The sequence below is a fragment of the Ascaphus truei genome, unplaced genomic scaffold (genome assembly GCF_040206685.1).
Source record: "Ascaphus truei isolate aAscTru1 unplaced genomic scaffold, aAscTru1.hap1 HAP1_SCAFFOLD_471, whole genome shotgun sequence".
Lineage (NCBI taxonomy): Eukaryota > Metazoa > Chordata > Amphibia > Anura > Ascaphidae > Ascaphus > Ascaphus truei.
Window position 1 is genome coordinate 149,880 of NW_027456802.1, and position 144,179 is coordinate 294,058.

Consider the following 144,179-nt stretch of genomic DNA (forward strand, 5'->3'; position numbering starts at 1 on the left):
GAGGTGTATTTCAGACGTGGTGCCCTGAAATTGGAGAGGTGGAGGTGGCAGTTCTGCAGCACAGAAAGGAGTAGTGGAGTTGTGGAACAGGCTCCCATCAGAGACGGTAGAGGGTAATACAGCGAGTTCAATTTCTTTGAGGAATAGACCCAAGACTAAATCCTAAATCAGGGGAGCACAATCCTTGTTTTTTTCCCTCCGCCCCCCTGCCAGCTGTTCCCCTGTCTCTGCGTGCCCTCCCTCCCCCCCGTTCAACTCTGCTCCGGCGTCACAGTTGCCGTAGCGACGCGTCTCCAGAAGCCGCCGGAGCCAAGGTAAGTGCAGTTTACAGAGGCCTTCGCCGCTCTCCCGGCACTTTAATTTAAGTGCCTTCAAGAAGCGCGCGGGGCCTCAACCCCATGGCCCCCCCACTTTGTGCAACTCCCGTCCTCAACCCCGCCCAACAGGTCAGGTCTTTAGGATATCCCTGCTTCAGCACAGGTGGCTCAATCGAAGACTAAGGCCTCGGTCCCGCTGCGCTCGTTGGCGCGGGCGGCCATGTCGCGAGTTCCCCACCAGCAATGGAATCCTCGCGAGCCGGTCCCCCCTGGCGGCACAGCGCACTACACGCTGTGGCGCATCAGCCGCTAGGAGACACAAGAGAATGGTGTTTCCTAGCGTTGACGCGTCACGTGGTGTGGCTGTGAGCCAATGGGGAGGGGAGGCTTCGGGAGGAGGAGAGGCTTCGGGGAGCGGGGAGGAGTGTGGAGTGAAAGCAGGTGAGTGCCTGTCTGTGTGTATGTGTGTGCGTGAGTGCCTGTCTCTGTGTGTGTGTGTGTGTGTGTGTGTCTGCGTGTGTGTGTCTGCGTGTGTGTGTGTTTAAACTTACCCTCAGCAGCTCCAGCCCGAGTCCGTGGAGGGAGGGGGGGGGGGGGGGGGGGAGAGAGTGTAGCGGGTCCCTCCGCTCAAGCCACGCTCCCCCTCCCTGTCAAGCCTCCCACTCCCTCCCGCTCCCTACGGACCGCATATCGCGGTCTGTGTATGTCAGCGCACCGCCTGTCTGCAGTGCGGGTGCGCTGACTCTGGGAGCGGGGCCTTAGCCTAAGCCACCTGTGCTGAAGCAGGGACTGAGCCACTTGTGCTGAAGCTGGGATATCCTGAAAACCTGACTCTTTTGGGGGGGGGGGGGGGGTGAGGACTGGAGTTATGCACCCCGTTTTATTTAATGCATTCTGGAGGTTCGGCACTATCCGAGATTAACGTAGAAGGCAAAAAAACCTCAACCGATGACACTGATCATTTTTATATTGTTTTATTACTTTGGTTTTATATTTTTTTCTGGTATAATATAGATCTGTGCACAGTAACCTTTGGGTTCTTTATACCTAGAAAGTATATATTGCTTATTTATACCTAGAAAGTATATATTGCTTATTTATACCTAGAAAGTATATATTGCTAAGAGATCTTAGCATATCAAATACTGGTATTCCTTCTACCACTCGTGCTTTAAAACCTCATGCCTTTTTTTATTAATGTTTCAAATACACCTCACACGGAGGTCTTGCTGCAAATGATATTTTGGGATTTGAAACTTCCTTCTGTTTAATATTTTTGATAAGAGAGCGTTGCACCTTTTACTAGTTTTGTGACTTTTGCTAAGGAATGGCGGTGGTCGGGTCAGCGGTGAAACGCCGGATAGAGGAGTAATGCAGAATTGGATCTACACATCCCTAATACATCAGAAGGGCTTTCAGAGTAGAAGGGCTGACATTCCCAATAGAAATGGCAGAGAAAAGACTCATCTTCTTGTATGGCATAAAGAGGAAGCGATTTCCACCAATACAAGATGCTTTGAATCTCTTGGTTACCCATTGTAACATAGGCCGCCTGCAGAACTAGAATATCACTTCTTTCTGTCCCCACATTGGCGCATTGTTGTAGGTAACGCCAGCACGGGATGGGACATTTGGGCGCGGCTGTATCGCCGCAGACAGACTCCGCAGCCGATTTGCTGCTAGAATCCCCTCCGCCGGCCGCTTCTAAGATACATTTTATTCCTGGATATGGTAGGGGGTTAATTTAAGGGGTTTTCGGGTAAGGGCTCAGGGTAGGGGGTTTTCGGGTAACGGCTCAGGGTAGGGGGTTTACTTATCTTAGCGGGCATCAGTGGGGGCAGCTTGCGGCGGAGTGAGTCACAGCCTAACGGCCACGACTAAATATTCTAGGCCGCAGCTGGTACTACTATACATAGTTTCTTACACTAGCGCTACTTTTCTGGTTTGGTTTTGCACTCCTTTCTGTGCGCACTGCTGCCCGCTGTCTGTACTCTCGCTCATACAGCGAGAAAAATGAGAACGTGCTCCTGCAGTAAGCAAAGTATTATCATTATACCTAACAAACCTCCATTTTATTATTTAAATGACCATCCAATAGGAAGCCACAACCGACGATGTGGCAGCTTCCCATTGGCTTAACATTTGGCAGCCATCTTGTTTCCCCTGAGGGAGATTTAAACCTGGTAACTTCACCGTTATGTTTCTCGGGAAATGGGGTTACCCCGGAGCTGCAAGTGGGGGTGATGGACTCATGGGACCCCCTGATTCTCGCCTTCTAAAGGAAAAGAAAAAACTTCTTTAAGCCATGGAGACAGATGCCATCGGTGCGACTGCAGCGGGCCCCGTGCTTACAGGGGCCCCCCGCGCTTACAGGGGCCCCCTGTGCTTACAGGGGCCCCCCGCGCTTACAGGGGCCCCGCGCTTACAGAAGCTCCCCGCGCTCTTCCCGGCCTAACGTCCGTAATCACAGTCTAATGTTGTGGTTAAATTAGCCACCCCAACATTTAAACTGATGGCCGGGCCCAGGGGAGAGCACAGCGCCTCTGCAAGTGCCGGCATCGCCTCTTGCTACCTTGTGACACTGCGTCGCCATGACAAAGCAGTATCACAGGACGCGAGGGCAGGCAACAGGCCCCGCGCTTCACATGGTGACATCGGCATTGCGACGCGTTGCAGCGGGAGGAAATACCGGGGGGGGTTATTGAGTATGGGAGGGGAAATTGTGTGTGGGGGAGAATTGAGTGAGAGAGGAGAAGGGGGGTGGAATTGAGTTTGGGCGGAAGAGTTGTGTGTGGGCATTGAGTGAGGGGTTGAGTTTTGTTTATTTATGTTGTGTTTTTTGCCCATGGGTGGAAATGACAAATGATTTAAACTGTTTTGCAAAGAATAACAATTAAATAAATTAAAGGACTTATTATTGTGAGTTGCATTTTGTTCCCCCACAAATTTTTCCTCTCCCTAATTGAAGTATGTTTGGCATAAGTTAATGCTTATACCTATTGGCGTGTGTACATTATATGTATCATGTATGTGTTTGCGGGCGTGTGTACATTATATGTATCATGTATGTGTTTGCGGGCGTGTGTACATTATATGTATCATGCATGTGTTTGCGGGCGTGTGTACATTATATGTATCATGCATGTGTTTGCGGGCGTGTGTACATTATATGTATCATGTATGTGTTTGCGGGCGTGTGTACATTATATGTATCATGTATATGTTTGCGGGCGTGTCATCATATTCATGCATGTGCTGCGGCTCTCAAAATATTTTGGCCAGACATTTTTTTTTCCTTGAAAGGTTGAAGACCCCGGGGCTATGATGTTATATTGGCGGTGAGATGTCCCTGGGGCGAGATAACTGGCGGCAAAACAGCCACGACCAAATGTCCTAGATAGTGGGAGTCTTCCTCCAGCAACCGGACAGAAGTGGAACAAAGATTTGTGGGAGGGAGTATGGTGGCATGGCTGGTGGGATAATGACTGGGATATGTCATTATCCCCCAAATGATACTATATAAGTTGTTCAGGTCGGACATTGCCCAAGCACAGCTGTGGGCCACTTACCCCGACTCTGCGTGTTTACAGGTCTCTTCTGAAACCAGCGCTAATGACTGTGAATAAGTATAGTAACATTATAAGGCTTAGACATAGGAGGGTACAGGCAATAGACCCAATACTCGGGTAGGTAAATGTTCTGCACAGGCTGTCACGATAGCATGCGTGTTATTGGTTATTCCCCTCTCTTATTTATTTTAGCGCACTGCTGCCTTTTGTAAACCAGACAAAGGAAAGAGCTCACAATCCAGCAGCCGGGCTGATAGAGGCACAAGAAAAGCCGCTCAGTCCTCTAACACTTTCATATGTGAACTGGAACTTAGAGACAGTCGATCATATGACCAGGGTGTCTCCATTGCCGTGGCATGTTTAATCTGTTGTCGGGGGTCCCTTTCTCCTCCCCCCCCACCCCAACAGGTCAGGTTTTCAGGATATCCTTGCTCCAGCACAGGTCTGCTCAATTAGTCCCTGCTTCAGCACAGGTGGCTCAATTAGTGGCTCAGTCTTTGACTGAGCCACTGATTGAGCCACCTGTGCTGAAGCTGGGATGTTCTTAAAACCTGATTTGTTGGGGGGGGGGGGGGAAGAGGTCTTGAGGACTGGAGTTGAGCCCCCCCTGGGTTAAGTGGAGGTGAAGTATATAACGTTGGCAAAGTATACTTTGTTCCAACTGCTGGGAAATGCATCCCATGTGACTCCTTGTACCCAGCCTGTTCTGCCTCTGACCGGCGATTTCTGGGTGGCAGCCAGGGCCTGTTACCCTTCTGCTCTGATTCGGGCTAATGAGCCTCACATGTCTGTGACCGGAGTCAGTATCTGTGTAGCTGATAACACAGTCACGGTCTGTTATCAGGACCGGTCAGGTTTACACCACTGGCGGGAGCGAGGCGCAGAATGGGGCTGAATAGAGGACTTTCATTTCCCACGACCTTGGCGGAAGGGGGATCATTTTTATATCATGCAAAGGTATTTCTGATAGGCCAGAGTTTCCCAACTCGTCCTCAAGAACCTCCTAACAGGGCAGGTTTTAAGGATACCCCCTGCTTGAGCACAGGTGGTACAGTCAATAAGATTGGGCCACCTGTGCTAATATGAGGGTAGCCTTGAGACCCGCACTTAGTGGTCATTGGGAACCTCTGATAGGTAATCGTGCAGCTCTCTCTCTCTTTCTGTGAAGTGCATAATGCGTTGCTGGCCCCTCTGGCAGAAAAGGGGTTAAGGTTTATATCGCTTTTCCCTCTCTCATTTGTACTCAACTGCTCAGTTTGTCAGCTGGGGGACTTCCACCCCTTTGCATGCTGGGATGCCGTGGGCGTTCCAGGTCATGTGATCACCAGTGACGTCACATCGGGATTGGACGAGGACGTCTGATTGAGGTCTCCGCTCACTGAGCTGTGGTCGCAATATCCTCAGAGACCCTGACATGGCGATGTGCTAAGGTCACCGGGGGGGGGGCTTGCTTGACCTTCACGTAGCACTAAAGGAATTAAAACCTAACCGCTAATACTGTAATATCTATGGGGAAGATTTATCTAGGACCGCCAGAGATGGACCCCCGTTAACGTGATGTGATACTGTAACGCAACCGCGTTTTTACGGCAACTTCTACCGCGAGCGCCATTGGAAACGATTGTAACACGCGTGTTATCTCCTTAGTGCACGTGATATTTACTGTGTTGTTTCTAGTGTTATTCCGCGTTACAGGAGGGGATAACGTCCAGCACATCTGTCCAATTATGAAAACGTTGTATGGTGCTCTAAAGAATACAGCGAACACTACACATGTCTTGATTGTAGAAAAGTGGATTAACCCAATAACGGATATAGATATGAAATGTCCAAAAGATGCATGTAAACACTACAATCCCACAATGCACGGTAGTAAGGATGTTTGAGTAGTAAGCATCTATAAAGGAACAATCATTATGAATAAAGTCCAGAACTATCCTGGAGAGACTCACATGGGAAGGTGTCCACGATGAAAAGTGGGTCCTCAGGTGTCCAGGTGTCCACGGGTTAACTGTGGCTCCGCCTGTTGAAGAGCAAATGTAGCAAAGGAGGGGAGAAAACGGAGCACTAGATCCACGAGGCTATGCCAAAAAATGCAAGGATGCGTTCCCACAGTGCAGGCTTATTTAATGGTCAGATACAAAAAAGATACACACCAACGCGTTTCGGACTACAAGTCCTTTCTCTTGAGAAAGGACTTGTTGTAGTCCGAAACGCGTTGGTGTGTATCTTTTTTGTATCTGACCATTAAATAAGCCTGCACTGTGGGAACGCATCCTTGCATTTTTTGGCATAGCCTCGTGGATCTAGTGCTCCGTTTTCTCCCCTCCTTTGCTACATCTGTCCAATTAACCTGTTATATTTGTGAAAATAAAGGGAAATCTATTTCGCAATAAAAACATGGAGTTGAACAGCTAATAACGTATTGTGAAATGAATGTAAAAATCCCTTTAACGTTTCCTAAAACCAGAGTGAACTAATCTCAGTGTCAACGAAAGGGCGAGATCTGGGTAACTTGATACTTTTTGTTACTCATCGCTCACACCTACAACTATTTTGAATGTATTTATTAAAGTGAGACTTGGCAGGGGTGTGATGTCACTGTGTGATGTCACTGTGTGATTTCCTCTGTGTGATGTCACTGTGTGATGAGCGTGCGCTTGTACAGCCTGAGTCCCCCCCCCCCCCCCTTGTCGCAGATTTGACCTCTAGGGTGTAGTGAGGGCTGGCTACATGCATGTTGGTGGTGCATACCTGTGAGGAACAGGAGGGCCTGAGTCTCCCGCGTTGGTATTGGGGAAAACAGGGACAGGCTTCTGGGGTATATGCCTCCATTTCTCTAGCAACGGTGCAGCGCCTCCATCTCTATAAGCCCCAGGGATATGGGGTGGAACCCTTACAGAGAATTCCCACTCAGGGAAGAGAGATTCCAGTCTCAGTCAGTTCTTTGATAAAAGCAGCAATGTCTCTTTATTCTGTACAGCAGATTAGTAGCAGCACACAGCAGCAGTTCATGCACCGCGTGTACAGGGTCTTGTCCTCCTCTTCTTCTCCTCCAGGCTGTACCCCTGCAGGATGGCTGTATGGGGCTTCAATACCCCCGACACCCACCCCAAGGGTATACCCTCTGGGTGAGGTAAGATTCCCCCCCCTCGCCCCCTGAGCAGGGTGAGGGGCATTGGTCCACCAGCTATAGTTTTATCAGCTCTAAACAGGCTGGTCTTCTGCACAGGTGTCACTCTAATCATGACCTCTCAGCACTCTCTGCTCCCCGGACAGTACAGAACTACTTGGTCTTACTCCAACTCAGACCAGAAATCCACCCCTCAGCTCCCAGGACATAGCTCAACTACTTGTCACTTACAGGAACAGGCAGGACTAAGTTTAGACAGCCCCACCCCTCATGATGTCAGCAGGACCTCCCCTCTGTCTCAGGCCTGCACACAGAGTCAGAGGCCTGCCTCCATCACTCAAGGCAGGGCTTGAAGCGGGGGAAAAAACCCATGATAACTACTGGCAGCCTGCCCTTAACAGAACTTACACCAGTAGGAGAAAGATATATAGCCCCCATTTCTTACCAGGGCTACACTCTCCCTCAGGTGGAATCCAATGGTCCCCACTTGGACCTAACTTTAGCAGCACCATCCTGCAGATGAACATCTGGGAAACAACACATTGCAGGTTAGGTTTTGCATAGAAACCATCCACCAGATGGTGTAACAATACAGAGGTACCTCCCAACGTGGGGAACCTAACTTAATAGTAATGCCGCGGGTCAGGCTTCCTTACTTCCCGCCCATTGTGGTCAATTACAGAGAGAGTATGGCTGTACCGACCCAGACTCCGGCCGATACGTCACACAGTGTTTGTAAATACATCTCCCAACACTCCAGGCTCGGGCTACCTCACTGATTTTATCCTCGTTCTGGTACCCGGCTTTACCGAACTTGGTACGTAAGTATTCTTGCACTGCCTCTCTGAGCCAGCTGTCTCGATGCTCCTCTATCTCACTCATGATGGGTTCAGGCACATAAGGGAACTCGTACCCGTGTGACTGCCTATACCTGGCCACTATAGCTCTGTCTGCTCGGCTCAACTTGGGCAGCTTCCTGTGGCCCGCCCTGCTTGGCAGTACCCAAAACTCCGGTTCTGCAGGGGCAATGTCATCATACAAAATACTAGGCCCCTTAGGAAGGATGATCCTTTGTTCTATCTCTTGAAATCTATGCTCTAGCTCATCTGCCACCTCCTGGGGAGTATAGGCACCTACCGCCCACCAATGGTCTACTATGTTGCTCCTAATTAACAGGAACCTGGTACGGTCCATACCCTTGTGGTACCCAGTGAACAGGGGTGCCCACCACCTGTTACGGTGCTCGTACTCGGACAATGCACTAGAAGTACCTGTCTCTGACTCAGCTTGGGATGATACACCGGATGTGACCGACTCTGTAGAGCGTGAGCAGCTGCGTCTACCTTTTGCATTAATGTAGATGGTGGGGTTCATTTTGGTGACCACTGTGCTTACAGGCCCTGCCTCCGCAAGTGTGGGACCCATGGGCCCTCCCTCTAAACACAGGAGAAAATGACATTGGATTAGGCACACGTATCACATTATCATATGGTACTTCCCCATCAGATCCCTCACCACCTAGTTCCCAATCCCTCAAATCCTTGGAGTACTTGGGGTTCTTACTTAACTTATCCCCGCTAGGTCCCGGTGTCATGACTCGTGACTGGGCAGGGGCAGTGGCCGGGGCAATGGCGCTAGGGACAGGCTGGGGCAACAGCAATGTCCGAATCAATGCCCAGCAAGCGGGTAATGCCGTGACCATTGGGCACTTTCTTGCTTGCCCTCTCCGGCGTGCTTCGTGCACCTCGGTGAACGCCGTGCCAGTCAAGGTTGGCCGCCGACCCTCCGTGCCAACCGGAACTGTCGTCGTCATTGCCGCCCGCGGAATCTCCATCCGCTCCGTGGTCACGCACCGGAAGTGCGTCGAAGACCGAAAGGGGAGGTGGTGGATCATCCGGTCCGCGGACGGGTAAGTAGGCCGCAAGTCTTTCTCTCTCGCCCTCTGCAGGTTCCTTCTTTGCCTGGCGGGAGTAAGGGGGTGGTGGAGTCTCCTTACAGCTCCGCTGCCGGCTGATGACCTCTGGCTCTGTATGTATGTATGTATATATATATCACGTGTGAGCACTTTTACACGTCTCAGACACATCTGCAACGCTGTTATTCCCCATTATCTCTTAGCATACAATCTTCCACTGTAAATAGAAAAACGAATGGGGGTGCTGGTGCAAATTAGGTACAATATATTGCTTGAGACGCACTACAGTATAATTCTAACCCCAGCACGGGTCAGTGCTGCACCATGTCCGAGGCCTTAGAATGAACGTCCCAGCACGGGTCAGCGCCACTCCCTGCACCGTGTCCGAGGCCTTAGAATGAACGCCCCAGCACGGGTCAGCGCCGCTCCCTGCGCAATGTCCGAGGCCTTAGAATGAACGCTCCAGCACGGGTCAGCGCCGTTCCCTGCACCACGTCCGAGGCCTTAGCATGAACGCCCCAGCACGGGTCAGCGCCGCTCCCTGCACCGTGTCCGAGGCCTTAGAATGAACGCCCCAGCACTGGTCAGCGCCGCTCCCTGCGCAATGTCCGAGGCCTTAGAATGAACGCCCCAGCACGGGTCAGCACCGCTCCCTGCACCGTGTCCGAGGCCTTAGAATGAACGCCCCAGCACGGGTCAGCGCCGCTCCCTGCACCACGTCCGAGGCCTTAGAATGAACGCCCCAGCACGGGTCAGCGCCACTCCCTGCACCATGTCCGAGGCCTTAGAATGAACGCCCCAGCACTGGTCAGCGCCGCTCCCTGCACCATGTCCGAGGCCTTAGAATGAACGCCCCAGCACGGGTCAGCACCGCTCCCTGCACCATGTCCGAGGCCTTAGAATGAACGCCCCAGCACGGGTCAGCACCGCTCCCTGCGCCATGTCCGAGGCCTTAGAATGAACTCCCCAGCACAGGTCAGCACCGCTCCCTGCACCGTGTCCGAGGCCTTAGAATGAACGTCCCAGCACGGGTCAGCGCCGCTCCCTGCACCGTGTCCGAGGCCTTAGAATGAACGTCCCAGCACGGGTCAGCGCCGCTCCCTGCACCATGTCCGAGGCCTTAGAATGAACGCCCCAGCACTGGTCAGCGCCGCTCCCTGCACCGTGTCCGAGGCCTTAGAATGAACGCCCCAGCACGGGTCAGCGCCGCTCCCTGCACCATGTCCGAGGCCTTAGAATGAACGTCCCAGCACTGGTCAGCGCCGCTCCCTGCACCATGTCCGAGGCCTTAGAATGAACTCCCCAGCACGGGTCAGCACCGCTCCCTGCACCATGTCCGAGGCCTTAGAATGAACGCCCCAGCACAGGTCAGCACCGCTCCCTGCACCACGTCCGAGGCCTTAGAATGAACGCCCCAGCACGGGTCAGCACCGCTCCCTGCACCATGTCCGAGGCCTTAGAATGAACGCCCCAGCACAGGTCAGCACCGCTCCCTGCACCACGTCCGAGGCCTTAGAATGAACGCCCCAGCACGGGTCAGCGCCGCTCCCTGCGCCATGTCCGAGGCCTTAGAATGAACGCCCCAGCACTGGTCAGCGCCGCTCCCTGCACCATGTCCGAGGCCTTAGAATGAACGCCCCAGCACTGGTCAGCGCCGCTCCCTGCGCAATGTCCGAGGCCTTAGAATGAACACCCCAGCACTGGTCAGCGCCGCTCCCTGCACCGTGTCCGAGGCCTTAGAATGAACGCCCCAGCACCGCTCCCTGCACCATGTCCGAGGCCTTAGAATGAACGTCCCAGCATGGGTCAGCGCCGCTCCCTGCACCATGTCCGAGGCCTTAGAATGAACGTCCCAGTACGGGTCAGCACCGCTCCCTGCACCGTGTCCGAGGCCTTAGAATGAACGTCCCAGTACGGGTCAGCGCTGCTCCCTGCACCGTGTCCGAGGCCTCAGAAGCAATCTGTACCAGGATTTCCCAGAGCAAAACTTTGCAGATTCAAAATATAACCTTTTAATAAAAAGTAATTTTACAAGAATTGGTAATGACCCAGACACCAAACGTCTGGTTTTTACCTAAACCTTCAACACAATTATTCACTGACAAACAGCCAATCGCTAAAACAAACAGAGCACCAAATTCTCCATCACAGAAAGGCTGTTACATGGAATTGTGTGGCACGTGGGCAAGGAATTCCCAACCAAGTCCTTGCTGTTTGAAGATTTGTGTGTGTGGCACAGTGACTCCATTTTAAAAGTATCAAGTGTGAAAATGCAATTTCTTTCCACTTTATCTTTAAAAAGGGTTTAACCCCCGCTTCCCGGATTGTAAGGGAAAAGGTGTTTTCGTTTATTCTGTTGTTGAATTGTACCTTGTGGTTATATTATAAACTCCAGTATGTTAGGTTGTAAAAAAATATTGTTACAGTTTGCAGCTCAAACTGCTGGGAACAATGGCAACAAATGACCCCAAACAGGAAAGTGTTGCAAATATCTTGCACTGCTGGGGAGGTGGCTAAACCTGCTATAGGAATCAAAGGATGCTCAGTATATTAAAACTCATTAAAAATGGCATTGAGTTGAATTTAAAAAAATATCTAATACGACAGAGCTGATTTATTTAAAAAAACAAATGTGGGATACTGCTCGGATTGCTCCTTTTAACGAGGCGCTTAGTGGTCTTGTTCTGAACCCCCCATATTACAGATGAGTTGGATATTTGTGCATTATTGCAAAAATGGAGAATATGCGACATCAGCAGCTTCTGTAAAAAATTACACTCACAACGTTTGGCAAAAACAAGGAAACGAAAATATGTTGCTGAAAGCTCAAATGTGACCCCAAAGTTTCAGCTATTTAGGCAACTTTTGTGGAATTCGGCAAGTTTCACCAGGAGTTTGGCAATACTCCTCTAAATCTTGGTGATCGTCACGGTATTTAGTCTGTATGTACTGTATATATGGGCAGTGTCCCCTAGAATAGGAGCGGAAAGACCATGGTGTAGCCACGAAGGGATGTGGGCCCTGGACAGCCAGACCAAATAATGTGGTTCCTACATCAAGGGAAACTCAAAGGATTATTAATAAGAAAAATGATATCAAAAGTGTTGCCATTTCCCCTGAAACGGCTGAAATCGCACTGCCTGCGAAGATATTTCTAATTCCCTTTGCAGCTAAAAAAAGAAATCAATATTTCAACAGATTGAGTCACAATCGCACAGCGGCGACGGGTAACCGCAGTTCTTCCAAATAGGAATAAAAATCTGAAAATACCTGAAAGAGGAAAACCCAGAGAAATGTTCCAGGAGATGTATGAGCTCGGCATGAATATATATATATATATATATACACCAAGCAGCATGCAACCAGTATATCTCCACGCTGGCAAAATGAATACTTTTAAACTATTACTGTACTTTAAACACGTAATATAACAATGAATAGAACATGTTTAAAAGAAGAACTTTCCCATTTTACTTTCTGTAAAATACATATGTTCTATTGTTTGTACTTTAAAGAGAATTAAATTACCAGCAGCCAGTCCTCGCAGTGACGTAACAAACACGGGGTCCTGTATGTAACTCTCCAGGGGAATACTGCAACGTATTCACTTAGAAAAAACATTCCCATTAAAACCAACATTTTTTTTCCCCCTAAACCTGGTGCGGTTTTTGTGCCCCAGTTTTACAGCCAGGAGAAACCCTCCTATTCAGGGGGATAGGGTGTGGGAGCCTCACTGCGTGGCTCCTCCCGGTTAATATGGTGCTGCTGGCGTTAGTAACATTGTGTCTCGTTGCAGCTTAGCAGCAGCCTGCATCGGATTGATCTTCGCCGGGAGTCCTTTTGGCCACACACCGGCCTTAAGCTTGAGGGCTCCCAGCTGCTAAACTCTGTCCGTGTGAGAAACCCTGGGGTTGTTCTTGACTTTGACTTGACCCTTAAACATCAGCTGGCAGCCGTGATCAAACCTTCATTCTTCCACCCAAGGAACACAGCCAGTATTAAGCCCGTGCTCCCCCCAGAGGATATTACTACACTTGTCCATGTCTTTGTGTCCTCATGCCTGGACTACTGCAATGCATACTACCTGGATCATCCGGAAAAAGAGCTGCGCCCCCTGCAGCCGGTGCAGAACGCTGCAGCCAGGTTAACTAACCACACCCGTTCTTGCCACATGACGCCTGTTCTCCGCACTGGCTGCCTGTAAAATGGCAAATTCATTTCAAGATTGGCTTATTGACATTCAAACTCCTGCATGAGCAGGACCCGGCTACCTGAGAGCTTCTAGTTCCCTGCACTCCCCTCCGATCTGCAGTCGAAGGTCTCCTAACCGTTCCCAGAATCTTTTTAACTTCCTCTGGCGCCCGAGCTTTTAGCCACGCTGCTCCCACTCTCTGGAACAGTCTGCCTCATACAGCCGGAGAGGCCCCATCTCTGGGAATGTGTAAAAACAGGTTCGACACCCGCTGACCCAGGCATTTAAATAATTAACCACAACCTGTCCGGCATTTAATCGCTACAGACCTTGTACAAGTCCCCTCTTGTGTTGTATCTTTCCTTGTGTTCGGTTTCTTTTATAACCTTAAATGTTTTCTTTTTCCCTTTTTGTAGCTGTGAAGCGCAGCGTCGCATTGGGCGCGATATAAATAAAGTTATTATTATTATTAATATGACAATGCAGTGAGGTGGTAACACGACATTCCCTACACTGTCCACATGATGTCCTCATTGTCCTGACAAAACAACGGTAGAAATGGACACATTGTTACCACCAGAGCATCTTAACTAGTCAAGTCCCCCCGATAACGAGGAACGAGGGACAGATAAAGCAGTAACATTGTGTCCGTCCTCCTCTACATACCAGGGAAAGATGCTTCGCCCAGGAGGTTAAACATACAACCTGCACTTCCCCGCACACTATTCCTCGCGTCCCCACACCCCACCGCTTTAGATTGTAAGCTCCTTGGGGCATTGACCTCCTTCCTTCCTATTGTCTCAGTTTGTCCCAATGTCCACATTGTACTGCACTGCAGAGTATGTTGGCGCCAGGCAAGTAAAAGGATTCCCTGCAGGAAAGCGATGTCGCGCGTCTCCCCGCAGGTATTTCCGGGTACTTATTATTTTAACCCCTCGCTGTTGAATGAGTGCAGGCGCCTGTATCTTCTATCAGATAAGTAGCCAGGCGTTGGGATCTCTGCTGTTATAAACATATCTGACCAGCAACAACAGTCACCGGCCCAGATTCACTGAACGGTGCTAAGCGTTCCGTTATGGAAATTTGGCACCAACAGTTTGTTAAAATATCAGTAAATGGACAAAACCTGACGATTTCTGCGCCTGTTTTTGGTTTGCGAAAGCTGGCTGATATCTCGCATGTTCGCACGCAGTAACTCCTATAGATAGGAAAGGGAGTGGGCGCATGAAAGCATTGTGACTGAGCTACCTGTGCTGAAGCAGGGATATTCTTAAAACCTGGCCTGTTGCTGGTGCTCAGCTAGCCGGTCGCACTTAGCTTGAGCTCCGCAGGAGTTGACCCTTTGAAGCCCGCAAACCACCGCATCTGGCCATCAGAATGAATCGAAATCAGCTTTATTTAAGAAAGTGAGCCAGAAGGTGCATGGCTATATTTTTTAAACGATGAACATATGGGACATTTGAGCTAACCTGTGGTCGGCTGAAGGTACTGGGGTCGGTGTAACGCGGAGCGGCCATCTTATACCGGAGCGCCACTGTGGTGTCACTGGAGCAACGTGTTTTGCTCTCCTCCGGCCAAAAGATCCGGCCATAGAACAGGATGGCCACCAGCGGCCTATGAGGTGGTGTTGACGAGCGGCCAGGAGAGAAGTGGAGCGGGCCCAGGATGTGGCGGAGAACAGAGTGAAGCCACTCGTCGGGCTGACCGGAGGTCACCCAACTAGGAGATCCGACACCGAGTGGGGTGAACTCGGAGCGCGCCCGGCTGGTGGAAGCTCCTAAAGAGATCCGAGGCTGCGTGGCTGTCGGTTGCATCCGAGCAGGAGAGCGGTGGCCATTTTCTCCATGAGTTGCAACTGGAGGCCAGGAGGAGATAAGCCTGCCCCCTGGGGGATCAGGCCGCTGCTGTCATGGAGTGACCCATCGGAGCCCCCGCCGGTGAGTGAGACCAGCCCTGGCGGGGAAAGTTAACGTAGCGGCATCGATCTGGCCCCCAACTTGAGCCAACCCAGTCTGGAGACAAGATGGCCACCGCAGGCCTCTGAGGAGGCATGAAGTGACCGTAAATAAACATTCAGCCTGATATTACCTGGGCACGCTGCTGGGGAGCTGCTGAGGCGGCTGGGATTACCTCACCCCCCAGGCACTGCTTACAATCTGGGCAAAATCCCACCTGCAGGGAATCAAATACAGACTTTGACTTTATTTCATTAAAATATTCTAACAGTATTAGGAGCAGGTGTAGAGAAAGGGGGGGGGTGTGGGGGGAGACAGAGGGGGCCTCCTGCAGAGACGAATAACCCCACGACAGTACAGAAAGGGAGGTGCTTGTTAGAGCCCAGGTGGGGGCTGGAAGAGGGTGTAGTAAGAGGCATAGGAAGCAGAAAGTGAAGGAAACATATAAAATGCAAATAAAATCATTTAAAGCCACAACAGACCTCTCACCTACATCATATTACTGCGACATGAATCAGTAGGAGAAAACCCAGTAAGACTTTAACTTGGTTCACAATGGGAGTAAGCGCGACGGCTGCGGCAATGACAGCCTAACTTACCAGCTTCACTCCGGCCCGGCATGATAAAGAATAACGCATAAAACAGCCGACATTCAACCACCAAGTGAAAACTGAAATAAACAGCCCTGAAACACAGCCTTCTCAAGGATAACCACAAAGTCTCAGAGCAAGAAACCGTCATTAAATAAAAAAAAGTACTTTCAGAACCTGGACATGGCGCGTGCAGGGAGAGCCAAGGCCTCAGCGTCCAGCTATGGATCTGACTCAGAGAGAGTCAGAGAGAGAAAGAAGCGCAAGCGCAGACGGAACTGGTCACGAAAAGTGATTTGAAAAAATGACCTCGATAAACTAACGGTTTGAAGTCCCTATTCCAGGCAGAACTGAAAGAGCTGAGAAGGGATATTACCCACATCGGGGACCGCACGCACGAGCGGGGAAAAAATGGATTCAACCATCAAAGCTCTCCGTAAAAATGAAAACACAACGACAAACCTAAAAACTCAGATTGCAGAGATTGCGGATCGCCGAGGAGACTCTGGAAACAGAGACAGGCGAAATAATGTAAGACTTAGAGGGATTCCTGAGACTATTACGGATACCAAGGAATTCATCTCAAGGTGGTTAACTTCCCCGCTTCCCGCCAAAACATAAGCCGCACTACAACTAGATACGCGTCACAGGGCTTTGAGATCCACGCCGCTGCCTGAGGAACCGCCAAGGGACATGATGCGGTTTCATTATTTTAAAACCAAAGAGGAACTATGCCAGGAATGCCCCATCCAATACATTTGAGGGAATTAACCTGCAAATCTTTCAGGACTTATCGCCTACACTACGTAGGCGAAGACAGTTACAAGCGATCACCAAACTTCTGAGGGAGAAGGCGGTGAGATATAGATGGCTGTTTCCCTTCGGCCTGATGGTCTCCATGAGATACCTGGAGGACAGCAAAGAATTCCTGGAAAAAATAGGAATAACATCGGACTTCACTCATCAGAATGAAGCAGCTGCCAAAGCTGACCCCGTCCTGGTCTGAAGTGAGGAACTCGGCACAAAAGAACAAAGAAAAGGCGGCCAAATAAAGACAACTAACAATTTAAGGAGACGCAGTCGCATTCACAACCTCACACCAAAAACAGAAGTACCACAATTCCACATATATATGAGACTGCGCTCGTCCATCCACTTCAAACAGTCTGCCAGGCCCTCTCCTCACGCAGCTCCAAGGCCTCACAACCTCACACCAGGAGCTTCCTCTAGTGTTAAAGAGCTGTCTGAGGTTATGTGCAACACAGACCCTACGGGCTTAGTTTAACTTAGCCTTATATAAATATCACATTAAATACACTCCGTTTAACAGTTACTGTTACTATAACCTTTCCTAAACATGGTTATATATATAAATATTAGAAGGTTAATATATTCTAGGGGAAGGGTCACATAAGTATAGTTACCAAACAGAGAGGAGAGTGGGCCATCTTCCCACAAGACACCGAGGTCCCACACAGACCTGTAATGAGTATTTTATCCTACATACTAGACATCTTTTGGGTCTGGTTTCATAGCTGAAAGTTGAATGTCAAAGACCATTTGAGACAGAAATCTGTTTTATTAATGCAAGTTGTTAATTCCCAGCAGATTATCGGAAGTAGATAAAGTTACATGGGAGGGGGCAGGGGGTGGAGGAGGGCTGCAGCTGAAGTGCAGGAATGTTAAACAGTTTTTGGAACATTGTGCTTGAAACAAGGTTCATCAGAGGACAGACAATCAGATCTCTGGGGATGAATAGGAAAGGGGGAGATCTGATCGATGTGTCCACAGGAAAGAAGTTTCCCGTTTCTGTTTGGTGAGCGAGGCCTTTGTTATGAGAAATATAGCAAGATATGATTTATGCTGAATGTAGTAAGACAGGGGCGGCCACCTCCAGTCCTCGAGGGCCATCAACAGGTCAGGTTTTAAGGATATCCCTGCTTAAGCTCAGGTGGCTCAATCAGTGCCTCAGGCAACGAATGCGCCAACTGTGCTGAAGCAGGGATATCATTAAAACCTGACCTGTTGGTTGCCCTTGAGGACTGGAGTGGGCCACTCCTGGTTTACACTATGTAACAATACTCGACATCTTGGCTCCATCACTGAAAGCACCTGCACAATATTTATTGGCATCTCTTATTATATTAATGTAACCCTTTGTGTCCTCTTATTGGGCCTAATATACTACGAAGCGGTTTCCCAGCGCAGGAGAAGATTAACGCTCCAACTCTTCTAAAACAGTGCGAAGCTTCACATCATTCATTGGGGGTTATTTCCTCCTCTTTCACCCAATAATCTTCTTATTCTTCTATATTTGTCCTCTTATCCTTTTTCAGACTGGTATTATTCACATTTAGAGATATGCACCTTTACCATTTAAATGAGCGAATCTGACAACATCTGCTGTTTTGCTGGTAATTCCCCCGCCTCCCCCCCCCCCCCCCAAAAAAGGCAAAACACAATTTTTTTGCAAGCATTAAAAGCTAATCTGCAAGGTCACACAATCCTTTATATACAGGCATACCCCGGTTTAAGTACACTCACTTTAAGTACACTCGCGAGTAAGAACATAGCGCCCAATAGGCAAACGGCAGCTCACGCATGCACCTGTCAGCACGTCCCGAAAAGCAATACTGGCTCCCTACCTGTACCGAAGCTGTGCGCAAGCGGGGAGACTATAGAGCCTGTTACAGATGCGTTATTTACATCAGTTGTGCACGTATATGACGATTGCAGTACTGTACATGCATCAATAAGTGGGGAAAAGGTAGTGCTTCACTTTAAATACATTTTCACTTTACATACATGCTCCTGTCCCATTGCTTACGTTAATGCGGGGTATGCCTGTACTGACATTTGTGTACAATTTCCCAAAACTGGTGATATTCTCGCGATATTTGGTGAAATTGTGGCAATGCAACATTTGGGAACTTTAAAAAAAAAAAAAAAAAACGTTTGAAGACATTTGTACAACTCCACTCACATTATTAAAAAGATCAGCCAATCCGCACATTCTCTTAGTAGTGTACAGAGATCCCCAAAGTTTCATACTAGAAACTTTCTTTCTAATGTGCGAACGCCATTGAAGACAATGACATCATCAACCACCAAACCAGTGTATTTTCTCCAGGCATAATCTGTGCGAAACGCGTTGGAGCTTCCCCATACTGCCAGGCACATCTTGCCGACCCAATAAACGTTTTTTTTTTACCAGCTGTGTGATTTAGCCATCGTCTCATTTATTTACGGAGCTGTGCACCATCCTATCTCCGCTGCTGAGCCGGAGTCACTTCCATATCTCTACAGCTGGATGCACGCCCACAGACTCACGGCGGGACGGGTTCCGGGAGTAAAACCAGTCCCTGGATGTGTCTCTGGGACGTGGGTATATGTCATTTATACTCATGATACAAGAGACATTGTTTTTCTTAAATTTGTGCACATCCCACAAGGGAAAGGTTTACATACGGAGGGGTGTGGATTGGACGCTTCAGGTGATGCGTTGGTCTGTGTCCCGCCATTGAGGACATGCCTCCTCCTCCCTCATTACGGTCTTAACGCTAGTGCTCTGACCTAGGGGAAATGAAATGGACTGTGTGTGTGTGTGTGTGTGTGTGTGTAAGGAACTTAATTTATATTCCGTATTGCACCTATGTGGGGACCGGTCTGCTACTTATTAGCACTCTGCTCTGAGAGCAACAGATCATTGAGTAATTGATTTGTAGTTGTTCCACAAACACCACCTGATGTAACTGTGTAGCACTGGTTGTGAACCAATGGTCACTAATAGAATTTGCACCCGAAACTGCTTATTTGCTGGTGTTGTCATTGTAATGCGCACCCTTCTATCATCTTCTCCCTTACAGGGCACCGCGTACTTTTGATGTGGGATTTCCTTGCCTTATTCTTCAGGAGAAAGTCACAGTATTCACATTTAAACCTTTTATTGGTGCTTTACATCTTGAGATGGTTAAAATAAATTAAGTGATCTGTCGCCAAGCTACAGTGTGCAGCCTGAGAGAGAACAATATGAGGTGTACAATGCACACATCGCAAGAGCCGCGCAGATGACTGAATGTAACCGCGGTGGAACTCTGGACGCGCCCTTCGTCTGCTGCGTAACTTTATAAAACTACGCGGCTTCTCTGCATCTATATTGATAATGCGCCGCTTGAAGTGACAAAATAATAAACACGCTGCATAATGTTCTAAGTTCAGATCGGTAGAAATCAGCATGTGCCAGGCAGGAAATGCAGACTCGTAGATAAAAAAAACAACAAAACCAGATACCAATGAATCTGTTGGAATTTATTTAATACAAACCAAGAACCCTTTATTTTACAACAAACACCCACATTATATACAATCTGCGTTCTACTTCCAGACCAAAAAATAAGTATATATATATATATACACACATACACACACACACACACACACACACACACACACACACACACACCTCTTCAAACACCTTATTGCGTTGATCCCAAAATTCTTTCCCTTTTCCCAGTAAAATTCCAATAGGTTTGACAGAATACAAGATTTTTAGCAATCGATTTGAGTTTCACACATGGTCAGACCGGCTTTTTGGTTGACCCACTTTGGCACCAACCTGAGTAGTGGACTTTATGGGACTATCCCTGGATATTGTGGTCATGCCCACACGTCTGTTAGCAACGGTGAGGAACCCTTCTTGCTACCGAACTTCTTGTAACCCCTCCCTGGACAGACTTCTGTGCCACTGAAATGGCGAATGAGCCCTCCAACATGGAAGGCATTAAGAGGGTTGCCCCCCTTCCTTTGTAGCAGGAGACTGGTAGATCCTACCACCACATGCTCCCTTTCCGGCAATGCCGATTACAGACGTGAGCCGGGATGCTGTTGAAATACGATACCATGGATTGGATTATATCGTTACTTTTACTGTGCATGGCCTGGGAAAGCTGTGACACGCTGTAATACAGCCACACCCATTGGTGCAGGACACATCTGTAGGTTTTTATTCTCGTACAACTACAGGAACATAAACCCAAACCCGTAAGAGCCGAAGACTCGTTTTAGCCACTTCTAATAGGCTGCTTGTCAAGGCTCGCGTGCAATTATTGCTACAAACAACAGTGAGTGGATAAGGCAGCAATCCCTCCCAACTCACCCCCACCTTCTTTTACAGGATTGGAACTGGGCGGATCCCCCGATGACCGCCCAATAGGAAGGTGCAACCGATATTGTGGCTTCCTATTGGCCCAAGATTTGGCAGCCATTTTGTTTCCCCAGGAAGGATATTTAAAGCAGGTAACATCAAGTATCTTGGAAACTGGGGGGGGGGGTGAACAGAGCTAAAAATAGCACGGTTGAGCTCTGGAGGCCCCCATGTTCCCATTCTGGGGGTATTAAACAAACAAGCAGGGGGAGGATTGGTTCCCATTCTGGGGGTATTAAACAAACAAGCAGGGGGAGGATTGCTGCTTTAAGGTGTCCTTAATAATTTACATTCACAAAAACTAGAATGAGACCTGACACTTTTTTTTTTTATATAAGAACCACATAACTAACCCCTTTGGGTAATCAAAACAATAAATATTCACAGTATCCCACCTGCATCAGGGCTTTGACAATTGAACTTTTTAAAAAATATATTACACTATATTTTTGAAAATGTAAGAAATTAGATTATTCATTTCCCCCCCCTTGCCCACACCCAAAATAACCATATCAAACCAGCACACGGCTTAATATGACACTACGTCCCAATCCCAAAAGGAGTGTACCCATATATTTCCCATATAAAGTGCAAGCAGTGAGACTCCTGGCAGAGATTATCGGTGACCTTGGTGAAGGTCCAATGGCGGTTCAGTACATTCTGACATGATCGTCTTCTGTACGAAGTTACAGAACCTGATACAGGAATATAGGTTCTCCCTACAGCTGCGATATAAATGTACCGAGCGCCACATTGTTCCCCAGGTACAAGAACTAGAAAACCAACAAATAAACAGCCTTTCTGCTGTGAAACCAAGACCGGTCCAAGACTTAACTACACTTCCTGAAGTAGTTGGAGATAGATAAATAGCTAGACACAGATATATATGTGCATGGCCTGGATAGATAGATAAATATATATATATATATATTCCCAATGGAAGCAGAACCGTCTGACCAAGAAATAGTCTTTGAGATTGGAGTGCCCGCGATATCTTATGCTTGAAACGCACAATGATCAGCGCACCGAGCCAATATCTGTATTGGAGTGTCTCAGTTCCATGGACTAAATATAAATATATATCATTTCCATCTTGAAACGCTCTCTGAAAAGAAAGCCCGTAAACGTGAAAAATGTATACTTTTCTATTTTCTTTGGGGCCCGTGTTATTCTAATCTTATACTTAATGGTCCTTCCTCATTATGATTTTTGTCTTAAAATGGTAGCACAATTAGTGGTTCAAAGTTTACAAAATAATGTTAAAACGTGTATATTTTTTTCACGTGGCGTTGGTGTTTGGAGGGACCGGTCATTAAAGGGGCAACAAAAATGCAAACACCTCCTCAGTGTGATTGCCTCTACTAGAGCGTTAACCCCCCTTACAGTGGCGGTCTGACGTGCTCCTACGTTCAATGCTTACATCTCCTTGTCGGGAACGCTGTATTGAGGCATGTCCAGTTAATGTGTGTGACTGAAGGCACTATCATTACTGTGCAAACAAAGGAACAAAGCTAAGCTAAAAATGTTGATGACCAACATCGGTCAATGATTGTGAAAAACCCTCCCCAGAGAATTAATTTACCATGGAAATTTAAAAAGTTTTAAAACGTATTTTAAATACTTAAGAATGAAAAAAGTTTCAAATCAGCTACAAAGTGCCGCTGTCCTCCGTTCCCTCTCGCCTCGGACATTTAACCCTTTGCATGCCGGAAGACCTGCGGCTCCTATGGGCCACCGGCCCGTCGCAGATTCAGGTGATGGCGGGCAACCCCATTCCCAAAAGGTGAACGCTCCGATTGCAATCTCCCCCGAGGCGAGCAGCATTATATACACGCCGTCCCTTATGATGTGCAGAGTACGTCTTGAGGCACTCAAAGGGTTACGGTAGACCGTATGTTACAGGCGTGTGCTGCTAATAACCACTGCCCGAATCCCAGCATAGCAAACTCTGCCATCAAAGCCATCTTTCTAACGCTGGGGCACACAGCGCTCAGTCCCTCGTAGGACCACACAGCGCTCAGTCCCTCGAAGGACCACACAGCGCTCAGTCCCTCGTAGGACCACACAGCGCTCAGTCCCTCGTAGGACCACACAGCGCTCAGTCCCTCGTAGGACCAGACAGCGCTCAGTCCCTCGTAGGACCACACAGCGCTCAGTCCCTCGTAGGACCACACAGCGCTCAGTCCCTCGTAGGACCACACAGCGCTCAGTCCCTCGTAGGACCACACAGCGCTCAGTCCCTCGTAGGACCACACAGCGCTCAGTCCCTCGTAGGACCACACAGCGCTCAGTCCCTCGTAGGACCACACAGCGCTCAGTCCCTCGTAGGAGTTCTGGGAACGCCTCTCGCGCGCATGGCTGGTCGGGGAACGACTCTCGCGTGTATGGCTGGTCGGGGAACGCCCCTCGCGTGCTTGGCCGGTCGGGGAACGCCTCTCGCGTGCATGGCTGGTCGGGGAACGCCTCTCGCGTGCATGGCTGGTCGGGGAACGCCTCTCGCGTGCTTGGCTGGTCAGGGAACGCCTCTCGCGTGCTTGGCTGGTCGGGGAACGCCTCTCGCGTGCTTGGCTGGTCGGGGAACGTCTCTCGCGTGCTTGGCTGGTCGGGGAACGCCTCTCGCGTGCATGGCTGGTCGGGGAACGCCTCTCGCGTGTATGGCTGGTCGGGGAACGCCCCTCGCGTGCTTGGCCGGTCGGGGAACGCCTCTCGCGTGCATGGCTGGTCGGGGAACGCCTCTCGCGTGCATGGCTGGTCGGGGAACGCCTCTCGCGTGCATGGCTGGTCGGGGAACGCCTCTCGCGTGCTTGGCTGGTCGGGGAACGCCTCTCGCGTGCTTGGCCGGTCGGGGAACGCCTCTCGCGTGCTTGGCCGGTCGGGGAACGCCTCTCGCGTGCATGGCCGGTCGGGGAACGCCTCTCGCGTGCTTGGCCGGTCGGGGAACGCCTCTCGCGTGCTTGGCCGGTCGGGGAACGCCTCTCGCGTGCTCGGCCGGTCGGGGAATGCCTCTCGCGTGCTTGGCCGGTCGGGGAACGCCTCTCGCGTGCTTGGCCGGTCGGGGAACGCCTCTCGCGTGCATGGCCGGTCGGGGAACGCCTCTCGCGTGCTTGGCCGGTCGGGGAACGCCTCTCGCGTGCTTGGCCGGTCGGGGAACGCCTCTCGCGTGCTTGGCCGGTCGGGGAACGCCTCTCGCGTGCTTGGCCGGTCGGGGAACGCCTCTCGCGTGCATGGCCGGTCGGGGAACGCCTCTCGCGTGCATGGCCGGTCGGGGAACGCCTCTCGCGTGCTTGGCTGGTCGGGGAACGCCTCTCGCGTGCTTGGCCGGTCGGGGAACGCCTCTCGCGTGCTTGGCCGGTCGGGGAACGCCTCTCGCGTGCTTGGCTGGTCGGGGAACGCCTCTCGCGTGCATGGCTGGTCGGGGAACGCCTCTCGCGTGCATGGCTGGTCGGGGAACGCCTCTCGCGTGCTTGGCGAGACTTCCTTATCCCAGAGTACAGCTTCCTTATCCCAGAGTGCAGCTTCCTTCTCCGATCTTACTATATATCCGTAAGTACATTGCAAGGTACATGTGCTTTGATGTTCTTGCAGCACAATGCCCAGGGATTACGTATCACAGTAAGTGTCCTCCCTAGAGCGGCACAGCCACCTGGCTCGGAGTTGGCTATTGCGAGTGATGTGTTGAAATTATAAGTATTTTTAGATCATTTACAGTAAATTGACCTGGAACATTTGAAAATATTGTTGACACTTGCGAGTCCATTTAGTTGCGTTACCTTCCGACTTCTGTGCAACTTACAGCACGTTATGTAATCACATCCCCCTTCCTAGGTGGTTTTAGGACAGAGCACTAATATATATATAGTTATTGCCTTATTATGGGGTGGAAGAAAATAACACAATAAACCTCCCGAGCCCCCGTAAAGGTACAAAAAAGGGATGGAAATACTTACACTATTCCGAGTTTTGTTGCAAAGGGTATATATATATATATATATGTCGCAACCATTTCATTTATTCAACCGGTCCCTTCGTTCGCGTCTGTCTTGTGCGCGACTTCAACGCTACTTCACAGTCAAACTGGGCAAATGAAATGAAGCCCGGGGATTCACTAGGCCGGGATGCGGGTTATGGCGTCCAGGTCCGGTGTTAATTGACATTTACTTGAATGTCTTAACGCAGAATTGGGGTGTGATACCCCCACATCGCGGGTTAGTGCCCCCCGCCCTAAGTGTGTAAACCTATTAAAAAGTTACAAGAAAATGTAAATGAACGTTTCTTTGCATGCTCCTTCAATACGACCAATGGCCAAAGAACTCAATGTGCCTCTCGCTGGTGAGGGGATTCCCCCCCGATTAGTGTCAGCGCGGCGCCCTGGTGTTTCGCTAGAGCAGCTCCTGTTCATCATCTTCAGACCCGGAAGGTCCCTGCCGCACCTCTTCATACCACTTGTTTGTGAGGGTTTTCATCTGTAAGCGGCCATGATGAAGGTCCTACAGAAGAAGATAACTGGTCAGTCCGGTATATTTCTATGTGGGGTAGCTACCAGTTCTAGTACCGGGTCTGCCAGCCGGCTATTGGTTGAATGCTGCGATTACTGGGTAGTTTTGCTGCTCAAGGAATATCTCAATGACTTCAGCAGTCCAAAAAAGGATGGAAAAAAAACAAAGTTTTCTAAATAATATGTAGCAGTTCTTCTAAAAGTAATCCTAGGTGATACTTTTTAATGAAGCAACGGGGGTCCTTCATAGAATTATATGTGTGCACTCTTAAAGAAGAGACTTCTGAGGTGTCAAAAGCGCTCTACAAACACCAATTTGTGAAGACCCTGTAGGTCTGTTAAAAGGTTATTACAACCTACAGCGAACATACACTTCTGCACACCAATATGGCTAAATAGAGCAAATTATCCCCAGGAATAACAAAGTAAATAGTTAATCACATAAATTTTTAATTAAATGCAAACTAAAAAAAGAGACATCAATTAAGTCACAAAACGATGGCGGGACTCACGGAGACTCCACAAGTCCATCTTCCATGGGAGTAGCCAAGAAGCCCTACACCAGGGGCGGCCAACTCCAGTCCTCAGGGGCCATCAACAGGACAGGTGTTCAGGAAATCTCTGTATCAGCACAGGAGGCTCAATCAGTGGCTCATTCGAAAACTGAGCCACCTGTGCTGAAGCAGGGATATGCTGGAAACTTGACTTGTTGGTGGCTCTTGGGGACTGGAGTTGGCCGCCCCTGGTGTACATATACTGAGTGGCATCGTTTCTAAATTGCAAGGACCAAACAGAATGTTTATTTATAAGGGCGTGTTACCGCATTGGTGTTAATAAGAGAGTAGTGGGGATTTCTGCAGAAGAATAGAAATGTGTACCTGTGCATCCCAAGAGCTGACGCGTTTCACTCATCACATGCCGACTGTGCTAATGTATAGTACAAATACAGACCTTCCACGTACCTCCTGTGTGAGCCGACGTGTGAAGAAAGGGTTTAAGTATTTGGCATCCAGCCACATGAATCCCTTGAGGTCGTGACGTTTGATGTATTGGGCTTCATACTCTTCCTCTGTCAGTTCTGATAAATGTTCAGATTCAATAGTATTACCCTGAAGGCATCAAATAAAAATGCAATGCTTAAATAGCAGAACTGGTACGGTTTGGTCAATACACACACACACACAAAATGTGTGTATGTATGTGTGTGTATGTATATACACACACTGCGTGTGTGTGTGTGTATGTATGTGTATGTGTATACACACACTGCGTGTGTGTGTGTATGTATGTGTATGTGTATACACATGTAGAGGTATCAGTACCGTGTTAGCCGAGCTTCAATAATCAAAAAATAAATAAATGATACCGTTCTGTGGCTAACGCAATGCTTTAATTTGTGCGAGCTTTCGAGATACACTGATCTCTTCTTCCGGTGATGTTACAATGAATGAAGCAAGCAAAAGGTATACTTAAAAACAATGTCTCTTGGAATGTTATCTGTGCTGGTCCTTCCCCCGGTGTGGATGTGTTTTATGGCTGGAGGTGTCAAAAGGTTCCTGAAAGCAAGTGATGAAAGAGTGTGTATGTGTATCAGTGTGAATAAAAATGAATGGAGAGCCCACAGTATATACAGTGCTTTACAAAAGGTGTGTGTGGAGTGGATATAAATGGTGTGGGTGGGTGTGGAAATGTGAGAGTTAGTAGCACAACTAAAAGTGTGTGTGGATACTTTGTGGTCCCTATTGGTGTATAGGGATGGAAAAACAAGGAGTATTAGTATGTGTGAGAGACAGATGTGTGTGCATACATATAGCACAGTATGTACAGACATGGCTTTTAGCGCTCATGGGAAGAGAGTTCACTTGTGTCAGTAATGACTCATAAAATTTCGATCTCTGTTTAGGCCACTGCTAAGTGTCCCGAACAGTTGCATAAATTTGTATTCATGCAACCGTCTCTCTTTCGGGGTTTTAAGATTACCTTTGAGTATGGCAACCCTCAGATCGTTCATCTTATGGCCAGAGTCAGAGAAATGTTCGCCAACAGGACTGTCTCTTGTTCCGCGTGTGATGCTGTGGCGATGCAGGTTCATTCTCTTGTTTAGCCCCTGCCCTGTCTCACCTATGTGAGATTCCTATGTAATTCCTCATTTATTTCTACCAACAATCTGTAAAGTGGATTTATAACATAGCAAAAAGCCCACGATGCGCTCTTACACCCAGAGCTGAGCTCACGATGCGCTCTTACACTCAGAGCTGAGCCCACGATGCGCTCTTATACCCAGAGCTGAGCCCACGATGCGATCTTACACCCAGAGCTGAGCGCACGATGCGCTCTTACACCCAGAGCTGAGCCCACGATGCGCTCTTACACCCAGAGCTGAGCCCACGATGCGCTCTTACACCCAGAGCTGAGCCCACGATGCGCTCTTACACCCAGAGCAGAGCCCACGATGCGCTCTTACACCCAGAGATGAGCCCACGATGCGCTCTTACACCCAGAGCTGAGCCCACGATGCGCTCTTACACCCAGAGCTGAGCCCACGATGCGCTCTTACACCCAGAGCTGAGCCCACGATGCGCTCTTACACCCAGAGCTGCGCTGAGCCCACGATGCGCTCTTACACCCAGAGCTGAGCCCACGATGCGCTCTTACACCCAGAGCTGAGTCCACGATGCGCTCTTACACCCAGAGCAGAGCCCAAGATGCGCTCTTACACCCAGTGCAGAGCCCACGATGCGCTCTTACACCCAGCGCTGAGCCCACGATGCGCTCTTACACCCTGAGCTGAGCCCACGATGCGCTCTTACACCCTGAGCTGAGCCCACGATGCGCTCTTACACCCAGAGCTGAGCTCACGATGCGCTCTTACACCCAGAGCAGAGCCCACGATGCGCTCTTACACCCAGAGCAGAGCTGAGCCCACGATGCGCTCTTACACCCAGAGCAGAGCCCACGATGCGCTCTTACACCCAGAGCTGAGCCCACAATGCGCTCTTACACCCAGAGCTGAGCCCACGATGCGCTCTTACACCCAGAGCTGAGCACACGATGCGCTCTTACACCCAGAGCTGAGCCCACGATGCGCTCTTACACCCAGAGCTGAGCCCACGATGCGCTCTTACACCCAGAGCTGAGCCCACGATGCGCTCTTACACCCAGAGCTGAGCCCACGATGCGCTCTTACACCCAGAGCTGAGCCCACGATGCGCTCTTACACCCAGAGCTGTGCCCACGATGCGCTCTTACACCCAGAGCTGAGCCCACGATGCGCTCTTACACCCAGAGCTGAGCCCACGATGCGCTCTTACACCCAGAGCTGAGCCCACGATGCGCTCTTACACCCAGAGCTGAGCCCACGATGCGCTCTTACACCCAGAGCTGAGCCCACGATGCGCTCTTACACCCAGAGCTGAGCCCACGATGCGCTCTTACACCCAGAGCTGAGCCCACGATGCGCTCTTACACCCAGAGCTGAGCCCACGATGCGCTCTTACACCCAGAGCTGAGCCCACGATGCGCTCTTACACCCAGAGCTGAGCCCACGATGCGCTCTTACACCCAGAGCTGAGCCCACGATGCGCTCTTACACCCAGAGCTGAGCCCACGATGCGCTCTTACACCCAGAGCTGAGCCCACGATGCGCTCTTACACCCAGCGCTGAGCCCACGATGCGCTCTTACACCCAGAGCTGAGCCCACGATGCGCTCTTACACCCAGAGCTGAGCCCACGATGCGCTCTTACACCCAGAGCTGAGCCCACGATGCGCTCTTACACCCAGAGCTGAGCCCACGATGCGCTCTTACACCCAGAGCTGAGCCCACGATGCGCTCTTACACCCAGAGCTGAGCCCACGATGCGCTCTTACACCCAGAGCTGAGCCCACGATGCGCTCTTACACCCAGAGCTGAGCCCACGATGCGCTCTTACACCCAGAGCTGAGCCCACGATACGCTCTTACACCCAGAGCTGAGCCCACGATGCGCTCTTACACCCAGAGCTGAGCCCACGATGCGCTCTTACACCCAGAGCTGAGCCCACGATGCGCTCTTACACCCAGAGCTGAGCCCACGATGCGCTCTTACACCCAAAGCTAAGCCCACGATGCGCTCTTACACCCAGAGCTGAGCCCACGATGCGCTCTTACACCCAGAGCTGAGCCCACGATGCGCTCTTACACCCAGAGCTGAGCCCACGATGCGCTCTTACACCCAGAGCTGAGCCCACGATGCGCTCTTACACCCAGAGCTGAGCCCACGATGCGCTCTTACACACAGAGCTGAGCCCACGATGCGCTCTTACACCCAGAGCAGAGCCCACGATGCGCTCTTACACCCAGAGCTGAGCCCACGATGCGCTCTTACACACAGAGCTGAGCCCACGATGCGCTCTTACACCCAGAGCTGAGCCCACGATGCGCTCTTACACCCAGAGCTGAGCCCACGATGCGCTCTTACACCCAGAGCAGAGCCCACGATGCGCTCTTACACCCAGAGCTGAGCCCACGATGCGCTCTTACACCCAGAGCTGAGCCCACGATGCGCTCTTACACCCAGAGCTGAGCCCACGATGCGCTCTTACACCCAGAGCTGAGCCCACGATGCGCTCTTACACCCAGAGCTGAGCCCACGATGCGCTCTTACACCCAGAGCAGAGCCCACGATGCGCTCTTACACCCAGAGCTGAGCCCACGATGCGCTCTTACACCCAGAGCTGAGCCCACGATGCGCTCTTCCACCCAGAGCTGAGCGCACGATGCGCTCTTACACCCAGAGCAGAGCCCACGATGCGCTCTTACACCCAGAGCTGAGCGCACGATGCGCTCTTACACCCAGAGCTGAGCGCACGATGCGCTCTTACACCCAGAGCTGAGCCCACGATGCGCTCTTACACCCAGAGCTGAGCCCACGATGCGCTCTTACACCCAGAGCTGAGCCCACGATGCGCTCTTACACCCAGAGCTGAGCCCACGATGCGCTCTTACACCCAGAGCTGAGCCCACGATGCGCTCTTACACCCAGAGCTGAGCCCACGATGCGCTCTTACACCCAGAGCTGAGCCCACGATGCGCTCTTACACCCAAAGCTAAGCCCACGATGCGCTCTTACACCCAGAGCTGAGCCCACGATGCGCTCTTACACCCAGAGCTGAGCCCACGATGCGCTCTTACACACAGAGCTGAGCCCACGATGCGCTCTTACACCCAGAGCAGAGCCCACGATGCGCTCTTACACCCAGAGCTGAGCCCACGATGCGCTCTTACACCCAGAGCTGAGCCCACGATGCGCTCTTACACCCAGAGCTGAGCCCACGATGCGCTCTTACACCCAGAGCTGAGCCCACGATGCGCTCTTACACCCAGAGCTGAGCCCACGATGCGCTCTTACACCCAGAGCTGAGCCCACGATGCGCTCTTACACCCAGAGCTGAGCCCACGATGCGCTCTTACACCCAGAGCTGAGCCCACGATGCGCTCTTACACCCAGAGCTGTGCCCACGATGCGCTCTTACACCCAGAGCTGAGCCCACGATGCGCTCTTACACCCAGAGCAGAGCCCACGATGCGCTCTTACACCCAGAGCTGAGCCCACGATGCGCTCTTACACCCAGAGCTGAGCCCACGATGCGCTCTTCCACCCAGAGCTGAGCGCACGATGCGCTCTTACACCCAGAGCAGAGCCCACGATGCGCTCTTACACCCAGAGCTGAGCGCACGATGCGCTCTTACACCCAGAGCTGAGCGCACGATGCGCTCTTACACCCAGAGCTGAGCCCACGATGCGCTCTTACACCCAGAGCTGAGCCCACGATGCGCTCTTACACCCAGAGCTGAGCTGAGCCCACGATGCGCTCTTACACCCAGAGCTGAGCCCACGATGTGCTCTTACACCCAGAGCTGAGCCCACGATGCGCTCTTACACCCAGAGCTGAGCCCACGATGCGCTCTTACACCCAGAGCAGAGCTGAGCCCACGATGCGCTCTTACACCCAGAGCTGAGCCCACGATGCGCTCTTACACCCAGAGCAGAGCCCACGATGCGCTCTTACACCCAGAGCTGAGCTGAGCCCACGATGCGCTCTTACACACAGAGCTGAGCCCACGATGCGCTCTTACACCCAGAGCTGAGCCCACGATGCGCTCTTACACCCAGAGCTGAGCCCACGATGCGCTCTTACACCCAGAGCTGAGCCCACGATGCGCTCTTACACCCAGAGCTGAGCCCACGATGCGCTCTTACACCCAGAGCTGAGCGCACGATGCGCTCTTACACCCAGAGCTGAGCGCACGATGCGCTCTTACACCCAGAGCTGAGCTGAGCCCACGATGCGCTCTTACACCCAGAGCTGAGCCCACGATGCGCTCTTACACCCAGAGCTGAGCCCACGATGCGCTCTTACACCCAGAGCTGAGCCCACGATGCGCTCTTACACCCAGAGCTGAGCCCACGATGCGCTCTTACACCCAGAGCTGAGCCCACGATGCGCTCTTACACCCAGAGCTGAGCCCACGATGCGCTCTTACACCCAGAGCTGAGCCCACGATGCGCTCTTACACCCAGAGCTGAGCCCACGATGCGCTCTTACACCCAGTGCAGAGCTGAGCCCACGATGCGCTCTTACACCCAGAGCTGAGCCCACGATGTGCTCTTACACCCAGAGCTGAGCCCACGATGCGCTCTTACACCCAGAGCTGAGCCCACGATGCGCTCTTACACCCAGAGCAGAGCTGAGCCCACGATGCGCTCTTACACCCAGAGCTGAGCCCACGATGCGCTCTTACACCCAGAGCAGAGCCCACGATGCGCTCTTACACCCAGAGCTGAGCCCACGATGCGCTCTTACACCCAGAGCTGAGCCCACGATGCGCTCTTACACCCAGCGCTGAGCCCACGATGCGCTCTTACACCCAGCGCTGAGCCCACGATGCGCTCTTACACCCAGAGCTGAGCCCACGATGCGCTCTTACACCCAGAGCTGAGCCCACGATGCGCTCTTACACCCAGAGCTGAGCCCACGATGCGCTCTTACACCCAGAGCTGAGCGCACGATGCGCTCTTACACCCAGAGCTGAGCGCACGATGCGCTCTTACACCCAGAGCTGAGCTGAGCCCACGATGCGCTCTTACACCCAGAGCTGAGCCCACGATGCGCTCTTACACCCAGAGCTGAGCCCACGATGCGCTCTTACACCCAGAGCTGAGCCCACGATGCGCTCTTACACCCAGAGCTGAGCCCACGATGCGCTCTTACACCCAGAGCCGAGCCCACGATGCGCTCTTACACCCAGAGCTGAGCCCACGATGCGCTCTTACACCCAGAGCTGAGCCCACGATGCGCTCTTACACCCAGAGCTGAGCCCACGATGCGCTCTTACACCCAGAGCTGAGCCCACGATGCGCTCTTACACCCAGAGCTGAGCCCACGATGCGCTCTTACACCCAGTGCAGAGCTGAGCCCACGATGCGCTCTTACACCCAGAGCTGAGCCCACGATGCGCTCTTACACCCAGAGCTGAGCCCACGATGCGCTCTTACACCCAGAGCTGAGCCCACGATGCGCTCTTACACCCAGAGCTGAGCCCACGATGCGCTCTTACACCCAGCGCTGAGCCCACGATGCGCTCTTCCACCCAGAGCTGAGCGCACGATGCGCTCTTACCCCAGAGCTGAGCGCACGATGCGCTCTTACACCCAGAGCAGAGCCCACGATGCGCTCTTCCACCCAGAGCTGAGCGCACGATGCGCTCTTACCCCAGAGCTGAGCGCACGATGCGCTCTTACACCCAGAGCTGAGCCCACGATGCGCTCTTACACCCAGCGCTGAGCCCACGATGCGCTCTTCCACCCAGAGCTGAGCGCACGATGCGCTCTTACACCCAGAGCTGAGCCCACAATGCGCTCTTACACCCAGAGCAGAGCCCACGATGCGCTCTTACACCCAGAGCTGAGCCCACGATGCGCTCTTACACCCAGAGCTGAGCGCACGATGCGCTCTTACACCCAGAGCTGAGCGCACGATGCGCTCTTACACCCAGAGCTGAGCTGAGCCCACGATGCGCTCTTACACCCAGAGCTGAGCCCACGATGCGCTCTTACACCCAGAGCTGAGCCCACGATGCGCTCTTACACCCAGAGCTGAGCCCACGATGCGCTCTTACACCCAGAGCTGAGCCCACGATGCGCTCTTACACCCAGAGCTGAGCCCACGATGCGCTCTTACACCCAGAGCTGAGCCCACGATGCGCTCTTACACCCAGAGCTGAGCCCACGATGCGCTCTTACACCCAGAGCTGAGCCCACGATGCGCTCTTACACCCAGAGCTGAGCCCACGATGCGCTCTTACACCCAGAGCTGAGCCCACGATGCGCTCTTACACCCAGAGCTGAGCCCACGATGCGCTCTTACACCCAGAGCTGAGCCCACGATGCGCTCTTACACCCAGAGCAGAGCCCACGATGCGCTCTTACACACAGAGCTGAGCCCACGATGCGCTCTTACACCCAGAGCTGAGCCCACGATGCGCTCTTACACCCAGAGCTGAGCCCACGATGCGCTCTTACACCCAGCGCTGAGCCCACGATGCGCTCTTACACCCAGAGCTGAGCCCACGATGCGCTCTTACACCCAGAGCTGAGCCCACGATGCGCTCTTACACCCAGAGCTGAGCCCACGATGCGCTCTTACACCCAGCGCTGAGCCCACGATGCGCTCTTCCACCCAGAGCTGAGCGCACGATGCGCTCTTACCCCAGAGCTGAGCGCACGATGCGCTCTTACACCCAGAGCAGAGCCCACGATGCGCTCTTACACCCAGAGCTGAGCGCACGATGCGCTCTTACACCCAGAGCTGAGCGCACGATGCGCTCTTACACCCAGAGCAGAGCCCACGATGCGCTCTTACACCCAGAGCAGAGCCCACGATGCGCTCTTACACCCAGAGCTGAGCCCACGATGCGCTCTTACACCCAGAGCTGAGCCCACGATGCGCTCTTACACCCAGAGCTGAGCCCACGATGCGCTCTTACACCCAGAGCTGAGCCCACGATGCGCTCTTACACCCAGAGCTGAGCCCACGATGCGCTCTTACACCCAGAGCTGAGCCCACGATGCGCTCTTACACCCAGAGCTGAGCCCACGATGCGCATTACACCCAGAGCTGAGCCCACGATGCGCTCTTACACCCAGAGCTGAGCCCACGATGCGCTCTTACACCCAGAGCAGAGCCCACGATGCGCTCTTACACCCAGAGCAGAGCCCACGATGCGCTCTTACACCCAGAGCAGAGCCCACGATGCGCTCTTACACCCAGAGCTGAGCCCACGATGCGCTCTTACACCCAGAGCTGAGCCCACGATGCGCTCTTACACCCAGAGCAGAGCGCACGATGCGCTCTTACACCCAGAGCTGAGCCCACGATGCGCTCTTACACCCAGAGATGAGCCCACGATGCGCTCTTACACCCAGAGCTGAGCCCACGATGCGCTCTTACACCCAGAGCTGAGCCCGCGATGCGCTCTTACACCCAGAGCTGAGCGCACGATGCGCTCTTACACCCAGAGCTGAGCTGAGCCCACGATGCGCTCTTACACCCAGAGCTGAGCCCACGATGCGCTCTTACACCCAGAGCTGAGCCCACGATGCGCTCTTACACCCAGAGCTGAGCCCACGATGCGCTCTTACACCCAGAGCAGAGCCCACGATGCGCTCTTACACCCAGAGCTGAGCCCACGATGCGCTCTTACACCCAGCGCTGAGCCCACGATGCGCTCTTACACCCAGTGCAGAGCCCACGATGCGCTCTTACACCCAGCGCTGAGCTCACGATGCGCTCTTACACCCAGAGCTGAGCCCACGATGCGCTCTTACACCCAGAGCTGAGCCCACGATGCGCTCTTACACCCAGAGCTGAGCCCACGATGCGCTCTTACACCCAGAGCAGAGCTGAGCCCACGATGCGCTCTTACACCCAGAGCTGAGCCCACGATGCGCTCTTACACCCAGAGCTGAGCCCACGATGCGCTCTTACACCCAGAGCAGAGCCCACGATGCGCTCTTACACCCAGAGCTGAGCCCACGGTGCGCTCTTACACCCAGCGCTGAGCTATGGACGGCTGGCGGGGACTGTACTAATCCCAATGGAAATATTTACTTCAGAAGCAGGTTTGAGGAATTCCGACCTTTGCAATGTCACGAGCTGGATATTACAGAAATGTGCGCTGTCAGACTAAGGCCAGAAAGTGCGCCGTGCGTTTCAGTGATTTCGCCTGCAGCAGCAGCGCTCAGCTTTGCCATTTAGCGAGCTACAAAGCGGATCTGCGTATTAAGAGAAGTTAACCACTTATGCTTTCACCGGGGCTAGCATTGCACTGCAGGCACGTATGACAGAGAAGGGGTTCGGACAGGGGTGGGTAACTCCAGTCCTCCAACCAACAGGTCAGGTTTTCAGGCTATCCGTGCTTCAGCACAGGTGGCTCCATCCGTGGCTCAGTCAAAGACTGAGCCGAATAATTGAGCCATCCGTGCAGAAGCAGGGACTGATTAAGCCACCTATGCTGAAGCAGGGATATCCTGAATACCTGACCTGTCGGTGGCCCTTGAGGACTGGAGTTGCCCGCCCCTGGGTTAGGATAAACAAATAACCAAAACACTGCCCCAAGCTCACCTGGGATCTCTAGCACTGAAGTGACAATGAAGAACCAAGGCATTTTGTCTGGGCGGCCTGCATGGCAAAGCCACGCCGTTTCTACTCACTAAACTCCGTCCCCAACACAAGGCCACCAACCATTTTTTCGGTCTTGCTGAGGGTCACATCTTTCTTGCTCTTTCTCCGAGCCTTGGATTCCTCAATGTCCATCAGACGAATCAGCGGCATGGTACCGCCTCCCATGAGCAGGATGGTGAACAGAACGATGATGATGGTGGTCGTCCCAATAAGCTGGCGCTTTTCTATGGGCTCCAGTTCCAAGTGAAGGCTCAGGGCGTATGGAATCGCTCCTCGCAAACCTGAGAGGGGGGGGGGGAGGGAGAGGAATGTGATGGTCAGTCAAGAGGAGATGCATTAGGCCTCTCCGGCGGTGGATGGAGTAAGCTCTACCGCACTACAACATTCTAATGGTCCCGCCTGGATAAAGCGGTCTTACCGCTGAACCACATGACGAACATCATTTTCGGGGTGATCTTATGATCCCGGAAGAAGTTCAGCAGATAGGAAAGGGGGAATATATTAACTGCTCTCCCCAACAGCACCAGCACCTGGGGAAAGAAAGCAAGTTCGCCTGGTAACGGGTTTAGAAGACGAAATGGTTACAACATTTTTTTAATAGCTAGTTGTAGGAAGCATTTGTGGCCAAAGATGCTAAAGCAACAGTGAATCTAATCAGCCACTTCAAAAGAAATGGGAAATTACAGCACTGTAGCATTAAATGAAGATCTTTAGTGCATGAGACAGCACCAAAAGTGCATCCGTCTGAAATTGTTACATTTAATCCCTTTTAAGTTGTCAGGCATAACACTAGATTTCTTATTAGATGAAAAACATGAAAGATGCAGCAGCTGGAGATTGACCTGAAGGGACATTTTTGCCATTCAGACAGCAAATAATCTAATCTTTTTTTCCCTTTGGTGTCGCGCTGTATTTTTTTGTCCAACACCGCGAAACTCATTATCCCGAAAAAATTCCGCTTGCTAAAAAGAGGTGGACATGTGCCCTTAAAGCAGAAAAACGTGTGAACTCATTTACACTGTATGTTCAGTTCTGTAGTATTAGATAAGTGACTGTTTATTTTAATTTTTTATTCAACTTTTAATGCCATTTTTAATTAGTTTTAATATACTGAACATCCTTTAATTTCTATAGCAGGTTTAGCCACCTCCCCAGCAGTGCAAGATCTTTGTAACACTTTCCTGTTTGTGATCATTTGTTGCCAATGTTCCCAGCAGTTTGCGCTGCAAACTGTAACAATACATAATGTTACCTTAGTAATATAAGGATACATTGTAGCTGCTGAGTTATACGGACTGAAGAATTGATTAAAACTGAAAGGCGGCCATTATGTTAGGCGCACAATCAGGATGTTTACAGATTTCTAACAGGAGAACCAAACGATTGCCGGCGTAGGTAAGGATGTAGAATTATAAATATAAAAATAAAGGTGGGGGAGAGAAGGAGGGGGGAGAGGTAGTATTGCGGCTTTAAAAATGGCCACTGGGCAACTTCCTGCTTGTGAGCCAATCAGTGAAAAGAGTGAACCGAGAAGTTCAAAGATACCCCTATATATGCACTCTAAACCAGACGTGTGGATATTTCTAAGGCCACAAGGATAAAAATCCCTATACCAGAAACTAAAATGGCGCAAAACAAAAAAGTTTTAATACATAAATAGTTATATTACACTCAAATGGATAAAAATATGGGTATATACTGAACCCCTAGGTGGAGCAATAAAGAGAACCGATGGGGATATGTATAAGTAGGATATCTCATATGCCATCTGAGATTAACCCCATCCGTTCCTGCGTGTAGTTGGAACATGTGATGCCCATATATCTAACACACATTACATATGTACGTTCAGTGGCCTTTAAAGGGCAATGGAACAATGACAGCATTAACTATAATTCGCCACCATCTGATTAGGTGTGGTAAATGCTGTAGTAAGTAGCATACATATGGTGTAATTGGATCTATGCCTCTAACAGACTAACAATGTGTTCTTGTTCCTACTGTTTATAAGACAGGTAGTATCCCTTCCCTCGCACGGAGTTGGATACACTAACAGTGAACAATGTATCAGACCAGTAGTGTCATAAATAGCTGTATAGTAACAGCCTCCCAGAAACCAACTTGCAAAACAGATTATTGTTGTGAAACAAAACGCTACTGGGTCAGCAGTGCAGCAAGGAAATCTGCCCGCCGCCGGAGTATCGTGCCGCCGCAACAGTGCAGCAAGGAGATCTCCCCGTCGGCGGAGTATCGTGCCGCCACAGCAGTGCAGCAAGGAGATCTCCCCGTCGGCGGAGTATCGTGCCGCCACAACAGTGCAGCAAGGAAATCTCCCCGTCGGCGGATTATCGTGCCGCCACAACAGTGCAGCAAGGAGATCTCCCCGTCGGCGGAATATCGTGCCGCCACAACAGTGCAGCAAGGAAATCTCCCCGCCGGCGGAGTATCGTGCCGCCACAACAGTGCAGCAAGGAAATCTCCCCGTCGGCGGAGTATCGTGCCGCCACAACAGTGCAGCAAGGAAATCTCCCCGTCGGCGGAGTATCGTGCCGCCACAACAGTGCAGCAAGGAGATCTCCCGGTCGGCGGAGTATCGTGCCGCCACAACAGTGCAGCAAGGAGATCTCTCCGTCGGCGGAGTATCGTGCCGCCGCAACAGTGCAGCAAGGGGATCTCCCCGTCGGCGGAGTATCGTGCCGCCACAACAGTGCAGCAAGGAGATCTCCCCGTCGGCGGAATATCGTGCCGCCACAACAGTGCAGCAAGGAAATCTCCCCGCCGGCGGAGTATCGTGCCGCCACAACAGTGCAGCAAGGAAATCTCCCCGTCGGCGGAGTATCGTGCCGCCACAACAGTGCAGCAAGGAGATCTCCCCGTCGGCGGAGTATCGTGCCGCCGCAACAGTGCAGCAGGGAGATCTCCCCGTCGGCGGAGTATCGTGCCGCCACAACAGTGCAGCAAGGAAATCTCCCCGTCGGCGGAGTATCGTGCCGCCACAACAGTGCAGCAAGGGGATCTCCCCGTCGGCGGAGTATCGTGCCGCCACAACAGTGCAGCACGGAAATCTGCCCGCCGGCGGAGTATCGTGCCGCCACAACAGTGCAGCAAGGGGATCTCCCCGCCGGCGGAGTATCGTGCCGCCACAACAGTGCAGCAAGGAGATCTCCCCGCCGGCGGAGTATCGTGCCGCCACAACAGTGCAGCAAGGAGATCTCCCCGTCGGCGGGATATCGTGCCGCCACAACAGGGTTTCATGTATTCCTCCATCCTGCAGTAGTCATCAGATGTACCACATATACCATGTTCACTCTGCCAGCTGATTTATAGCTAGCTCTGTATGTTCACACAGTTATTTTGTAGCGAGCTTCCATGGTTAAGTGATTAATTATCATGTTTTGGGCTATTGGTATACAGTGTTAAAAACATACTTGGATCCTTATTGACCATAGGGGCGGATCGTTTTAAGTGGGCTATACATTCCTACATATATACATACAATCCATAGGTCAGTGCTCTTGATCCAGCAGACATCTATCAGATATGTGCACCATCTAGGGAGCCTATAATGGTTAATCAATTTCCCAATATTTTCCAAACAGAATAGGTCCGAACTAATCAGTTATTAGATCGTAACCCGATCTCATAGGGTTAACACCGCTATTTTTAGCATGAAGGCGTACCACACAAGCACCTACTGACCAATAGGGGTCCACACCTCCCTATATATACCAGGTACTTAGTCGTAAGGGTAGACGCCTCCCCCTGAAGAAGCGCGTCACACGCGCGAAACACGTGTCCGATGTTGCTGACGTCACGAAAGTGACGGCGTCGGAGTAGCGACTGCGTGGACACACCGGACGCCTTTGCGGGTCGTATGCCTTTAACTACACACAAGGGCTCTCCGTAGCCCGCTCGCTCTTTCTCCCTTCCCTCCCCTATCCCTCCCTCCCCACTGTTGTGGCGGCACGATACTCCGCCGACGGGGAGATTTCCTTGCTGCACTGCTGTGGCGGCACGATACTCCGCCGACGGGAAGATTTCCTTGCTGCACTGTTGCGGCGGCACGATACTCCGCCGACGGGGAGATTTCCTTGCTGCACTGTTGTGGCGGCACGATACTCCGCCGACGGGGAGATCTCCTTGCTGCACTGTTGTGGCGGCACGATACTCCGCCGGCGGGGAGATCTCCTTGCTGCACTGTTGTGGCGGCACGATACTCCGCCGACGGGGAGATTTCCTTGCTGCACTGTTGTGGCGGCACGATACTCCACCGGCGGGGAGATCTCCTTGCTGCACTGTTGTGGCGGCACGATACTCCGCCGACGGGGAGATTTCCTTGCTGCACTGTTGTGGCGGCACGATACTCCGCCGACGGGGAGATCTCCTTGCTGCACTGTTGTGGCGGCACGATACTCCGCCGACGGGGAGATTTCCTTGCTGCACTGTTGTGGCGGCACGATACTCCGCCGACGGGGAGATCTCCTTGCTGCACTGTTGTGGCGGCACGATACTCCGCCGACGGGGAGATCTCCTTGCTGCACTGTTGTGGCGGCACGATACTCCGCCGACGGGGAGATTTCCTTGCTGCACTGTTGTGGCGGCACGATACTCCGCCGGCGGGGAGATTTCCTTGCTGCACTGTTGTGGCGGCACGATATTCCGCCGACGGGGAGATTTCCTTGCTGCACTGTTGTGGCGGCACGATACTCCGCCGACGGGGAGATCTCCTTGCTGCACTGTTGCGGCGGCACGATACTCCGCCGACGGGGAGATTTCCTTGCTGCACTGTTGTGGCGGCACGATATTCCGCCGACGGGGAGATTTCCTTGCTGCACTGTTGTGGCGGCACGATACTCCGCCGACGGGGAGATTTCCTTGCTGCACTGTTGTGGCGGCACGATACTCCGCCGACGGGGAGATCTCCTTGCTGCACTGTTGCGGCGGCACGATACTCCGCCGACGGGGAGATTTCCTTGCTGCACTGTTGTGGCGGCACGATATTCCGCCGACGGGGAGATTTCCTTGCTGCACTGTTGTGGCGGCACGATACTCCGCCGACGGGGAGATTTCCTTGCTGCACTGTTGTGGCGGCACGATACTCCGCCGACGGGGAGATCTCCTTGCTGCACTGTTGCGGCGGCACGATACTCCGGCGGCGGGCAGATTTCCTTGCTGCACTGCTGACCCAGTAGCGTTTTGTTTCACAACAATAATCTGTTTTGCAAGTTGGTTTCTGGGATGCTGTTACTATACAGCTATTTATGACACTACTAGTCTGATACATTGTTCACTGTTAGTGTATCCAACTCCGTGCGAGGGAAGGGATACTACCTGTCTTATAAACAGTAGGAACAAGAACACATTGTTAGTCTGTTAGAGGCATAGATCCAATTACACCATATGCATGCTACTTACTACAGCATTTACCACACCTAATCAGATGGTGGCGAATTATAGTTAATGCTGTCATTGTTCCATTGCCCTTTAAAGGCCACTGAACGTACATATGTAATGTGTGTTAGATATATGGGCATCACATGTTCCAACTACACGCAGGAACGGATGGGGTTAATCTCAGATGGCACATGAGATATCCTACTTATACATATCCCCATCGGTTCTCTTTATTGCTCCACCTAGGGGTTCAGTATATACCCATATTTTTATCCATTTGAGTGTAATATAACTATTTATGTATTAAAACTTTTTTGTTTTGCGCCATTTTAGTTTCTGGTATAGGGATTTTTATCCTTGTGGCCTTAGAAATATCCACACGTCTGGTTTAGAGTGCATATATAGGGGTATCTTTGAACTTCTCGGTTCACTCTTTTCACTATAAGTATTATACCTCCTTTGCACCAACCGCTTTTTAGGACATTATGTTTAATAGGTGAGCAGTTCTTTCAAACATCTATGTGTGAGCCAATCAGTAATTGTGACATCGTCACTCCCCATCACGGATTGGCTCAGGCTATATTAACCCCGCCACTGCCAGCCGCCCCTAAACTTTTTGGAAATGGTATGTTTTTCTTATTATTCATATAGAACCAACAATGCATACACTGCTTAACTAGATAAGATATTACAACACAGGGAATGAATCATACATGAAGTGTGTAAAACATACAAGCCCGTGATAGGAAGAGTTTCCATGCTCTGGAGAGCATACGCTCTAAAAGCGTAAGCTTCCTGCCAGTCACAGAGGAAGAAGCCTGTGAGACTATGAATCTGGCAGTCTTGCAGACAGGAAGCTACTCCGCCGCCATCTTGAAAACGAGACAAAGCATTATACAATCTATCTATCTGGGGGCAGTGAACAGGGTTGTGTTTGTACTAGAGGTTGCGGAGTACCACTAATTACCCAGACTAATACTAATGTTAAAAAAAAATAAACGCTAACACTTCTACTTGCATTTTAAATAAAAAGGTTTTAATTTAAGGAGGGGGGGAGGAAGGTTACCTCCATCTGTTCTTAGAGCATACACCGTGTATTGTGCTAAAGTTCCAAGAGGTTATCCCTAATGTTTTGCATTTCCCAGAATTAGTTCCAGTCACCACTGTAAGCCAGTGTGACTGTCCAGCGGGTTCCTGGGCCACACATTGCTACTACTGCCAAGACACCCTCGTCTACTTGCTGAAAGTCGTGAGAATTTGGGTGTGGGGGAGGGGAGGGAGATCTCCACCGGGACGAGTCTGCTAATGGCAGAAAATCAGCTAGGCCGACTCCAGATCAGTGAGATCCAACAAGAAAAGCGAGATGAAGTTCGGAGCACTGCCATAGACAAAAAGGATGGAGATCAAGAGGCGACTCCAGTAAAAGTGACGGAAATACCATGGAGGAGATATATATATATATATATATATATATATATATATATATATATATATAAAGTTATATTCCAATGGCCCCTCTTCTCTGTGCTGGGGAAGCTTTTGGTCCCATTTAGCATATTTTTTACTAGAGCTTAACAAGCTTCACAGTATAATGAATAGGGGACGCCCCCTTTTCTAGGGCTGATGAAAAATGTAAATGCCAAACCACCACCCAAACCACGTCAAGCGACTTCTCGGAAAAAAACACAGAAATCTGGGTCACCTGTTTACGGGTTAGATTTCCGTTTAACAGTATAAAAAAAAGTAACACGCGTAAAGACTTAACGTTGTAAGAATTAGAATGGCCAAAGGAAATTAAATGTCAACCATGAAGCTGTTATTTAATGCAAATGTAACTTTTGTTTTATTTATTTACCTGTTTTCTACAGGAATATTTTTTAACATCAATATATCATTGAATACCGAGCTCCTTCACTGGCTGCAAACGAGCCTGCGTTACTAATTGCATGCAATGTCTCAGGCCGCCAACTACAGTTTTTGACACTTCACTTGTACGCTGAAGAAATTATGAGTTATTGTAGCTTCCATTGGTTGTTTGGGCTTTGCGATACCCATTATTGGACAAACATAAAAAGTAACAGATAAAAACACCTATGTCACCGCACACCGACCCTGGACACAACTGTGTGCCCCCAAACCGTCAAGTAGGCCCCCAAACCGCCAAGCAGCCCCCCAAATCGCCAAGCAGCCCCCACCCTCATCACTCGTTACATATCCTCCAGCTATATGCTCTTCCGTTGTTAAAGACGGCAGGAATATACCTTACTTTTACCTGGGCAGTCAAGCAAGACAAAAAGCCAACATTTCTGCAGTGTAATCAGCGTCAGACACACAAGTCAGAGCCCATTTATTTCATCTCTCTGCGGATGTCTGCGGGTTTTTTATGAAGCCCTTCGGTGCTAGAAGGGAGTGCAGTGCACTGTATATATAGCACTGGGGGGCTCAACTCCCATCCTCAAGCCCCCCCAAACAGTTCAGCTTTGCAGGATATCCCAGCTACAGCACAAGTCGCTCAATCAGAGACTCAGTCTTTGATGGAGCCTCTGATTGAGCCACCTGTGCTGAAGCAGGGATATCCTGAAAACCTGACCTGTTGGGGGGGCTTGAGGACTGGAGTTGAGCACTGCTGGTATAGCAGACCCCTCCAGCCTTGAAAGATAAATCATCCTCGACAATATGTCAAAGCCGCGCTGCAAAGGCTCGGGCCCCTCTGCTGGCGCCAAAACAGCGAAGTGCGCTATTTGTTTCAATTGTTGAAAAACATTTTTTTGTACCTTTAAATAAATAAAATAATAATCTTTATTGCGCGACCTTTATTGCGCGACCTCCATTCCCCCCCCTCCCCCCTTTGATGCTATGGGGAAGATTTCTTCTTGCATTTTAATATTTGTACGATTGCATTAATACTCCCCAAAATCAATTATTGCTGTTGCTTAAAGCCTTAATAAATGTCTACGGAGGATAAAAATAAATAAAATCTAACAATCTATTTTGATCTAATAAGCATTCATTATTACGCTCGGTTTACCTTGCTCTCTTACTCGTGTGTTACTCGTGAGTTACTCGTGTGTTACTCGTTGCAGGGCAGAGCCAATAACCTGCTCACAGGGATGGACGGTACAGGGTTTCGGTCACTTTCACACACCGTAACTTTTTTAATGTGTGGTTAATATAAACAGACAGCTAATGGACGATGTGAAGTCGTGTATAAGAGGATTGTAAATGTAAATAAAAAAAGAATAATACGTTTTAATGCATCTATTCTGCAGATAACGGTGGCAACAACACAGTGTGGCTATAAACGCCTTTTGTAAAATCACCAAGGAGGGATTTTACTGGAATATGTAAGGCGCTGATTTTACGAACATCTTGACAAAACTTCTAGAAGGTAGCGATTAAAAAATAAATAAATAAATAATATATATGCATGTGTATGTGTATTTATATATATATATATATATATATATATATATATATATATATATATATATAAAATCAAAGGCTCCTTACCAGGCAGACCAGAGAGTCCAGGGAATCCAGAGTAAGCACAGCAAGGAAGAGACAGCACACTTGTTAGCAAAAAGAATTGTATTAGAATAGTAGGCACATACACCAACGTTTCGGACCTAAGAACAGGACCTTTATCAAGGGAGTGATGGATAAAGGTCCTGTTCTTAGGACCGAAACGTTGGTGTATGTGCCTACTATTCTAATACAATTCTTTTTGCTAACAAATGTGCTGTCTCTTCCTTGCTGTGCTTACTCTGGATTCCCTGGTCTGCCTGGTAAGGAGCCTTTGATTATATATATATATATATATATATATATATATATATATATATATATATACTGTATATATATATATATATACACACACACATACACCTGCATATATATTATTATTATTATTTTTTTTTAATCGCTACCTTCTAGAAGTTTTGTCAAGATGTTCGTAAAATCAGCGCCTTACATATTCCAGTAAAATCCCTCCTTGGTGATTTTATAAAAGGCGTTTATAGCCACACTGTTGTTGCCACCGTTATCTGTAGAATAGATGCATTAAAACGTATTATTCTTTTTTTATTTACATATATATATATATATGTAATATATGGTAGACCTCCGCTGTAAAGTGCTAACAGTGATCTGCCTATCCAGAGGTACTGTACATCTACACAACAACACATCCAGTGTAACAGGCACCATGTATTTTAAATCATTCTATACATATCCCAAAAACTGCCTAAAATATAGAAGTATACAGCACATTTCCAATGTGTACTTACAATGCACCAGATGACAAATGAAATTTCGAACTTGTGCGGAAAACTAAAGATTGAGAGGCCGAGGAAGGCAAAAACACAGGTTTCTGGAATAGAACAAAAAAAACAAGATAAGCAGATCCAGCATCAAGGAAGGAAATGCCGACATCTTTATTACACCCAATCTGAACTGGGAGGGGACAAGCAGGCATCAGAACGGGATGTGTTCCATCACAGGGTCTTCTACATCTGGCAGAAGCAGCCACCCAGGTTATTTTTCAGGCTAAATTCCCCATTGAAGACGACGGGGGGGGGGGGGGGGGGGGGGGGGGAAGGGGAGGGGGGGGAGAGATTAGTCCAAAAACGACCCCATGGGCCGCTTTGGAGGATATTATACAATACACCCCATAAAACGATGGTATCTTTATCAACAACCAGCCCTCCCTAGGATCTTTATCTTTGGTGACAAATGGGACTGAAGACGACCGTTGCCATTATAACCAGCAATTGTAGCAGCAGAGAGGTTGGGAAATACGTGCGCTCTAACGTCAGGGAACTCATTTTACGAGCGCCATATAACAAGAGACTAGGAAGCCCACAGCCTCCCAATGTGCACCCCTGTGCTGCACTTCATTCTCTTCCAAGCAATGCCGCTGTGTGGCTGAAACAAACCGAGGGGCCCAGCTAACCATCATCTCTGAATGAGATTTTTAATGTATTATAATGTAACAAGCATTTTTTGTTTCTATAGCAACCATTTACAAAGTAACAGATACTGAGTCAATACTCCTGTGCAGCTATTTAGTGAACCCCTGAGTTGAATCTTCGACGATCGATCGGCAACTTAGCTTATTACTTATTGTGTGGATTGTATTGATGCGCATATTAAAGGGAGAAGAAAATAAAAAAACGGCCGCTTGGACAGCTGCTTTAAACCCAGCGCCTTCTCTGCGCGTCTCCGGGAATCCCCAGACTTTCACAGGAGGGCACTCGCCCTGTTTCCTGTAGCCGCAGACTCTATAAACCCTGTTTTTTTTTATATCTTGGAGAGAGTGTGTACTCTGCTGTTTTATTGATATATAAACCTTACTGTTTGACCATCTGCACTATTGTTTGTTCTCTGTCTCTTACTCGGAGATATCCTGCTGAGCTTCTGATAACCTGACAAGCTTTTGCATACAGTATTAACCTATTCACTGCCGCAATGGACTTATTCGACATGTGAGTGCAATTCCTTCACTGCTACACTCAGTTCATCAATATCAAAGAGGCAATATTGCACTATTGTGCTCCGATTTCTTCTTTACCCTTTCGGTACCTGGTCCCAAGTTTTCTGAAGATCTCTACAAAAGGGACCAGCCAGAGGAAATCAAACCCCTCACTTTATCAACGAAGAAATACGCTCAGGATTTGGGTAAACGAGGTATGAATCCCCGGGCGAGGCCTCTTACACAGGTCACTGAAATTAGTTCCCTTTGGTCCTAAAAGGGATCGCCCCGTTAATAGACATGCCTTTTAAACAACATGTTGCAAGTCCCTCCAGCAGGGAAGGGGTTACTGTTATACGCTGGCGTTTACTGAAGGATAAGCGATGCTGCTAGAAATTCTAAAAATAAGAGGGGGACACGAAAATAATAATTAAGATGGAGATGGGGAACTGCCCGTTTAAAATGACACATTTGTTTCACCAATCAATGAGATGTGAAATGATTCCTGCGTGGCCTCAGCACGTGGTCTCAGCACGTGGGCCCACATTACTTACCACATAAGAAGGCGACAGTCCGTAGAGTTTGCTGCATCAGTATCTGGGTTACTGGGGAGAGGTTGTGATGCGTGTAGTGAGACATCACTATGCCCGAAAACAGTATCGCCATGATACCTGCGGGTACACGGCAACGGCAGCAAAGAATTAACACTGCGCCTTGCAACCCGTGGGACATACAAACCCGTGGGACTGTACCAACCCGTGGGACATACAAACCCGTGGGACTGTACCAACCCGTGGGACCACACCAACCCGTGGGACCGCACCAACCCGTGGGACCGCACCAACCCGTGGGACTGCACCAACTCGTGGGACTGTACCAACCCGTGGGACTGTACCAACCCGTGGGACTGTACCAACCCGTGGGACTGTACCAACCCGTGGGACTGTACCAACCCGTGGGACATACAAACCCGTGGGACATACAAACCCGTGGGACTGTACCAACCCGTGGGACCACACCAACCCGTGGGACCACACCAACCCCGTGGGACCACACCAACCCGTGGGACCACACCAACCCGTGGGACCACACCAACCCGTGGGACTGTACCAGCCCGTGGAATTTGCCGGTCATTGGAAAAACAAAACAAAAAAAAACCAGACAAGATCCAAATTCAGTAAAAACACATTTCGGCATTATTGACCCTTTCTTATCATTAGGACAAGGGAGGCCAACTCCAGTCCTGGGGGGGGGGCGCAAACAGGTCAGGGTTGAAAGATATCCCTGCTTCAGCACAGGTGGCTCAATCAGTCCCTGCTTCAGCACAGGTGGCTCAGCCACATGTGATGAAGCAGGGATATCCTTAAAACGTGACCTCTTGCTTGATTTGGGGATTGTTGGTCACCCTTGGTTTAGACCATGCTGCATACAAGCCTGCCCCCCCATCTTGCTACATTGGTACCTCAAGGATTTGTAAATCTTCACAACATGCTCAAGGTTGGCGACTGCCACGCTCGATAGAATACGGGTTCTCGCTCGTTCTGGCGTTAACTCCCATTCAAGTCACTGGGCGTGGACGCTGGAACGGGTAAGATAACCCGTTCCCGGCACTTGTGCTCCTATGTTTCCAGATGTAAAATCATATACTGCTTTATTAACAAAGGACACGTGGGGCGATGTCCTCCCCTCAGGACCCTTCAGAACAGACCTGCTCAACTCCCGTCCTCAAGACCCCCCCAACAGGTCAGATTTTCAGGATATCCCGAAGACTGAGCCACCCTGTGCTGAAGCTGGGACCGATTGAGCTACCTGTGCTGAAGCAGGGATATCCTGAAAAGCTGACCTGTTGGGAGTCTTGGGGACTGGAGTTGAGCGCCCCTGCTTTAGAAGACTTACTAGGCACAGGTTGTTCTATTGCAACCAGGTTTCACCTCCTAAGCGATCATTGAAACATTGTTATTGTATAATAGACTCTGAACAAATGGAGCTTTCCGGACTTTAAACTTTGTTAGCAATAATTACATGACCAAGATTGTTAAATAAACCTGGTATAATTAATGACAGACTGATATGTTGTCTACTTATGAGCTCTGCCAGTCATTTAAAGCGGCACTGCCAGTCATTTAAAGCGGCACTGCCAGCTGCTCTTATTATTTAGAGCCAGGACTTGTGGTTTCCTATTGGGTCACCGCCGGCGCCATGTTTAAATACACAGGAAGGGTGCTGACTCAGAAAACGAAGTATCTGGGGAACTAGAGAGTCCCCCACAGCTACAAAAATAGCGAAGTTCATCTCTGGAGGACCTTCCCTGGTTCAAATGCTGCAAAAAGTCATAATAACCAATACAATGCATTCCAAACCCACCTGACAGCGAAATACCCTCCGATAGTCCGTATGGGAGGTACGCAAAGATAATCATCATTCCGAATTCCAAGGACGGAGTTTTCCTTAAATCCAAGTGCTTCAATACCTGAACATGTGGTTACGGAAACATTACACAGCTTACCTGCTGTGGGGCTGAAAGAAGGTTAGGGGGTCTGACATCGATCCCATCTCTACGTATGCACAAAATGCAACACACATGCTCAAACTACTTTTGTTTCAACATTGTAAAGACCCGCAAGTGCCTATATATCTACATCCATATATGCACATCTATAGATACACATACACACACACACACACACACACACACACACACACACACACACACACACACCTATATCCCTCTCAAAATATAGCAGGCACACACACCTCAGTATCATTCATATAAAGCAAGTGCACAAATCATACAAAACACAATATAAAGAAATACTCCACACAAAACCAGCTTCGATGAAGACAGCACAAAATGTTTAATGGACAATATATTTGTTTGATCACATTTTCTGCAGTACTGTCTCTTCTTCATCGAAGTGTGTGTATATAGTACACACATGCATCATACATACATCATACATACATGATACATACATCATACATACATACATGATTTAGAAAGCACTCAAACAGTAGTACAAGAATGATTGAAAATGCGCTCCCAATAGTAGCAGGTAATGCAGGTCAGATCTAATAGTCAGATTGTATGCACCAACTGGAAAATGTAACAAGAGAAGTATTCTTCTTAAAAATCTTATTATGTAACAAGTCTCAATAGTTCCAACAAGAGCTCCATTCTTCCGACTGGTGAATAGACTGTCTATGTCAGAACACGGTAACATTGGGTAACACGAGAGATAAGATTAGTCTGCGGTTCACTACTTTTGTGAAGCTGCGTTGCCAACAAAACCAGCAGCAAACGTAATGCTACCAAATACCCCAGTTTGCATCAATCGTACAGAAGCACAAACAGGGCAGGAATAATGGCAGAAAGCATAGAGAGCAGGTACAAAGCACACACACTTTTCTGTTAAATAAAAATAAATGTATCACAGATTACATATGAAAGCAGCCCCCGTTAATTTCAGCCACGGGGACCCTCTGCTTATCGAGATACTTACCTCCGTAGGGGGTGCTGGTATCTCGGCGCTGTTTAAAGGAACCGGTCTGGCCGGCGAATAGGAAGCCGCACCGGATGACATCACGGCTTCATATGGCCTCGCGGGGATCTTCGAACGGCACCATAATGAGAACCCCAGCTGACGCGGCTACCGGCACCCCCTACGGAGGTAAGTATCTCAGGAAGCAGGGGGTCCCGGGAGCTGAACGTAATGGGGTTCAGCTCCGGAGACCCGCTTCTCCAATCCTATGTAAAAAAAAATAACATGAAGACAGTCTGCTTGGAATCAGACTAAAGGATTTTTTTGGGTGGCGGGCGGGAGCGGGGGGCACAGGGAGGTCAAACATTTTATGTATGTGAAATAAGGCTGATGTCCAAAACGTCTGTCCTTTAAATGTGAAATTTAAGTGGTTTCGGACTCAAACAATAAAATCATCAAACTTCATCACAAGACCGTGTTCCTACAATGGAGGTTTCATGAAGAGACGCGGGATGGATATCCTCTCCCTGCTCTGTTAGAACAGGCTCTCCAGCTCTGGGAAAGTCATTTCAGTGGAATGAGATTAAACGCAGCGATGAGCAGTGTTCAATCAGCAGACCCACAATGAAACCGTTCCTCTGCCGGAAGCAGCAGGGACTTACTGAATAAGGGCATGGCTGCTGCGCGGCGCATGAGAAGCTTACGGTGTGTGCACTTCAGGAGAAATAAAAAAGGATATTAATGCAGAAATCAGGCCAGTCAGCGTTCCAAGGGCCGCAGAGCCAAAGAACATCTTCAGGAAGTTTGCCAGGGCCTGGAGGAACGTTTGCCATTCGCTCACGTCAGATAGATTCCCCCTGGTCAGGCCTTCTGCTGTGCTGCAGAATAAATAATTACAGTAAATGTTTGTGTTATTATTGTGCTGCGCAGTTAGGAAGGAAAAACTCAATTGCAGATGAGAAAAAGGCGTTCCACCCACCGGTGCGCCTGTTTAATGTACGCTTATGCTGGAAAGTGCCTCTAAACTGAAATAATATTATTACTCAGCGCAAATAAGTAGCTCATATTTGGTCACCAATATTTCTTGCCCTCAGTTTCCTTGTATCACAATAAATAAAAATACCACTGGTGGTGCATTTGTAGATCTCAGACCATGTCCTTCCCTATTATCGCGTAACAAACAGTGCTTCCGCTGCAGCCAGGGATTCTGGGTAATGCTATGCAAATGAGCACAGTATCTCCTGTATCACAAGAAATTATGAATCCTTCCATGTGTTTGTACAGACCTTCTCTACTTGGGGGTCCGGGCCATGCATCCACTACCATTTCATATTTTCCTGCGTTTCAAACTGTCTGTCCTAAAGCAGCAAATTGCAGTAGAACTGGGGTGTCCTGGTAAATGAGATGACACCCCCCCAACTTCACCTAATCCAGTCATAATATACTTAAAAAATGGAGCTGTGCGAGTTGCTGATTTAAAAGCCTAACCCCTTTTAAATTGCATTTATTCTTTTCTGGAAATCACTTCCCCCAAGTACTTTACGTAACTACTCAATAAACTACTTCATTCTGTAGGTCAGTGCTTCCCAACTCCAGTCCTCAAGAATCCCCAACAGGTCAGGTTTTAAGGATATGCCTGCTTCAGCACAGGTGGTTCAATCAGTGGTTCAGTTTTGACTGAACCAGTGTGCTGAAGCAGGGATATCCTTAAACCCTGACATGTTGGGGGTTCTTGAGGACTGGCGTTGGGAAGCAATGCTGTATGTAAATGCCGAGGTCGTTGCGAGGTTGCTGGCAGAGGTCGTTGCGAGGTTGCTGGCAGAGGTCGTTGCGAGGTTGCTCGCAGAGGTCGTTGTGAGGTTGCTCACAGAGGTCGTTGTGAGGTTGCTCGCAGAGGTCGTTGTGAGGTTGTTCGCAGAGGTCGTTGTGAGGTTGCTCTCGGAGATCGTTGTGAGGTTGTTAGCATAGGTCGTTGTGAGGTTGCTGGCAGAGGTCGTTGCGAGGTTGCTCGCACAGGTCGTTGTGAGGTTGCTCACAGAGGTCGTTGTGAGGTTGTTCGCAGAGATCGTTGTGAGGTTGTTCGCAGAGGTCGTTGTGAGGTTGCTCACAGAGGTCGTTGTGAGGTTGCTCACAGAGGTCGTTGTGAGGTTGTTCGCAGAGATCGTTGTGAGGTTGCTCTCGGAGATCGTTGTGAGGTTGCTCACAGTGGTCGTTGTGAGGTTGTTCGCAGAGGTCGTTGTGAGGTTGCTCTCGGAGATCGTTGTGAGGTTGCTCACAGTGGTCGTTGTGAGGTTGCTCACAGTGGTCGTTGTGAGGTTGTTCGCAGAGGTCGTTGTGAGGTTGCTCTCGGAGATCGTTGTGAGGTTGCTCACAGTGGTCGTTGTGAGGTTGCTCGCGGAGGTCGTTGTGAGGCCGCTCACAGAGGTCGTTGTGAGGTTGCTCACAGAGGTCGTTGTGAGGTTGTTCGCAGAGATCGTTGTGAGGTTGCTCTCGGAGATCGTTGTGAGGTTGCTCACAGTGGTCGTTGTGAGGTTGTTCGCAGAGGTCGTTGTGAGGTTGCTCTCGGAGATCGTTGTGAGGTTGCTCACAGTGGTCGTTGTGAGGTTGCTCACAGTGGTCGTTGTGAGGTTGTTCGCAGAGGTCGTTGTGAGGTTGCTCTCGGAGATCGTTGTGAGGTTGCTCACAGTGGTCGTTGTGAGGTTGCTCGCGGAGGTCGTTGTGAGGCCGCTCACAGAGGTCGTTGTGAGGTTGCTCACAGAGGTCGTTGTGAGGTTGCTCACAGAGGACGTTGCGAGGTTGTTTGCAGAGGTCGTTGCGAGGTTGTTTGCAGAGGTCGTTGCGAGGTTGTTTGCAGAGGTCGTTGCGAGGTTGTTTGCAGAGGTCGTTGCGAGGTTGTTCGCAGAGGTCGTTGATACATCTGTTGATTGTTGAATTATACCATCTCCACTTAACTTACGTTGGTTTGGAGTTGAAACACAAAATATAATGTAAGGAAACCGCTATTATTTACACAGCATTGCCGGTATTTCTGCCAGTGAAGGGAATAACACATCAGACAGACGCTATTTTGGCTTCCTGGTCAAAAGCGAAACACAATTGAGCCAGGTGAAAATGTTCTGGGATTTTCATATGAAAACAGCACCTGTTGGAGATGGGATTCTAACAGTTCTTTTGGCTCCAAAACATTTTCTGTGATACGTTGCTGATATTCCCCATTCTGAGTTTTCAGGGTGTCTTATTCCGCTTCAGATCTAAAACTGTCGTGTTCTGATGGACCCGGGCATGGCAGAAAATAACAGAGACCCTGAACAGTCTGTACGTTAAAAACAATTATTCAAATGAACCCCTCCTTTCCTGGAAAGCAATGCATCATATTGGAATGTATTGCTAGCAAGAAGTGATATAAAGTACAGTACATATATGTATAATGTATATGTACACGTGTGTATGCATGTATATATCAGAAAAAACACTGAAATGCATGCTTTAAAAAATATTGTAAGTTAAAAAATATAAAAAACGAAAACAAATCTAAGAGTTAATCTCTCAAATATATGTATATCTTTACTTATATAGCGCCCCCCATGTACAAACTTTAATGTTTTGCAGCAGTAATACACGTGACATCATAACATAACACGTTATGGGAGTAAGCGCTTCACACATAAGAGTAACGTTAAGAAAAGAAGAGAGCTTCTAAGAGGGAATCCAAGTATAATTTATATATCTATATACAGTATATATAGATATATATAGATATATATCTATATATATCTATATATATCTATATATACACATATACACACACACACACAGCTCAATCCCGTTATAGCGTGATTCGCTACAACACGGATCCGCATATAACGCGGTCTGAGCGTGGCTCCCATTTTAAAAAAGCTAAGCTGCCTTTTTTTCCATATACAAATATTCAATGCTTTATTGCTAACGGACACACGGACACACGGACACTGTAAGCTCTTCAGGCAAGAACTGAATGTGGTTGTAAAGTACAGCTCTGCATACTCTGGCAGTGCTAGATCAGATCAGAAAAGTAATATGATAAAATCATGATTTTCTCTATGATATTGACTGCATATTCTTTAACACGTGCCTATTGTATTTCCATTTACTTAGTCCTATTTATAAAGCAGCATTATCATGCCCCATGTCCTGTTATATTGTTCTATTTCTCCGCTCCACAGGAGGATGGGGATTTTAGGTCCAGAATAAATTATCTCAGTAAATGATTCCTCCACTTACTGAGTGCTAAAAACCATCATCATTTGCCATGTGAGCAGCTACAAAGATAACACTGCAAATTATGTGTTTGTATCATACTATGTGTAGAGGTGACACAAACCCATCACAGCAGAGGAGAGTGACGAATTGACAGATACATTAGACACACACACACTTAATTGTTTTATGCAAAACGTGTCATAAATTGCAATAATATACTGTACATGTGTACACACATGCTTTTTTGGGTATGTAACCCTCCAACCTCTCATACAGTATATTATTTCCTTGGCTAATCTTTTTCTCAATCCATCCCAACGAAGCTGGCTTCTGCTCTGGTCACGGTGGCAACAGAGGTCACTACCTTAGTAGGTGAAGAGGCTATATCACGCAATATTTCACAGGACAGCGATGGCTAGTGTAGGGGGCGAGATTGGTATTTATGAGCCAGACTGCAATATCATTTGACCTGTTCTCAGCTGTCTGAATTTACTAAACCTACTGTATGGGTATGCTTAAAGGGACCATTATAGTCCCTACTTGGACCAAAGTCCAATTCATATTTAAGGAGAACAATCTGGGTGAGCCGCCGGTCTGGGACAGCTGGGAGCGTTATTCCAGCTCTCCCCCTCCAACGGACACGGATCCCCTGATCGCGGCAGCCATTTTTTATTTTCGCGATCCCCGTTATAACGCAGTGGCATTATGTGGACCCCAAGCACTGCGTTATAACGGGGTTCAGATTATATACCATCAGTACAGCCACAGCAGCACTACCACCGCACATGGGCCGTGTGGACCACTCCCCACCCAAATGCCACACACACACCACAAACAACCCGGGCAACGCCGGGGCTCTCAGCTAGTGACTTAAATAAAAAACATAAAAATATTAATGCATAAACAGAAAATGTCCAGAAAACTTAGCATAAATGTCACAAAAGTTCACATGAACCACAGAATTCCTCCCCAGGTTGTCCTCTGGAGACAGGCAGCTTAAACAACAGATACAACCAACTCTTCAAAGGAAACCTGGAAAAAAAAGAAAGAAAAAAGCGCCCGCCCCTAGTGTGAAACCAAAGAGGTGGTTTTATTTTCTGAACAAATAATAATTGCAATTGTTATTTGTTATTTGTTCAGAAAACAAAACCACCCCATTGATTTTACACTAGGAGCGAGCGCTTTTTTCTTTATATATAACACACACACAGTGACACACACACGGTGACACACACACGGTGACACACACAGTGACACACACACACACACAGTGACACACACACACAGTGACACACACACACACAGTGACACACACACACACAGTGACACACACACACACAGTGACACACACACACAGTGACACACACACACAGTGACACACACACACAGTGACACACACACACACACAGTGACACACACACACAGTGACACACACACACAGTGACACACACACACAAAACTAGCAATAATAAATGATGGATGAACCTTGAATACATTTTTTTCTAAAAGTATAAACACGCCATGCTTGTTCTGTAAGGGCAGCATATTTCCTTTGCTCCTTTTTACTCCTTGTCTGACCTATGTTCCCAGAAGTGATACTTCCCGGCAGGGTGCGTGTGCGTTCTACATACAGACAAACACTGCTGTGCTCACATCTGGAAACAGACACAAAGCGCGTAGGCCTGCTTTCCCTGATAACAACCTGCCCTAACAGGTTCCAATTGGTCACACTCATTTCTTTGAGCGGGTATTGTGGGACACATTGGAAAGCCGGGTGTTGGCGGAAGCAGCCTTATAAGCAATGCACGATGAGGTTTTATGTGGGTTCCATAAATGCCTTCCGCCATTGCTGTGCACGCAGTAACACTTTATTTAAAAGACGTTTGTGGCATTTAAACATAAACGTACAAAATATAAAAGTAGAAATGAAGGGCTAGGGGAAGGAAGAGGCCCTGAGACGGCATCAACACACACACACGCACGCGCACACACGCACGCACACACACGCACGCACGCACACACACGCACGCACGCACACACACACACACGCACGCACACACGCACACACGCACGCACACGCACGCACGCACGCACGCACACACTCTCAGGAGATAATCTTATTGATAGAACATATGAAGCATAGTGAAAAACTAATCATCAAATTGACATTAAGCGTCCAGAGTGTTATCTTGATAGAGTTTCCCATACTCTAAGTCAGGGCTTCTTCAACAGGCGGCGCATGTGTGGCCCGCGAAGAGCCTGGGCGTGGCCCGCGAAGAGCCTGGGCGTGGCCCGCGAAGAGCCTGGGCGTGGCCCGCGAAGAGCCTGGGCGTGGCCCGCGAAGAGCCCGGGCGTGGCCTGCGAAGAATACTTACTTATTAGACCTATCGTGTGTCCTTTCCTTATGTTTCACTTACTTTGTTAGGACAATGGACACTGCATCATTCAGAATACTTTCTCCAAACACCAACATGTTGAGCACAGGATCCACGTTGAGAGCGTTAAAGATCGCGATAGTGGCTACTGGATCCACAGCAGAGATCAACGAGCCAAAGGCAAAGCTGGCAGGAAAACAATACGTTAACATTCGTACATAGACAGGAATAAAACCGCCCGGGCAGGACACAACACAGGAGAACAGGACGATGTTTCTGTGCACCACCTAATGATTTCCCCCAGAAGGACTGATTTACAGGCTACTCCCCATGTGACCTGAAAATGGCAGCACATGATTAAGCCCTGTGGGTTCAGGGCAGATTATGGACAATATATAAAACACCCTCGGGTCCTAGAAGACACTAAGTTATTGGTATCACTTCTTGGTTTATAAAGGGGGATTTAAAATGGCCGTCCAATAGGAAGCCACAACCGATGATGTTGTGGGTTCTTTGGCAGCCATCTTATTTTCCCTGGAGGGAGATTTAAACTTGTCAACTTCACTGGTAAGTATCTACGGTGAACTTGAGGGCCCGGCCCCCCTACCCCCCCCCCCCCCCCCCACCACCGGAGCTCAAAATAGCAGTGTTTGGCTACGGGGGATCCCGTTTTCCAATCCTGTAAAAATGATGGGTAACTGCTCCTTTAAACGTCAGAAAAGGGGAATGCTACGTTCACGTGCCATCAAGCCTCTGGCTCCTCTAATGCTGCCAGGATCTGCGAGCTGACATTCAATGCACTGAAAGAGCTTCGAGCACACAAAAAACTGTACAAATCGAGGTCATTTGGCTTGCTACCCGCTCAGGAGCCAGCGGCATGAAAAGAAAGAACTAGACCAGCCCAGCTGACCGTAAACTACAAAAACATGTCTTTATCTAGCAAAGAACAGTGCAAAAACGCAGCAGCACTCCCCCCTTCTACCCCATCCCAAAAACGCAGCAGCACTCCCCTTCTACCCCATCCCAAAAACGCAGCAGCACTCCCCTTCTACCCCATCCCAAAAACGCAGCAGCACTCCCCTTCTACCCCATCCCAAAAACGCAGCAGCACTCCCCTTCTACCCCATCCCAAAAACGCAGCAGCACTCCCCCCTTCTACCCCATCCCAAAAACGCAGCAGCACTCCCCTTCTACCCCATCCCAAAAACGCAGCAGCACTCCCCTTCTACCCTATCCCAAAAACGCAGCAGCACTCCCCTTCTACCCCATCCCAAAAACGCAGCAGCACTCCCCTTCTACCCCATCCCAAAAACGCAGCAGCACTCCCCTTCTACCCCATCCCAAAAACGCAGCAGCACTCCCCTTCTACCCCATCCCAAAAACGCAGCAGCACTCCCCTTCTACCCTATCCCAAAAACGCAGCAGCACTCCCCTTCTACCCCATCCCAAAAACGCAGCAGCACTCCCCTTCTACCCCATCCCAAAAACGCAGCAGCACTCCCCTTCTACCCCATCCCAAAAACGCAGCAGCACTCCCCTTCTACCCCATCCCAAAAACGCAGCAGCACTCCCCTTCTACCCCATCCCAAAAACGCAGCAGCACTCCCCTTCTACCCCATCCCAAAAACGCAGCAGCACTCCCCTTCTACCCCATCCCAAAAACGCAGCAGCACTCCCCTTCTACCCTATCCCAAAAACGCAGCAGCACTCCCCTTCTACCCCATCCCAAAAACGCAGCAGCACTCCCCTTCTACCCTATCCCAAAAACGCAGCAGCACTCCCCTTCTACCCCATCCCAAAAACGCAGCAGCACTCCCCTTCTACCCCATCCCAAAAACGCAGCAGCACTCCCCTTCTACCCCATCCCAAAAACGCAGCAGCACTCCCCTTCTACCCCATCCCAAAAACGCAGCAGCACTCCCCTTCTACCCCATCCCAAAAACGCAGCAGCACTCCCCTTCTACCCCATCCCAAAAACGCAGCAGCACTCCCCTTCTACCCCATCCCAAAAACGCAGCAGCACTCCCCTTCTACCCCATCCCAAAAACGCAGCAGCACTCCCCTTCTACCCCATCCCAAAAACGCAGCAGCACTCCCCTTCTACCCCATCCCAAAAACGCAGCAGCACTCCCCTTCTACCCCATCCCAAAAACGCAGCAGCACTCCCCTTCCACCCCATCCCAAAAACGCAGCAGCACTCCCCTTCTACCCCATCCCAAAGGGCTTCTCAAACATACATGGATTTCATTGTACAACAACTATTCTTTCCCCAAAGCTGTCATGTTTCCAATAACGGAAGTTCACTTCTTCTATATACTTTTTTTAAATCAGGACAAATTGTATGAAACCCTTTGCAATCCGGAGGGGTAAAATGCCAATAACCATTAGGGCCATATTTACTAAGCAGCTATCTGCCATAAGGGGCGTCCTGGCGCTGGAGTACTCCTTGCAATGGGTTATTACAGGGGTTCTCGACTCCAGATTTTCCTTTCAACTCCCCTTACAATGTACGATAGTAAAAGATGCTTTAGCAATTAAGTTACATTATGTTCCACAAACTTAGCAACATTCAAAAGTTCTTAAATTCTTTCAAAACTGAAGCTGTCTCACATTTTGATCTGGTCTGTACCTGTTACATACGCCTATAATAAATATTATCTCTTACTGTGCATGCAATGTCTTGTTTATAATGTATAACCCTGTTCACTCATTGTAACCATCTATTACTCATGATAACTCTGTGCCCAGGACATACGTGAAAAAGAGAGGTAACTCTCAATGTATTACTTCCTGGTTACACATTTTATAAATAAGTAACAGTAAAATCATCTTTTTGAAGACCTCAGGAGTGCAGAGTTTTTTTTCTCGTGAGAACGGTTCGTACCACATAAACACAGCTCAATCGTGGTGGAATAAGAATATCGCTTACAAAAAATGTCACAGTGTGCTGTAAATCTGAATGAGCAGTAATCCTGTCCTCAGTCATTATTAACATCCATTCAGCAGGCCTCCTCCCTCGGTTTTCAATAACGGCCGCCAAGGAAACCTCAGGGAGTAGCCCAGACAGCTGCTCGCTCTGGGACAGTTCCGCTGAGAAGCGGCGTCTCCACTAGTAATGGAACTGCAGCATGCTCCAAATATTGGCCGATTGGCAATCTCTGGATGTCCTGTAAGAACCCATGGGGTGGACATGGGGTGGGGCTTCAGCCCAGCTTTCTATATAAGAATAAGACCTGTTTCACCCAGTCTGATATCCAATATTAATTCTCCTGTGCCTATTTCACCCGAGTCCTTCAACTGAGGGTGGGAGTCCAAGAGAGACAGTCACGGCCCCGTACACTAAATAATGCGCGATACCCAACTCTACCAATGAGCGAGTCTCTCTTCCTAAGCCAGGGGGTGGCCAACTCCAGTCAACAAAGAGCCACCAACAGGTCAGGGTTTAAGGATATCTCTGCTTCAGCCCAGGTGGCTGAGTCATTCTGACAGTCATCTGTGCTGAAGCATGAATATCCTTAAAACCTGAGCTGTTGGTGGCCCTTGAAGACTGGAGTTGGCCACTCCTGTCCTATGCTCTGAAATCTCGGCTACTCCGGCGCCCCCACGCCTTCTGCGCTGCGGTATTGTTTCCACTATGTTCAAATTAGCTCCTTCGGGTACTCAACTCTCCAAGAAACCTCTTCATATACAGCCCTTTCAAATCAAACGAAGAGAAATCTAGACCAAAAAGAGGACTTCCTATCAAATGCATTTTTTTTTTTTTTAAATGGCTCGCTTGGAGTGTCTCTTTAATAGCTACACATCAAGGAATGATAAATATCATTAAATATACATGAAGGAAGCTATGAGAGAATAAGAACAAATGGCTCACTATCGGATCCCTTACAGGAGGCTTCTTTTATTAAATATACAGTAAAGGTGATTGGTGCTCAAGCATGGAATCCCATTGTTCTAAGTATATGAGGGGGACACTTCTGGGACATGAGATATAAAACCTTTTAAAGAGCTCCAGTTGCCCTGAAGGCAGGGGTAAATGCACAAAGACACCCCCCCTAACCTCATTGGGCTGGCCCCAGGTAAGTACTCACGATAGTGTCACCAGTAGTCCTTCTCAATCTGCGTGCAGTTGCCAGTAGGGAGAAATCCAGTGCAAATGGGTTGGTGCAACGCACAGCAAAAAAAGGGGGTGATGGCAGGTCTGGCAAAAATATTTCTTTATTGGGTGGACATAAAAACAGAAGGCTGCAACCTTCTACGCGTTTCGTGCAGACAAATTGCACTTTATCAAGAAGTGTATCAACATGGTATACATCCGGTATATATAGGGGCACAGTCTGCCGATTTTGGCGCCAAAAACTCTCTAATTGCAAACCTCAAGCCCCTTACACTGCTTAAACAATTAGTGTATATCTGTTTAGGGCATGTGGGGATGGCTAATTACCTGTTGGCATTCGCAGGAGAGCCGCCTCCAAACTCCCAGCTCTGTGACACGCACCGCACTGCAATGGAGGGCCAAATCTTATCCTTTTTCTTTCCCCCCCCCCTTTTTTCCCCTTCCCCCCCCCCCCCCCCTCCCTACCCTTCCTCTTGTTTTCCCCCCCTCCGCACTTTGGATATTTGATGTGAGTGTCAATATGTTTACAGGCATCTCCATCAATATCCTCACTATGTGGTGGGGTTTATATATTTATCCAGTCACCAACGGGCATGGGGACGCATGCGCGAGCACATAGTACTCTGTGGGCATTGCCCTTGTGATTCCTGACTGCTTCATGACATACTTTGCTCTGCGCATGCGCGGAGCGAACGTGGCTAGCATGAGGCGCATCTCGCGAGATTTGGCCCTCCATTGCAGTGCGGTGCGTGTCACAGAGCTGGGAGTTTGGAGGCGGCTCTCCTGCGAATGCCAACAGGTAATTAGCCATCCCCACATGCCCTAAACAGATATACACTAATTGTTTAAGCAGTGTAAGGGGCTTGAGGTTTGCAATTAGAGAGTTTTTGGCGCCAAAATCGGCAGACTGTGCCCCTATATATACCGGATGTATACCATGTTGATACACTTCTTGATAAAGTGCAATTTGTCTGCACGAAACGCGTAGAAGGTTGCAGCCTTCTGTTTTTATGTCCACCCAATAAAGAAATATTTTTGCCAGACCTGCCATCACCCCCTTTTTTTGCTGTGCGTTGCACCAACCCATTTGCACTGGATTTCTTTTATTAAATGTATTTTTTTTTTTTTTACATCGCACAGGAATTATATGGCAAGCCCTCGCACTGAATTGTGCATTGTTTATGAATATACGGAAATCATTAGGGGTTATTTCTTTTGACAACCCAACACCAGCTGTGCAGTGTGCATACATCCTAGCAATGCTTTATCAGGCGTTACACTCCCCTCTCGCAGCAAAAAGTGTCCAAGGATTATTCAAAAGGTCATGTTTCTATCAAACACAGAAGCGTCAGACAGAAACAAAGAGGCTAATCTGGGCCTCGCATGTTTTAGTTTAAATGTTTACCTATTGGGTTCCTGCCAAAAAGCGCAAAGGGGCTGTCGAAGTAGGCACCCTTCCTGTTCTTAACTTAAGGTCTCTTAACAATCAAAACCCGAATTTAACGTTGTAAAAGGAGGTGCAACTCTCACCATGATCCCCAAAAGTATTTTAAAGGCGGCACACTTTGGTTGTCCTTTAAGAAAGGAAGCAGATTCTGCAGCCTCCTGTAACATGACCCTGAACTCGGCTGAACTCCCGTTGGAAACGCTACGCCTGTTTATTCTTAAAGCCCAGCAGGTATGCGCAAAGTACTGTACAACATTAACTGGTGCGGAGAGAACGGCCGTCCTGATCCAGCAACTCCCCGGCTTAGGTCGCAACCAATTACTGGGGCTTTAAACCTATTCTGGGCTCAAAATAGTATGCGTTTAGAAGTTAAACTGGAGATGGAAGAGATAATGGGAAAACCGCCAGAATAAATACGGATTCCAGTGTCGCTTTCCTAGAACTGGCTGTATAAAGAAAATTATCTTAAAGGGGACGTCCCTCCGAGGTCCAAAGCGAACTAATTCCAGTGACATGTTTAAGGGCTCTCACTGGGCGATTTATACATTTTTTTACCCAAACCTGAGCATTTAATGTCTTTATTAATGTGAGACTTGGGAGGTGTGCGATTCGCTCTGGCTGCTCCCTTCTGTGTGATGTCACTGTCATGATGTCACTGTGTGATCAGCAAGTGCAGCCAGAGCCCCCCCCCCCCCCCCTCCCCTTATCTGTATTGGCTCTCTGACAAGGACAGGGGGGATAAGGGGGAAGGAAACACTCCCCCATTCAGGCCCCTAAGAATCCAACTGTCCGACTACAGGGGATTGCAACTTTAAACCAACCCTGGAGGGCAAGGTAATCCTCTGGCTGTAGTTTTACAATGTGACCGGTCTTTGGTATTTCAGCAATATTGGACATTTGTAACCGTGTTGCATTGCAATATAAACGAGGACTGGTAAGTGTGCCCGGAAGGAGAGGAGGCCGGGAACATTAGACAAGTCACGCCTTGAGTCAAAAGCTTGATATCGCACTCACCTCTCTGTCATGGTGAGCTTGTAAATGACGTCAGCCTGTGCGAAAAACAAACCATTAGTAGAACGGCACGCTCTACTTCAGGTGTGGTCAACTCCAGTCCTGCAGGGCCAGCAACAGGTCAGGTTTTCAGAATACCCCTGCTTCAGCACAAGTGGCTCAGTCACTGATTGAGCCACCTTTGATGACGCTCAGACTGATTGAGCCACCCGTGCTGAAGCTGCGATATCCTGAAAACCTGACCTGTTGCTGGCCCTTGAGGACTGGAGTTGGCTACCCCTGCCCCATTTGATAATTTATCTCAATACGATACAAATAAGTCTTTGGCTAATATTGATCTGCTCGGTGAAACCGTTCTGCAGAGCCCTGCTCTGTGATCCAGGCCCAGCTTGCTGTTTGGATAAGGAGTTAAGTCTGTGTCCAAGTTTTTATGTCTGATGCAAACGTGTTTAAAAGAAGTCATCTCGTTTAGCAGCATAGGGCTGCAATGGGTGGGGGGCGCGGGGGGGGGGGGGCGGCGGAATACAGCGCGCCTTCTCTGTCACATCACATGGGTGGGGGGGAGGGGGGCGGCGGAATACAGCGCGCCTTCTCCGTCACATCACAATGTTTATTTCATAGGGAGCGCTTGTTTGCAATGGCAATGCTTAGCACTGCATTAAAAGCCTTCCTGGCAGGAAGGGAGTTAATAGCTTCCAAATGCAGACCTGAAAGCTTAACTCCTTCACTGCCGGAAGGCTCACAAATGCACTAAGCTGCAGGCAGCGTCACACAGAATGGCGCATACCAGGGCTCTGCCATGCCTCTGCCAAAGGGACCGGATCAGAAATGACTTGGGGACAGGAGGGTCACTGAGATGCATTAAAACAGTGTAAACATTTTGCAAGCCTTTATAACATCTGTACCATATACAATGATAAAAGTGAGGGTCAGTGGGAAAAACTGCACTTCGATGCTGAAGCAACTGCTACGAAATGACCAGGGACAGAGTCTAAGGGACAGAGTCTGAGGGACAGAGTCTGAGGGTCAGAGTCTGAGGGACAGAGTTTTAGGGCCACGTCACGGCTCTTCGTGGCTAGATTAGAGTCCTGGCATATAATATAAACACTGCATACCTAACTAAGGAAAGAATGATGCAGCTCGGGGCGCTCAATTCCAGTCCCCAAGACCCCCCAACAGGCCAGGTTTTAAGGATATCCCTACTTCAGCACAGGTGGCTCAATCAGTGGCTCAGCCTGTGCTGAAGCAGGGACTGATTGAGCCCCGTGTGCTGAAGCAGGGATATGCTGAATACCTGACCCGCTGCTGGCCCGTGAGGATTGGAGTTGAGCCCCCTGTATTGTAGCTGCAGTGATCACGCTTGGGTTACCAGCCAATTTTGGGGGGTTCTGGGAGCCGTATTTGTCCGGGTGCACAGTAGATTTCGCACAGAATGTGATGGCTTTCAGAGGGCGAATAAGCGCGTTGTTCATAAATAAAATTATAGCGCAGAGAACTGTTCAAACATCTCTTCGAAAAAGGAACAAGAAAGCGGTGAGATTGTGAAAGCTCCGTACGCTACAATGTTATTGTATCAGAACCCACCAGAAAAAGGTTACAAAGTGTCTGCTCAAGTTAGGACATGTAGTTGAAAATTTTTATTCCCTACTATGTTTAAAGATACATTAAAGCAGCAGTACCAGCTGATGTTTTTTTTCCTCTTTAATATGTTCCTCAATACAATCCACACAAAGATAAGTAATTAGCCAAGTTTCCGATCGATCCGTTCTCATGTGAACAACTCGGCGAAGATTCGGCTCGGGGGGTTCACTAAATGGCCGTCAGTGCAGCAGACGAGGACCAAATATACAAAGTTCTGTGGGGAAGATCATGTGACCAGGCAGTCACCAGATACAATTGGTGCACTGCTAGAGAAGGGGCAGGGCTCATAAGGGGTGTGCCAGAGTCTGTTTCAGAAGAGGAAGGGAATGGGACTTTGTAAATGGTTACTATAAAAACAAGAAATGCTTGTTACATTATAATACATTAAAAATGTCTTTCAGAGTTGTTGTTTTTTTTTAAAATGCTACAAGTATTTTCTCATAGTACATAACTGATTTATTTAAAAAACACATGTAGGATATATTGCTTGGTCTGCAGCTTTAGTGGATATGAAATGAGGTAATGGTCCCTTGAAGACTAACTCTATAATGTGCTTTTGCTTTTACCTCCATTGTTGGACACTCCTAGGCTTGCTGGCTACAGTCTGTTTTGGTCAATCCCGCGTAAAGGACATTGCTTATAGCGGCAACGTTGAGAGGAACGCTTCGCACATCAGAAAGACATTTACAGGTGGCTCGTAAATTCACTTACCTGGCCCAAGAAAAAAATGCCACCGCCTACGATGAAGGCGGATATCGCTGTGCCAAGCACAGCAAAGAGAGTGATAGATCCTATGTTCTGGAAGAAGTTTCCCTTAAAAAGAAGAAAGGCCGGAGCTAATAAAGCATTTATAGCATAATCTTACCATGTATGCTGTTCTTATAATGAGACAGATACAGGACACAGACAGGACACAGACAGGACACAGACAGGACACAGACAGGACACAGACACAGACAGGACACAGACACAGACAGGACACAGACACAGACAGGACAGACACAGACACGACAGACACAGACACGACAGACACAGACACGACAGACACAGACACGACAGACACAGACACAGACACGACAGACACAGACACGACAGACACAGACACAGACACGACAGACACAGACACGACAGACACAGACACGACAGACACAGACAGCCAGACACAGCCAGACACAGCCAGACAGGACAGACAGGACAGACACAGACAGACAGGACAGACACAGACAGACAGACGGACATTTATTTTGAGTGGGAATACCATAACATGACTACTTAGCTCCAGGTATTGAGGAGATGCCCGTGGGGACGGATGGATCATGTAGAAAAAAACAGAAATAATCCTCATGGTACAATAAAGTATAACAATTTATTACAACATAAAATTAGAGAATCTGGTGGAATCTCACTCACGAATTTGTGGCTAAAATTGCGCATGTAGATCAAATAGATCAGGGTGCTGGTGTCTTTGGCACCGGGGGGATTTCTGCCCGTTGTCCTCGCTGCATTGACGTCCGTATGCGGCGTGGAGTTTGTGCTGCCGAGTATCCCCCTTCTGCAGTGCGGTCCCGATCCCTTCCTGGTTCGTGGGTAGGCTCCGCCCCGCGTTCCGACGTAGTCACGTGATGACGCGTAACAGTGAAGCGAATAGCACCGCCCAGGAATCCTCCGCTCACCTCCACAGGCTTCTCCGATCACAGCTCTCCTCATCTGACAGACTGCCAATGGTCCCAGGGCCAGTAAAAAAAAAACACCCTACGCATTTCACGAGTACCAGCTCGCTTCCTCAGGGGTATTATAGATATATATTTTACCCCCTATAAAAAGGGGTATATCTACATTACCCCTGAGGAAGCGAGCTGATACTCGTGAAATGCGTAGGGTGTTTTTTTTTTACTGGCCCTGGGACCATTGGCAGTCTGTCAGATGAGGAGAGCTGTGATCGGAGAAGCCTGTGGAGGTGAGCGGAGGATTCCTGGGCGGTGCTATTCGCTTCACTGTTACGCGTCATCACGTGACTACGTCGGAAAGCGGGGCGGAGCCTACCCACGAACCAGGAAGGGATCGGGACCGCACTGCAGCAGGGAGATACTCGGCAGCACAAACTCTACGCCGCATACGGACGTCAATGCAGCGAGGACAACGGGCAGAAATCCCCCCTGGTGCCAAAGACACCAGCACCCTGATCTATTTGATCTACATGCGCAATTTTATCCACAAATTCTTGAGTGAGATTCCACCAGATTCTCTAATTTTATGTTGTAATAAATTGTTATACTTTATTGTACCATGAGGATTATTTCGTTTTTTTCTACATGATCCATCCATCCCCACGGGCATCTCCTCAATTCCTGGAGCTAAGTAGTCATGTTATAGTATTCCCACTCACCATAATTGTTCTTTGGGTGTGTTTAGAACGATCTGGTTATCACCACAGGTAGTTGATCATATTATTGCGCAGTATCAACTTCTTCCTTTTACCAGTCCTGGAGAGGATTCAAAAGGGGACATATCAGGACATAATAACAATCATCTGTCCCATAGCAGGACTTACAATTAGGTAAATACAACCTCAGATGAACAACAACACATGACATATTACACCGTGTCATGATTTATTTAACAAAAATAAAGCCAAAATGGAGAAGCCATGTGTGAAAAACTAAGTACACCTTATGAGTCAATAGCTTGTAGAACCACCATTAGCAGCAATAAATTTAAGTAATTGTTTTTGTATGACTTTATCAGTCTCTCACATCGTTGTGGAGGAATTTTGGCCCACTCTTCTTTACAACGTTGCTTCAGTTCATTGAGGTTTGTGGGCATTTGTTTATGCATAGCTCTCTTAACGTCCAGCCACAGCATTTCAATCGGGTTGAGGTCTGGACTTTGACTGGGCCATTGCAACACCATGATTCTTTTATTTTTCAGCCATTCTGTTGTAGATTTGCTGGTGTGCTTGGGATCATTGTCCTGTTGCAAGACCCAATTTAAGCCAAGCTTTAGCTATCGGACAGATGGCCTTACATTTGATTCTAGAATACTTTGGTATACAGAGGAGTTCATGGTCGACTCAATGACTGCAAGGTTCCCAGGTCCTGTGGCTGCAAAAACAAGCCCAAATCATCACCCCTCCACTACCGTGCTTGACAGTTGGTAAGAGGTGTTTGTGCCAATGTGCTGTGTTTGGTTTTCGCCAAACGTGGCGCTGTGCATTATGGCCAAACATCTCCACTTTGGTCTAGTCTGTCCAAAGGACATTGTTCCAGAAGTCTTGTGGTTTGTTCAGATGCAACTTTGCAAACCTAAGCCGTGCTGCCATGTTCTTTTGGAGAAAAGAGGCTTTCTCCTGGCAACCCTTCCAAACAAACCATACTTGTTCAGTCTTTTTCTAATTGTACTGTCATGAACTTTAACATTTAACATGCTAACTGAGGCCTGTAGAGTCTGAGATGTAACTCTTGTTTTTTTTTTTGCAATTTCTCTGAGCATTGCACGGTCTGACCTTGGGGTGAATTTGCTGGGACGGCCACTGGGAATTTGCTGGGAAGATTGGCAACTGTCTTGAATGGTTTCCACTTTTGAATAGTCTTTCTCACTGTAGAATGATGGACTTTAAATTGTTTGGAAATGGACTTATAACCCTTCCCAGATTGATGGGCAGCAACAATGGCTTCTCTAAGATCATTGCTAATGTCTTTCCTCCTTGGCATTGTGTTAACGCACACACCTGAATGCTTCAGACCAGCAAACTGCTAAAACTTCGGCTTTAAAAGAGGTGGTCACACTAGCTGATGATCAATTAATCAAGGGCATTTGATTAGCAGCACCTGTCTGTTACTTAGCATCTTAATTCCTATGGAAGCAGTAAGGGTGTACTTAGTTTTTCACACATAGCTTCTCCATTTTGGCTTTATTTTTGTTAAATAAATCATGACAGTGTAATATGTCATGTGTTGTTTTTCATCTAAGGTTGTATTTACCTAATTTTTAGACCTGCTAAGGAACAGATGATTGTCATTATGTCCTGATATGTAAAACCATGGAATTCAAAGAGGGTGTACTTTCCTTTTCACACAACTGTATATATGTTATCACGTATTGCACAAGTGATCTTTTTATTTGCTATATAGAAATATATATATATTTGTGTTATCACGTATTGCACAGGTGGTGCTTTTGTTTTAGTAGATGCGTCAGAAGGTTTACACCGATTTATTTTTGGTTGTTTCCCTACATCACTATTCATCGTAATCACTAGCGCCAAGGAGGACTTTTCTGCTGCACTGTCTGGTGAGATTTTGCTGAAATGGCAACATTATTAGCACTTTTAGGCTTGGCAAAATGAATTGAGAGAATTTTCAAGGTATGAAAAATAAAAAGTCGCTTTGCACGAAAACCAGTGTGTAAACTAAACACACACACACACACACACACACACACACACACACACACACACACACACACACACACACACACACACACACACACACACACACACACCACCTACCTTGTGTAAGGAATAACCCGACTCAAATATTATAGGCGGAAGCAAGAGCAGAAAAAACATATTTGGCCGAAACATTTCTTCCTCCTGCCAATAAAAAAACAGATGCAGGTAAACAATGTATTTTGTTAATGTTGCAGTCCCACTTATGGTAAAAAAAGGAAAATCAGACCAGCACACAGAAAAAAAAAAACTTGCTAACTCAATGAGGATTATAAAAGAAAATAAAGGTAATAAGTAATGAGAAAAATAGTAAACATGCAGAAAACTTTTACTAGTATCATACAAAATAGATAAAATATTCCCCAAACAGTGTAATAGCAAGTAAAATACAAGAGGTACATAACACCCCCACGGATGGCCAAAGCAACGCTAGCGTTTCAGGGCTTCCTAGCCTTTCAGCACAGCCTGGGCAAAGCCAGTATAACCAGTCTCACCTTAATTGGATGCAAAAAGGTTGACAAAGCTATCTGTGAGTAGGTTACTGGCTCTGCACTTCTGTAACCCAGGCTGTGCTGAAAAGCTGAGTAATGCGGCAGGCATACGCTTATAGGGCTCTATGTTAAAATGGATTTGACGCAAAAGGTGACACTGTGTACTCATTTGCATGTCATTTCCCAGAATCCCTGGCTGCAGTGGAAGCACTGTATGCTAAGAGATAATGGGGAAGGGCTGCAGACGTGTCGGAGACATGTGACTGTGCTCACAAGTGATAGTTTTATTTGCTAGGTGAAGTGCAAGGCCTATGTTTGTATTTTACATGCAGTCCCACTCGACCACATTGAATAATTACTAGCGATTGATGTATTTTTTTTTTACTTCCCAGCACAGCGTAATTAAAAGTTCCTTATAGTCAAAAAAATGGCTACAGCAATATCCAGGAGGAACAATTTCTGTGAAACGCGTTGGGAGTTTGAAAGCATGGAGCAGGGCTGGCCAACTCCAATCCTCCAGGATCACCAACAGGTCAGGTTTTAAAGATATCACTGCTTCAGCACAGGTGTCTCAATCAGTCAAAGACTGAGCCACTGATTGAGCCACCTGTGCTGAAGCAGGGATATCCTGAATACCTGACCTGTTGGTGGCCCTTGAGGACTGGAGTTGGCCGCCATTGGCGTAGGGTTTCCATTGACATCATCATTCATATTATTTTCCCAGCCCAGGAGATCTTCCTTCACTATTCTTCATCTTTCACCATCTCCCCGATATTTGTACAGAGCCCACGGTTCCCGCTGTTATTGTGCACTGTGGCCTGTGTCGTTAACCATTTCAGGACTCTTAGGACATACAGTGAGAGTAACACACACACTAGTGGCCCTTACGACACACGACCTTGGATAAAAGTCCAATTTATCGATCCTTCAATAAACCAATCCAGTCCATAAACAAGTCCAGTGGCGCGCCGTCTCAGTTTCTGTTTGGCTACTGGGAAGTCACAGGTGGCTCAATCAGTCCCAGCTTCAGCACATGTGGCTCAATCAGTGGCTCAGTCTGATTGAGCCACCTGTGCTGAAGCAGGGATATCCATAAAACCTGAGCTGTTGGTGGCCCTTGAGGACTGGAGTTGACCGCCCCTGATCTAGAGGAAAGAGTGATTCCACTAAGAAGTGACTCACCGCTCACCCATTTCGGGATTATATCTTTAGTGGATCTGAATCAATTGTCCACTTGTCAAGAGACAGAGTAGTCAGGTTCTTTGCTTTTCATAGACTAGTCCCGTCTCTATAGACACTGCATTGCATCCCTTATAAGCAGAAACAGGCATCAAAAACATGGATTGTAAGCTCCACGGGGCAGGTCCCTGCAAAATGTCTCTGTAAAGCGCTACATAAAACTAACAGCGCTATACAAGAACATGCTATTATTATTATTATTATTATTAATAGACTGTGTCTTCTGTATCCAAGTTATACAGACTGTGTATACCAGCCAGTCACACCGGGGATATCACGCCTCCATTCTGTGCATTGTATGTTGTATTAATTATAACGACATACATGAACCTATATTGGGGTATACTACCATTTGATGGTTACCCAATGTTTAGGATATCCTAAGTCGCCTTACCTGGGGATTTTAATATTATTTGATCATTGTATGTATGTATATATTCACTTGTGTCATGGTTAATTACAATACTAATAAAGTTATTTTTTTATTTTTCGCGTGATAATAAGCTACTCTTTATATCAGTTATTCCCTTTGAAGCAGAACTAATCAGGAATATTGACATTCCATGACTTATTAAGTCATAGTATTATTTTTGCTACACTGAGTGCAATCTCTATGCAGTGTTTCCCAACAGGTCAGCTCCTAAGGATATCCCTGCTCCAGCACAGGTGGCTCAATCAGCAGCTCAGTCATTGTGACTGAGCCACCTGTGCTGGAGCAGGGATATCCTTAGGACCTGACCTGTTGGGTTTCCCTGAGGACTGCAGTTGGGAAACACTGGGTTAAAGGGATCTAGTGTAAGCATACTGCTTTACACGTTCTGTTTTCTAGAGGAAAGAGGCAGCTATTTGATTTATGGTGCAAGTAACGAGCAGGCCAAGTGCATTGGGATTCATTACAAATCAGTGTAATCCTTTGCATTCCCTTATATGTTCGGACGACATGAAAGTAGCCAAGCAAGACGGTAAGGTTTCATTCGTTTCCAGTTAGCAAGTAACACCTCTTACCTTCCAATTTGCTAGTTTTTGGGACTCTATTATCTTTATTACGGCTCCCATTAAAATGCCTAGAAAATAAGACAATTCAGTTAATCCCCAGAGCATATTTGGAGGGAATGAAGAAGCCCTTGGATGAGACAATAATGAAGGCAGTATGGCCAGTATTCTGTACTTTTTGTTTCTGTATTAATAGGAAATAAAGCAGCAGTCCACACTTTAAAAAAAATATGTATCTCTCTCTTCTTTCCAACTCTGTGTTTATTTGTAAAATCTGATGCTCTGATATTTAGTATCCGGGAGGTTAAAATGGAGCTCTCCCCAGAGCAGTATAAAGGTTGCCATGGTAACCTCAGGCTAGAGATGAGTAGAATGACGATTTTTTAACAATAAATAAAACATTAGAAAGAGAGCAGGACCTGCTCCGGGGAGAGATCCTTACACGCTGCGAGTTACACCCCCAGGTTTCTGGACGGGACTCCCACCGAATTCACGCGGATCCTAACACACCGTTACATGTAACAGCGCTGTTACGTGGCTGCGCGTTTCTAGGCGAGACGCCACCGTGAGGAGCAATCCAAGCTAGCGATTGTGTTTATTTAGTGACCTAGGACTGAAGCAGGGGGTCTCTGGAACTAAACCTCCTTCGCTGCAGCTCCGGGGACCCCCACTTCCGGAGATACAGACCTCCGCAGGGGGCGCCGGTATCTCCTGCAAGTTTCACGCTCCCGCGTCATGTGGGCCAATAGGAAGCCGCGCCGATGACATCACAACTTCCTATTGGTCCGCAGGGAGTGGCAGCTTTGAAAAGCGGCCATTACGTGAACCAACTCCAGTCCTCAAGGGCCACCAACAGATTTGCTTTTCAGGAAATCCCTGCTTCAGCACAGGTGGCTCAATCAGTGCCTGCTTCAGTACAGGTAGCTCAATCAGTCCCCGATTCAACAGTCTTCGACAGACACTGCTTGAGCCACCTGTGCTGAAGCAGGGATCTCCTGAAAACCTGACCTGTTGGTGGCCCTTGAGAACTGGAGTTTGTCACCCTGCTATATGGCAGGGGTGCGCAAACCTCCTGCGCTGCGCCCCCCTGCCTGTGCTGCACCCCCCTGCCTGCGCCCCCCCCCTGCCTGTGCTGGCCCCCTTGCCTGTGCTGCACCCCCCTGCCTGCGCTGCACCCCCTGCCTGCGCCCCCCCTGCCGGCTCTCCCCCTTTGTCGCAACCAGCCTTACCTCTAAGGCTAAGTCCCCGTGGTGGATGCTGCACGCGTGCCTGGCGTCCTGGATGCGCGTGCACAGCTCAAAGCACTGCGCTCCCATTGGTCCAAGCTATCTGCCCTGCTATTGGCTCCCAGCACACCATGTGACCGCGTCACCGCACAGGAAGAAAAATGTCTTGTCTCCCCTGCTGGCTGACGCGCCACCGCACTGCGTGAGTAAACACGCGAGAACACATTGGGGCCTGCCGGATTGAGATTCGTGTCTGGTGTGTGGCACACCGCCGTCACCACCAGGGACTTCGCCTAATGCAGCGTCAAATGACGCCGCGGGGTCATGTTGCTATGGAGACAAGAGGACTGAAGGGTAAGTGAGCTGCGCCCCCCAGTTTGTGCACTGCTGCTATATGGTAATAAAACCAGAAGTAAGTGAAGGTTCCGGAAGCCGCTGACTGCCCAGGACACACCCACAGCGCAGATACAGCATTGTAATGATGTCGCCAGGACAGATACACGGCGATAACTCGCTCGCTCCCAGACTGCGTCCCCTATGCTCCCCCAATGAAAGGGATGCGTTAAAGCAGGGGAGCGCAAACTTTTCCTGCTGCGCCCCCGTTTTCCTTGTCCCGCTCTCGCACTCCCTCCCCCCCCCTCTCCCCCCAACCTGGTATCCGCGTCAAATGACGCTGCGGGATCATGTGACATCACATGGCCCCACGGCGTCATTTGTCGGCACAGCCGGCTGAATCCCGGTAAGTGAAGTGTTGCAGAGGCCTGCGTGATCCCTGGGCATTTAATTTAAATGCTGTGGGGAAGAGCGCAGGGCCTCTGCAACCGCCCGCGCCCCCCAGCAAAATCTCCTGCCCCCCAGTTTGCGCACCCCTGCGTTAGAGGATTAATTTCCTCTTGCTTGACTGTTTCTTGAAATTAACAAACAGAAAGCCCAATGCTACATCCAATGTGACAAAATGCATAGTAAATAGTATATAGTTAAATACCTCGGTAATAATAATACGTGGCTCGCAGGCTTATAACGCTTTGGCCAAAGGGTTTAACTAAATGACCCTTCCTTACCTATGAGAATATTATTACGGAAGTATTTAACTATATACTATTTACGATGCATTTTGCTGCCTTGGGTGCAGCATTGGCCTTTCTGCCTTTTGTTGACTGTTTCTTGCTTTAATAAATGCAGCCATCCTCGCCTTTAAGACAATGTAATTATCTAAGCTGCCGATCGATCCGTGCTCCCGTGATGGACCGGTGAAGATCCTGCTGCCCCGGGGCACCCAAAATGGCCGTCTATTTCAAAAGAGGAAGTGCTGTGGTTTCCTTAATCGTTCCTATAGCAATCCAAGGCCGCGCAAAGCAGCAATATGGGTTAACTTTTTTTTTCAACAAGTGGAACGTTCTTTTTGGACTTATCCTTTATCCCTATCACATTATGGTTTGTTATAATATTTAGTTAAGTTAAATGTTTACTATTTTTAATTAAAGTAATTATAATATATTATATTTTTATTATCACTTATTTCCACCTTAGCGCTACATATTTCTGTGTTGTTCTTTTTGTTATATATGTGAATGTCCGCTCCAGGGACCCCCTGCTTCCTGAGATACAGACCTCCGTAGTACTATCTACCGGTATCACTGCAGGCACACAAACTGTGATCCTTAATCTAATGGCGGCATTTAAATGGCCTGCGTCACATGGGCCAATCAGAAGCAATGATGTCATCCGGTGCGGCTTCCCATTGGCCCATGTGACCTGGACCTTTAAACTCTGCGCAGATACCGGCACCGCTACGTAGGTAAGTATCTCTGGAAGCAGGGGGTCCCCGGAGCGGAAATTAATGGGGTTCAGCTCCGGAGACCCCCGGCTTCAACCCTATAACAAAAAATACATGTATTTATTTTTTTAAAGTTAACTCGAATTGCTGCTTTAATACATGAAAAATCATTGCAAAAAGACAGTGAAAGAAAACACACAGGACGTGTAATCTAACACTAAACAACAGATGAATATAAAAAAAACCCACAGTATTTTTTAATGAAATGCTGCTTGTAAACCAATGGTGAATTTACATGGATCCGGGCCGCAGAGATACACTGCGGCCAACTGATAACTTTATTGGGGAGCTGCCATAAAAGTTCAATTTAAAATGACAATAAATCTCTATTTGTAGAAACCTGTAAATTATTAACTTAATGTTCTCACTTTTATGCTACAAACCTGTATGGCAGAATTAACCCTCCGCAGTTAAAAAGAATATATTACAGCAGGGGCGGCCAGCTCCAGCCCTCAAGGGCCACCAACAGGTCAGGTTTTAAGGATATCCCTGCTTCAGCACAGGTGGCTCAATCAGTGGCTCAGTTGAAGACTGAGCCACATGTGCTGAAGCTGAGACTGATTGAGCCGCCTGTGCTGAAGCAGGGATATTCCCAATACATGGCCTGTCGGTGGCCCTTGTGGACTGGAGTTGGCCGCTCCTGCAATACAGGCTCTCCTGGCAGCAACATCACTCACATAATCAGCTCTGGCTTCCTATTGGACAGCAATTTAAATCCCTTTTAAAGGGGAGGGGGTTGTCTGGCGTCTGATACACATGCAGACTTCTTAAATATAAGGTTTTGGTGGGCCTACAAATGGATAGTGATACTCTGTACTGGCATGAACTGCAGCGTTAAATTCTATGTACACCAACAACATCGGGGGAGGATATGTAACAGCCGCGCTGAGCAGAAGGAATATGCGGACACGCTGAAGCAGCTGCTTGGGAGTTTCATTTCACATTTGATAGTGATTTATAACCAAATACCCTGGAAAAATGACTAATCGCCACATGACTAACGGGCACACGCACGGGGCATTACCCCTGTCCTGTTTCACATCGGTCAGTCACATGAGTAACGGGCACACGCACGGGGCATTCCCCCTGTCCTGTTTCACATTGGTCAGTCACATGATGGAATTATTCATCTCTTATCCCATGATTGTCTCGTTGTCAAGAAGACGTCAGCGGCCAACAGCACGGGAAATAATAACCGACGTAACCAATCCAAATCAAAACTGCAATGCCACGCAGGGGAGGGAGGAGACGGTTACAGCCCACACCCGGGCGCCACTCTAATCCCCACGCACCACGCACTCGCACCACGCAGGGGAGGGAGAAGGTTACAGCCCTCACACGGGCGCCACTCTAATCCCCACGCACCACGCACTCGCACCACGCAGGGGAGGGAGGAGAAGGTTACAGCCCACACCCGGGCGCCACTCTAATCCCCACGCACCACGCACTCGCACCACGCAGGGGAGGGAGGAGACGGTTACAGCCCACACCCGGGCGCCACTCTAATCCCCACGCACCACGCACTCGCACCACGCAGGGGAGGGAGGAGACGGTTACAGCCCACACCCGGGCGCCACTCTAATCCCCACGCACCACGCACTCGCACCACGCACTCGCACCACGCAGGGGAGGGAGGAGAAGGTTACAGCCCACACCCGGGCGCCACTCTAATCCCCACGCACCACGCACTCGCACCACGCAGGGGAGGGAGGAGGAGGTTACAGCCCACACCCGGGCGCCACTCTAATCCCCACGCACCACGCACTCGCACCACGCAGGGGAGGGAGGAGGAGGTTACAGCCCACACCCGGGCGCCACTCTAATCCCACGCACCACGCACTCGCACCACGCAGGGGAGGGAGGAGAAGGTTACAGCACACACCCGGGCGCCACTCTAATCCCACGCACCACGCACTCGCACCACGCAGGGGAGGGAGGAGAAGGTTACAGCACACACCCGGGCGCCACTCTAATCCCCACGCACCACGCACTCGCACCACGCAGGGGAGGGAGGGAGGAGGTTACAGCACACACCCGGGCGCCACTCTAATCCCCACGCACTCGCACCACGCAGGGGAGGGAGACGGTTACAGCACACACCCGGGCGCCACTCTAATCCCCACGCACTCGCACCACGCAGGGGAGGGAGGAGAAGGTTACAGCCCACACCCGGGCGCCACTCTAATCCGCACGCACCACGCACTCGCACCACGCAGGGGAGGGAGGAGACGGTTACAGCCCACACCCGGGCGCCACTCTAATCCCCACGCACCACGCACTCGCACCACGCAGGGGAGGGAGGAGAAGGTTACAGCACACACCCGGGCGCCACCCTAATCCCCACGCACCACGCACTCGCACCACGCAGGGGAGGGAGGAGGAGGTTACAGCACACACCCGGGCGCCACTCTAATCCGCACGCACCACGCAGGGGAGGGAGGAGACGGTTACAGCCCACACCCGGGCGCCACTCTAATCCCCACGCACCACGCACTCGCACCACGCAGGGGAGGGAGGAGACGGTAACAGCCCACACCCGGGCGCCACTCTAATCCCCACGCACTCGCACCACGCAGGGGAGGGAGGAGAAGGTTACAGCCCACACCCGGGCGCCACTCTAATCCCCACGCACCACGCACTCGCACCACGCAGGGGAGGGAGGAGGAGGTTACAGCCCACACCCGGGCGCCACTCTAATCCCCACGCACCACGCACTCGCACCACGCAGGGGAGGGAGGAGGTTACAGCACACACCCGGGCGCCACTCTAATCCCCACGCACCACGCACTCACACCACGCAGGGGAGGGAGGTTACAGCCCACACCCGGGCGCGACTCGAATCCCCACGCACCACGCACCCGCACCACGCAGGGGAGGGAGGAGGTTACAGCCCACACCCGGGCGCCACTCTAATCCCCACGCACCACGCACTCGCACCACGCAGGGGAGGGAGGAGGTTACAGCACACACCCGGGCGCCACTCTAATCCCCACGCACCACGCACTCGCACCACGCAGGGGAGGGAGGAGGTTACAGCACACACCCGGGCGCCACTCTAATCCCCACGCACCACGCACTCGCACCACGCAGGGGAGGGAGGAGAAGGTTACAGCCCACACCCGGGCGCGACTCGAATCCCCACGCACCACGCACTCGCACCACGCAGGGGAGGGAGGAGAAGGTTACAGCCCACACCTGGGCGCCACTCGAATCCCCACGCACCACGCACTCGCACCACGCAGGGGAGGGAGGAGAAGGTTACAGCCCACACCCGGGCGCCACTCTAATCCCCACGCACCACGCACTCGCACCACGCAGGGGAGGGAGGAGAAGGTTACAGCCCACACCCGGGCGCCACTCTAATCCCCACGCACCACGCACTCGCACCACGCACTCGCACCACGCAGGGGAGGGAGGAAAAGGTTACAGCACACATCCGGGCGCCACTCTAATCCCCACGCACCACGCACTCGCACCACGCAGGGGAGGGAGGAGAAGGTTACAGCACACACCCGGGCGCCACTCTAATCCCCACGCACCACGCACTCGCACCACGCAGGAGAGGGAGGAGAAGGTTACAGCCCACACCCGGGCGCCACTCTAATCCCCACGCACCACGCACTCGCACCACGCAGGGGAGGGAGGAGAAGGTTACAGCACACACCCGGGCGCCACTCTAATCCCCACGCACCACGCACTCGCACCACGCAGGGGAGGGAGGAGAAGGTTACAGCACACACCCCGTGCGCCACTCGAATCCCCACGCACCACGCACTCGCACCACGCAGGGGAGGGAGGAGACGGTTACAGCCCACACCCGGGCGCCACTCTAATCCCCACGCACCACGCACTCGCACCACGCAGGGGAGGGAGGAGAAGGTTACAGCACACATCCGGGCGCCACTCTAATCCCCACGCACCACGCACTCGCACCACGCAGGGGAGGGAGGAGGTTACAGCAAACACCCGGGCGCCACTCTAATCCCCACGCACCACGCACCACGCAGGGGAGGGAGGAGAAGGTTACAGCCCACACCCGGGCGCGGCTCTAATCCCCACGCACCACGCACTCGCACCACGCAGGGGAGGGAGGAGAAGGTTACAGCCCACACCCGGGCGCGGCTCTAATCCCCACGCACCACGCACTCGCACCACGCAGGGGAGGGAGGAGGAGGTTACAGCCCACACACGGGCGCCACTCTAATCCCCACGCACCACGCACTCGCACCACGCAGGGGAGGGAGGAGGAGGTTACAGCCCACAACCGGGCGCCACCCTAATCCCCACGCACCACGCATTCACACCACGCAGGGGAGGGAGGAGGAGGTTACAGCCCACACCCGGGCGCCACTCTAATCCCCACGCACCCGGGCGCGACTCGAATCCCCACGCACCACGCACTCGCACCACGCAGGGGAGGGAGAAGGTTACAGCCCACACCCGGGCACCACTCTACTCCCCACGCACCACGCACTCGCACCACGCAGGGGAGGGAGGAGACGGTTACAGCACACACCCGGGCGCCACTCTAATCCCCACGCACCACGCATTCGCACCACGCAGGGGAGGGAGGAGGTTACAGCCCACACCCGGGCGCCACTCTAATCCCCACGCACCACGCACTCGCACCACGCAGGGGAGGGAGGAGACGGTTACAGCCCACACCCGGGCGCCACTCTAATACCCACGCACCACGCACTCGCACCACGCAGGGGAGGGAGGAGACGGTTACAGCCCACACCCGGGCGCCACTCTAATCCCCACGCACCACGCACTCGCACCACGCACTCGCACCACGCAGGGGAGGGAGGAGAAGGTTACAGCCCACACCCGGGCGCCACTCTAATCCCCACGCACCACGCACTACGCAGGGGAGGGAGGAGGAGGTTACAGCCCACACCCGGGCGCCACTCTAATCCCCACGCACCACGCACTCGCACCACGCAGGGGAGGGAGGAGGAGGTTACAGCCCACACCCGGGCGCCACTCTAATCCCACGCACCACGCACTCGCACCACGCAGGGGAGGGAGGAGAAGGTTACAGCACACACCCGGGCGCCACTCTAATCCCCACGCACCACGCACTCGCACCACGCAGGGGAGGGAGGAGGTTACAGCACACACCCGGGCGCCACTCTAATCCCCACGCACCACGCACTCGCACCACGCAGGGGAGGGAGACGGTTACAGCACACACCCGGGCGCCACTCTAATCCCCACGCACTCGCACCACGCAGGGGAGGGAGGAGAAGGTTACAGCCCACACCCGGGCGCCACTCTAATCCGCACGCACCACGCACTCGCACCACGCAGGGGAGGGAGGAGACGGTTACAGCCCACACCCGGGCACCACTCTAATCTCCACGCACCACGCACTCGCACCACGCAGGGGAGGGAGGAGAAGGTTACAGCACACACCCGGGCGCCACCCTAATCCCCACGCACCACGCACTCGCACCACGCAGGGGAGGGAGGAGGAGGTTACAGCACACACCCGGGCGCCACTGTAATCCGCACGCACCACGCAGGGGAGGGAGGAGACGGTTACAGCCCACACCCGTGCGCCACTCTAATCCCCACGCACCACGCAGGGGAGGGAGGAGAAGGTTACAGCACACACCCGGGCGCCACTCTAATCCCCACGCACCACGCACTCGCACCACGCAGGGGAGGGAGGAGACGGTTACAGCCCACACCCGGGCGCCACTCTAATCCCCACGCACTCGCACCACGCAGGGGAGGGAGGAGAAGGTTACAGCCCACACCCGGGCGCCACTCTAATCCCCACGCACCACGCACTCGCACCACGCAGGGGAGGGAGGAGGAGGTTACAGCCCACACCCGGGCGCCACTCTAATCCCCACGCACCACGCACTCGCACCACGCAGGGGAGGGAGGAGGTTACAGCACACACCCGGGCGCCACTCTAATCCCCACGCACCACGCACTCACACCACGCAGGGGAGGGAGGTTACAGCCCACACCCGGGCGCGACTCGAATCCCCACGCACCACGCACCCGCACCACGCAGGGGAGGGAGGAGGTTACAGCCCACACCCGGGCGCCACTCTAATCCCCACGCACCACGCACTCGCACCACGCAGGGGAGGGAGGAGGTTACAGCACACACCCGGGCGCCACTCTAATCCCCACGCACCACGCACTCGCACCACGCAGGGGAGGGAGGAGGTTACAGCACACACCCGGGCGCCACTCTAATCCCCACGCACCACGCACTCGCACCACGCAGGGGAGGGAGGAGAAGGTTACAGCCCACACCCGGGCGCGACTCGAATCCCCACGCACCACGCACTCGCACCACGCAGGGGAGGGAGGAGAAGGTTACAGCCCACACCTGGGCGCCACTCGAATCCCCACGAACCACGCACTCGCACCACGCAGGGGAGGGAGGAGAAGGTTACAGCCCACACCCGGGCGCCACTCTAATCCCCACGCACCACGCACCACGCACTCGCACCACGCAGGGGAGGGAGGAGAAGGTTACAGCCCACACCCGGGCGCGACTCGAATCCCCACGCACCACGCACTCGCACCACGCAGGGGAGGGAGGAAAAGGTTACAGCACACACCCGGGCGCGGCTCTAATCCCCAGGCACCACACACTCGCACCACGCAGGGGAGGGAGGAGAAGGTTACAGCCCACACCCGGGCGCCACTCTAATCCCCACGCACCACGCACTCGCACCACGCACTCGCACCACGCAGGGGAGGGAGGAAAAGGTTACAGCACACATCCGGGCGCCACTCTAATCCCCACGCACCACGCACTCGCACCACGCAGGGGAGGGAGGAGAAGGTTACAGCACACACCCGGGCGCCACTCTAATCCCCACGCACCACGCACTCGCACCACGCAGGAGAGGGAGGAGAAGGTTACAGCCCACACCCGGGCGCCACTCTAATCCCCACGCACCACGCACTCGCACCACGCAGGGGAGGGAGGAGAAGGTTACAGCACACACCCGGGCGCCACTCTAATCCCCACGCACCACGCACTCGCACCACGCAGGGGAGGGAGGAGAAGGTTACAGCACACACCCGGGCGCCACTCGAATCCCCACGCACCACGCACTCGCACCACGCAGGGGAGGGAGGAGACGGTTACAGCCCACACCCGGGCGCCACTCTAATCCCCACGCACCACGCACTCGCACCACGCAGGGGAGGGAGGAGAAGGTTACAGCCCACACCCGGGCGCCACTTTAATCCCCACGCACCACGCACTCGCACCACGCAGGGGAGGGAGGAGGTTACAGCAAACACCCGGGCGCCACTCTAATCCCCACGCACCACGCACCACGCAGGGGAGGGAGGAGAAGGTTACAGCCCACACCCGGGCGCGGCTCTAATCCCCACGCACCACGCACTCGCACCACGCAGGGGAGGGAGGAGAAGGTTACAGCCCACACCCGGGCGCGGCTCTAATCCCCACGCACCACGCACTCGCACCACGCAGGGGAGGGAGGAGGAGGTTACAGCCCACACATGGGCGCCACTCTAATCCCCACGCACCACGCACTCGCACCACGCAGGGGAGGGAGGAGGAGGTTACAGCCCACAACCGGGCGCCACCCTAATCCCCACGCACCACGCATTCACACCACGCAGGGGAGGGAGGAGGAGGTTACAGCCCACACCCGGGCGCCACTCTAATCCCCACGCACCCGGGCGCGACTCGAATCCCCACGCACCACGCACTCGCACCACGCAGGGGAGGGAGAAGGTTACAGCCCACACCCGGGCACCACTCTACTCCCCACGCACCACGCACTCGCACCACGCAGGGGAGGGAGGAGACGGTTACAGCACACACCCGGGCGCCACTCTAATCCCCACGCACCACGCATTCGCACCACGCAGGGGAGGGAGGAGGTTACAGCCCACACCCGGGCGCCACTCTAATCCCCACGCACCACGCACTCGCACCACGCAGGGGAGGGAGGAGGAGGTTACAGCCCACACCCGGGCGCGGCTCTAATCCCCACGCACCACGCATTCACACCACGCAGGGGAGGGAGGAGGAGGTTACAGCCCACACCCGGGCGCCACTCTAATCCCCACGCACCACGCACTCGCACCACGCAGGGGAGGGAGAAGGTTACAGCCCACACCCGGGCGCGGCTCTAATCCCCACGCACCACGCACTCGCACCACGCAGGGGAGGGAGGAGAAGGTTACAGCCCACACCCGGGCGCGGCTCTAATCCCCACGCACCACGCACGGGAGGGAGGAGGAGGTTACAGCCCACACACGGGCGCCACTCTAATCCCCACGCACCATGCACTCGCACCACGCAGGGGAGGGAGGAGGAGGTTACAGCCCACAACCGGGCGCCACCCTAATCCCCACGCACCACGCATTCACACCACGCAGGGGAGGGAGGAGGAGGTTACAGCCCACACCCGGGCGCCACTCTAATCCCCACGCACCCGGGCGCGACTCGAATCCCCACGCACCACGCACTCGCACCACGCAGGGGAGGGAGAAGGTTACAGCCCACACCCGGGCACCACTCTACTCCCCACGCACCACGCACTCGCACCACGCAGGGGAGGGAGGAGACGGTTACAGCACACACCCGGGCGCCACTCTAATCCCCACGCACCACGCATTCGCACCACGCAGGGGAGGGAGGAGGTTACAGCCCACACCCGGGCGCCACTCTAATCCCCACGCACCACGCACTCGCACCACGCAGGGGAGGGAGGAGGAGGTTACAGCCCACACCCGGGCGCGGCTCTAATCCCCACGCACCACGCATTCACACCACGCAGGGGAGGGAGGAGGAGGTTACAGCCCACACCCGGGCGCCACTCTAATCCCCACGCACCACGCACTCGCACCACGCAGGGGAGGGAGAAGGTTACAGCCCACACCCGGGCGCGGCTCTAATCCCCACGCACCACGCACTCGCACCACGCAGGGGAGGGAGGAGAAGGTTACAGCCCACACCCGGGCGCGGCTCTAATCCCCACGCACCACGCACTCGCACCACGCAGGGGAGGGAGGAGGAGGTTACAGCCCACACACGGGCGCCACTCTAATCCCCACGCACCATGCACTCGCACCACGCAGGGGAGGGAGGAGGAGGTTACAGCCCACAACCGGGCGCCACCCTAATCCCCACGCACCACGCATTCACACCACGCAGGGGAGGGAGGAGGAGGTTACAGCCCACACCCGGGCGCCACTCTAATCCCCACGCACCCGGGCGCGACTCGAATCCCCACGCACCACGCACTCGCACCACGCAGGGGAGGGAGAAGGTTACAGCCCACACCCGGGCACCACTCTACTCCCCACGCACCACGCACTCGCACCACGCAGGGGAGGGAGGAGACGGTTACAGCACACACCCGGGCGCCACTCTAATCCCCACGCACCACGCATTCGCACCACGCAGGGGAGGGAGGAGGTTACAGCCCACACCCGGGCGCCACTCTAATCCCCACGCACCACGCACTCGCACCACGCAGGGGAGGGAGGAGGTTACAGCCCACACCCGGGCGCGGCTCTAATCCCCACGCACCACGCATTCACACCACGCAGGGGAGGGAGGAGGAGGTTACAGCCCACACCCGGGCGCCACTCTAATCCCCACGCACCACGCACTCGCACCACGCAGGGGAGGGAGGAGAAGGTTACAGCCCACACCCGGGCGCGGCTCTAATCCCCACGCACCACGCACTCGCACCACGCAGGGGAGGAAGGAGGTTACAGCAAACACCCGGGCGCCACTCTAATCCCCACGCACCACGCACTCACACCACGCAGGGGAGGGAGGAGGTTACAGCCCACACCCGGGCGCGACTCGAATCCCCACGCACCACGCACTCGCACCATGCAGGGGAGGGAGGAGAAGGTTACAGCCCACACCCGGGCGCCACTCTAATCCCCACGCACCACGCACTCGCACCACGCAGGGGAGGGAGGAGAAGGTTACAGCACACACCCGGGCGCCACTCTAATCCCCATGCACCACGCACTCGCACCACGCAGGGGAGGGAGGTTACAGCCCACACCCGGGCGCCACTCTAATCCCCACGCACCACGCACTCGCACCACGCAGGGGAGGGAGGAGAAGGTTACAGCCCACACCCGGGCGCCACTCTAATCCCCACGCACCACGCACTCGCACCACGCAGGGGAGGGAGGAGAAGGTTACAGCCCACACCCGGGCGCCACTCTAATCCCCATGCACCACGCACTCGCACCACGCAGGGGAGGGAGGTTACAGCCCACACCCGGGCGCGGCTCTAATCCCCACGCACCACGCACTCGCACCACGCACTCGCACCACGCAGGGGAGGGAGGAGAAGGTTACAGCACACACCCGGGCGCGACTCGAATCATTTAAAAAAACAAACAAACATTAGCAGCTATGATCAAAGTGTGAACACCTAAAGAGATGTTGCAAAACTCACCACGCACCCGCGCCACTGGACCTCGTTCACCGCTCAGTCTCTGGGTGTAGATTCGGTGTCTCAGAGACGGAGCGGGAAACGCGACCCAGCGCCTCCATTTCTGGAAGTTGCGCAAACCCGCTGCGCTCATTCTGACGTTTTTATATTCCGGTTTATAAAAGTTAAAACCGTCTACACTACTGTCGGCATTTTCTATCAGACCCGCTGGCGCTTACAGATCTAACACAGACGCCCTGCGGGAGATCCCCTTCAGCCCGATGGGAGACAAACCTCCATCAGAAGTGCTCTGAATACGCGGGTTTGGAATTGGGGAAATGCGAGATTACAGGACTCTAGTTTACGCTGCGGGAACGTATCACACTGGTTTTGTCTTTTTACTCTTCCCTTTTTTCCGGCTGTGAACCCGCGCTCCCCTCATCATGAAGAATCGCGCACGTTGGGAAGAAGTCTTGGAACTGCTCTACAAAAGGGTTTCAGCTGCTTTACAATCTAAATCCCTGCACTTCATTTGCTCATCGCTAATTATAAAGCACATGGTCTGGTTTCCTAAGGCTTCCGATATGAAGATATTTTATAGACTGGGACTTACTCCAAGTAGTACTAATTATTTAATCCAAAAGGCAGGGGTGTTTAGTTCAAATATATACGAGTGCATGTAATTTCTCTGTTTAATTAGTAAGAGAACTAAAATTAGGATTTTTCCTACAACACTAGCATAGGTCAACTTTGAAACGTCGACGAACCTTAATCACACAGATAAAGGATGCGCTTTACCTCGTCTCCGTCTCATGTGAGTTTGTGCATCGCGGTACCATGAGTAAGAGAATAAGAGCAGGTGACAAAGCTTGGGGATTGCATAGAACCTGAAGCATTTAAAGGAGAGAGCCGAGCTGTTTGTTATTTTCTAACACAGGGTTGAAGCAGGAGGTTTTGGGAGCTGAACCCCATTAATCTCAGCTCTGGGGACCCCCTGCTTCCGGAGATACTCACCTCCATAGGGGGCGCCGGTAACTCTCTGCTTTATAAAGCTCCCACATCACGTGGGCCAATAGGAAGCCGCACCGGGTGATGTCACGGCTTCCTATAGGCCCGCAGGTCGATGGAGCTTTTAAACTCCGCCATTATGTGATCCCTGCTAACCGCGAGGAGAAGCTACTGGCGCCCACTACGGGGCTATGCATCTCTAGAAGCAGGGGGTCCCTGGAGCTGAAATGAATGGGGTTCAACGCCAGAGACCCCCTTCAATCCTATGTCAAGTCTCTTTAATGGGCTTCTAAACCAGACGATGTGTTTCATGATTACTCGCTGGGAAAAGTGTATGCAGCTACCTAATCTGCACCCCTAAAACGGTTACCATTATTATACTGGGGGTTAGGAAGTTGGCTGGAGCCATAGGACACACACGTTAATAAGAGATAGTTTAATCACAGGGACGAGAAGAGGCAGCCATGTTAGATGTGACCCATCCCATATTTTAGCCTGAAGGCGCTTCAGCACAATTAAATGAAGAAAGAGGCTGAGATTTAGCAGAGATCTCCGCATCACCTCGCCCGTCGGGAGTAATGTGGGTTCTGGAACAGGCCGGCTGTGTTACCTCGAGTAAATCAATGACCAACTGCATGAGTTCCCTGCAACGGGGCAGCAAACGTAGTACTGCAGGGGCCACTTACCTAATGAGACAACGGGGCAGCAAACATAGTACTGCAGGGGCCACTTACCTAATGAGACAACGGCCAGCAAATGTAGTACTGCAGGGGCCACTTACCTAATGAGACAACGGGCAGCAAACATAGTACTGCAGGGGCCACTTACCTAATGAGACAACGGGGCAGCAAACATAGTACTGCAGGGGCCACTTACCTAATGAGACAACGGCCAGCAAACATAGTACTGCAGGGGCCACTTACCTAATGAGACAACGGGGCAGCAAACATAGTACTGCAGGGGCCACTTACCTAATGAGACAACGGCCAGCAAACATAGTACTGCAGGGGCCACTTACCTAATGAGACAACGGGGCAGCAAACATAGTACTGCAGGGGCCACTTACCTAATGAGACAACGGGGCAGCAAATGTAGTACTGCAGGGGCCACTTACCTAATGAGACAACGGGGCAGCAAACATAGTACTGCAGGGGCCACTTACCTAATGAGACAACGGCCAGCAAACATAGTACTGCAGGGGCCACTTACCTAATGAGACAACGGCCAGCAAATGTAGTACTGCAGGGGCCACTTACCTAATGAGACAACAGGGCAGCAAACATAGTACTGCAGGGGCCACTTACCTAATGAGACAACAGGGCAGCAAACATAGTACTGCAGGGACCACTTACCTAATGAGACAACGGCCAGCAAATGTAGTACTGCAGGGGCCACTTACCTAATGAGACAACGGGGCAGCAAATGTAGTACTGCAGGGACCACTTACCTAATGAGACAACGGGGCAGCAAATGTAGTACTGCAGGGGCCACTTACCTAATGAGACAACGGCCAGCAAACATAGTACTGCAGGGGCCACTTACCTAATGAGACAACGGCCAGCAAACATAGTACTGCAGGGGCCACTTACCTAATGAGACAACGGCCAGCAAACATAGTACTGCAGGGGCCACTTACCTAATGAGACAACGGCCAGCAAATGTAGTACTGCAGGGGCCACTTACCTAATGAGACAACGGGCCAGCAAACATAGTACTGCAGGGACCACTTACCTAATGAGACAACGGGGCAGCAAACATAGTACTGCAGGGACCACTTACCTAATGAGACAACGGCCAGCAAATGTAGTACTGCAGGGGCCACTTACCTAATGAGACAACGGGGCAGCAAATGTAGTACTGCAGGGGCCACTTACCTAATGAGACAACGGCCAGCAAATGTAGTACTGCAGGGGCCACTTACCTAATGAGACAACGGGGCAGCAAATGTAGTACTGCAGGGGCCACTTACCTAATGAGACAACGGGGCAGCAAACATAGTACTGCAGGGGCCACTTACCTAATGAGACAACGGGGCAGCAAACGTAGTACTGCAGGGGCCACTTACCTAATGAGACAACGGCCATCAAATGTAGTACTGCAGGGGCCACTTACCTAATGAGACAACGGCCATCAAATGTAGTACTGCAGGGGCCACTTACCTAATGAGACAACGGCCAGCAAATGTAGTACTGCAGGGGCCACTTACCTAATGAGACAACGGCCAGCAAATGTAGTACTGCAGGGGCCACTTACCTAATGAGACAACGGCCAGCAAATGTAGTACTGCAGGGGCCACTTACCTAATGAGACAACGGCCAGCAAATGTAGTACTGCAGGGGCCACTTACCTAATGAGACAACGGCCAGCAAATGTAGTACTGCAGGGGCCACTTACCTAATGAGACAACGGCCAGCAAACATAGTACTGCAGGGGCCACTTACCTAATGAGACGACGGGGCAGCAAACATAGTACTGCAGGGACCACTTACCTAATGAGACAACGGGGCAGCAAACGTAGTACTGCAGGGACCACTTACCTAATGAGACAACGGCCAGCAAACATAGTACTGCAGGGACCACTTACCTAATGAGACGACGGGGCAGCAAACATAGTACTGCAGGGACCACTTACCTAATGAGACAACGGGGCAGCAAACATAGTACTGCAGGGACCACTTACCTAATGAGACAACGGGGCAGCAAACATAGTACTGCAGGGGCCACTTACCTAATGAGACAACGGGGCAGCAAACATAGTACTGCAGGGACCACTTACCTAATGAGACAACGGCCAGCAAACATAGTACTGCAGGGACCACTTACCTAATGAGACAACGGGGCAGCAAACATAGTACTGCAGGGGCCACTTACCTAATGAGACAACGGGGCAGCAAACATAGTACTGCAGGGACCACTTACCTAATGAGACAACGGCCAGCAAACATAGTACTGCAGGGGCCACTTACCTAATGAGACAACGGGGCAGCAAACATAGTACTGCAGGGGCCACTTACCTAATGAGACAACGGGGCAGCAAACATAGTACTGCAGGGACCACTTACCTAATGAGACAACGGGGCAGCAAACATAGTACTGCAGGGACCACTTACCTAATGAGACAACGGGGCAGCAAACATAGTACTGCAGGGACCACTTACCTAATGAGACAACGGCCAGCAAACATAGTACTGCAGGGACCACTTACCTAATGAGACAACGGGGCAGCAAACATAGTACTGCAGGGACCACTTACCTAATGAGACAACAGGGCAGCAAATGTAGTACTGCAGGGACCACTTACCTAATGAGACAACGGGGCAGCAAACATAGTACTGCAGGGACCACTTACCTAATGAGACAACGGGGCAGCAAACATAGTACTGCAGGGGCCACTTACCTAATGAGACAACGGGGCAGCAAACATAGTACTGCAGGGGCCACTTACCTAATGAGACAACGGCCAGCAAACATAGTACTGCAGGGGCCACTTACCTAATGAGACAACGGCCAGCAAATGTAGTACTGCAGGGACCACTTACCTAATGAGACAACGGGGCAGCAAACGTAGTACTGCAGGGACCACTTACCTAATGAGACAACAGGGCAGCAAATGTAGTACTGCAGGGACCACTTACCTAATGAGACAACGGCCAGCAAACATAGTACTGCAGGGACCACTTACCTAATGAGACAACAGGGCAGCAAACATAGTACTGCAGGGGCCACTTACCTAATGAGACAACGGGGCAGCAAACATAGTACTGCAGGGGCCACTTACCTAATGAGACGACGGCCACACTCTCTGGGAGGAAATGGAGCCGATACTTTATCAGTAAATGCACCAATATGATGCAAATCGCTGGGGAGGAAAGAGACACACGCGTTATAATACACCAGGAAAACAGTACGCGCTGGGGAGGAAAGAGACACACGCGTTATAATACACCAGGAAAACAGTACGCGCTGGGGAGGAAAGAGACACACGCGTTATAATACACCAGGAAAACAGTACGCGCTGGGGAGGAAAGAGACACACGCGTTATAATACACCAGGAAAACAGTACGCGCTGGGGAGGAAAGAGACACACGCGTTATAATACACCAGGAAAACAGTACGCGCTGGGGAGGAAAGAGACACACGCGTTATAATATACCAGGAAAACAGTACGCGCTGGGGAGGAAAGAGACACACGCGTTATAATACACCAGGAAAACAGTACGCGCTGGGGAGGAAAGAGACACACGCGTTATAATACACCAAGAAAACAGTACGCGCTGGGGAGGAAAGAGACACACGCGTTATAATACACCAGGAAAACAGTACGCGCTGGGGAGGAAAGAGACACACGCGTTATAATACACCAGGAAAACAGTACGCGCTGGGGAGGAAAGAGACACACGCGTTATAATACACCAGGAAAACAGTACGCGCTGGGGAGGAAAGAGACACACGCGTTATAATACACCAGGAAAACAGTACAAATGGATTATTAGCAAAAATGTACTAAAAGCGGCAATCCAAGCTGGCCATTTCCCCCTTCCCCCTCCCCTTAAAAAAAATGACTACTGAAGCAGTGTCTCCGGCTCTGCTTAGCAAGCGGGGTTCACGTAATGGCCGCTTCTCAAAGCTCCCTAGATTGGTGCACATAAATGTCCCACCTTTCAATATATATCAAATAGTCCCCAGTCCGGTTCTTTTCTCCGCTTATTCAGAGACAATGGAAAACATCTGTCACAGCCTCATGTCAGCCCGTTACATCACTCGGGCAGATAGCATTCAGTTATAGAGGGGAGAATCTGTAGCTGAGTTGTTCTTAGCTTGGATGGTAAATGGGTCTGTATGTGTACATTCACATATACTCTTTATATGTTTTCTTCCAACCGCCTTAACATAGCAATCACCGTTTTTCTCAGAGTCAGCCCAAAATGTTTTTAGCCAATCATCACTGCCAGAACACCCGTTCTCTATTTAGCAATATTTACTCTGATCTGGAAGACCCTCTTAGTTCTGTCACTAAGTAACTACAGTTAACCCTAAGTTCCCTATCTTATAAGACCTCTCTCTATTGTATTATCTTTCTAAGTATTTAACTAACCTTTGATTCCAAACTCAAAACCATATACTATTCAACTCAGCAGACATTAAATATACCAAGTTTCTAAATCACATAAAACATGTCTACACCTGCCTGTCTTCAGATTGATTAACTTCTTACGTTTGCAGAGGTAGTTTATCATTTTCCAATATAATTTCTAACTTAATACCAACCCCACCCACCCCCAGACTTTGTGACTTTATATTGATGACCTCGCAGGCAGCAGAAGGAGCGGCTCAGTGAGTAAAGGCTGACTGATTACAACGACACTGAGTGTGAATCAGGGGAACCTGGTTCAATTCCCGGTGTCAGCTCCTTGTGACATTGGGCAAGTCACTTTATCTCCCTGTGCCTCAGGCACCAAAATCATAGATTGTAAGCTCACTTGGGCAGGGTCTGTGTCTGTCATATTCCTATGTGCTGCGTACCGCTCACTGTACTGTAATTGTGACGCGTAAGAAACTAAATCATTTTGAGTGGGGAGTGATTGATGCTTTCACATTGACAGAGTACAGAACACAATAGTGTTTGCTGAAACAATCATTGTTAAGCGACTTCAACATAGATCTCATTTATTTAATTAACCATTGTATCTTTTGGTTTTGCTACACCCCAGTGGTGTTTTAAAACCGTCATTGCCCATAAAGAAAAAGTGAGCCACGAAAGTAATCAAAGTGCTTCAATAGCAGAAAAGTCCCACTCCAGATTACGCAGATGTTAAAGATGAGTGTCAATCGATGTAAAAGTCTTCTAGAAAGAGAGGAATATTTGAAAACAGTAAAACGTGAAATCCTATATGGTTCTCTTTTTAAATTAATCAGTTCTGTAGAAGCAGATAATACGTACTGCATAAAATATATATACAGTATATTATTCAACTCTTGATGCCATTTAAATGAGTTTTAAAGCCTCTTTTCATTCCTATAGCAGGTTTTAGCACCTCCCCAGCAGTGCAAGATCTGTGCTACACTTTCCTGTTTGTGATCATTTGTTGCCAATGTTCCCAGCAGTTTGAGCTGCAAACTGTAACAATATATAATGTTACCCCAGTAATATAAGGATACATTGTAGCTGGTAAGTTACACTGATTGAAGCAGCCATTATATTAGGGGCACACTCAGGATTTTTGCAGATTTATGACAGGAGCACCAAACAATTCCCAATTTAGGTAAGAATGTAGAATTATACATTTACTCATGCTTTACATACACAATGCAGTAGAACTGCCGTTTAACGCGTGACATGGAACAAGGAATCCCAAGATTGAACTTTTTGTTTTTTTTACATAGATTGAGTGTTCAGTGATTTAACATTTCCGTAAGCTGGAGCATGTGACTGGAACATTTGACTGGAACATGTGACTGGAATGACACGCACATTTGCAACATACACATGACTATCTTCTGACCATATGTCAGCCTAGTGAACAAAGCCAAAAATCTCAAAGATAGCTTTAACAATATCTTAAGTGTGAGACTTGCTCCCAGGCGGGAAATCACACGGAGACCAAAATAACAAATACAAGGCAGTGCATTGTTTGCTAGGAATGAAGCTTCTGCCTCCAGAACAGCGACGTCACCGGGGGGACGTGAGGATTACCGTGCGTGCCAGACCTAAATATAATACATTCAGGTAACCTCCATTTACTGAACATGCAATTTGGATGAAGACAGCAAGAATGTGCCTCTGCTTTTTGTGGACACGTCTAAAATATATACTTTTTGTTTCAAAAGCTATTCAAACAAAAGACAAAAAGTTGGCACAGAAATCCATATTGCACACAGAGACTGGAGGTGGGGGGGGGTTGGAGTGGAGCTGGAGGTAGCGGGGGTGGGGGGGGGAGCTGGAGGTAGCGGGGGTGGGGGGGGGGGAGCTGGAGGTAGCGGGGGTGGGGGGGGGGAGCTGGAGGTAGCGGGGGGGGGAGCTGGAGGTAGTGGTTGGGGGGGGAGCCTTCATCCTGCTGACCACCGGTGGCATTTTGTTCCCTGGAGTGATCGCGAGTGCCCCATCACAAACACATTTAAAACCCATCCAGTCATTGACATATTTGGATCCAGATATTTGGGCGCAAACCTGTGATGGTTTTCAGGAGTTACTTCACTCAATGCGAATCCTGCAAAGACTGCAACCCTCTTGTATGCTTTAAATGTCCAAGTGTCAAAAATGCGTCTTCCCAATCCTGAAGAGCTACGTTCCCTCCGGCAAGAAGTCTTCAAGGGCCCAGGTGTTCTCCAGCGCAGAGAAGACTGCCTCACATCATACTGAACAGAGACCTGACAGAGGAGGTCTATCACCCAGAACAAGGGAGGAGGAGCGGCTCAGTGAGTAAAGACTGACTCTGGAAACAATGACACCGAGTGTGAATCAGGGGATTCCCGGTGTCGGCTCCTTGTGACCTTGGGCACGTCACTTTATCTCCCTGTGCCTCAGGCACCAAAATCTAGATTGTAAGCTCTGCGGGGCAGGGACTGTGTCTGTAACATTCCTATTTGCTGCGTGCCGCGCGCTGTACTGTAATTGTGACGCGCTGTGTGTCCCGTTGGGAGAAAAGCGCTATATGGAATAAATTGAATATTATTATTATTATTAAGTAGTGGAACTTACCTAGAACTAGCAGACTAAAGAATATGGACATGCCGCTGGACTGCTCCTCCTGCTGGGCCTGGACCCCAGTCTGTACTGGGATAATGGGCTTTGCTGGTGTAGGTAGCACCAGCTTTGTAGTAAATGCAAGGGTGGTAAGCAGCGTAGTGTTGATATCTCCATGGGTAGCATTGTGAAACCTGCAAGACAGACATTACAGGATTACCTGACATATATACACACACCATTAGATTAGTAAATATACCTATAGCACGTGCAACATCTTTGTATTCTAGTTGTCGTTAAAAACATCGCTTATAATAATTTTAACACAATACATGTGATGTGCAGCTGAGTTTTAAACAAGTTCTTATTCACACCCAGATCTGTAATGCCAGTGATCGTTCGTAGTACTCAGAACAAATTACATATCTTAATAATAAAGATGAGGAAGGTCTCAAAAAAAATGATGACCCGAACATGGTTTGAATACATCCAGTTACCAGTCAAAATATCATCTTGTCCAAAAGGCCAAAATCAGTGAGATCTGATAGTTCTGTATAAATACGCATTATATGGAGAATTTCTTAATTCCAGCAATTCAGACATCACTAGTCTCAAGAAGCCAGGGATGCTGATAACAGATAGAAGATTCTTCCATTGAATGAAAGAAAATATATATTTTATTACAAGTATTAATCTTAAAAGATATAAACAGTTTTCATTCTATACACAAACTGTACAAACACTTATTATATTATGAAAATGTTTGATTCAGTCAGATACAAACTGTCTACGTAACACACCAAACAAAGACATCGAGAGCACAAGTTATGGACTTTATTCAACAATACAAGGTCACCAATGATAGGCCCACGAGTTGACGATTCACTACACTGCAATAGCCGTTAGCAGCCGGTAACAAGCATTACGGTGAATAGCGCTTCAAGATCAGCCATTCAGCGCAGGTCTTTTCACCGGACAGCCCGTGGGGGGGTTTAAAGGGACCGCTGGGCTGGCTGCTCCTGTTAATTTCATTGTAGTTACCTTAACAGGTGCATCTTTTTCTTCCCCCACAGTGAAACTCACTTGTAAGTTATGGTAATGTAAATAGATGTAGTACTGATATTATCAACACTTGTTAAGTTTAAAAGTATATACTTTATACAGCTTTAAATGTATCCAAAACTACATTATAACTCAAGTGGCTCTTCGAGTCCGTTTGGTTCTGATCTGGCTCCCGTGGAAATCTTGCTAAAGAACGCATACTGCCCTGCGGTTACTCTGCTGACTCCCAGGATGATTTCCTTCAATTTAGAGGCGTTTTTTTAAACTCATTTCTCGCCCCCCCCAACAATCTCTCCGATTAAAATCCCCTTGTACCAGTTCCAGTCAATGGCATGATTAACCCTGTCGCTGCCAGAAGGGCCCACAACACTTTGCATCTGGCAGGGAAGGGGTTTTAGATAATTTCACAGGTATGTCCCGGAACCCTATATCTCCAATATAGTGCCTATGCTAGTGGTTTCCAAAAAAATTTTGACAAGCAACCCTACGTGAAATTCTGAGGACGTCCCAACCCTATCTAATAGCACGTCTGAAATATATGTACTGTAAGAAACCCCAAGGACACCCCAACCTTCTCTAATAGCGCGTCTGAGATCAGATGCATTGTAATTTCTTCTGTATTAGGTTCGATTTTCAAATGACCTTAATATTGCAGGGAACTTTTTAGGGAGCCCCGGGGAACCACTCTTGAAAAGGGGTGCCTTATGGGAGAGGGCTGGGGTCAATTATGGTAGAGGACTGGGGTCAATTATGAGAGAGGGCTGCGGTCCCTGATGGGAGAGGGCTGGGGTCCCTTGTGGGAGAGGGCTGGGGTCCCTTGTGGGAGAGGGCTGGGGTCCCTTGTGGGAGAGGACTGGGGTCCCTTGTGGGAGAGGACTGGGGTCCCTTGTGGGAGAGGACTGGGGTCCCTTGTGTGACAGGGCTGGGGTCCCTTATGTGACAGGGCTGGGGTCCCTTATGTGACAGGGCTGGGGTCCCTTATGTGACAGGGCTGCGGTCCCTTATGTGACAGGGCTGCGGTCCCCTATGTGACAGGGCTGCGGTCCCCTATGTGACAGGGCTGCGGTCCCCTATGTGACAGGGCTGGGGTCCCTTATGTGACAGGGCTGCGGTCCCTGATGTGACAGGGCTGGGGTCCCTAATGTGACAAGGCCGGGGTCCCTAATGTGACATGGCAGTGGTCCTTTATGGGAGAGGGCTGGGGTCCCTTATGTGACAGGGCTGCGGGCTCTTATGGGAGAGGGCTGGGGTCCCCTATGTGACAGGGCTGCGGGCTCTTATGGGAGAGGGCTGGGTCCTTTATGTGACAGGGCTGGAGTCCCTTATGTGACAGGGCTGCGGTCCCTGATGTGACAGGGCTGGGGTCCCTAATGTGACAAGGCCGGGGTCCCTAATGTGACAAGGCCGGGGTCCCTAATGTGACATGGCAGTGGTCCTTTATGGGAGAGGGCTGGGGTCCCTTATGTGACAGGGCTGCGGGCTCTTATGGGAGAGGGCTGGGGTCCCCTATGTGACAGGGCTGCGGGCTCTTATGGGAGAGGGCTGCGGGCTCTTATGGGAGAGGGCTGGGTCCTTTATGTGACAGGGCTGGAGTCCCTTATGTGACAGGGCTGGGGTCCTTGCATTCAAGAACAGACAGGACCACTACTGACAGGTGAGTAGATGGCAGGACGGGTACATGACTGGGGAACCCACACAATACACGCAGCCTTCCTTATAACCCCACGCTTCCCCTGTGCCTGGCAGGCCGGGCTGCCCCCCGCCATCTAAAACACCCGTATAAATTCCCCTCGCTTAGACCACTCACTCCACGTCCGCCATCTTTGTACACCCATGTGACGTTAACAGAAACCATAGAGTGCGGAGCCGGGAGTACCAGAGAGTCTCCTCCCCCTTTTCCCTTTCCCCGCAGGTGAGAGAGGCAAAGCCGCATACTTTCTGTCTCTACCTGTAACCATAGAGTCGCCGAGACCCACGCCGGGTCAGTCACTAGCCGCGTGGTGACGTCGGTCACTGGCGCTGTTACGGGTGGGGATGGGTTCTTCCCGGAAGTGGGGAAGGTCTGCGGTTGCCATGGTAATAATACCTGCTATGAAATATGAGGGCAGATGTAAATACTTTTTCATTTTAATTTGATACAATTAATGTTATAATGTAACACAATTATTATGTCATATTTATTGTCTGCCCGTTGTGTGTGTGTGTGTGTGTGTGTGTGTGTGTGTGTGTGTGTGTGTGTGTGTGTGTGTGTGTGTGTGTGTGTGTGTGTGTGTGTGTGTGTGTAGTGAAATTGCGCAAAAAATCAGAATAATGCAAAAAATATAGGTCCCTAAATGCAGCCAGAAAATGCCTAATCTCACACAAAGATATATAAAAATAGAGCAAAACAAAAGTGAATAGAGGGCGCAAATAGACAAACCAAGCTATATAGTGTTAAAAATCAGTGTTTCATCGAGGCGATTGCTGACCTACTGAGTGACGGGAAGTTCTTGAGCTTTCAGGATTTGCGAACCAAATATGCAGCACCAGAATTGGACATGTTCAAATATCTCCAAATTAGACATTTCCTACAAAAAATATCCCCAAAGTTAGAATTTCCCCCTCTCACAAACTTTGAGAGGCTGTGTCAAAACAGCACTCATCAAAAAGGTCTAATAACCAAAATATACGCTGGAATGGAGATGACAGCAAATTTACCAGATCATGAGTATATGCTCAAATGGGCAGCAGATTTGAACATAGACATAGACAGAGAGGATTGGGAAAACGTATGGGATTTTGCTGCAAAGACTTCCATATGTACCGGGGCGACTGCATTGTGGCCAGTCGACTGCTTACCTGCTGCTGTGTCCCCCAGCGTCTCCCGGTCTTTCCCGTCTTCATCTTTAAAATCATGTTTTTCTCCTGCAGCACTATTCAAAATGGCCACGCAGCGTTGTATGATGCCATGGTAATGGGGCGCTGCGTGACGTCATGTGGCATCACGTCATGCGGCACCACGTGACATCACAGCGTCCAGTTGCCATGGCAACGCAGCGTCGTATGATGCCGCGCGACCATTTTGAATAGTGCTGCAGGAGAAAAACATGATTTTCTAGGCGACAAGACACCAGAAGGCCGGGAGATGCCGTCAGGACCCCGCAACCGGCCCCCGCCGCAGGTAAGTGTCATGGGGGGGAAGGGGGCGAGTGGGTTTTGGCCCAGTTTGTCGGGCCCTGTGTGTGTTTTTGTATTCAATAAACATCCAGTCAATGTGTGAGGGAATTAGACCTATATGAAGCATCACTTTAGTGAACAAGTTGGCAGAAGCAGTAAAAGGAGTGCCAGCCCTCATGACGTAGTGGCTATGTATTGGGGCACTCAAAAGGTTAAGTGATAAAAATCATGATGTTTCTTAGGCCTTGTCCAGGCTCTTCGCTTGCGTGCTGAGGCGCAGGGAAAGCAGGTGCTTTCCCTGGCCTTGCGGTTGCGCTCCGTCATGGGGCGGGCCAGTGGCGTCACGGAGCTGGTTTGCCCTCATGGGGCGAACCGCTCACATGACCGGCCTGTCGCGCCGGTAATCGGGGGAATTTTAAAATCTGCTAAGACCTGCGCTTACACGCGCTTACGGAAGCGTAGGCGAGCCCCTACTAAAGCCGCTCTAATTGCGGCTGTAGGGGCTCAGTGCTGAGCGGGAGCGCGCGTCAGCACGCTTCAGCAAGCAAGCAGTTAACATGGCCGAGGCCTTAGGCAGCGGCCAGGCTGGGAGCTCGTCATGCGCTCTGCTTGGCCGGGCGATTCCTGGCCAGCTTGTTCAGGGCGCGCGGGTGGGGGGGCGCGGCGGTGATGTCACAGAGCTGGTTCGCCCTCATTGAGGCATTGTGGCACATCAGCGAGCAGCCAAATCAAATGTGGCTGTCTCGCCAAGCAGCGAGCACGCAACCGCACGTTGGACGTGTGCATCCAGAGTCGCCAATCTAATCGCGCGGTGGGTTCACTCCACCCTGGCCGCAGCCTTATACTCTCGCTTATGAGGTTACCATGGTAATCTTTAGACTGCCGGGGTTCTCCCAGAGCCCATTACAGAGCCGTATAAAATGAAATCTAACCCATACAATTATTGAGCCGTCTGTATTTTCTTGTCAGGAGGAGGCCATCTTGGATTTCTGATGTCATTGGTGTCTTTGTTTTACACAGGATTGAAGCAGGGGGTGTCCGGAACTGAACCCCATTCATTTCAGCTCCGGGAACCCCCTGATGTCAAAGATACAGACCTCCGAAGGGGGTGTCGGTAGCTGCTCCGGCTCACTAGCTGCGGTTCATGTAATGGCAGCATTTTCAAAGTGTTGACCGCGTCCTGCTGGCCAATAGGAAGCTGTGATGTCATCCGGTTTGGCTTCCTACTGGCCCACGTGACGCAGGAGCTTTAAACTTTGCCGAGATACCGGCACCCCCTTTCAGAGGTCTAACTTGGGAAGCAGGGGGTCCCCAGAGCTGAAATGAATGGGGTTCAGCTCCAGAGACTCCATGTTTCAAATTTATGTAAATAAAAATAAAAACCGGCCTACTCGGATTGCTCTTTTAAACACGAAATCCCCTCTTATATGCAGTACCTAGCGTTGCAAGACTTTGCATAATAGTGGAAACTACTTATTAGCAGAGCATTGAACTTATTCTTTGGGTCTGTTCTTTACACAGAATTGTGCGCGGAATCGAACGTACAAAAAAAACGGATTTTACATTCAAATCTTGAGTCTATAAAATGTGCAAATGTGTATTTGCATTCTAGTCACATGCCAGTGACTTGTAATGTGGTTACCCAGCTTCACCCAGCTCTATAACCATGTTGTGTATACAAATTAGTACCTTGTACAAGCCAAAGACAAAGTATTTATGTACTTGCTGAAGCAGATCCATCACCATGTACACGCAAATTGTTAAGAAAACCGACCAACAGACAAGTAACAAATATGTTAGATTCTAGATCAGTGTTTCTTAACCAAATTTAAACGAACCTAAAGGAATTCTCAACTTAACTTATGATGGGATTTAAGTGTATAGTTGCTGAATAATTTTGCAGCACATTTAAAAGAACAAAGAAAAAATACCATTAAATTTGCAATGTCGTTTTCAAAACCAATCCTAAATGTACACGTTATTAGGAATTTAAATTCAGTTCCACATAGGATTACCTGGTGACTTCTCCAAAAATACTGGACACAATGGTGAAAGGTGTGACATGCTCGACACACACACTCAAGACACACACACATACACACCCCTCTCACCTCCATGCTGTTTCCTCCTCTCCTTGGCCCCACCCCCGGGCTCCTGACACCTCCTCCTGATTGGCTGCATTACCGGGCAGCAGCTAATCCCTGTGCCCCCACCCCCCCCAAGATGGTCAGGTCACTATATCTAGAGAGGCAATATTGGTACAGTACATGTCCAGTATTACCTCTATTTTTTTTAGACAGTGTCCCCAAATACAGGACAGACACATTTAAAAAAAAAAATTTTTTTTATCGAATTCAATTCCTGGCGAATAGATTCTCTAATCCCCAAAGGGTTAATGAAGCCGCCAAATTAGCAGATTTTGACAGGGTGGAAAATACTCGCTAGGCAGCTAGCGAATGGCCAACATATTGAGCACAGATCAGAGTCTGCGAATGCAGAAGGACCTGGTGTGTGAGCCCTGAGCATAATCCCAGCAGTTTGCAAGTCGCAACTTCAGAACTTTCACAAACTGGGGATTTGGGGTGAATTCAAAATCAACATTGGATAATACAGGGGTGGCCAACTCCAGTCCTTAAGGGCTACCAACAGGTTAGGCATTTAGGGTATACCTGCTTCAGCACAGGTGGCTCAATCGGTCCCTGCTTCATCACAGGTGGCCCTCAACCTGTGGACCCCCTGGCTCTGCAGTACTTTTAGTGTTAATATTGTGCTTCTTTTCTGCTCACTTTTGCTCACCTTCGCGAGAGAAGATGTTTGTGTTGTCGCTGTATTGTAAGATTATGTTGGGAAGTGCAGCTGCGCCCACAAATTTATAGCTCACCAAAAATCCGAGTGTAAACAAAGTAAGTTTTTCCTTCAGTCTGTAATATAGATTATAAGGTAGGAATGCACCGCAAGCTAGAGGGTTTCCATGCACTCAGCAAGTATTCCTGCATGCATCATTAAGTATGTTTGAACAAGCGAACAAGCGAACAAGCCTTTGTTTTATCATAAAACATAAGGTTACAGAACGTGAATGTACTGAGGGATGTGTATCAAAGATCACCAATTTATTTATAAAATATTTTACCAGGAAGTAATACATTGAGAGTTACCTCTCGTTTTCACGCATGTCCTGGGCACAGAGTTAAGACAAATAATACATGGTTACAAATACAGTTACATAAATGAACAGGGTATACATTATATACAAGACATTGCATGCACAGTTAAAGAAAATATATGTTATGGGCGTATGTAACAGTTACAGACCAGATTAAAATGTGAGACAGCCTTAGATTTGAAAGAACTTAAACTGGTGGTGGATGTGAGAGTCTCTGGTAGGTTGTTCCAGTTTTGGGGTGCACGGTAAGAGAAGGAGGAACGGCCGGATACTTTGTTGAGCCTTGGGACCATGAACAGTCTTTTGGAGTCAGATCTCAGGTGATAGGTGCTGCATGTGGTAGGGGTGAGGAGCTTGTTCAGGTAGCTTGGTAGCTTGCCCAGAAAGTATTTGAAGGCAAGACAGGAAAGGTGAACTTTGCGCCTAGACTCTAGTGATGACCAATCTAGTTCTTTGAGCATTTCGCAGTGATGTGTGTTGTAGTTGCATTGGAGAACAAAACGACAAATTGAATTGTAGAGGGTGTCAAGTTTGCTAAGGTGGGTTTGAGGTGCCGTGCCATATACTATGTCTCCATAGTCAATAATTGGCATTAGCATCTGCTGTGCGATACGCTTTTTGACCAGGAGACTTAGGGAGGATTTGTTCCTGTAAAGTACCCCTAGTTTGGCACAGGTCTTGGTTGTCAGGGTATCAATGTGCATCCCGAATGTTAAGTGGGAGTCAAACCATAAGCCCAGGTATTTAAAACTAGTGACAGGGGTTAGGGTGGTGTTAGTGTTGGTTCTAATATGGAGCTCAGTCGCTGGAAGCTTTAAGAATTTAGTCTTGGTCCCAAATACCATTGTTACAGTCTTGTCAGTGTTTAAAAACAGTTTGTTTTGGGAAATCCAGTTTTCGAGTCTCAAAAAGTCAGATTGAAGTATGTGTTGAAGATCAGAGAGGCTATGGCTGTGTGCATATAGGAATGTGTCATCTGCATACATGTGTATTGAGGCTTCCTTACAAGCTGTGGGAAGATCATTAATGAACACTGAGAAGAGTAGGGGCCCCAGAACAGAGCCTTGCGGGACACCACAGGTGATATCCAGGGGGTTGGAGTTAGAGCCTGAGATGGACACATGTTGGGATCTTCCTGACAGGTAGGACTGAAACCAGTTTAAAGCATGCTTCCCTATTCCAGAGCTCTGGAGTTTGTTAAGCAGGATAGCATGATCAACTGTGTCAAAAGCCTTTGCAAAATCTAGGAATACTGCACCAGTGAGTTGTCCCCGTTCCATTCCACACTGGATTTCATTGCAAACTTTTAGCAGGGTAGTTACGGTGGAGTGTTTGGGACGAAAGCCAGATTGGAATTGGCTAGGGAAATTTGTCTTGGTGTAGTAGTCGTTTACTTGGGAGTGGACACATTTTTCCATGACTTTGGATAGAATTGGGAGAAGTGAGATTGGTCTGTAGTTTGAGACAGTGTTTTTGTCCCCACTTTTGAAGATTGGGACAACTCTGGCAGTTTTCCAGGTCTTAGGGATATGGCCAGCAGACAGGATAGAGGTGACTATGGAAGCAATTGCTTTGGCAATGGCTGGGGCACCAAGTCGTAGGAACCTAGATTGTAGCAAGTCAGGTCCGCATTGTCTGCTTAGTTTTAGTTTGAGGAGCGCTTGTGTAATCTCCTCTTCAGATACCGGGCCAAATTGAAAATTGTGGGCAGTGTTGGGAAGGGGTGGGGCTATGTGGGCACTCCCAGGATGAGATTCAGGTTTGTGGTTTGGGCTGCGTTTCGCTAATAAGTTAGTGGCACACCCCACAAAGTAATCATTGAATACATTTGCAATGTCAGTGGGGTTTGTCAGAGTAATATCCCCCTTAGTGATATTACTTGGTTGTTAATGGTTAGGAGGCTGGAATATATTGTTGATAATCTTCCAGAAGTTAGCTGGGTTTGATGTATTTTGGTGGAGATTGTCAGAGTAATATTGTGCTTTTGCGTGCCTTGTTTGCCTTGTGCACATGTTCCGCTGGCATCTGTAGTGATTGAGATCCTTGGTAGTGCCAGTTAATTTGTAGCTTTTCCACAAGGTATCCCTGAGCTGGTAGAGTGCAATAAGGTCAGTTGTAACCCATGGAAGATGGGCCCCCCGTACCCTTATTTTGCGTAGTGGAGCATGGGTATCGCAGAGTTTTAAGAACTCGGATTGGAAATAGTGGAGTGCAGAATCAGGGTCAGGAATTAAATCGATTCTCTGCCATGGGCAGTTGGTAAGGTCATCCAGAAACTGTTGTGGGTTAAAGTTTTTAAATGTTCTAGTGAGGAGAACTTTAGGGCTTGAATGGGGCGTTTTAATTTTCCTTACATAGTACACTATTGCATGGTCACTGAAAATGTCCGGAAGGATGCTAGAGGATTGGATTCTGCTGGGGTTTGAGGAGAGAATCCAGTCTAGCAAGGAATGGTTATGCGATTTCAGGTTTGTCCGTGTGGGTTGGGAAATGAGTTGCGATAGGTTAAGTGACTTGAGTTGTATCTGGATTTTATGGTTTTTAGGGTCAAGCCAGTTGAAGTTGAAATCCCCAAGAACTAGCAGCTCACTCTTCTCGTTCAGAGAGGAAATGGAGCCAAGAAACTGGGTGATATCAGCCAGGGATTGTAGAGGGACTTTAGGGGGGCGGTAGATGCCAGTGACAAGACGGGCTTAGAAAAGGGGAGGCAGATTTTGCCAACTAGAATTTCAAAAGAGCGTGGGCTTGGGGGGCAATTTAACAGTGTAAATTGTAATGTGTCTGCAATATAAAATAACACCCCTCCTCCTCTCTTTGACCTATCTCTCCTAAAAATGGAGTATCCCTGAATGGCGATATTTGCATCAGGGGTTTTATGGGTTAGCCATGTTTCTGTAAGAACGATGGCTTTGGGTTTATGCATAAGGCACCATGCCCTTAGTTCGTCCAGTTTGGGCAGCAGGCTCCGGATGTTTATATGGGCGACAGATAGCCCTTTTTGGAATTTAAAGGTGTTATGATGTTTAAATGAATATTTGTGAACTGGATTCTACCATCAATTTGCAAGATCCTAAAATTTAATTAACAATTTGGTGTGTCTGTTGATTAGGCAGACCCCTCCCTTAATTATTAGTCAATATGGCTGTGTTTTAGCATACTTAAGGCAGGATACTTTGGCTGTGAGCCATGTGGCTGTGTAACATCAAAGTGTGTAGCAGAGTTAATCTTGGAGTTGAAATTGGAGGTGAAGATTGAGGAGGATCTGAACTCTGAACAACAACTTTACAACTGTGAGAACTTTTCTTTCTAAAAGCGATGATTCTTTGTACTCTTCCTAGCCTCCAATACCAGACCAGTCTCTCCTCCTGCGTCTCACTATGCCCTCCCTATTTCTTTTTCTGTTTATTGTTTCCTCGCTCCTTTGTGAACATCCCTGTTCTCTCCAACATCCCCACTCCCCACTGCACCATTATTTATACACCTCTCTCCCAACAACTTCTTTACCCCTCAATAAAAAACAACCCCACAAATCCTCTATTCACACCATCTATCTACTCCTTCCTGCTGCTGGGGATCTCCCCAAAGCCTGAACACAGACATACACACCTGATCTTACCCACGCCTCCTTGTCATCTCTTCCCCTGTAAATGGTGTTAGCCTTTTCATTTAACACTGATTAACCTTAAAACTTGCCCCACAAATCAAGCATCCCAACAGCCTGCACTCATGGCTACTGTCCCACAGTCACTTATACCACCCATTGTGGCCAAGCACACCCATCTACAGCACTTATTCCCTCACCTGCTCTCTCTGTAAGTTTCCCCACAAACCTCTTAGATTGTAAGCTCTTCGGGGCAGGGATTTCCTTTCCTATTGTCTGATTTTTGCTGCACTTATTGTATTATTATAATTCCCTGTACTGTATTCTTTGTGAAGCGCCGAGTCCACTTTTGGTGCTATATAAATAAAGGCATACAATACAATATTAAGGGGGGTCATTCTCTGTCTGATGAGATGGCCAGTCAAATTGTTCTTGGCCAAAAAATCCCATTATTTTTATGATGCTTCCATCATTTGCATAAGGAGTGATTAGTTGAGTGGTTACTGCAGCCGTCACTCAGAGGAATACAGTATTATAATCAGTGAATTAAACTTTTGCCTTTGCAACTGGCAATATTTCATTTCTTTTCATTTTCCATCCTCTTTTTGTCAGTAAAATGTGCCAGGTTTCAGGTGGTGTCAAACTTCAAGAGAGGTTTGGGTTAATAAGTTTAAAGTAGCAGAACATGCAGCACTGCGCAATTACATGTCATTTATTCTTATTATTACAGGATAGAAGCAGGGGGTCTCTGGAACTGAACTGCGTTAATTTCGGCTCCGGGGGGGACTGGAGTTGGGGACCCCTGTATTAAATAATTTGTTTAACTGCATCTACAAACTGGCTTCCTCTTCATTCATATTTATTGCTAATCTCCTGTATAAAAAAAGTAAAAAACAAACATTCTGTAAAAAAATAAAAGACGCCTGGACCAGTCATCTCCAAACAACGGAAGTCTTGTGTCCTTAACATGCATTTATTTATATATATTATATAGCTTTTACATTCTTTTATTTCATATTTATTTATTTATAAAATATTTTACCAGGAAGTGATACAGTGAGAGTTACCTCTCATTTTCACGTATGTCCTGGGCACAGGGTTAAGACAAATAATACATGGTTACACATACAGTTACATAATGAGCCGGGTATACATTATATACAAGACATTGCATATAGCGCTTTTCTCCCAATGATCATCAAAGGAGCTTCACAATTACAGTACAGCGCGCGGTACGCAGCACATAGGAATATTACAGACACAGACCCTCCCAGGTGAGCTTACAATCTATGATTTTGGTGCCTGAGGCACAGGGAGATAAAGTGACTTGCCCAAGGTCACAAGGAGCTGACACCGGGAATTGAAGCAGGGTCATTGTTATCAGAATCAGTGTCTTTACTCACTGAGCCGGTCCTTCAGCGCTATCATTGTCAAGAGAGAGGGGATTTGGCCCGGGATTAAAGGGGTTACACCCCATTTGGCCACCCTCTACTCTCACCTGGGAAGCAAGGGGTTAACTGGGGTCCAGTAATTTGTTTTTACCTTGCTTCAGCATCCTAATGTATATTCCCCTGTAAAAATGTATTGTTTCTGTTCCAGTGTTGCACCAACACATACACTGGGATTGATGCGGGAGGCTTAAGAGGTTAATGAGCTACAGTTTAGGAAAATACAATTGTGTGGGGTCTTTTCAGGAATATCTGGGCTTCAACAGGCTTGATTGAAGTTGGGTGTGAAAAGTACAGAGGAGGTTTGGTGTATGTTAACACATATTGCTGGTAGAGACAGCTAGGACCCCGGCTGGGGCATTGGGTGTGAAATATAGCACCGGTGACAAATGTTCACTACACACAGCCCAGCTTCAAAGGATTTCTTGATGGGGGCCAGGGGTGCGGTTAGGCAAGGAGATCTCAGAATGAGTGACCTTATTAAATATAAGAATATTATGAGATGTCCTCGGCTGAACATGCTAAGAGTTACATATGTGTAACCGGGGGACCGAGCCGCAAATAATGATTACAGACACATGATGTCTCGCCGGTACTAAGAGACAGATATTAATATCTCTCTTAATTTTAATATTACACGGTAATATTTAGTCTTATTGGGAGCGTCATGCGTGCCGGAATGTATTAATGTGTCTCGCGTGCCAGTAAGTACGACTGAACTGAAGTTATGAAGTTATTTAGGTAGGAAAAGCAGTTTTTAAACGTCCTTGGGTGGGAGGAGTTTTACTCTGAGGAAAACTGGCAACCTCACCACTGATTTATGAGATGGGCTGGGTTTAGGTTGTGTTCAATGGGAAATAATTGTATAAGAACCAGGCTTAGCCTATGGCTATTGTCCTTCATGTCTTTCGTGTCTTTTGTGATTCTCAAGATTGCTGTATGAACTGCTAGTCACGATTTCTGACTATTTCATAATTTCCATCTTAAGTGAGTGTCCATATTTTTTCTGTTATTTGTATAATCTCGTGTGTTCACCTTTTTCAAGGAATAAATTACATTTTATCATATCTAAGCCTCGTTCAGTTCAACCCAGTGATATTTGGTGTGTATTATTAATAGCCTGTTACAAAGCTATCGTCACAATCATGTCATCAGTTAATGGTCCATCAAAAGCCCATGCCTATTGTACTCATTCTGCAACTAAATCCTGCACGTTCTGTAACCGCAATCCCGGTTGATTCCTTTCAGCCCTGAAGCATCTGTTGGTTGTTGAATAATTCCCTCAATCCTCCCTATGACTTGGCAAATCTATTAAACAATACTTCTAATAGAAGATTAGCGCTTAGCCAGCAAAAGAGACTGAATGATGGCAGCTGAAAGAGGTGTCTAGAGCCATGGATGGCATAGGGAAATGGAACTGATTTACATTCAGATCCTACAATGTTTAGGCAAACCCACTGAAATTAGCAGGTGGCTGCATGTAGTAAATGAGGATTAAATATATAGTACAATTTCAAAGTGCAGGGAAACAGTTTCGGGCGAGGAGAATCCTGCGTGTGCATCCAGCACAACATAGACAAACAAATTCCTCAAAGTGCAGGTCTCTATTGTAACAGCCAAGAGCAGAGGAGAAACAGCGTTTCAGTTCCCACCTGATGAAAGGTCCATATGGGACCAGTTGTTCCTCCTCTGTTTTTGTTACAATATATGGAGAATCGCATTGTGAACGTGTGAGTAGAGATGCACTGTGTACCTCTGTCCTAGAGGAGACCTGCACTGTGTACCTCTGTCCTAGAGGAGACCTGCACTTTGTACCTCTGTCCTAGAGGAGACCTGCACTGTGTACCTCTGTCCTAGAGGAGACATGCACTGTGTATCTCTGTCCTAGAGGAGACCTGCACTGTGTATCTCTGTCCTAGAGGAGACCTGCACTTTGTATCTCTGTCCTAGAGGAGACCTGCACGTTGTACCTCTGTCCTAGAGGAGACCTGCACTTTGTACTTCTGCCCTAGAGGAGACCTGCACTGTGTACCTCTGTCCTAGAGGAGACCTGCACTTTGTACCTCTGTCCTAGAGGAGACCTGCCCTGTGTACCTCTGTCCTAGAGGAGACCTGCACTTTGTACCTCTGTCCTAGAGGAGACCTGCACTGTGTACCTCTGTCCTAGAGGAGACCTGCACTGTGTACCTCTGTCCTAGAGGAGACCTGCACTGTGTACCTCTGTCCTAGAGGAGACCTGCACTGTGTACCTCTGTCCTAGAGGAGACCTGCACTGTGTACCTCTGTCCTAGAGGAGACCTGCACTGTGTACCTCTGTCCTAGAGGAGACCTGCACTGTGTATCCCTGTCCTAGAGGAGACCTGCACTGTGTCCCTCTGTCCTAGAGGAGACCTGCACTGTGTACCTCTGTCCCAGAGGATACCTGCACTGTGTGTCTCTGTCCCAGAGGACACCTGCACTGTGTGTCTCTGTCCTAGAAGAGACCTGCACTGTGTACCTCTGTCCTAGAGGAGACCTGCACTTTGAGGAATTTGTTTGTAAATGAGATTAGACAATTATGGAAGTTAATTCCGATAAAAGTTATTGTCAATATGGGAAAAATCCCAGCCTCCATGCTTTTGAGTCAAACTCCCAATGCAGAAGAAAGTGAGTGAGTGAAAGTAGATATCCCAATAGATACACTGTTCTGTATTCTCCCCTTCGTTTGCTGGACACCGTTAATTAGGAAGCAACAGGAATAGTTAGTGGAGGAGTTACTTGGAGCACATGTTATATTAAGATGTACCAAGATCACGGACCATGACTTTTCCTCCTTCCTTGGCATACAAATCTGTCAGGTGTGAAGTGGTGGGAAGCCTGTCTTATGTTGCTTTATATAGAGTATAACCAGAACACGCCTCACATTTAACCCAAACAAATTAGGAAGGAAAAAGAAAACTTGCCATTCTTCAAGGTTCAAATGTAGATATCATGACCTCTACAATTCTGCAATACCACAAGTAGTGAAACAAACCAAGGAGATACCTGCTGGACCTAAAGAATGAGCAGGTGTATTAGGGAGGGGAATTATAGAACAGAAAAAACTGTGTCAAAGAACACCCACCTATGTGGGGAGACAGCTGAAGGATCCCAATTACATGCACTCGTTGCTCATTGTAGTGTTACATGTTGGAGTAAAGATCTTGTATAAGACAGTGACACAACCAATATTACACTATATACAGGTCCACAGTGAAAGGCACATGTAGTCCCGCATAATTGAATTGTAATATGAGTAATTGTTCAAATCAATTTAATAATGAATATTAAAATAATAGGAACCACATATAGACAACAAACGTTCAACACAACTCACAAGCCACATATTATTGCCAATAAGACCGGCACAGTTGCCCAAGGTTGCTGTGAGAGGGACCAGTGTGCAGTGGTCCGATGGGTAGGGAATCGGAATTAAATAAGTGCCCCTAGATACATACCCCTACACACAGAGGGATGAAGGAAATAGGTGCCCTATGAACTAAATCTCCGCTGACCATATATCCGATTCCCAATACAACAGACGTGTCAGAATCAATACCTAACGATCAGGTGACTGTGTCACCTATTTCAGAAATAACTCAGTACACCTAATATACTAATGTACTTGACAAATGTGGACCTGAGTATCAAGCACTGAATACTGTTATAGATATAACTAAAACACAAGTGCTCATGAGTCTCGAACACTAGAATACTCTTTGCGATATAGCCAATAGCAGTGTCAAATAGGCCGCTGCATAGATACGCAGTATTTTACAGATCAGTAGATGTAGAGCGCTACAGTGATATAGTACAGATAACAGTATCCAATCGACTCCTGTATGAGTATACAGTGCTGTACAGCTCAGACTGTAAACAAATGACTGATGTGGGCTGAGGGTAGGTATCAGTTATACCATATGGGAGAACTCTGAATGAATCTAAAAACAGGTATGTTGTATATATGCCTGCAGTTGCCACACAGTATATGTGTTGGTGGCCATATACATTGAATGTAGAACATATGTACAATGCACATTCACAATGCAATAAATACAACAAATTATTGAGTATACCAGTGGTCCTATTGTACACTGTGGCAGCTGTTTGCTGAATTACCTAGGGACAGTGGTATACAGGTAGCTGGTGGTATCTCACCCTACATATATACCCCTACACACATGGGGAGGGGGAAACCACAGGAGCCCTATTCTTCGTGGCTAAGCTGCCCGTAAGAATGATAAATGGAACCTGTACGATGGATTCTCAGTCGCTCAGCTGTATGTCTCGCCATATCCAATGGATCCTTCTGCTGTCTCCCCACCAGCAGGGGTGTAACACCATTCTGCCTCCCCACCAGCAGGGGTGTAACACCGTGCTGCCTCCCCACCAGCAGGGGTGTAACACTGTGCTGCCTCCCCACCAGCAGGGGTGTAACACCGTGCTGCCTCCCCACCCGCAGGGGTGTAACACTGTGCTGCCTCCCCACCCGCAGGGGTGTAACACCGTTCTGCCTCCCCACCAGCAGGGGTGTAACACCGTGCTGCCTCCCCACCCGCAGGGGTGTAACACCGTTCTGCCTCCCCACCAGCAGGGGTGTAACACCGTGCTGCCTCCCCACCGGCAGGGGTGTAACGCCATGCTGCCTCCCCACCAGCAGGGGTGTAACACTGTGCTGCCTCCCCACCAGCAGGGGTGTAACACTGTGCTGCCTCCCCACCAGCAGGGGTGTAACACCGTGCTGCCTCCCCACCAGCAGGAGTGTAATGATGTGCTGCCTCCCCACCAGCAGGGGGGTAACCCTGTGCTGCCTCCCCACCAGCAGGGGGGTAACCCTGTGCTGCCTCCCCACCAGCAGGGGTGTAACACTGTGCTGCCTCCCCACCAGCAGGGGTGTAACGCTGTGCTGCCTCCCCACCCGCAGGGGTGTAACACTGTGCTGCCTCCCCACCCGCAGGGGTGTAACACTGTGCTGCCTCCCCACCAGCAGGTGTGTAACACTGTGCTGCCTCCCCACCATCAGGGGTGTAACACTGTGCTGCCTCCCCACCAGCAGGGGTGTAACACTGTGCTGCCTCCCCACCAGCAGGGGTGTAACGCTGTGCTGCCTCCCCACCAGCAGGGGTGTAACGCTGTGCTGCCTCCCCACCAGCAGGGGTGTAACGCTGTGCTGCCTCCCCACCATCAGGGGTGTAACACCGTGCTGCCTCCCCACCAGCAGGGGTGTAACACCGTGCTGCCTCCCCACCAGCAGGGGTGTAACACCGTGCTGCCTCCCCACCAGCAGGGGTGTAACACCGTGCTGCCTCCCCACCAGCAGGGGTGTAACGCTGTGCTGCCTCCCCACCAGCAGGGGTGTAACACCGTGCTGCCTCCCCACCAGCAGGGGTGTAACGCTGTGCTGCCTTCCCACCAGCAGGGGTGTAACGCCGTGCTGCCTCCCCACCATCAGGGGTGTAACGCCGTGCTGCCTCCCCACCAGCAGGGGTGTAACGCCGTGCTGCCTCCCCACCAGCAGGGGTGTAACGCTGTGCTGCCTCCCCACCAGCAGGGGTGTAACGCTGTGCTGCCTCCCCATACCAGCAGGGGTGTAACACTGTGCTGCCTCTGCCTCCCCACCAGCAGGGGTGTAACGCTGTGCTGCCTCCCCACCAGCAGGGGTGTAACACTGTGCTACCTCCCCACCAGCAGCGGTGTAACAGTGTGCTGCCTCCCCATACCAGCAAGGGTGTAACACTGTGCTGCCTCCCCACCCGCAGGGGTGTAACACCATGCTGCCTCCCCACCCGCAGGGGTGTAACACTGTGCTGCCTCCCCACCCGCAGGGGTGTAACACTGTGCTGCCTCCCCACCAGCAGGGGTGTAACATTGTGCTGCCTCCCCACCCGCAGGGGTGTAACACCGTGCTGCCTCCCCACCCGCAGGGGTGTAACACCGTGCTGCCTCCCCACCCGCAGGGGTGTAACACTGTGCTGCCTCCCCACCCGCAGGGGTGTAACACTGTGCTGCCTCCCCACCCGCAGGGGTGTAACACTGTGCTGCCTCCCCACCCGCAGGGGTGTAACGCTGTGCTGCCTCCCCACCAGCAGGGGTGTAACGCTGTGCTGCCTCCCCACCGGCAGGGGTGTAACACTGTGCTGCCTCCCCACCAGCAGGGGTGTAACGCTGTGCTGTCTCCCCACCAGCAGGGGTGTAACACTGTGCTGTCTCCCCACCAGCAGGGGTGTAACACTGTGCTGCCTCCCCACCCGCAGGGGTGTAACACCGTGCTGTCTCCCCACCCGCAGGGGGGTAACACTGTGCTGCCTCCCCACCCGCAGGGGTGTAACACCGTGCTGCCTCCCCACCCGCAGGGGTGTAACGCTGTGCTGCCTCCCCACCCGCAGGGGTGTAACACCGTTCTGCCTCCCCACCAGCAGGGGTGTAACACCGTGCTGCCTCCCCACCCGCAGGGGTGTAACACCGTTCTGCCTCCCCACCAGCAGGGGTGTAACACCGTGCTGCCTCCCCACCGGCAGGGGTGTAACGCCATGCTGCCTCCCCACCAGCAGGGGTGTAACACTGTGCTGCCTCCCCACCAGCAGGGGTGTAACACTGTGCTGCCTCCCCACCAGCAGGGGTGTAACACCGTGCTGCCTCCCCACCAGCAGGAGTGTAATGATGTGCTGCCTCCCCACCAGCAGGGGGGTAACCCTGTGCTGCCTCCCCACCAGCAGGGGGGTAACCCTGTGCTGCCTCCCCACCAGCAGGGGTGTAACACTGTGCTGCCTCCCCACCAGCAGGGGTGTAACACCGTGCTGCCTCCCCACCAGCAGGGGTGTAACGCTGTGCTGCCTCCCCACCAGCAGGGGTGTAACGCTGTGCTGCCTCCCCACCAGCAGGAGTGTAATGATGTGCTGCCTCCCCACCAGCAGGGGGGTAACCCTGTGCTGCCTCCCCACCAGCAGGGGGGTAACCCTGTGCTGCCTCCCCACCAGCAGGGGTGTAACACTGTGCTGCCTCCCCACCAGCAGGGGTGTAACACTGTGCTGCCTCCCCACCAGCAGGGGTGTAACGCTGTGCTGCCTCCCCACCAGCAGGGGTGTAACGCTGTGCTGCCTCCCCACCCGCAGGGGTGTAACACTGTGCTGCCTCCCCACCCGCAGGGGTGTAACACTGTGCTGCCTCCCCACCAGCAGGGGTGTAACACTGTGCTGCCTCCCCACCATCAGGGGTGTAACACTGTGCTGCCTCCCCACCAGCAGGGGTGTAACGCTGTGCTGCCTCCCCACCAGCAGGGGTGTAACACTGTGCTGCCTCCCCACCAGCAGGGGTGTAACACCGTGCTGCCTCCCCACCAGCAGGGGTGTAACACTGTGCTGCCTCCCCACCAGCAGGGGTGTAACGCTGTGCTGCCTCCCCACCAGCAGGGGTGTAACGCTGTGCTGCCTTCCCACCAGCAGGGGTGTAACGCTGTGCTGCCTCCCCACCAGCAGGGGTGTAACGCCGTGCTGCCTCCCCACCAGCAGGGGTGTAACGCCGTGCTGCCTCCCCACCAGCAGGGGTGTAACGCTGTGCTGCCTCCCCACCAGCAGGGGTGTAACGCTGTGCTGCCTCCCCATACCAGCAGGGGTGTAACACTGTGCTGCCTCTGCCTCCCCACCAGCAGGGGTGTAATGCTGTGCTGCCTCCCCACCAGCAGGGGTGTAATACTGTGCTGTCTCCCCACCAGCAGGGGTGTAACACTGTGCTACCTCCCCACCAGCAGCGGTGTAACAGTGTGCTGCCTCCCCATACCAGCAAGGGTGTAACACTGTGCTGCCTCCCCACCCGCAGGGGTGTAACACCGTGCTGCCTCCCCACCCGCAGGGGTGTAACACTGTGCTGCCTCCCCACCCGCAGGGGTGTAACACTGTGCTGCCTCCCCACCAGCAGGGGTGTAACATTGTGCTGCCTCCCCACCCGCAGGGGTGTAACACTGTGCTGCCTCCCCACCCGCAGGGGTGTAACACCGTGCTGCCTCCCCACCCGCAGGGGTGTAACACTGTGCTGCCTCCCCACCCGCAGGGGTGTAACACTGTGCTGCCTCCCCACCCGCAGGGGTGTAACGCTGTGCTGTCTCCCCACCAGCAGGGGTGTAACGCTGTGCTGCCTCCCCACCAGCAGGGGTGTAACACTGTGCTGCCTCCCCACCAGCAGGGGTGTAACACTGTGCTGTCTCCCCACCAGCAGGGGTGTAACACTGTGCTGCCTCCCCACCGGCAGGGGTGTAACACCGTGCTGCCTCCCCACCCGCAGGGGTGTAACACTGTGCTGCCTCCCCACCCGCAGGGGTGTAACACTGTGCTGCCTCCCCACCAGCAGGGGTGTAACACTGTGCTGCCTCCCCACCAGCAGGAGTGTAATGATGTGCTGCCTCCCCACCAGCAGGGGGGGTAACCCTGTGCTGCCTCCCCACCAGCAGGGGGGTAACCCTGTGCTGCCTCCCCACCAGCAGGGGTGTAACACTGTGCTGCCTCCCCACCAGCAGGGGTGTAACACTGTGCTGCCTCCCCACCAGCAGGGGTGTAACGCCGTGCTGCCTCCCCACCCGCAGGGGGGTAACACTGTGCTGCCTCCCCACCAGCAGGGGTGTAACGCTGTGCTGCCTCCCCACCAGCAGGGGTGTAACGCTGTGCTGCCTCCCCACCCGCAGGGGTGTAACACTGTGCTGCCTCCCCACCCGCAGGGGTGTAACACTGTGCTGCCTCCCCACCAGCAGGTGTGTAACACTGTGCTGCCTCCCCACCATCAGGGGTGTAACACTGTGCTGCCTCCCCACCAGCAGGGGTGTAACGCTGTGCTGCCTCCCCACCAGCAGGGGTGTAACACTGTGCTGCCTCCTCACCCGCAGGGGTGTAACACCGTGCTGTCTCCCCACCCGCAGGGGGGTAACACTGTGCTGCCTCCCCACCCGCAGGGGTGTAACACTGTGCTGTCTCCCCACCCGCAGGGGTGTAACACTGTGCTGCCTCCCCACCCGCAGGGGTGTAACACTGTGCTGCCTCCCCACCCGCAGGGGTGTAACGCTGTGCTGTCTCCCCACCCGCAGAGGTGTAACACCGTGCTGCCTCCCCACCCGCAGGGGTGTAACACCGTGCTGCCTCCCCACCCGCAGGGGTGTAACACTGTGCTGTATCCCCACCCGCAGGGGTGTAACACCGTGCTGCCTCCCCACCCGCAGGGGTGTAACGCTGTGCTGTCTCCCCACCCGCAGAGGTGTAACACCGTGCTGCCTCCCCACCCGCAGGGGTGTAACACCGTGCTGCCTCCCCACCAGCAGGGGTGTAACGCTGTGCTGTCTCCCCACCCGCAGGGGTGTAACACCGTGCTGCCTCCCCACCAGCAGGGGTGTAACGCTGTGCTGTCTCCCCACCCGCAGGGGTGTAACACCGTGCTGCCTCCCCACCAGCAGGGGTGTAACGCTGTGCTGTCTCCCCACCCACAGGGGTGTAACGCTGTGCTGTCTCCCCACCCTCAGGGGTGTAACGCTGTGCTGCCTCCCCACCCGCAGGGGTGTAACGCTGTGCTGCCTCCCCACCCGCAGGGGTGTAACACCGTTCTGTCTCCCCACCCGCAGGGGTGTAACACTGTGCGGCCTCCCCACCCGCAGAGGTGTAACGCTGTGCTGCCTCCCCACCAGCAAGGGTGTAACGCTGTGCTGCCTCCCCACCCGCAGGGGTGTAACGCTGTGCTGCCTCCCCACCAGCAGGGGTGTAACACTGTGCTGCCTCCCCACCAGCAGGGGTGTAACACTGTGCTGCCTCCCCACCAGCAGGGGTGTAACACTGTGCTGCCTCCCCACCAGCAGGGGTGTAACACTGTGCTGCCTCCCCACCAGCAGGGGGGTAACACTGTGCTGCCTCCCCACCAGCAGGGGTGTAACACTGTGCTGCCTCCCCACCAGCAGGGGTGTAACACTGTGCTGCCTCCCCACCCGCAGGGGTGTAACGCTGTGCTGCCTCCCCACCAGCAGGGGTGTAACGCTGTGCTGTCTCCCCACCCGCAGGGGTGTAACACTGTGCTGCCTCCCCACCAGCAGGGGTGTAACACTGTGCTGCCTCCCCACCCGCAGGGGTGTAACACTGTGCTGCCTCCCCACCCGCAGGGGTGTAACGCTGTGCTGCCTCCCCACCCGCAGGGGTGTAACGCTGTGCTGCCTCCCCACCCGCAGGGGTGTAACGCTGTGCTGCCTCCCCACCCGCAGGGGTGTAACACTGTGCTGCCTCCCCACCAGCAGGGGTGTAACGCTGTGCTGCCTCCCCACCCGCAAGGGTGTAACACTGTGCTGTCTCCCCACCAGCAGGGGTGTAACGCACTGTTCTTTCACACAGTTTTTTTCTGTTCTATAATACCAGAACGCAGGTTTTGTACCTGTGCTTCCTTTTATAGAATTTGCGGAGCTGTTGGTGCTTATATTAATTGGTGTTTATAGTACAAAAATGGGTCAGGGCTGTGTATTGTTCCATGCTGAGAATAGACCAGTTTGGATTGGAAGATCGTATCATTTGCAAAAATGAACTCTTATCCTGGTGTCAGACACTTCATGGTCAATGAATATGCTACAGTATAAAGTAATGCCGGGTATCTCTATGCACATGTGAGCTATCTTAATCTTCTGATTTTAATGGCTGTTAAGGGCGCAATCCAAGCCGTTTTTTATTTTCTTATGTTTTTTACATAGGATTGAAGCAGGGCCCCCCCGCTTCCAGAGATACTTACCTCCGTAGGGGCCCCCCGCTTCCAGAGATACTTACCTCCGTAGGGGCCCCATGCTTCCAGAGATACTTACCTCCGTAGGGGCCCCCCGCCTTCCAGAGATACTTACCTCCGTAGGGGCCCCATGCTTCCAGAGATACTTACCTCCGTAGGGGCCCCCCGCTTCCAGAGATACTTACCTCCGTAGAGGCCCCCCGCTTCCAGAGATACTTACCTCCGTAGGGGCCCCCTGCTTCCAGAGATACTTACCTCTGTGCCCCCCCCCCGTTTCCAGAGATACTTACCTCTGTAGGGCCCCCCGCTTCCAGAGATACTTACCTCCGTATTTGCCCCACGCTTCCAGAGATACTTACCTCCGTAGGGGCCTCCCACTTCCAGAGATACTTACTTCCGTAGGGATCCCCCGCTTCCAGAGATACTTACCTCCGTAGGGGCCTCACGCTTCCAGAGATACTTACCTCCGTAGGGGCCCCCCGCTTCCAGAGATACTTACCTCTGTAGGGGCCCCCCGCTTCCAGAGATACTTACCTCGAAAGGGGCCTCACGCTTCCAGAGATACTTACCTCTGTAGGGGCCCCCCGCTTCCAGAGATACTTACCTCCGTAGGGGCCTCACGCTTCCAGAGATACTTACCTCCGTAGGGGCCCCCCGCTTCCAGAGATACTTACCTCGAAAGGGGGTGCTGGCATCTCCTGCAAGTTTAAAGCTCTCACGTCACATGAGCCAATAGGAAGCCGGACCTGATGATGTCACGGCTTTGAAGTTCCGCCATTGCATGAACATTGGTATCTGAGCGGAGTAGCTACTGGCACCCTCTACACAGGTAAGTATCTTCAGAAGCAGGGGGGTCCCCAGAGCTGAAACTAATGGGGTTCATCTCTGGAGACCCCCTGCTTCAATCCCATGTAATTTCTTTTTTCTTTAATTGGGGGGCGGGGGCAGGATTTGGCCAGCTTGGATTGCCTCTTTAACACGGAGAATCCACCCTATGGGGAACGTGGGTCTTGATGGTATTTCCACGGATTACGGGGCGGTGGGGTCAGGTATTGGGGTCAGGTATTGGGGTCAGGTATTACAGAAGACTAACATTTCAGAGATGCTCTGTGGATGTTTCGTTTTGTCTCGGAAGCAGGAACTGTAAGAGACTGGTTTTGTATAGATCAGGGGCGGGCATCTCCAGTCTTCAAGGGCCACCAACAGGTCAGTTTTCAGGATATCCCTGCTTCAGCACAGGTGGCTCAATCAGTGACTCAGTGTTTGACTGAGCCACTGATTGAGCCACTGATTGAGCCACCTGTGCTGAAGCAGGGACCAATTGAGCCACCTGTGCGGAAGCTGGGATAGCCTGAAAACCTGGCCTGTTGGTGGCCCTTAAGGACCGGAGTTGGCCGCCCTGGCTATAGAGCAACGTCCCATAACTATATGATGCAGTAATACATGCTGCTTCGGAAGGTAAAGGAATAGGTGAATTAACCCCCTGCATCCCACCTATTTAAAAAAATAAATAACAAATAGGTGGGAATCAGGGGGTTAATTCCGCTCCGCAGAGCCTCTGGTGAGATACAAGGGGTTAATTCAGCACCGCTGTGCCTCTGGTGAGATACAAAGGGTTAATTCCGCTCCACAGAGCCTCTGGTGAGATACAAGGGGTTAATTCAGCACCGCTGTGCCTCTGTTGAGATACAAAGTGTTTATTCAGCTCCGCAGAGCCTCTGTTGAGATACAAAGGGTTAATTCCGCTCCACAGAGCCTCTGGTGAGATACAAGGTTTTAATTCAGCACCGCTGTGCCTCTGTTGAGATACAAAGTGTTTATTCAGCTCCGCAGAGCCTCTGTTGAGATACATACCTGGCACACAGATTCCTAGCAAGTTCTGATAAACCCCCAAAATTACCACATAATATATATACATATATATATATATATATATATATAATGTATATAAGTGTCAATTGGAGTGCTACTGTGCGTGGCAAATAACAAAGAAACCCAACGCCACATCCAATATGACAAAAATACACAGTGAAATACCTATATATCTCTTGAAAAAGGGTTTAAGCTCGCCCCTCCCCACTTTCCAAGCAAGCAGGTCTTTTTCATGGAGCTGGTTGGGACAGGTCCAATGCGATCATTCTTCTCTAATTATAGAGGTAAATAAGAATTTTAATCAGCTAGTGTTAGGACCTGCGATATTTGGTCATGCCTTGATGTAGCTTGCAGGCTTAAAATGCTTTGGCAAAAGGGTTTAACTAAATTACCCTTTTTCAAGAGAATATATATGTTGCTGTTGCTGGGACATGGCCGCACTTTACATCATGGTCAGGCTAAGAATATCAGGGAATGCAAGCAGCTGCTATAAATCAGTCACAAAGCTTCCACACATCCAGCTCCCATCTGTGTGGAGGGGTTAACCGCTTCAGTGCTACCAATGCATTGCAAGTAGCACTGGGTCATTCAGTTTTTCTTTTCACTTTGAATTAGTTTTTTATTGAGTTTTCAGGAGGGAGGGGGTGGGGTACAAACTTAGATAGTATATACTAAGATACAGTTTGTACAGGGATATTATGTTTAATGCGTAGAGGTCCTATCTGATCTTTTACTACACCGTCCATTGGTTTGATCTATGTAATATGGCTTTCTGCTGAACACACATGATGTATTTAGATTAACTTGTCGTTGTTTTCAAACTCACAAACATAAGTTCATTGATAATGATCCAAAATATGCAAAAGAATGCACAAAGCAGCGCACTGCCCAAGGACACAGGTGTGATACCTTGTGATTAAGTTTGGAACTTAATCAGAGTGGGTAAGATCGTCAAAGATGTACTGTATTAATATGGATCCTCATTACTACAACCTGGGGTGAGTGCTGGAATTTATTATATTCATTTCCAATGAGGTACAGCGAAGTGTGTTATACATATTTTTTCTGTTGCCTTCAGGAGATTCATGCATTCAGTGGCTTTAGTCACTCACCCAGTAGTTTACCAACTCCATCTCTGAGTCTTCAATGTTTCTATATGACTGATGAACATATGTAGTGTTCCAGGACTGTTGGAGCACCCATCACACCTCTATACTTCATTGATAATGAGAAGTTTATTGCAGAGTATGATCATACACATTCAAAAGTCTATAAGACTCTCTGCTAGAGGAGGGCTCAAGCAGGCTTTATATACATTTAGATTCCTTTGTTCAAAATAGGTTACCAGGCAGAATATACTAACCATTGCTTAATTCTTAAACCAATCATCTTACAGATCATTAAAACCTGGTTAAAACTAGATTAAAACAGTTCTCTATAGCAACCAGGTACCTTTTGTTACCAGGAATATGGGCGTTACTTCAGGCACCGTCGTAAATCTAGTATGAGCGAAACTCTCCTTTACACCACACACACATTCTTACACACAAAATGGAGACTGACAGAACAGACAAAATTGAAACAGAACATCGCCTTCAATCCCTCTCCAGAGACCCCCCTCCCAGTCCATTTCAGTAATATCAACAGTATACTGATTTCAGCAATATTACTTCATCAAACTGATAAATAATCTTTTAGGCTGTTGTCTGCAGCTAGGGCCGCGGTTTGTATACAGGCATACCCCGCTATACGGACCTTCACTTTATGGCACTCGCGAGTACAGACATATTTACAATGGCACCATTCCCCTGTGTTCGTACGCTCGCTTCCCAAGTACAGACCGCCATAGTGTGGGACACGCTGATTCCCCTCAACAATTGGAAAACGGCAACTCACGCATGCGCCTGTGAGTAGGACACAGGCACGTCCTGACCAGCAATACCGGCTCCCTACCTCTACCCAAGTGGGAAAAGGTAGTGCTTCACTTTAAGTACATTCTCGTTTTACATACATGCTCTGGACCCATTGCGTACGTTAATGCGGGGTGTGTATGTATATATGCGTACGTTAATGCAGGGTATGCCTGTATATATGCGTACGTTAATGCGGGGTGTGTATGTATATATGCGTACGTTAATGCAGGGTATGTATGTATATATGCGTACGTTAATGCGGGGTATGTATGTATATATGCGTACGTTAATGCGGGGTATGTATGTATATATGCGTACGTTAATGCGGGGTATGTATGTATATATGCGTACGTTAATGCGGGGTATGTATGTATATATGCGTACGTTAATGCGGGGTGTATATGTATATATGCGTACGTTAATGCGGGGTGTGTATGTATATATGCGTACGTTAATGCAGGGTATGCCTGTATATATGCGTACGTTAATGCGGGGTGTGTATGTATATATGCGTACGTTAATGCGGGGTGTGTATGTATATATGCGTACGTTAATGCGGGGTGTGTATGTATATATGCGTACGTTAATACGGGGTATGTATGTATATATGCGTACGTTAATATGGGGTATGTATATATGCGTACGTTAATGCGGGGTATGTATGTATATATGCGTACGTTAATGCAGGGTATGTATGTATATATGCGTACGTTAATGCGGGGTATGTATGTATATATGCGTACGTTAATGCGGGGTATGTATGTATATATGCGTACGTTAATGCGGGGTGTGTATGTATATATGCGTACGTTAATGCGGGGTATATATGTATATATGCGTACGTTAATGCGGGGTGTATATGTATATATGCGTACGTTAATGCGGGGTATATATGTATATATGCGTACGTTAATGCGGGGTATGTATGTATATATGCGTACGTTAATGCGGGGTATGTATGTATATATGCGTACGTTAATGCGGGGTATGTATGTATATATGCGTACGTTAATGCGGGGTATGTATGTGTATATATGCGTACGTTAATGCGGGGTATGTATGTATATATGCGTACGTTAATGCGGGGTGTGTATGTATATATGCGTACGTTAATGCGGGGTATGTATGTATATATGCGTACGTTAATGCAGGGTATGCCTGTATATATGCGTACGTTAATGCAGGGTATGCCTGTATATATGCGTACGTTAATGCGGGGTATGTATGTATGTATGTATATACGCGTACGTTAATGCGGGGTATGTATGTATATATGCGTACGTTAATGCGGGGTATGTATGTATATATGCGTACGTTAATGCGGGGTATGTATGTATATATGCGTACGTTAATGCGGGGTGTGTATGTATATATCCGTACGTTAATGCGGGGTATATATGTATATATGCGTATGTTAATGCGGGGTATGTATGTATATATGCGTACGTTAATGCGGGGTATGTATATATGCGTACGTTAATGCGGGGTATGTATGTATATATGCGTACGTTAATGCGGGGTATGTATGTGTATATATGCGTACGTTAATGCGGGGTATGTATGTATATATGCGTACGTTAATGCGGGGTGTGTATGTATATATGCGTACATTAATGCGGGGTATGTATGTATATATGCGTACGTTAATGCAGGGTATGCCTGTATATATGCGTACGTTAATGCGGGGTATGTATGTATATATGCGTACGTTAATGCGGGGTATGTATGTATGTATATATGCGTACGTTAATGCGGGGTATGTATGTATATATGCGTACGTTAATGCGGGGTGTATATGTATATATGCGTACGTTAATGCGGGGTGTGTATGTATATATGCGTACGTTAATGCAGGGTATGCCTGTATATATGCGTACGTTAATGCGGGGTGTGTATGTATATATGCGTACGTTAATGCAGGGTATGTATGTATATATGCGTACGTTAATGCGGGGTATGTATGTATATATGCGTACGTTAATGCGGGGTATGTATGTATATATGCGTACGTTAATGCGGGGTGTGTATGTATATATGCGTACGTTAATGCGGGGTATATATGTATATATGCGTACGTTAATGCGGGGTGTATATGTATATATGCGTACGTTAATGCGGGGTATATATGTATATATGCGTACGTTAATGCGGGGTATGTATGTATATATGCGTACGTTAATGCGGGGTATGTATGTATATATGCGTACGTTAATGCGGGGTATGTATGTATATATGCGTACGTTAATGCGGGGTATGTATGTGTATATATGCGTACGTTAATGCGGGGTATGTATGTATATATGCGTACGTTAATGCGGGGTGTGTATGTATATATGCGTACGTTAATGCGGGGTATGTATGTATATATGCGTACGTTAATGCAGGGTATGCCTGTATATATGCGTACGTTAATGCAGGGTATGCCTGTATATATGCGTACGTTAATGCGGGGTATGTATGTATGTATGTATATACGCGTACGTTAATGCGGGGTATGTATGTATATATGCGTACGTTAATGCGGGGTATGTATGTATATATGCGTACGTTAATGCGGGGTATGTATGTATATATGCGTACGTTAATGCGGGGTGTGTATGTATATATCCGTACGTTAATGCGGGGTATATATGTATATATGCGTATGTTAATGCGGGGTATGTATGTATATATGCGTACGTTAATGCGGGGTATGTATATATGCGTACGTTAATGCGGGGTATGTATGTATATATGCGTACGTTAATGCAGGGTATGCCTGTATATATGCGTACGTTAATGCAGGGTATGCCTGTATATATGCGTACGTTAATGCGGGGTATGCCTCTAATTCACTTTTAATCGCTGTAACTTTAGAATTGATGCTACATTCCTCTATGCAACCTCTCGAGAGGGGAAATCCAAGCAGCACTTATTAAAACTAATTTGTTTTTTATGTGCAGCCTCTGATTACCTTTATTAAAAACAAATTACCTAAGCTGCCGATAGATTACTTCTCCCGGGATCTATCAGCAAAAATCCTGCTTCCCAGGGTTCACTTAATGGCTGCCTTTCAGTTTCAATCAATCCTTAAGTCGGTTTAACTCAGTAGCTACAATGTAATCTTATACTGTATTACTAAGGTAACATGATCTATTGTTACAGTTTGCAGCTCAAACTGCTGGGAACATTGGCAACAAATCATCACAAACAGGAAAGTGCTACAAAGATCTTGCACTGATGGGGAGGTGGCTAAATCCTGCTATAGAAATCAGAGGATGCTTTAAAACTCATTAAAATGGCATTAAAAGTTGAATAATTATAATTTTCAAAAATGCAGTAAGTCTTATCTAATACTACAGAAGTAATTTATTTTTTTAAAACCCACACATGTAGGATATTGCATGGATTGCCTCTTTAACATGTCTTGCATGCAAAAAGCTACTAGGACAGTAACATACAGCCCGTTAATTATGAAACAAACATTACAAGTGGGAGAGCTGAGTGTTACCTCGCTGTCTGCTTTTACTTCATTGCAAATACAATCAAGCTTTTATCTTTAAGAAACAATGGGGGAGATTCACTGGGCTCCGATAAGGGGTTTGGTTGCTTGAGTCCATATTGACTGCCTTTCAAGTCCATGGCAGTCACCGTAAGATCCGATACCCCTTGTTGGAGCTTTGCCTATAGAGTTTTCCTTCTGCCTCTGACGTTCTGCTCGAGTTTGAAGCATTACTTTCTAACGGTTTCTTCCCTTCCAAGTATCCCAACTTGTGGGGAAGATTTCCAAAACGTATTGAGGTCCTCGTCTTTATACCTACTGTATATATTATATACTGTATATATTATGGAGGCTGTGGCACCTACTCAATATGCTTCTCCGTGTCTGGGAGTCTCTGGGCCCCAATTATTTGAAATGTTCCCTGACACTGATCTACTATTATTATTTGTTTCTATACCTGAACCAGGGGGGTTACTAGAGATGTTCTGTGGTCCCCCGACTTCTGGGGAGCACGGCCGTTTCCACGCTACCAACACTGGGCAAAAATATTTGCCCTCCGGACACAAAATGGCAGTAGTGTCATGGCTCGTAAAGCCCCAATGTCAGATTTCGAATCGTAACCCCAACAGCAACGTTTGTTATTGTGGGTTTTTAAACATTGGAATCCCTTTATACTGGGAACCTGCTGGGGAATCGTGGGACAGCTCCGTGGGACAGCTCCGTGGGACAGCTCCGTGGGACAACTCCGATGGGACAGCTCTGATGGGACAGCTCCGCGGGACAGCTCCGATGGGACAGCTCCGATGGGACAGCTCCGTGGGACAGCTCCGTGGGACAGCTCCGTGGGACAGCTCCGTGGGACAGCTCCGATGGGACAGCTCCGATGGGACAGCTCCGTGGGACTGCTCCGTGGGACAGCTCCGATGGGACAGCTCCGCGGGACAGCTCCGATGGGACAGCTCCGCGGGACAGCTCCGATGGGACAGCTCCGTGGGACAGCTCCGTGGGACAGCTCTGTGGGACAGCTCCGTGGGACAGCTCCGCGGGACAGCTCCGATGGGACAGCTCCGCGGGACAGCTCCGATGGGACAGCTCCGATGGGACAGCTCCGTGGGACAGCTCCGCGGGACAGCTCCGATGGGACAGCTCCGCGGGACAGCTCCGTGGGACAGCTCCGTGGGACAGCTCCGATGGGACAGCTCCGATGGGACAGCTCCGATGGGACAGCTCCGTGGGACAGCTCCGTGGGACAGCTCCGTGGGACAGCTCCGCGGGACAGCTCCGATGGGACAGCTCCGATGGGACAGCTCCGATGGGACAGCTCCGTGGGACAGCTCCGTGGGACAGCTCCGTGGGACAGCTCCGTGGGACAGCTCCGATGGGACAGCTCCGATGGGACAGCTCCGCGGGACAGCTCCGATGGGACAGCTCCGATGGGACAGCTCCGATGGGACAGCTCCGTGGGACAGCTCCGTGGGACAGCTCCGTGGGACAGCTCCGTGGGACAGCTCCGTGGGACAGCTCCGTGGGACAGCTCCGATGGGACAGCTCCGCAGGACAGCTCCGCAGGACAGCTCCGCAGGACAGCTCCGATGGGACAGCTCCGTGGGACAGCTCCGATGGGACAGCTCCGCGGGACAGCTCCGATGGGACAGCTCCGATGGGACAGCTCCGATGGGACAGCTCCGCGGGACAGCTCCGATGGGACAGCTCCGATGGGACAGCTCCGATGGGACAGCTCCGCGGGACAGCTCCGATGGGACAGCTCCGATGGGACAGCTCCGTGGGACAGCTCCGATGGGACAGCTCCGCGGGACAGCTCCGATGGGACAGCTCCGTGGGACAGCTCCGATGGGACAGCTCCGATGGGACAGCTCCGTGGGACAGCTCCGATGGGACAGCTCCGATGGGACAGCTCCGATGGGACAGCTCCGATGGGACAGCTCCGTGGGACAGCTCCGATGGGACAGCTCAGTGGGACAGCTCCGCTGGGACAGCTCCGATGGGACAGCTCCGTGGGACAGCTCCGCGGGACAGCTCCGATGGGACAGCTCCGATGGGACAGCTCCGTGGGACAGCTCCGATGGGACAGCTCCGATGGGACAGCTCCGATGGGACAGCTCCGATGGGACAGCTCCGATGGGACAGCTCCGTGGGACAGCTCCGATGGGACAGCTCAGTGGGACAGCTCCGCTGGGACAGCTCCGATGGGACAGCTCCGTGGGACAGCTCCGCGGGACAGCTCCGATGGGACAGCTCCGATGGGACAGCTCCGATGGGACAGCTCCGTGGGACAGCTCCGCGGGACAGCTCCGATGGGACAGCTCCGATGGGACAGCTCCGATGGGACAGCTCCGATGGGACAGCTCCGATGGGACAGCTCCGATGGGACAGCTCTGTGGGACAGCTCCGTGGGACAGCTCCGATGGGACAGCTCCGATGGGACAGCTCCGTGGGACAGCTCCGTGGGACAGCTCCGTGGGACAGCTCCGTGGGACAGCTCCGTGGGACAGCTCCGTGGGACAGCTCCGTGGGACAGCTCCGTGGGACAGCTCCGCGGGACAGCTCCGCGGGACAGCTCCGATGGGACAGCTCCGATGGGACAGCTCCGTGGGACAGCTCCGCGGGACAGCTCCGATGGGACAGCTCCGATGGGACAGCTCCGTGGGACAGCTCCGTGGGACAGCTCCGTGGGACAGCTCCGATGGGACAGCTCCGCGGGACAGCTCCGCGGGACAGCTCCGATGGGACAGCTCCGATGGGACAGCTCCGTGGGACAGCTCCGATGGGACAGCTCCGCGGGACAGCTCCGGTGGGACAGCTCCGTGGGACAGCTCCGTGGGACAGCTCCGTGGGACAGCTCCGGTGGGACAGCTCCGTGGGACAGCTCAGTGGGACAGCTCAGTGGGACAGCTCAGTGGGACAGCTCCGTGGGACAGCTCCGTGGGACAGCTCCGTGGGACAGCTCCGATGGGAAACCCCGGTGCTGGAAACATATAAAAAGAAAGAAGTCATTGTGGGCGAGATTGCTGCTTTAAAAGTGGGTGTTTAAACTGCCTCTCAAAGTGTTGGTTGAATAACACTTACATGAAAACACAGCCCCCAATATATCCGCAAAATAATACCCTTAAATCATGTATTTATGTATTTTTTCGCCATTTTGGTAAGTGGAGCTTGTAGTGTGTTAATCGACTTTTATCAAGAAATAAAATCGTCGTCAAATCAAAACGTTAATTTAACCCCGCTTGATGAACTTTCCTTTTACAGTTGTATATTTGGATATTTTCTTTACACTGGTCACTTTTTAACTCTCCCAGCACAAAGACGTGTTCTTCACACTCTTTTCTTAACCAGTATTTTGGCTTCTCTTGTGCTTTCAAAAAACATACAACTTTTGCATTTTAACGCAGCAATGCAAGCAGGCAATTCTTCTCCCCCCCAACCCCCCCCCATGTCTTTCTATCTTTTTTTTAATTAGCAGTTTAGCATTAGCAGGGGGTCTCCGGAGCTGAACCCCATTAATTTCAGCTCCGGGGACCCCTTGCTTCCGGAGATAAAGACCTCCATAGGGGGTGCCGGTAGCTGCTCTGCTCGGCTAGCCGGGTTCACATAATGGCGGCGTTTCAAACCTCCCGCGCCCTGCAGGCCAATAGGAAGCCATGGTTTGGCTTCCTGTATGCCCACGTGATGCGGGAGCTTTAAACTGCTGAGATGCTGGCGCCCCCTTTTGGAGGTCTGTATCTCGGGAAGTAGGGGGTCCCCGGGGCTGACATGAATGGGGGTCAGCTCCAGAGTCCCATGTGTTTCCATCATATGTTGAATCATGTTCTGCTATGAAGAAGTGTAATAAAATTCACTGCTATTGTCCTTGCACAGAGGCCTTCTGTGTTATCACTGTGCGCTTGTAGCAACACTATGCTCCATTGCACAGGTGTATGTGATCTGCGAATGCTGCCTAGGCTGGAGGCTGGCTCGCCTCCCGATGTGTTTCTATAATAATAATAACTTTATTTTATATAATAATATTCTCTGATGGGACACAAAGCGCGTCACAGTTACAGTACAGGGCGCGGCACGCAGCACATAGGAATGTTACAGGCACAGACCCTGACCCGTGGAGCTTACAATCTATGTTTTGGTGCCAGAGACACAGGGAGATAAAGTGACGTGCCCAAGGTCACATGGAGCTGACACCGGGAATTGAACCAGGCTCCCCTGATGTAAACTCAGTGTCCTTTGGTTCAGAGTCCGTTTCTTTTTATTCACTGAGCCGCTCCTTCAGCCTTGGACTTAAAAGTGAAAAATCAACTTTGTAGGCTCCAGTACTTCAGTGAGATGGGGTTTTATTTTTTCCGGTATATGCAAAGTGTGTGTTCCAGCCAAGTGTATAATCACCTTTAAACCCTCATTCACTTCAACAAACATATGTCACTCCCCACCTTATAACCACAGAAAGGTTCACATACAGGTGCAGTTCAAGTTAGTCCAGAATGGTGGGAAGGGAAAGGATGGGAGCAGAGAGGCAGAGATGGAATACCCCGCCTCTAATGGGGGGAAGGGAAAGGACGAGAGCAGAGAGGCAGAGATGGAATACCCCGCCTCTAATGGTGGGAAGGGAAAGGATGAGAGCAGAGAGGCAGAGATGGAATACCCCGTCTCTAATGGTGGGAAGGGAAAGGACGAGAGCAGAGAGGCAGAGATGGAATACCCCGTCTCTAATGGTGGGAAGGGAGAGGATGAGAGCAGAGAGGCAGAGATGGAATACCCCGCCTCTAATGGTGGGAAGGGAAAGGACGAGAGCAGAGAGGCAGAGATGGAATACCCCGTCTCTAATGGTGGGAAGGGAAAGGACGAGAGCAGAGAGGCAGAGATGGAATACCCCGCCTCTAATGGTGGGAAGGGAAAGGACGAGAGCAGAGAGGCAGAGATGGAATACCCCGTCTCTAATGGTGGGAAGGGAGAGGATGAGAGCAGAGAGGCAGAGATGGAATACCCCGTCTCTAATGGTGGGAAGGGAAAGGATGGGAGCAGAGAGGCAGAGATGGAATACCCCGTCTCTAATGGTGGGAAGGGAAAGGACGAGAGCAGAGAGGCAGAGATGGAATACCCCGTCTCTAATGGTGGGAAGGGAAAGGACGAGAGCAGAGAGGCAGAGATGGAATACCCCGTCTCTAATGGGGGGAAGGGAAAGGACGAGAGCAGAGAGGCAGAGATGGGATACCCCGTCTCTAATGGTGGGAAGGGAAAGGATGGGAGCAGAGAGGCAGAGATGGAATACCCCGTCTCTAATGGTGGGAAGGGAAAGGACGAGAGCAGAGAGGCAGAGATGGAATACCCCGTCTCTAATGGTGGGAAGGGAAAGGACGAGAGCAGAGAGGCAGAGATGGAATACCCCGCCTCTAATGGGGGGAAGGGAAAGGATGGGAGCAGAGAGGCAGAGATGGAATACCCCGCCTCTAATGGTGGGAAGGGAAAGGACGAGAGCAGAGAGGCAGAGATGGAATACCCCGCCTCTAATGGTGGGAAGGGAAAGGACGAGAGCAGAGAGGCAGAGATGGAATACCCCGTCTCTAATGGTGGGAAGGGAAAGGACGAGAGCAGAGAGGCAGAGATGGAATACCCCGCCTCTAATGGTGGGAAGGGAAAGGACGAGAGCAGAGAGGCAGAGATGGAATACCCCGCCTCTAATGGTGGGAAGGGAAAGGACGAGAGCAGAGAGGCAGAGATGGAATACCCCGTCTCTAATGGTGGGAAGGGAAAAGACGAGAGCAGAGAGGCAGAGATGGAATACCCCGCCTCTAATGGTGGGAAGGGAAAGGATGAGAGCAGAGAGGCAGAGATGGAATACCCCGCCTCTAATGGGGGGAAGGGAAAGGACGAGAGCAGAGAGGCAGAGATGGAATACCCCGCCTCTAATGGGGGGAAGGGAAAGGACGAGAGCAGAGAGGCAGAGATGGAATACCCCGCCTCTAATGGGGGGAAGGGAAAGGACGAGAGCAGAGAGGCAGAGATGGAATACCCCGCCTCTAATGGTGGGAAGGGAAAGGACGAGAGCAGAGAGGCAGAGATGGAATACCCCGTCTCTAATGGTGGGAAGGGAGAGGACGAGAGCAGAGAGGCAGAGATGGAATACCCCGTCTCTAATGGTGGGAAGGGAAAGGATGAGAGCAGAGAGGCAGAGATGGAATACCCCGTCTCTAATGGGGGGAAGGGAAAGGACGGGAGCAGAGAGGCAGGGATGGAATACCCCGCCTCTAATGGTGGGAAGGGAAAGGACGAGAGCAGAGAGGCAGAGATGGAATACCCCGTCTCTAATGGGGGGAAGGGAAAGGACGAGAGCAGAGAGGCAGAGATGGAATACCCCGTCTCTAATGGTGGGAAGGGAAAGGACGAGAGCAGAGAGGCAGAGATGGGATACCCCGTCTCTAATGGTGGGAAGGGAAAGGACGAGAGCAGAGAGGCAGAGATGGAATACCCCGTCTCTAATGGTGGGAAGGGACAGGACGAGAGCAGAGAGGCAGAGATGGAATACCCCGTCTCTAATGGTGGGAAGGGAAAGGACGAGAGCAGAGAGGCAGAGATGGAATACCCCGTCTCTAATGGTGGGAAGGGAAAGGACGAGAGCAGAGAGGCAGAGATGGAATACCCCGTCTCTAATGGTGGGAAGGGAAAGGATGAGAGCAGAGAGGCAGAGATGGAATACCCCGCCTCTAATGGTGGGAAGGGAAAGGACGAGAGCAGAGAGGCAGAGATGGAATACCCCGTCTCTAATGGTGGGAAGGGAAAGGACGAGAGCAGAGAGGCAGAGATGGAATACCCCGTCTCTAATGGTGGGAAGGGAAAGGACGAGAGCAGAGAGGCAGAGATGGAATACCCCGTCTCTAATGGTGGGAAGGGAAAGGATGAGAGCAGAGAGGCAGAGATGGAATACCCCGTCTCTAATGGTGGGAAGGGAAAGGACGAGAGCAGAGAGGCAGAGATGGAATACCCCGTCTCTAATGGTGGGAAGGGAAAGGATGGGAGCAGAGAGGCAGAGATGGAATACCCCGCCTCTAATGGTGGGAAGTGAAAGGACGAGAGCAGAGAGGCAGAGATGGAATACCCCGCCTCTAATGGTGGGAAGGGAAAGGACGAGAGCAGAGAGGCAGAGATGGAATACCCCGTCTCTAATGGTGGGAAGGGAAAGGACGAGAGCAGAGAGGCAGAGATGGGATACCCCGCCTCTAATGGTGGGAAGGGAAAGGACGAGAGCAGAGAGGCAGAGATGGAATACCCCGTCTCTAATGGTGGGAAGGGAAAGGACGAGAGCAGAGAGGCAGAGATGGAATACCCCGTCTCTAATGGTGGGAAGGGAAAGGACGAGAGCAGAGAGGCAGAGATGGAATACCCCGTCTCTAATGGGGGGAAGGGAGAGGACGAGAGCAGAGAGGCAGAGATGGAATACCCCGTCTCTAATGGTGGGAAGGGAAAGGACGAGAGCAGAGAGGCAGAGATGGAATACCCCGTCTCTAATGGTGGGAAGGGAAAGGACGAGAGCAGAGAGGCAGAGATGGAATACCCCGTCTCTAATGGTGGGAAGGGAAAGGATGAGAGCAGAGAGGCAGAGATGGAATACCCCGCCTCTAATGGTGGGAAGGGAAAGGACGAGAGCAGAGAGGCAGAGATGGAATACCCCGTCTCTAATGGTGGGAAGGGAAAGGACGAGAGCAGAGAGGCAGAGATGGAATACCCCGCCTCTAATGGTGGGAAGGGAAAGGATGAGAGCAGAGAGGCAGAGATGGAATACCCCGTCTCTAATGGTGGGAAGGGAAAGGATGAGAGCAGAGAGGCAGAGATGGAATACCCCGTCTCTAATGGTGGGAAGGGAAAGGACGAGAGCAGAGAGGCAGAGATGGAATACCCCGTCTCTAATGGTGGGAAGGGAAAGGGTGAGAGCAGAGAGGCAGAGATGGAATACCCCGTCTCTAATGGGGGGAAGGGAAAGGACGAGAGCAGAGAGGCAGAGATGGAATACCCCGTCTCTAATGGTGGGAAGGGAAAGGACGAGAGCAGAGAGGCAGAGATGGAATACCCCGTCTCTAATGGTGGGAAGGGAAAGGATGGGAGCAGAGAGGCAGAGATGGAATACCCCGCCTCTAATGGTGGGAAGGGAAAGGACGAGAGCAGAGAGGCAGAGATGGAATACCCCGTCTCTAATGGTGGGTAGGGAAAGGACGAGAGCAGAGAGGCAGAGATGGAATACCCCGCCTCTAATGGTGGGAAGGGAGAGGATGGGAGCAGAGAGGCAGAGATGGAATACCCCGTCTCTAATGGTGGGAAGGGAAAGGACGAGAGCAGAGAGGCAGAGATGGAATACCCCGCCTCTAATGGTGGGAAGGGAAAGGACGAGAGCAGAGAGGCAGAGATGGAATACCCCGCCTCTAATGGGGGGAAGGGAAAGGACGAGAGCAGAGAGGCAGAGATGGAATACCCCGCCTCTAATGGTGGGAAGGGAAAGGACGAGAGCAGAGAGGCAGAGATGGAATACCCCGCCTCTAATGGTGGGAAGGGAAAGGACGAGAGCAGAGAGGCAGAGATGGAATACCCCGCCTCTAATGGGGGGAAGGGAAAGGACGAGAGCAGAGAGGCAGAGATGGAATACCCCGCCTCTAATGGTGGGAAGGGAGAGGATGGGAGCAGAGAGGCAGAGATGGAATACCCCGTCTCTAATGGGGGGAAGGGAAAGGACGAGAGCAGAGAGGCAGAGATGGAATTCCCCGTCTCTAATGGTGGGAAGGGAAAGGACGAGAGCAGAGAGGCAGAGATGGAATACCCCGTCTCTAATGGGGGGAAGGGAAAGGACGAGAGCAGAGAGGCAGAGATGGAATACCCCGCCTCTAATGGTGGGAAGGGAGAGGACGAGAGCAGAGAGGCAGAGATGGAATACCCCGTCTCTAATGGTGGGAAGGGAAAGGACGAGAGCAGAGAGGCAGAGATGGAATACCCCGCCTCTAATGGTGGGAAGGGAGAGGATGGGAGCAGAGAGGCAGAGATGGAATACCCCGTCTCTAATGGGGGGAAGGGAAAGGACGAGAGCAGAGAGGCAGAGATGGAATACCCCGTCTCTAATGGTGGGAAGGGAAAGGACGAGAGCAGAGAGGCAGAGATGGAATACCCCGCCTCTAATGGTGGGAAGGGAAAGGATGAGAGCAGAGAGGCAGAGATGGAATACCCCGTCTCTAATGGGGGGAAGGGAAAGGACGAGAGCAGAGAGGCAGAGATGGAATACCCCGTCTCTAATGGTGGGAAGGGAAAGGACGAGAGCAGAGAGGCAGAGATGGAATACCCCGCCTCTAATGGTGGGAAGGGAAAGGATGGGAGCAGAGAGGCAGAGATGGAATACCCCGTCTCTAATGGTGGGAAGGGAAAGGATGAGAGCAGAGAGGCAGAGATGGAATACCCCGTCTCTAATGGTGGGAAGGGAAAGGATGAGAGCAGAGAGGCAGAGATGGAATACCCCGTCTGTAATGGTGGGAAGGGAGAGGATGGGAGCAGAGAGGCAGAGATGGAATACCCCGTCTCTAATGGTGGGAAGGGAAAGGACGAGAGCAGAGAGGCAGAGATGGAATACCCCGTCTCTAATGGTGGGAAGGGAAAGGACGAGAGCAGAGAGGCAGAGATGGAATACCCCGTCTCTAATGGTGGGAAGGGAAAGGACGAGAGCAGAGAGGCAGAGATGGAATACCCCGTCTCTAATGGTGGGAAGGGAGAGGATGGGAGCAGAGAGGCAGAGATGGAATACCCCGCCTCTAATGGTGGAATACCCCGCCTCTAATGGGGGGAAGGGAAAGGACGAGAGCAGAGAGGCAGAGATGGAATACCCCGCCTCTAATGGTGGGAAGGGAAAGGGTGAGAGCAGAGAGGCAGAGATGGAATACCCCGTCTCTAATGGTGGGAAGGGAAAGGACGAGAGCAGAGAGGCAGAGATGGAATACCCCGTCTCTAATGGGGGGAAGGGAAAGGACGAGAGCAGAGAGGCAGAGATGGAATACCCCGTCTCTAATGGGGGGAAGGGAAAGGACGAGAGCAGAGAGGCAGAGATGGAATACCCCGCCTCTAATGGGGGGAAGGGAAAGGATGGGAGCAGAGAGGCAGAGATGGAATACCCCGCCTCTAATGGGGGGAAGGGAAAGGACGAGAGCAGAGAGGCAGAGATGGAATACCCCGCCTCTAATGGTGGGAAGGGAAAGGACGAGAGCAGAGAGGCAGAGATGGAATACCCGGTCTCTAATGGTGGGAAGGGAGAGGATGAGAGCAGAGAGGCAGAGATGGAATACCCCGTCTCTAATGGTGGGAAGGGAAAGGATGGGAGCAGAGAGGCAGAGATGGAATACCCCGTCTCTAATGGTGGGAAGGGAAAGGACGAGAGCAGAGAGGCAGAGATGGAATACCCCGTCTCTAATGGTGGGAAGGGAGAGGATGGGAGCAGAGAGGCAGAGATGGAATACCCCGTCTCTAATGGTGGGAAGGGAAAGGACGAGAGCAGAGAGGCAGAGATGGAATACCCCGTCTCTAATGGTGGGAAGGGAAAGGACGAGAGCAGAGAGGCAGAGATGGAATACCCCGTCTCTAATGGTGGGAAGGGAAAGGACGAGAGCAGAGAGGCAGAGATGGAATACCCCGCCTCTAATGGGGGGAAGGGAAAGGACGAGAGCAGAGAGGCAGAGATGGAATACCCCGTCTCTAATGGGGGGAAGGGAAAGGACGAGAGCAGAGAGGCAGAGATGGAATACCCCGCCTCTAATGGGGGGAAGGGAAAGGATGGGAGCAGAGAGGCAGAGATGGAATACCCCGCCTCTAATGGGGGGAAGGGAAAGGACGAGAGCAGAGAGGCAGAGATGGAATACCCCGCCTCTAATGGTGGGAAGGGAAAGGACGAGAGCAGAGAGGCAGAGATGGAATACCCCGTCTCTAATGGTGGGTAGGGAAAGGACGAGAGCAGAGAGGCAGAGATGGAATACCCCGTCTCTAATGGTGGGAAGGGAAAGGACGAGAGCAGAGAGGCAGAGATGGAATACCCCGCCTCTAATGGTGGGAAGGGAAAGGACGAGAGCAGAGAGGCAGAGATGGAATACCCCGTCTCTAATGGTGGGTAGGGAAAGGACGAGAGCAGAGAGGCAGAGATGGAATACCCCGTCTCTAATGGTGGGAAGGGAGAGGATGGGAGCAGAGAGGCAGAGATGGAATACCCCGTCTCTAATGGGGGGAAGGGAAAGGACGAGAGCAGAGAGGCAGAGATGGAATACCCCATCTCTAATGGGGGGAAGGGAAAGGACGAGAGCAGAGAGGCAGAGATGGAATACCCCGTCTCTAATGGGGGGAAGGGAAAGGACGAGAGCAGAGAGGCAGAGATGGAATACCCCGTCTCTAATGGTGGGAAGGGAAAGGACGAGAGCAGAGAGGCAGAGATGGAATACCCCGTCTCTAATGGTGGGAAGGGAAAGGACGAGAGCAGAGAGGCAGAGATGGAATACCCCGCCTCTAATGGTGGGAAGGGAAAGGATGAGAGCAGAGAGGCAGAGATGGAATACCCGGTCTCTAATGGTGGGAAGGGAGAGGACGAGAGCAGAGAGGCAGAGATGGAATACCCGGTCTCTAATGGGGGGAAGGGAAGGGACGAGAGCAGAGAGGCAGAGATGGAATACCCCGTCTCTAATGGGGGGAAGGGAAAGGACGAGAGCAGAGAGGCAGAGATGGAATACCCGGTCTCTAATGGTGGGAAGGGAAAGGATGAGAGCAGAGAGGCAGAGATGGAATACCCCGTCTCTAATGGGGGGAAGGGAAAGGACGAGAGCAGAGAGGCAGAGATGGGATACCCGGTCTCTAATGGTGGGAAGGGAAAGGATGAGAGCAGAGAGGCAGAGATGGAATACCCCGTCTCTAATGGTGGGAAGGGAGAGGATGAGAGCAGAGAGGCAGAGATGGAATACCCCGTCTCTAATGGTGGGAAGGGAAAGGACGAGAGCAGAGAGGCAGAGATGGAATACCCCGCCTCTAATGGGGGGAAGGGAAAGGACGAGAGCAGAGAGGCAGAGATGGAATACCCCGTCTCTAATGGGGGGAAGGGAAAGGACGAGAGCAGAGAGGCAGAGATGGAATACCCCGTCTCTAATGGGGGGAAGGGAAAGGACGAGAGCAGAGAGGCAGAGATGGAATACCCCGTCTCTAATGGGGGGAAGGGAAAGGACGAGAGCAGAGAGGCAGAGATGGAATACCCCGTCTCTAATGGGGGGAAGGGAAAGGACGAGAGCAGAGAGGCAGAGATGGAATACCCCGCCTCTAATGGTGGGAAGGGAAAGGATGAGAGCAGAGAGGCAGAGATGGAATACCCCGCCTCTAATGGTGGGAAGGGAGAGGATGGGAGCAGAGAGGCAGAGATGGAATACCCCGTCTCTAATGGGGGGAAGGGAAAGGACGAGAGCAGAGAGGCAGAGATGGGATACCCCGCCTCTAATGGTGGGAAGGGAAAGGACGAGAGCAGAGAGGCAGAGATGGAATACCCCGTCTCTAATGGTGGGAAGGGAAAGGACGAGAGCAGAGAGGCAGAGATGGAATACCCCGTCTCTAATGGTGGGAAGGGAAAGGACGAGAGCAGAGAGGCAGAGATGGAATACCCCGTCTCTAATGGGGGGAAGGGAAAGGACGAGAGCAGAGAGGCAGAGATGGAATACCCCGCCTCTAATGGTGGGAAGGGAAAGGACGAGAGCAGAGAGGCAGAGATGGAATACCCCGTCTCTAATGGTGGGAAGGGAAAGGACGAGAGCAGAGAGGCAGAGATGGAATACCCCGCCTCTAATGGTGGGAAGGGAAAGGACGAGAGCAGAGAGGCAGAGATGGAATACCCCGTCTCTAATGGTGGGAAGGGAAAGGACGAGAGCAGAGAGGCAGAGATGGAATACCCCGTCTCTAATGGGGGGAAGGGAAAGGACGGGAGCAGAGAGCAGAGATGGAATACCCCGCCTCTAATGGTGGGAAGGGAAAGGACGAGAGCAGAGAGGCAGAGATGGAATACCCCGCCTCTAATGGGGGGAAGGGAAAGGACGAGAGCAGAGAGGCAGAGATGGAATACCCCGTCTCTAATGGTGGGAAGGGAAAGGACGGGAGCAGAGAGGCAGAGATGGAATACCCCGCCTCTAATGGTGGGAAGGGAAAGGACGAGAGCAGAGAGGCAGAGATGGAATACCCCGTCTCTAATGGGGGGAAGGGAAAGGATGGGAGCAGAGAGGCAGAGATGGAATACCCCGTCTCTAATGGTGGGAAGGGAAAGGATGAGAGCAGAGAGGCAGAGATGGAATACCCCGTCTCTAATGGGGGGAAGGGAAAGGATGAGAGCAGAGAGGCAGAGATGGAATACCCCGTCTCTAATGGGGGGAAGGGAAAGGACGAGAGCAGAGAGGCAGAGATGGAATACCCCGCCTCTAATGGTGGGAAGGGAAAGGACGAGAGCAGAGAGGCAGAGATGGAATACCCCGTCTCTAATGGCGGGAAGGGAGAGGACGAGAGCAGAGAGGCAGAGATGGAATACCCCGCCTCTAATGGGGGGAAGGGAAAGGACGAGAGCAGAGAGGCAGAGATGGAATACCCCGTCTCTAATGGGGGGAAGGGAAAGGACGAGAGCAGAGTGGCAGAGATGGAATACCCCGTCTCTAATGGGGGGAAGGGAAAGGACGAGAGCAGAGAGGCAGAGATGGAATACCCCGTCTCTAATGGGGGGAAGGGAAAGGACGAGAGCAGAGAGGCAGAGATGGAATACCCCGCCTCTAATGGTGGGAAGGGAAAGGACGAGAGCAGAGAGGCAGAGATGGAATACCCCGTCTCTAATGGTGGGAAGGGAAAGGACGAGAGCAGAGAGGCAGAGATGGAATACCCCGCCTCTAATGGTGGGAAGGGAAAGGACGAGAGCAGAGAGGCAGAGATGGAATACCCCGCCTCTAATGGTGGGAAGGGAGAGGACGAGAGCAGAGAGGCAGAGATGGAATACCCCGTCTCTAATGGTGGGAAGGGAAAGGACGAGAGCAGAGAGGCAGAGATGGAATACCCCGCCTCTAATGGTGGGAAGGGAAAGGACGAGAGCAGAGAGGCAGAGATGGAATACCCCGCCTCTAATGGGGGGAAGGGAAAGGACGAGAGCAGAGTGGCAGAGATGGAATACCCCGTCTCTAATGGGGGGAAGGGAAAGGATGAGAGCAGAGAGGCAGAGATGGAATACCCCGTCTCTAATGGGGGGAAGGGAAAGGACGAGAGCAGAGAGGCAGAGATGGAATACCCCGTCTCTAATGGGGGGAAGGGAAAGGACGAGAGCAGAGAGGCAGAGATGGAATACCCCGTCTCTAATGGGGGGAAGGGAAAGGATGGGAGCAGAGAGGCAGAGATGGAATACCCCGTCTCTAATGGGGGGAAGGGAAAGGACGAGAGCAGAGAGGCAGAGATGGAATACCCCGTCTCTAATGGGGGGAAGGGAAAGGACGAGAGCAGAGAGGCAGAGATGGAATACCCCGCCTCTAATGGGGGGAAGGGAAAGGACGAGAGCAGAGAGGCAGAGATGGAATACCCCGCCTCTAATGGGGGGAAGGGAAAGGACGAGAGCAGAGAGGCGGAGATGGAATACCCCGTCTCTAATGGTGGGAAGGGAAAGGACGAGAGCAGAGAGGCAGAGATGGAATACCCCGTCTCTAATGGTGGGAAGGGAGAGGGTGAGAGCAGAGAGGCAGAGATGGAATACCCCGTCTCTAATGGGGGGAAGGGAAAGGATGAGAGCAGAGAGGCGGAGATGGAATACCCCGTCTCTAATGGGGGGAAGGGAAAGGACGAGAGCAGAGAGGCAGAGATGGAATACCCCGTCTCTAATGGTGGGAAGGGAAAGGACGAGAGCAGAGAGGCAGAGATGGAATACCCCGTCTCTAATGGTGGGAAGGGAAAGGGTGAGAGCAGAGAGGCAGAGATGGAATACCCCGTCTCTAATGGGGGGAAGGGAAAGGATGGGAGCAGAGAGGCAGAGATGGAATACCCCGTCTCTAATGGGGGGAAGGGAAAGGACGAGAGCAGAGAGGCAGAGATGGAATACCCCGTCTCTAATGGGGGGAAGGGAAAGGACGAGAGCAGAGAGGCAGAGATGGAATACCCCGCCTCTAATGGGGGGAAGGGAAAGGACGAGAGCAGAGAGGCAGAGATGGAATACCCCGCCTCTAATGGGGGGAAGGGAAAGGACGAGAGCAGAGAGGCGGAGATGGAATACCCCGTCTCTAATGGTGGGAAGGGAAAGGACGAGAGCAGAGAGGCAGAGATGGAATACCCCGTCTCTAATGGTGGGAAGGGAAAGGACGAGAGCAGAGAGGCAGAGATGGAATACCCCGTCTCTAATGGGGGGAAGGGAAAGGATGAGAGCAGAGAGGCAGAGATGGAATACCCCGCCTCTAATGGTGGGAAGGGAGAGGATGAGAGCAGAGAGGCAGAGATGGAATACCCCGTCTCTAATGGTGGGAAGGGAGAGGATGGGAGCAGAGAGGCAGAGATGGAATACCCCGTCTCTAATGGTGGGAAGGGAAAGGGTGAGAGCAGAGAGGCAGAGATGGAATACCCCGTCTCTAATGGTGGGAAGGGAAAGGACGAGAGCAGAGAGGCAGAGATGGAATACCCCGTCTCTAATGGGGGGAAGGGAAAGGACGAGAGCAGAGAGGCAGAGATGGAATACCCCGCCTCTAATGGTGGGAAGGGAAAGGGTGAGAGCAGAGAGGCAGAGATGGAATACCCCGTCTATAATGGTGGGAAGGGAAAGGACGAGAGCAGAGAGGCAGAGATGGAATACCCCGTCTCTAATGGGGGGAAGGGAAAGGACGAGAGCAGAGAGGCAGAGATGGAATACCCCGTCTCTAATGGTGGGAAGGGAAAGGGTGAGAGCAGAGAGGCAGAGATGGAATACCCCGCCTCTAATGGTGGGAAGGGAAAGGGTGAGAGCAGAGAGGCAGAGATGGAATACCCCGCCTCTAATGGTGGGAAGGGAAAGGATGAGAGCAGAGAGGCAGAGATGGAATACCCCGCCTCTAATGGTGGGAAGGGAGAGGATGAGAGCAGAGAGGCAGAGATGGAATACCCCGCCTCTAATGGGGGGAAGGGAAAGGACGAGAGCAGAGAGGCAGAGATGGAATACCTCGTCTCTAATGGGGGGAAGGGAAAGGACGAGAGCAGAGAGGCAGAGATGGAATACCCCGTCTCTAATGGTGGGAAGGGAAAGGGTGAGAGCAGAGAGGCAGAGATGGAATACCCCGCCTCTAATGGTGGGAAGGGAAAGGGTGAGAGCAGAGAGGCAGAGATGGAATACCCCGCCTCTAATGGGGGGAAGGGAAAGGACGAGAGCAGAGAGGCAGAGATGGAATACCCCGTCTCTAATGGGGGGAAGGGAAAGGACGAGAGCAGAGAGGCAGAGATGGAATACCCCGTCTCTAATGGTGGGAAGGGAAAGGACGAGAGCAGAGAGGCAGAGATGGAATACCCCGTCTCTAATGGTGGGAAGGGAAAGGACGAGAGCAGAGAGGCAGAGATGGAATACCCCGCCTCTAATGGGGGGAAGGGAAAGGACGAGAGCAGAGAGGCAGAGATGGAATACCCCGCCTCTAATGGTGGGAAGGGAAAGGATGGGAGCAGAGAGGCAGAGATGGAATACCCCGCCTCTAATGGTGGGAAGGGAAAGGACGAGAGCAGAGAGGCAGAGATGGAATACCCCGCCTCTAATGGTGGGAAGGGAAAGGATGAGAGCAGAGAGGCAGAGATGGAATACCCCGTCTCTAATGGGGGGAAGGGAAAGGACGAGAGCAGAGAGGCAGAGATGGAATACCCCGTCTCTAATGGGGGGAAGGGAAAGGACGAGAGCAGAGAGGCAGAGATGGAATACCCCGCCTCTAATGGGGGGAAGGGAAAGGATGAGAGCAGAGAGACAGAGATGGAATACCCCGCCTCTAATGGGGGGAAGGGAAAGGACGAGAGCAGAGAGGCAGAGATGGAATACCCCGCCTCTAATGGGGGGAAGGGAAAGGACGAGAGCAGAGAGGCAGAGATGGAATACCCCGCCTCTAATGGGGGGAAGGGAAAGGATGAGAGCAGAGAGACAGAGATGGAATACCCCGCCTCTAATGGGGGGAAGGGAAAGGACGAGAGCAGAGAGGCAGAGATGGAATACCCCGCCTCTAATGGTGGGAAGGGAAAGGACGAGAGCAGAGAGGCAGAGATGGAATACCCCGCCTCTAATGGTGGGAAGGGAAAGGACGAGAGCAGAGTGGCAGAGATGGAATACCCCGTCTCTAATGGTGGGAAGGGAGAGGATGGGAGCAGAGAGGCAGAGATGGAATACCCCGTCTCTAATGGTGGGAAGGGAAAGGACGAGAGCAGAGAGGCAGAGATGGAATACCCCGTCTCTAATGGTGGGAAGGGAGAGGATGGGAGCAGAGAGGCAGAGATGGAATACCCCGCCTCTAATGGTGGGAAGGGAAAGGACGAGAGCAGAGAGGCAGAGATGGAATACCCCGTCTCTAATGGTGGGAAGGGAAAGGGTGAGAGCAGAGTGGCAGAGATGGAATACCCCGTCTCTAATGGGGGGAAGGGAAAGGACGAGAGCAGAGAGGCAGAGATGGAATACCCCGCCTCTAATGGTGGGAAGGGAAAGGACGAGAGCAGAGAGGCAGAGATGGAATACCCCGTCTCTAATGGGGGGAAGGGAAAGGACGGGAGCAGAGAGGCAGAGATGGAATACCCCGTCTCTAATGGGGGGAAGGGAAAGGACGAGAGCAGAGAGGCAGAGATGGAATACCCCGCCTCTAATGGTGGGAAGGGAAAGGACGAGAGCAGAGAGGCAGAGATGGAATACCCCGTCTCTAATGGTGGGAAGGGACAGGACGAGAGCAGAGAGGCAGAGATGGAATACCCCGCCTCTAATGGGGGGAAGGGAAAGGACGAGAGCAGAGAGGCAGAGATGGAATACCCCGTCTCTAATGGGGGGAAGGGAAAGGACGAGAGCAGAGAGGCAGAGATGGGATACCCCGCCTCTAATGGTGGGAAGGGAAAGGACGAGAGCAGAGAGGCAGAGATGGAATACCCCGCCTCTAATGGTGGGAAGGGAAAGGATGAGAGCAGAGAGGCAGAGATGGAATACCCCGTCTCTAATGGTGGGAAGGGAGAGGACGAGAGCAGAGAGGCAGAGATGGAATACCCCGCCTCTAATGGTGGGAAGGGAGAGGATGGGAGCAGAGAGGCAGAGATGGAATACCCCGTCTCTAATTGTGGGAAGGGAAAGGACGAGAGCAGAGAGGCAGAGATGGGATACCCCGCCTCTAATGGTGGGAAGGGAAAGGACGAGAGCAGAGAGGCAGAGATGGAATACCCCGTCTCTAATGGTGGGAAGGGAAAGGACGAGAGCAGAGAGGCAGAGATGGAATACCCCGCCTCTAATGGTGGGAAGGGAGAGGATGGGAGCAGAGAGGCAGAGATGGAATACCCCGTCTCTAATGGTGGGAAGGGAAAGGACGAGAGCAGAGAGGCAGAGATGGAATACCCCGCCTCTAATGGTGGGAAGGGAGAGGATGAGAACAGAGAGGCAGAGATGGAATACCCCGCCTCTAATGGTGGGAAGGGAAAGGACGAGAGCAGAGAGGCAGAGATGGAATACCCCGTCTCTAATGGTGGGAAGGGAAAGGATGAGAGCAGAGAGGCAGAGATGGGATACCCCGCCTCTAATGGTGGGAAGGGAAAGGACGAGAGCAGAGAGGCAGAGATGGAATACCCCGTCTCTAATGGTGGGAAGGGAAAGGACGAGAGCAGAGAGGCAGAGATGGAATACCCCGCCTCTAATGGTGGGAAGGGAGAGGATGGGAGCAGAGAGGCAGAGATGGAATACCCCGTCTCTAATGGTGGGAAGGGAAAGGACGAGAGCAGAGAGGCAGAGATGGAATACCCCGTCTCTAATGGTGGGAAGGGAGAGGACGAGAGCAGAGAGGCAGAGATGGAATACCCCGCCTCTAATGGTGGGAAGGGAAAGGACGAGAGCAGAGAGGCAGAGATGGAATACCCCGCCTCTAATGGTGGGAAGGGAGAGGATGA

General features: G+C 50.8%; 2 protein-coding genes and 1 long non-coding RNA gene across 3 annotated transcripts; 1 reads left to right on the top strand and 2 right to left on the bottom strand.

The window, feature by feature from the left end:
* Positions 1-24,355: 24,355 nt before the first annotated feature.
* Positions 24,356-97,607, bottom strand: SLC9A8 (solute carrier family 9 member A8). Its single transcript, XM_075584182.1, has 16 exons — positions 97,479-97,607; positions 94,625-94,803; positions 90,703-90,783; positions 72,445-72,503; positions 69,770-69,853; positions 65,974-66,075; positions 63,625-63,659; positions 57,092-57,235; positions 51,151-51,313; positions 49,321-49,426; positions 47,511-47,627; positions 45,773-45,855; positions 36,511-36,622; positions 36,153-36,373; positions 26,332-26,478; positions 24,356-25,361 (listed from the first exon to the last, which is right to left on the bottom strand). Exons 1-16 carry the CDS (start codon positions 97,490-97,492, stop codon positions 25,254-25,256), a joined length of 1,755 nt encoding a protein of 584 aa, XP_075440297.1. The 5' UTR covers positions 97,493-97,607; the 3' UTR covers positions 24,356-25,253.
* On the bottom strand, positions 51,320-53,651 carry LOC142484930 (uncharacterized). The gene is made up of 2 exons (XM_075584181.1): positions 53,634-53,651; positions 51,320-53,434 (listed from the first exon to the last, which is right to left on the bottom strand). The coding sequence occupies exons 1-2, from the start codon at positions 53,649-53,651 to the stop codon at positions 52,103-52,105; spliced, it is 1,350 nt and encodes a 449-aa protein (XP_075440296.1). The 3' UTR covers positions 51,320-52,102.
* LOC142484933 (uncharacterized) lies at positions 97,578-106,420 on the top strand. Its single transcript, XR_012798306.1, has 2 exons — positions 97,578-97,747; positions 106,322-106,420. It is a non-coding gene; the product is annotated as an uncharacterized LOC142484933 (long non-coding RNA).
* The last annotated feature ends 37,759 nt before the right edge of the window (positions 106,421-144,179 follow it).

Excerpts from the sequence above, each read along its gene's own strand:
- SLC9A8 (XM_075584182.1), bottom strand. Across the intron at positions 66,076-69,769 it reads CGGGTTATTCCTTACACAAG|GGAAACTTCTTCCAGAACAT; the intron begins GTAGGTGGTGTG and ends CTTCTTTTTAAG. Across the intron at positions 25,362-26,331 it reads CACGTCGGCTCACACAGGAG|GACCTTCATCATGGCCGCTT; the intron begins GTACGTGGAAGG and ends CTTCTTCTGTAG.